The following is a 121,896-nucleotide window of genomic DNA, read 5'->3' as shown; positions in this document are numbered from 1 at the left end:
TTTATTTTGCCCATTTAAAAAAAATGGTATTATGGCACGATAATAGTATACAAAACAGTTTTTCATGCAATAACATGTAAACAATCATTCAAACTTCATACCTAGCTGTTTACCAATATAAATCACCATATAAAAATGTGTCGATAAATAACTTTTTATCAAAAAAGCGGGCAATGTTACCAGTTTTCACGGTACCCACGTCGAATTAAACAAGGCAAAATTATTATTGGAATTCGCAAATCTAATCGCTTCGCATTATGGGGGGCTATTTTAAAAAGTACGTTTGCTTGCCGTCTATTTCCTAAATTACCTACCATTTTTTATTCTAGTCCATAAAACATGACTTTATAATAATTAATTTCGGATTATTTAACTGTCAAATAAGTCTAATAATAAAACGAAAAACTGTTTTTTTTTTAATTATACTGAGATTAATTTTGCAATATTATTGTAAAAAGCAAAAAGATGACTATTAATAATTATTTTGTAATATTGAACCTCTTTCGTAAAAACGTAATAATAAAATAACTCGCTTAAAAAAAGTTCACTAAACAGCCAAAAACAAAATAAATCATTTGACGTTTAAATGGCGAGCTTTTAGGAACATTGCAGATGCAGCCCTTGGGACTTGAATTTTTTACTTGGAATTGGAAAGGGTTTCTGGTCGGCAGTCGGCTATAAATAATAAATAATCATGTAAGTTTAAGTTATCAATATTATTTAAACAAACTTTCCTTGTACTAAGATGCCCTGAGTATTGTTATATTTTATTGAGAATTGGCAAAGAATCGGTCTAAAATATTTTTAATATCCAGCAATAACGTCAACCTATTTATAGCTCCATGTCCCTTAGATTTAATCAGAGTAGTCAGTTAGCATGTAGGTGTATGTCCAAATCGAATTTGTGTGCTAGTGGTGTTGTATAAGTTGACTTTCAATTATCTTATATTCTTTCAGGACAGAAAGAATATCTGAAGGCCTAATTGAAAACTAAATAAGTGATGTCGAAGAAGTCGGCTGTCTCCTGAAAATGTGATTATACCTAGATACTTTTAGATTGCAAGGTTCGCTTGGCTTTCACAGCTTTATCACAAATAATTATTAATATACCTCTTCTTTAAATACTTGTCAGAAATATCTCTCACTAGACCGTATCGATAATATATGAATAAATAATTGCCAGAGCTATCAATTTATTATTCAAGAGAATGAGCAAGTACATTTGCATTTATTGAGCTATTGACTTCATGCCTAGAAAAAAGCTAAAATGTTCCACATTTCCAAATACAAATCTATCTCTTAACAACAACAATAATGCCGAGGAAGTGATACAGAAATCTGACAATGATGATTCAAAAATTGCCGCTCGAAAGAGATGGAAGATTCTGGCAAAAGCCCTCTTCAAGAGTGGCCAAAATGAAGTGGCAGACGTGTCCGTTCGGAGATTCACATCTTTCCACATTTTAGTCCCATTCTGTATTTCGGCCAACTGGTTTGAATACTCCACTATAGATAGAAAGTTTTCAATACAGATTCGACATTTGCAAGGCACTTTTACTGCCAAGGACCTTATGGGCTTTAACAACACTGGAAACATCTGCATATGGCCTTCCGAAGAGACTCTCGCTATTTACATCATGGTAAACTTACACTTGTTTCATGGTAAAACCATTTTAGAATTAGGAGGAGGGATGTCTTGCATGGCAGGACTTATCGTGGCGAAATATAGCCAGGCGACTAACGTACACGTAACTGATGGAAACTGCAAGTCTATCGAAAACGTGGAAGCCATCATTAAAAAGAATTCCCTCGATGATAAAGTTTCATGCTCCGTCCTCCAATGGGAGACGGCCAAAGAAAATTATCAAAAGCCTAACGAACGTCAAGAGTATGACATCATATTGGTTGCGGACTGTCTGTTTTTCGATGAAGTTCGGGAAGATCTTATACAGACGATACTATACAAGTTATCCGATGACGGCATTGCGTATATAATGGCTCCGCAGCGCGGCAACACCCTGGACCAATTCATAGCGACATCGCAAAGTTTCGGATTCAAATGTGTCAAAGACGAAAAATACAATATTTCCATTTGGGAAAGACATCTCGAATTGCTCAAAACAAATTTAAACTATGATCCGAGCCTGCATTATCCTATCCTATTGAAAATGACTAAAGTAATGTAAAGTGAAATTCACCTTTGATGCCTTTATTAATAGAAGATATGGTTTCGGATGAAAAATTTTCTAATATCAAGATTAATTAATTCGTAATAGATTTTTTGATTCACAAAATTATAAAGTTTAACATCTCAATTTTACTAGTAATTATTCTTAGAGGATATCGGAATGGTTGAATAGAAATTGAATGTCGTCAAACCATTAGTCGTCTAATTGAGTAATTACATATAGATATATTTTATCCATAGTTTTGTAATTAATGAATCAGTATTATTATTATGAAATCAATTAGCTACCGGCTGTGAATTTATGAAACAAACCAAAGAAAGAGATATTATCAGCAATTGGTAAAAATGTTGAATAGTGTTATTAGTAAATATTTTGTCATATCATCCAAGACAATGGCAACACCACTAAGATCTACTTATTTAGATTATATCGATTTTATGAATATTACTCGTAAAGATAAATATTATTAACTTATTTAACATTTTGTATACAAGAGTGAATTACAATAATCATGTAATTTGGACCAGTTATAGTATTAAACACACAAACATATTAACTATGATCCTAGACGACGAATGATCTCCCTGTGTTATATAGTGCCATATAAAGACTGAAATAGGATAGACAATTCTACAATTGTTATTAAAAATAAATTGTAAGTTTTTTTGTTGAAATAGTTGCCATTATATCAAAATTTGTTTTTATTGTTCTTATTATTATAATTATTATATTATTGTTAAGTCATACTAGTGCCAACTTTATTTCGTTGCTTCAATTATAATGTTATGTAAAAACTACCATTAACGTTTCTTATAAATGATAAATAGATTCCATTATTTACGTAGACGTACATAAATACCAAGTTTGCATGACTTCAAAATGTATCACATTCCTACCCACTAAGTATATTCTTAATACGTACTGAAATGATACCATTTTTGGGACTGCAATTGCAATTACTGTGGAATGTAATACAGTGATTCCTAATTAATTATTCACAGATTTTGATTATTTGCATCACATTTTCAAAACCTCATCAGTTTCAGCCATTCATTTACCAAATCGATATCCAAGCTCCACACGGAAACAACTCAGAATTTCAACGATTTAACTAATTAATTATACATTCGGTGTGGAAAGATCTTTTCTTTTATGTTATATTCAGTAAAAAAACATGTAATTTTTTTTTTGATTATGTACTGAATTTGAATAAACCTATCTGCGCATCTATTCTATACACAAGGCTGCTATTGGCGGCTATCTAGGGTAGTTTATCATATTTATGTATTGAAGTATTATTATTGTTACAATAAGTTAGCCGTCTAAACAGTCAAAACTATCTATCTCTCTCTAAAAGCTAATACAGTCGAGAGAGGTGCTGTTAAAACATAGCACTTTTTTACAGTTCAGACGGTTAACTTATTGAAACAATTATAATACCTCAATACATAAATATGACAAATTTCCCTCGATAGCTGCTGATGGCAGACTTGTATATAGAATAGATGCGATGGAATTATCAATGTATCTGAGATAATTTTTTTTGAATTTAGAACATTGTTTCTGTATTGAACTAGGATAGGCTTTTAGCTAAATTTGCATTCGTCGGCCTATTGGTATTAGGCAGTATGTGGTCAATGGGGTGTCAGCCCATTGAAAGTGGGCTCTGTATGGTTTGTGTGTGCAATGGTGCAAATTCAAACTTCGGTTTTAGCGCTCTAAGATGAACAAGAAACTAATTACTCCAACTGATTTGAAGTGACAATTTAAAAATTTATTTTATTACTGGATGGATGATAATAAAACAAATAATCAGTCAAATTCGAGTTGTATGATTAATATCCAGAGACGTACTTTAAACTAATAGTATGGTTAATCGATTCTAAATAATTTGTATTAAATGTATTGTTTGAGAAATCAAATATACTATATACTTAGGTATATGATTTGAATATACCTAACCCAAGCTTAGATATTGCCGCTGTTCATATTATTGTGAAATTTCTTTGATAGAAACTCCCAAGGAATTACTGTATTACAATGCACATTGAATAATCAATATATCATATTTTGCTCCGTATAATTTTCAATATGTTCCTGCCCACTCTACATAATATGAAAAGAAATATATTATTATATATACATACCTATATTGTTTGTTAAAAGGTGTTCTAATTGTTATTAAATATATCAAAAAATATAGTATGTTGATGTTGATATGTTATATGTTTATTTTAATGCGAGAATTGTGTCAAGATGTTATTGAATTAGACCAATTTTAACCCTATTATCTTAGAATAGTTTTAACCAAATTTTTAACCTTAACTTCGTCCATTAGCGTTAAGAATTTGAAGTTTTAACAAGGAGTTTAACCATTATCCATCTATTCACAGATTCATATCCATATAATGTAGTAAAATAGAAATGAGCCTATCGCATTAATGGCTAAATTCTGTTTAAAATTATACTACGTGTTCTACTAAACTGTATTATCACTCGATGTGCCATATAGCCACCAGTATTAAGCCATTTAGGGCACTCTATGGATATTATTACTTTCATTGAATATTGTCGCATTGTTTAGTAGTCTGTTGCATTTCATGAGATTGAATTCTCAATTAATTGGCATAAAGACATTATCAATTTCATAGTGCTTCTGTTGATCAAACTCTATCAATGAGTTATATCCTAAGGGCCAGATGCAAAGATGTTTACGTTAAACTAACTAATTATGAAGTCGTTGCATAGTTGACAGTGATGTTGTTATTAACTATACGACACATAAAACGGTAATGTCGCTTTTTGCAATTGAAAATGCTGCCATTTTTTCAAAATATTTTTTAATTAAAGTACATAATATAATGGTAAAAGTATGAAAACTGCATAATGTAAATTGAATAATTATACATTTATAGTTGATAAATACTTAAAATAATTTAATGGTTGTTTCGTCAGTGGTTTAATTGAATAAATGTACACACCACAGATACTGTGGCCGTTGCATTTGGACCTTACTATTTAAAATGCAACACTATGTCAAACGCAATTTATTTGACTAATAAATTTGTATAGTTTTAATAATATAGTAAGCTACATTATTAATACTGAGAGTTGTTCACGGTTTGCATAGATGATCGGTACTCGATACAATTTTTCTTTGTCGAAAATGACATTCAATACTATATTTACTTGATTTCTGTGCATACGAAACGACAGTTCTAAATTCCGCCACTATGTTGAGTGGAGCCACTCGTTATGCAACGAGTAAGGTCACTCATTCACATCAGTATGACTAAGCATCTGGCTCTAAGAATATACTTACTGCACTTTTTATATAGTTCTGAAGAAATAGCCCACTTTCGTCTCAATCTCCAAAATAATGCATAAATAATAACATATTAGATGAAACAACATCTAATAAAAGTAGCTATGTATTATCGATGTTTTATTGATAAATACCTACTAAAAATAAACTATTTTGCTGTCGGGTAATTTTTACTAGATAATCCTTAAAATATGTAAGTACTATAATACATAGCTTTAAAATGTATCTGAATATTGTAGATTTTTTTGCATTAATGGCTAAAATTCGTTTTCTCTTTGGTATATACTATCTACACTGTTGTCATTTATTATGACTCCATTCAAAAGCCCCGCATACTTGGTATATCTTCAGTGATCTCTGCATTCCGCCCTTTTAATTAATATGAAGATTGACTTTTTGCCACTGGTCTATATCATTCGTAGTCAGTACATTGCTTGTAGGTACTATGTAAACTTTGATAATGTAAATACTCTTATTAATTTTATTAAAGTATCAATGTGTCAATTGTCAACGGTGTTTCTATATTTATTAGCGTTAATTCATTGCTCATTAAAGGATCTGTATTATTTTTTTATGCTATTTACATTTATTTAGAGTTTACCTATAAAAATATAAATTACCTAACATATTCGTTCTTAACCAGTAGAGCATGTGGGTTGTTAGTTTTTGCTCTGGATTAAACACGGCTCCTACTCTCAGAATCAAAGGTAACAAACCGTTGCACTAATTATATATTCACAGCATAGAAAACTCTGATATACTAACTATAGCTTCATAAACACTTCAATGTGGGTTATTATGTGACTGAATTTGGTTATTCCTTTTTGTTAGTAATACATACATGTAGTATAATAAATCCATAATGACGATTGAATTTACTTTGATTGGCTTTAAATTTATTATTTCTTTTCTTCTTTTGACCATGTCCAATCCTAATAAGATCATATGGACCTCCACATAGTGGATGTTTGTTTTAACAGATTTTTGTTTTACGAAAAATTAATGTTAGCCACTTGCTCAACCTATTAGGTTCTTACTCTGACTTCAAACACAAATTGAAAAATAATATGTGTATTTGTCAGACCCACGATTCGAACCTGGGACCCACGACATTATAAATCGACGTATTAGTCACTCGATCATACATATTCATACCGGAGATGATTAAAGCATGCACTTTGGTGCTCTTGCCGCAGGATAATCAAAAGTTTTGAAAAACCTGGTAATCTTAATTCAAAATGATACTGCAACGATTGATTGGTATGATTCGGTGGCCATTTTCTTCTTTCCGTTAATAAAATTTCAATGCAGCATACTGCTTTTACCTTGTCAGAAATGTTACAAAGGTAGTTGAAATTGAATGAAACTTCACTTTCCTACTTCCGTATGCCAAGCAATGGTCGACGCCAACAGCAATCTTCTTCATAACCACTACCATTTAACGTTATGGTGACTCGCTACATATGCAGTCTCCATTTCAGCTTATTATGGCAACCTTTGTACATATATTTTGTTTGTGGTTAATGCCGTTAAATAATATTTATACGCTAAAGCCGCCATGAAACAAGAAAGTTTGATTTCTACAGGTATATGCATTCACTTGAACATTCTGTTGTTTCTATGAAAGTAAGGCTCATGCCAAGCACTGGATGTTGCGTCAAGTGACAGAAAGTCAAAAGTGTTATAGGGACGTATTTGATGTGCGGATACTGCACGTATATCGGTGGTCGCTGGCACAACTGCAGTAGGAGCTTGTACCGCTCGGTCTCTGCTGATATGCATGCAGGAACCCCAGTTGTCTGCATCGTATCTCAATGTTTAAAGCGTCCCTGTAATAATGACCTAGTCTGACACTTCCTACAACGACATAACGCCCAGAGGTTAGCGTGTGCAGCAACACTTATTTGATGATAGTGATATTTATTTTAGAATCTTTTCTTGAATTGTTTTGAAATGCTGTGTGGACGAAATTTTTATCTAATGAAATGTGTTTTACTTTGTATAATTTTGTTTTCATAGAGTGAATAGTGTTTACTTATGCTTTAAATAACAATGTATTAACCAAATTATAACTACTTATGTATTATTTATTAGATATAACAAAATGGATTTTATTTTTTATTATAATCTGTCTATAAAAGATACTGAAATAAATGCTCTTGTGTATATTTTATTATGAAATAACTGCAGATGAATGCTCAAGTATTATGTATGTAGAAATTAATAGTTTTGCCAATTCTCAATAATGTAATCTCGCTCATATATCATGATTGATAGTTTCTCTGGCAATCTCATGTAATACTCTTTACATGCAATTATAAAATGTCTATTCTATGTAGATACACAATCTTCTATTCCTATAGTTATCTACAGATATGTCTAGTCAAAAATAATATTTCTATAATTATTGGTGTGTTTTAAAATAGTTAGATAGTTTGAAATCTTTAAAATCTTGCTGTTTTATGTATTGGTAATATATTGAGTCAATTAAGATGACCGTCTGAATCCTTCTTGTTCTATGATAGATTAAAATTATCTTCACACTTATATTGCCTTAACAATTATAATTTATATTATAAACTATAATCATTTGATTGTTTTTGAAATTTGAAATAAATATGTGTTTAGAAAATGTGTTATGTCTTTTTTTACATTTAGTCACAAACTTTAAAACCATTTCACTAATGTCAAAAAAGTAATATAATTATACATATTACACCTAACAATCATTTAATTTCTCAGTGAAATTTTAATTCCTAATAATTTACCATAGATTTTTAAAACGTCGTAACAGCCATTTTTTTCTGATTCCCACCAAAATTGACATTTGTGTTCAGTATTGTTTGCCGAATCATTATGGAAATATACACAGTTGTACTGCATACCTACACAAATTGTTAAAATTTATTACAACCATAATGAATCTATTTGAGCTACGTTTTGGACATTACGTGAAATTTATGGTCAAATAATCAACCTACATAGCTTATTATTCGTAATTCAATTGGATAATTCTAGTTAAATACAGGCGGACCTCGACTTACGAACGTTCGACTTTCGCACAATTCGCTATTTCGCACATTTCAAAAAAAATCGTCTTTTTAAAATGTCGCGCTGGCCGTGGGGTTAAGATATCCCCTTCTCGCTCGCTCACAGGCAAGTGCATTTCTTGCGTCACTTGCATCCTGCTCGCACCCGTCACATTGCTTGTGAGCTAGCTAGGATAGGTTTAGTCTTGCGCAGGAGCGCGTGCGGGCGTGTGATGTTGTGTGTTTTGCTAATTTTCTTCATTTGAAATATTTCACCCTAAAAATTTATAAACATGAGTGAGAAACGGAAAAACTGCAGTGTTGATACGAACAAAAAGAAATCAAGGACTTATAAAATTCACATGACGTTCTGATTGCGGTGAATCTTTTGCTTCAATCGGACGTTCGTATGATACAAACAGGTCTACTACGATATGTTCAATTTTGAAAAATAAAAATTAAATTAAGGAATACGTTCAAAATTGTGGTATTATCTTTAAAGGTTGTTTCCAAAGGACACGGCATAGTTATGGATGAAATGGAAAAATATTTGTCATCATGGATTGACGACCAACATCAAAAAGATGTCCCTCTGAATAATTCAATTATTCAAGCGAAGGCTCTTAGTTTCTACAAAAATTGGAAAGCTAGAAAAAGAAGTTTCTAACACGATTTTTCAAGCAAGTAACAGTTGGTTTATATTAAATTCACTGGAAAATCGGCTGATGCGGATAAAGATGCTGCAAAAGAATTTATTTCCTCATTATCCAAAATTATTGAAGATGGAGAATATTCCTCTAGCCAAATATTTAATGTAGATGACACAGGTTTATTTTGGAAAAAAATGCCTAGTCGTACATTCTTATCTAAGGAAGAATCAGTTGCCCCTGGGCATAAACCTTCTAAAAACCGATTGACATTGCTTCTTGGTGGAAACTTGGCTGGTGATTTAAAATTGATGCCAATGTTAATTTATCAACCAGAAAATCCCCGAGCATTGAAAGGGAAGGATAAAGAATTGCTTCCAGTAATCAAATAAAAAAGTCTGGGTTTACTGCGTTAATATTAAAAGATTGGTTCACTTTACATTTCGTGCCAGCAGTTAAGCAATATTGTAAAGTTAATGATTTACCATTTAAAATATTTTATTTAAAATAAGAAAAAGAAGAGTGGCAAAGAGTTCACTCTTGATAACTTTTTAAGGGAAACACCCGCAAACCACACTTAAACATGTCTCTTAAACATCTTATATTTACTTGATAAATAAATATTTCAAAATACCCACAATTTAATTTTTTTTTACTTCCCTCTACTTTCGAACATTCAACATTCGCACACCTTTTCAGGAACCAATTATGTGCGAAAGTCGAGGTCCTCCTGTAGCAGTTTGTGATGTTAAGAATCTAACCTGTCAAAAATGTAAACGTACTGCTGAAAATATTGGTGTTGTGAATCAAAGTGTGGATGAAAATCCAGAACAATCGACTACACATTGTTCTCGAGAACTTTGACTTACTTATCGCACTACATAGAAAATTCTTCATAAAGATATGCATTTGAAAGCGTATAAAATACAGTTAACACAAGAACTTGAACCGAATAATGCTAATGCAGTACACTGTTTGCAGTAATTGTAGATTTTCAATTCCATATTTCGTTTATATTAATTAACGTATTCCCATTTTTTGAATATTAAATATTTATCATTATTGCATTCAAAGTACATATAAGCAATCACTGCGATTAAAATTTTTATTTTTGTATCGCAACCTGAACATATATTGCTTTGGAGTAGAAGGGTGTGCGCCTAGATCTAATCATTGTCCAAATCCAAAACATATGCATGTTTATTGATTTTACTTCTCCGTGTCAGATTTCTCAGTCCAACCACATTTCTTCAGGTTAGTTACAATATTTTGTGTGGTTTGATTTTAATATACACTCACCTACTCTCAAACAGTTACTTAGACCTGTGTGGGCGGCATGTGTAAATCTTGTTAATAAATCTTAATACAGTTCCTCATTCTTTTTCCAGGGCTGACTATTGGAAATCAAATGAAAGAAAATATTGCGACTTTTGCAAATGCTGGATAGCTGATAATAAAATTGTAAGACATCAAAACGGTTTTTTAAATAACATAGTGTTGACATTATTTTTAGTGCGGGTTCCTAGCCATATTATAGAAAGACATTTTAAGAGACGATAAAAAGATATTAAAAATAATTATAAAAAATAAATTTTCCATATTGATTATTAATCATCACATTTTTATTCACTTCATTAGTTTCTGTTTGCTTACTGTCAAACATTCTTCTTCTTCCACGGCGCTACATCCCGGGGTGGGATTTGGCCTCCTCCACAACCGCTCTCCACTCACTCCGGTCTCTCGCCACACTTCTCCAGTTACCGGGTCTTCCTATCTGATGCCAGTCCACTTCTACGGCGTCAGCCCATCTCCTTCTTGGACGGCCTCTGGGTCTCTTCCGTTGGGGTAGCCACTTCGTCATGATCCTTGGCGCTCTAACTTCAGCCATTCTCTCCACATGTCCCGCCCGTCGTAGTCTTTGGGACTTACAGTATCTTATGATTGTTTGCTGTTCAATCAGCTCTTCCAACTCGTGGTACATTTTTATTCTGTAGTTCCCATTTTCCAACGTGGGTCCAAAGATTTTTCGGAGTATTTTGCGCTCGAAGACAGCTAATTTGTTTTCCTCGTTTTGAGTTAAGCACCAAGTCTCACAGCCATAAGTGACCACTGGCCTTATAATTGTTTTATAAATTAGAAGTTTACTTCTCCGGCCTAGAATTTTCGACCCCACCAGTCGCTTGCAGGCATGCCAGCATTTATTCCCGGAGATAAGGCGGATTTTTATCTCCTCTGCTGTCTTATTTTGGTAATTTAGGCTGGATCCGAGATACGTGAACTTGTCCACCCCTTCATATGCATGCTGTCCTATGTCTATATTCTGCAGCGGTACCTGATCGCGTGTGCTGACCATATACTTAGTTTTTGACTGGTTTATTTGCAGCCTAGCGTTTTCTGCTTTTATTTTCATAGTGCCACCATGGTCGATCATCCTCTGTTTGGATCTGCTTGTAATTACTATGTCGTCAGCATAAGCGCACATCTGCGTTGTACTGTTATCTACCCATCCTCTTCAAACATTACACTTTTTTTACTGGGTTTGCTTCTTTCCGCTGAATTCTCTAATTTTCGGTTGACAGGGTAATCAGTCTTGGTTTCCAAGACAAAGTTTTGAAGAACTTGGCTGTCCGCACATTACAATGGCTATATTTTAGCAGAAATAGCGGGAAGTTGCAGGTTTGTTATTCAATGCAGGAATTATTTGGACACGAAGTTATCAGACGAGATGGATTGCATGGGGTATGAAGGGTCTATACTCCACATGTCGCATCAATTCACAAGTGCTACAATGTACGGTTGGTTATACCCCATGCGTCGCTCCGTCATCAGGTGTATCTTGCTTTACTAGTTAACCTTGTCTACAAACCTGCGTTTAGCTGTTGTAATGTATAGCGAGCCATAATATACCAGTAGCGAAGGGTGGAGGTAGGCTGTTAAGATCCGACATAAAGAGTGCACATTAAACTTTGTTAGTCATACGTATTTGTGGTTATTGAACTAAGACTACAATTTACAGATGGTTTTTGTTAGTTTTTAAAAATCAATTAAACCCTGCCTACACCAAACCATAATAGTTTCGGTATACTTTGGGCGATACGACAAAATTGTGCATACTTTTTCATTCATACTTATTTGTTTTCGTTGGACTAAGAATATATTATATTATATTGTTGGTTCATTTTTTTAAATTCATTAAACCCTGCCTAAACCACCAAACTATAATAGATAAAAAATTTGATTCTATCTATAAAATATCCAAAGTTATGTATGATTTAATTGCATAATTTTAGATATTTTATAGATAGACGAGTATTTTTTGACTATTATTTATTATGGCTTGGTTTCGTAGGGTTTAATTGAATTTTAAAAACTAACCAATACCGTCTGTAAATTGTAGTCTTATTTCAATGAAAACAAATACGTATTACTGACAAAGTTCAATGAGCACTATTTATGGCGGATCTTAACAACCTACCTCCACCCTTCGCCACTATAATATAGTGTTATATGAAAAAAAAAATACACGAATTTTTTAACATAATATAAATGTAAATTAATGATTAAAATTTTGCATCTTAGCTTGTATCTATTTAATATTTGGCGACCGCCTAGAAAAGAACTTGCGACTCTGGAGGTCAAAACTAGTGCGTTGGGAACCTGCGTTCTATTATAAAACTGTTACATACTAAATTAATTAATACATGCAAAATTTTTCATATTCAGTCAGTTTCTTTGCACGAAAATGGAAAACGCCATAAAGAATGTGTGGCCAAACGGATATCGGAAATCAACAAAAAGAGTACCAAAGATCACAAAGAGAAGCTTAAAGTGGATGAAGAAATGAGTAAAATGGAGAAGAACGCCATGGCCGCCTATTTAAAAGACATAGAAAACAACGCAGATATAACATCACAGGTTTATGAATTTATTTTTATAATCATATATTAGTTTAATTTATTTTTTATTTTTTGATATAATTTGCATAATAAATTATACGTCAAGGATGCTAAACTCACTCTGTGGCCAAGAAATTTTTAAAAATAATCGTTTGTATGCCCATTACGTTGGCAGAGTGTGACCGATTTAATTTTAAACATAGTTCGCCACTGTTGATTTTTACTAACGACTAAAAATTCTTGGAAAAATTATATGTATTTTTTCATCCATTTCCACAAGTGTTTATGGCAATTTAATGTGTGTATTAGATTTCATTGAACTTATTCAGTGATAAATCTAATGACGGATATGATTTATGAATTACTGTTTGCCAGTAAAACTTCCTACCTATTTAAAAAAATAATAAATTTTATCTAGAGAGTTTTGAGTTAGTTTGATTACTCTGATTGAGAATGTGTTTAATAAAGCACAAACCAGTTCAGTGAGGCTACTCTAACATATCCAAATATATCACATTTATCACTTTATGTGTTCAGACACTTAATTATCACAATAAGTTAACTGTCTGAACTGTCAAAAGGAGCTATCTTTTAACAGCTCCTCTCTTGGCTATTTTTTTGCAGCTTGGCTGCGTCAGTCAACATGATCTTCGTATTTGTATTAAAATGTATTCAAGTGAACGTACTAGACAGCCAAATATCGTTGGCTTATTGTGGCTGCTGCAGTCAGGCTTAGAGCGAGATAGAGTATGACAATTAAATTGAGATGTGAGATTTTGAAAAATATCTAATCCGCCTCAATTTATTGTTACCCGCGTAGACGTAGTAACATAATATTTGTTTTACTACATGCTGCAATCACATGACTTATAAAACTGTAGGTTATGTTATGTTTGACGTTTCAATACAAAATTTCGAGGTTCAGGTTGAAAAAACATAAATACGCCGGCATGGACATATCCGAATTTGACCGAATAGAAACGTATTTCACATACATGTCTACCAACTTAAATTTTTGCTGTATTCCGAATTTACCAACTATTATAGATAACCGCCTATAGCCACTGATAACCACCGTGTGTATGGAATGGGTTCTATGTTAATTTGGACCAATGAAAATAACGGAAACATGCTAAAGTATTAGCTGTTAAGAATAGCTGCATAGCTGATACATTACTTAATCAGTAAATTTAAAATACCATCTATGTTCTTCTTCTTCCTGGTGCTACAACCCTATGTGGGTCTCTGCCTCTATCCAGGTGTGTTCAACACCGCTTCCCTCCAGTTCAGATCTTTATATCCGATTTGACACTATCCATTCATCTTGTACACGGTCAGTCAGGTTTTTGTTTGCCCTCTGGCTTTTTCTTTGTCATGCGTGACTCACCCATCCTATGTACATGGCCCAACCATCTAAGGCGGTCCAGTTTAATGGATCGTACAACGTGTGGGTTCTCGTATAAAGCGTACAGATCGTTATTGTTTCCCCGTCTCCACCCCGACCGTGTGTCTTTGGTTAGTCCGATGACACCACGCAGCATGCTCCTCTGAAATGTGTCCAACACACTTTGATCAAATTCATATTACTAGTTTGCTCAATACATTACAAATACTAATGATAGGGGAAGAAGGGCACTGATGAATGAAAAACAGTTTATTAATTTTTATTCAATTTTAAAATGCTGTACTTAGTCTTTTAAATGCCGGGAGGTATTAGAATGGTGGTACCCGGCAGGCCATGAATTTCCATGAAAAAATAAAAGCTTTAGAAATCTCATTATTTAGAAATATATTAGAAGTATATCATATAGACTTGTATATCGGTTAAAAATGTCACCATGATTACAAGAGATGGCAGTATATTGTGTACAATCTATTAATTTATTTAAAACAACCGACCGGGTCTAGTGTAGTGAGTGTAAATTACAATATAAAGTGTTTTCTATGGCCGGCCTTGCATGTACGGATTTGTAGAGCACGTAAACGCGCTTGTGGCATACATCCGGTTAACATATTTATATTGCTGATATTTTACATGTTTAATAATATGTATTGTTCATTACGAAAATCTGATACCAGTATGAAACCTTGCTCGTTTCTTGCATGGATAATCCCCAGATAGTTATGAATTCACGTTAGTTATAAATAATAATACACGTGTAATCTAAATAAAAATAAATCGTGTAACCCAATTATTAAATTAAATTCATTTTATTTATCAATATGAAATACCGACATACGTACTGATATAGTATTATTTTTGTGAACAGATAATAAATGAAAAGTTAATAGAAGCCAATAGTAAATTAAAGGAAGAATCTACAGCAGATGTAAGCATCCCTCAGGCGAGCAGTAGTACACCAACGACAACAGCAAAACAAAATAAAAAGAAATCAAAATGGCAGGAAGCAAAATCAGAAGATGGAAATATTTATTACTGGAACATTGAAACAAATGGTATGTCCACTAACACTGCCTATTTTCTGTTACTACATACTCAATATTTTCTGTTTTCATTTGACCAATAGCCATTGTCAAACAAACTTGTCCTTAAGAGGTGACTAAGATCTACACTGCGTTGTAAACCAAATGATATTAAGTTGTGATTATATTATGCTGCACGTCGCGTACTATCACGTGACGTCACAGTAAGCTACCGCTACGGGAATAAAGTGTATAATATCGTTCTTCTTGGTGCTTAAAATGTTATCAGACTGATGCTCCTATCCCGAAATCACCAGAACAATAATGAGGTCACCTGACGTTGTACCGCACTGCATCGACACATGCATGACTCATGTCAAAATAGTTTTGTTTTTAGCGGTTGGCGCTATGACGTCTTTTCTATAAGAATATTGTCTATTATCTATGGTCTGCAGGTTGGGTTTTGTTCAAAATATTATTTACACACGTAGAAACTGTTAAAATTAATTGAAATTAGCATGAATAATGAATAGTACCTAATTCAAAATACTAATACATTAGAGTTGGCACTCTCCATCATAGAATTTACAGAGATGTTGGTTGTTCAAAATATTCTGCAAAACTACAAAACCATAGACCAAATTTGTCGCCGTGACAGCGTGATAGTGCCTGACGTGCATCTCAATATAATCCCATCCTTAGAATCATTAAAATTCTTTTTAGTTGTGAAGTTGGCGACTTATAATTCCTGATAAGAAAGATTTGGTCAAGAGACCAAAATATAAATGTCTATTGTAGAGAGGCCAAAACTACATTCTTTTTTAATAAATGATTGAATGCAGAAAAGTCAATTTCCTCTTATGACAAAATTGAAATCAATTGACAATAATAAATGAACTTTGGTAACAGTTATCATATTTTTAACCAAACACTTGTGAAGTAAATTTTTATAATGCATAACAATATTAAATAAGCACTAAGGAGGTAATGTGAAGTCTCCATCATAAGGAAAATATTTATATCGATAAATAAGTAATGATTTTAGAGTGATGGCAAGTGGTCCAAGTTCGCTACGCCAGATATGAGATATCTCGGTAGCAATGTTCCCTGTAAGGTGTGCGCCCGCATACCTACCAAAATGTGTCCGCACACATGTCTTCATCCCCTGCACAGTCCTCACACAAACATTTTGTGAAAGAAAGTTTCCTTTGCCAGATTTTGGTAATAACTACAGGTGTGTTCAGTGTACATAACAAACAATTCAAGTGAACAATACGATTGCTTGCACAGTTACATATAATATAGTACAATAATTATGCTTATTAATTATAGAAAACTTATCCCCTAAAAATGTCAAAAAGGAGTGGATGTGTACAAGTCAAAACAAATAATTTCAAAATAGGACACATCCTGACATCTATTGGAAAGTTCGTAAAACATTTTACCATTAGTTCATGATTTTACCATCGATTTACCTTGAATTTTGTCATTACAACTGAGATTTTAGAGATGTTGAAGTTTTTTGATTTTTTTTACGCAAATTATATTTGGCCTGTTAAGTACTGCCAAGGTCTTTTTTACGGCAGCGAAAAGTTAATTAAAAGAGTGACGAATAATCATTCCACTTCACTGTTACACTGCATATTAGAAAAGTCATTCAGTTAATTAATTTCTGTAGATGCAGTATGGGAACCACCACCGGAAGGATTTGTTTCCTTGGCAGATCTCGAAGTAAAGAAAAAGAGCTTCAATCATAAACCCAAGCCGGAAGCCATTAAAAGGTAAATTATTATTATTTACTTAGTTTACCCTGAAATACTTCACCCTTAGACTATTATAGGTTGTGCAACCTGCCTCAGTCCCAAGCATCTTACCGCATCAGCCCTTCAGTGCGCATCTAACTTTAGTAGCATTGTAGCAAGGTGAGGGAAAGACTGTACCAGAAAGACAAGGTATCACACTCTCGGTTGGCATCCTAAGTTAATGTCTCAGCCACTTGAAGCAGGAATGGACGGTCAAATGCAAAAATGTTGATATTATGTAAATTCACTTATTGTCAACCCTATGCACAGTTGATAGTTTAGCAAAACAATAAACACCAAGACAACATCATTTTTGGCGATCGAAAGTGCTGAATTTTTAAACACATTCGCGGACATAATGTTGGCTAATAAATGTTACTGATATGACACATAGGTTTAAAGTGGAATAAGTACTATATAAAAAATTGCGTTTTATTAAATAAAAACAACAACACATAGGTATTCAAATTATTGTATGTACATATTAGGAATATTTTACTTACTTTTTTTAACATTTTGATTTAGAATGAGTTATATCTTAAGATATGACACTATCTAGTGGAAATATGTTAGTATTTTGACACAAGTAGACAGGGAACATATTGTTTTATTCCAAAATACGACTTCTATAAACGTCGTGTCATATGCAGTTCAGTACAAGGCGTCAATGGACGTTCTATCAGATCACATTTCGCAGAACACAAAATTTATAGACGTCATGTCCGCGAACGTGTTAATTGTTATACAACGGTAAAAATATAACTGCACAACATAACTTCAATAATTATAAATCAATACTTAATGTAAGCTGTAAATATTTTTATAGTTGCTTTATCAATGGTTTATTTGAATAATGTGTCGCTAGCATTTATTATAGAAGTGGCAACACACTCTTCGTGTTCATTATTCACAAATATCCTGAGTAACAAAATTACAAAAATATGACTGAAAGTCGATGCTTTCACTCTAAAAAGAAAGCATTCCAATGAATATTTTTTCCAGCATGAAAATAATAAATTATATATTATAATATACAGATCATTTTGAATTTATTACACAATAATTAAGATTTAAGAACACATATTATATTGTGCATTTGACGATTGATTTGGTTTTCGAATCAAATATTCTTCAATTCGAAAATTCTTGAATTTTGACAATTGAAAAAAAAGACATCACAAGCTATATGTAATTGCACGTTTATATTATGAAAGCTTCTTTTTATTGACTTTCAATGTTTATGTTTTTTTTCTTTTCCAGACCAAGTAAACCGCCCAATGTGAATATAAAGAAACCAAAACTAGATACCTTCAAATCAAATGTGAAGACCACACCAGTCATAGACGACCAGCAAATGGTTGGTCCATTACCGAGAGGAGACGACCCTTACGGATCTTGGACTGTTGTTGATAATACGTGAGTTTTTTTTTATTCTCCATTTCAACATATTAATAGTTTTACCATAACAATTACAAGTAGAATAAAGAGAGTTGTATTGTATTGGCTAGGTACAGTAGAGCCTTGATTATTTGGAATATCGATTATACAGATTACACTACATATGATCATAAGAAAGAGATGAATTGTTTTACTGTACTTTTCGAAAAATTTATGTTTAACCCTTTTACTCCCATTCGGCCGATATTTCGGCCCACCATACCTATGCGAAAACTCCATCTGGGCCGATCCATCGGCCGAAAGTTTGGATCCAAATTTACGATTTATTCCAATTTTTTTCCCGTCATATTTCGTCTCATGTAGACATAGCATTATATTCGGTCTGTGTTAGGTGTGACTAATATTTATTTTAGTATGGCACTTGTTTATAATTATGTCATACCCTAATAACTCACAAGTCATAATTGCTCTTGCTGTCGAACTCGAAACCAAAGAGGGTCATAAAAATAATAAAACAATATTTTTATGACACATTTTAAGTTCTGAGATTTCTTTTAGTTGTTTTATGATTCATATATCATATAATTATGAATTTTGTAATTTTTATGAACTCTGACTGAGTGAACAATGAATGCCCACTGTCTTTTTAGTAGGATGGTGAAAAAATACATGAATAAATATTATTATAATAGATTTAGTGCTTTGAAACTTATTTTTTGAAATTACTTCATTCCCATAACAGTTAGTCCTCGATACTGTATCGAATTCTCGTGCGATTTCGTGAATTGAATAATATTCTTGAATACCTTGACACTATACGATTTTTTTTGATTACTTTATAAAAATTCTATTTCATAGAGAAATAATAATAAGTTTAATTTTTTTTCTGTTACTAGATAAGAATAGATTATACTATAAAATTTGATATATCAATTCTAAATAAAAAAATGTTTTCACACTTGTTTTGCAGTTCAAACATAGTTTTATCCGTTCATTTCTAAATAAATATTGATACATTATTTTTTTCTTTTGTTTTATTGATGTTAACTATCAATATTATTACTTATTATTGCTTTATACACCATTGAGAATACACAAAAAAAGTTTCAAATTTTTAAAACAAGTGTAGAATTATTTATTTAAAAAAAACTAAATCGACGATTTTTTGGCAAAAAACGCTTGGGAGTTTTCGCATATGCTAGGCTAAATCAGCTGGGAGTAAAAGAGTTAAGGTAGGTAGATAGTTTATTGGTATATTTTTTTTTAACCATGTTTGATTCTAAGAAGATCAAAATAACATAACCAGTGGAGTGGAAGTTGTATTAACAGATTTTTGTTTTTTTTTATGAAAAATATGATATGTTAGTCACCAACTCAATCTATTGGGTCCAAATATACATTGAAAAACAACACGTCGACCTTAGAAGGGAAAAAGGACCTAATCCACACTAATCAAATTTTACAGGAGGCACAAAAACGTTTTTGTTATGGTTTTTGGTCAAAGTTAAAATAGTCATAACTGTGAACTGCATGATGATTAATAATTAGGTTTTTATATTCCTAATCTGATATTAATTATTGAGTTAATTAACACAATCACTGCGTACCTTTAATTAATTTTTAATTACCACATTTAAATAACATGCTAATTGCATCTAATGGCCAGGCAGCCGTATCGTCCGCGTCCAACGTGTTAAAGAAAAACTATTGTTTTTCCCACTTCACTTCCTTCTTTTTTTTTTTTTAAATTGTCTGCTAAATTTAGATAATAGATCGGTATTTGCAGCTTACATCCTTTGGACGTAATGTGTATTTAGTGTGTACAACGTTATTATCCAATAAAATCCATTTTGAAAAAAGTGATGGTTACCTACGTCCTTTTTCTTTTCTACAGTCAATGTGAATTTGCCAGACCCGGGATTTGAACACGGCACACACGGCATTATAGGCCATCTTGGGCGTAGTTAATAAATGGGTTATTAATTTTGTCGATTACCATCAAATGGCAGTATAAAATTAATCAAAATAATAATATGTATATATTATTTCATAAATTTAATGATTTATTGACAATACAAGTGAAATTATATTTATTAATTAGACTTATATTTATCATAAAAATATTTTTGATTATAAGAGTTTTTATCGATAATAATCTCATTGTTTATTTTAGTCTATGGCAATGGCTGACAAATTCTATATAATAATTTAATCCAATTTCATTGATAACGTATTAAAAATGCCCAAATTAGTATCAGCTCATATACGTAAAATACTTATATCCTGACTTGGTTCTGTTTTGGTTTTATTGAAAATAATCATCCATTTTTTTTAAATTTTCAAATTGGCAAATATAACCAAATTTTATTTCAACGTCTTTTAATATTTATTTTAGTCTATTGTCTATTTATACTATATTATGGTAATGAGTGCTTACATTTTATTATAATATGACAGTTGACAGATAAAAAAGATGTTTCTTAAATTAGAAAAAAATATAACAATACATATAACTAATTCCAATTTCGGCTTCTGTAGACTGTAGTAAACAGAATTACTTAACTTTTTATCTTAAGCAAAGCGAGGGTTGACACTTTTTTATCCCAGGTCCTTCACATGATGTGTCCTTTTCGATTCAAAATAATGTATCATCATTGGCTTTGTTGCTGAAGATCGCTGTACAACGATTATCTTAGGGTCACTATGCATAGTCACTGCACACACACAGCGTTAGTTGGAAAATTAATTATAATGGAAGGTTACTTAGAAGTCAACCATTCCATGTAACGTTAGTGTACATCCTGAGTGGCAGTGTTCGGCGCAGCGTTGAGCGTTGTGCGCAACTCAAACGTATAACCGTGTGTGAAAATGTTCATAGACAATGTCTTTTTTTTGGTAATACATTTATACGGTTGCACGTTTGAGTTGCGCTCGCCGCTCAACGCTGCCACTCAGGACGTACACTGAGTCTACTTGTTTACATACATTTGACTATGCATAGGGGCCATTGGATATGAGTTAATTATTCGCAGCATTTTAAACATTTATTTGTAATGAAATTATCCAGCGATACTCATTCTGAAATTCATGTTGACCACATCTTATTTGTCTTCAGGACAAAAAAAAAAACAACCGCATAATACAATGTAAACATAGAAATGATTCTTTTGCAGTTTTAGCAAAAAATATTCGAATGTCAGTTCACACAGTTGACGAATTGAATCAATTATCAATACAATACTTGATCAAATGATTTATATATTTCTAGACCTGCTGAAGTAATTGATCTACAATTACCCGAGCAGAGATATCCAGCGCCGGTATGTGTTCCTGTTATCGAAGCGCCGCCAGAAATCAAGTTCAAGGAAAAACAAATGATATTTACGGAAGAAGATTCAGACAATGTAGGATTCAAGAAAAGAAAAATTAACAATTTCAAAAGAAACACTCGACAACGTCTCGATGACGATTGAAGCGTCAAAAGAATATATTTTATTCATTCTCATTCCACCTCATTGTAGATATTTATAATTTTTTTCTAATAAAATGATTTTTCATTCTACTTCAGACTTTATATATACCTATAGTTTTTTTCCTATTTCACTACTAGTGAATGAAGTTTTGGGTGAAAATTTTGATATTTTGTCTAGGACAATTCGGCCCCTTAGGATCAAAGAAATGTATCTCATTTTTATCTGGTTTATAAGAGACTAGAAACACAGATAAATTTACATTCCACTGACTTTAACAAGAAAGTGATTTCAAGAGATACGTATTCAACTATCCGTTAGCTGTTGAATTTCTCTCTCTTTATCACTCAACGTAATACATTATTGTATGTCCAGTAACACATAACTCAAGATTGCAAAAAAGTAAGATGTGTTTCTTTTGTTCAAATCTTACCTTTTTCGTGTTTCGTCTTTTTATGTGAATACAGTTGACAGTAGCAACCGTATAGCACTTAAAAACAAAAAGATGTGCTTATCGGGGTGAGAAATATTCCTATATCAAACATAAAATTCAATGTCAATAATATGGATTTAATTAGGTGTTATTGAATTGTATTGTACTGATAAAATCATTGTTTGGAATGGTATTTATAACTGGGTAATCCAATTATAGTGCCTGTACATGTGCATGGATTTACACCTACTGGCAACAATCTAATATATAAAAATCAATATTTTTTGTTTGTTTGTTTGTTCGTATTTTATGCGCTGCCATACCGTTCATCCGATTGTGATAAAACTTTGTCAACTTATTACTTGCACTTGCGCGAAGAGTATAGGCTATTCTTATATATAAAAATGAATGTCTGTCTGTCTGTCCCGTATGCGTTCCTATACCATTCATCCGATTGCAATGAAATTTTGGTAAGTGGTTGTATGCACACCCGCGAAGGTTTCTGAATTAGAAAAATTATCATCTTCTTCTTCTTCATTCTATTTTCTTTTATTCGTATGGTTCCTATACCATTCATCCAATTGCGACGAAACTTTCGTCAGTTATTGTACGCACATCCGCAAAGGTTTCTAAATTAGAAAAACCATCTTCTTTTTTTCTTCTTCATTATATCTTCTTTTATTCGTATGGTTTCTAAACCATTCATCCGATTGCGATGATACCTTCGTCAGTTGTTGTGGTAACACCCGCAAAGGTTTCTGAATTAGTACAACCATCTTCTTATTCTTCATTTTCATTCTATCTTCTTTTATTCGTATGGTTCCTATACCATTCATCCGATTGCAATGAAACTTTTGTCAGTAGTTGTGCCAATACCCGCGAAGGTTTCTGAATTAGTACAACCATTTTCTTCTTCTTCTTCATTATATCTTCTTTTATTCGTATGGTTCCTATACCATACATCTGATTACAATGAAACTTTCGTCAGTTGTTATGCCCACACCCGCGAAGGTTTTTGAATTAGTACAACCATTTTCTTCATATTTTTCTTCTATTCGTATGCGTTCTTATACCATTCATCCGATTGCGATGAAATTTTGACCAGTTATGCGCATGCTCGCAAAGGTTTCTGAATTAGTACAACCATCTTCTTCTTCATTATATCTTCTTTTATTCGTATGGTTCCTATACCATTCATCCGATTGCGATAAAACCTTCCGTCAGTTGTTGTGGTAACACCCGCAAAGGTTTCCGAATTATTACAACTATCTTCTTCTTCATTATATCTTCATATAGTTCCTATAGCATTCATCCGATTGCAATGAAACTTTCGTCAGTTGTTGTGCCAACACCCGCGAAGGTTTCTGAATTAGTATGACCATCTTCTTCTTCATTCTATATTCTTTTATTCGTATGGTTCCTATACCATTCATCCGATTACAATGAAACTTTCGTCAGTTGTTATGCCCACTCCCGCGAAGGTTTCTGAATTAGTACAACCATATTCTTCTTCTTCTTCTATTCGTATGCGTTCCTATTCCATTCATTCGATTGCAATAAAACTTTCGTCAGTAATTGTGTCAACACTCAAGGTTTCTGAATTGATACAACCATTTTCGAGCAGTGTATTTTATATTTTTTTCTGTCAGGTTTGCCACTATTGCTCTACTGCGTCGCGAAAGTCGCAACTATTGCGTGAAAATTCAGAAGCTGCTAAACTTTTTTGGTCTATGCATGCAGTCTTGTAACTCACGATAATACGTGTTTATATTTGCATTTTATTGCTATGGTCGCGACAATACGTACTGCCAGTAGTAAATCCATGTGTGTGTAAACGGGCTATAATAATAGTATAATTATGACGTAATTATGTTGTAATTTACTCCCAATTAATTTTGTATTGTGCTTTTGATGCAGGGTTTTAAAACAGAATAAAACGACAGTTTAACAGAGATATTTTATATATTTTCACATAAAATATACAGATCAGCAGAACTGTCAATAAATAAGAAAAGAAAACATATTATAATATCACTCTAAATATATCATACAAAAAATATTACACATTTGTTTTATCACATATTTTTTTAGAAAGACCAAAAGTATTGAACATGGAAAATAAGCTTCAGCAATATTATAAAAAATTATATATTTTCTTTTGGAATGTATGCAATGGCAACAAGAAGTGATAAGTATATAATTAATATTCGAATATACTTTTTTCATCAGTTTAAAGGCAATAAACTTGCTATATTATTGCTTGTGTAAATAAAACGAAATATAACAGAACACTATAATAGGTAGAAAGAAAAACGATGTTGGGGGGGGAAAAGAGAATAACTAAACACACTATTTTTTAGGAGAAATGTTTGGCAGCAAAAAATATTGAATAAAACTAATTATGTACACAAGGAATACAGAAATCTGCGGCATAAGACAATAACATTTATTAAACAATATTTTTTGTTGGCAAACATTTGAAATGGTTCTACAAAAAAGTAGTTCATTTTGAGTTGTATTCGTTTCTCCCAACACTGATAAATTAAAAACACATTTGCCACTACTGCACATCCATTTAAATAGGAATATCCACCAATATACTTTATAAAAGGTCTTTCATTATTTTTTTTATATCATAATTCATAATATAAAATGAAAAAAATAATTAAAACATTGTAATGAAATTTCCATGGGAGTAAATGAATGATAATTAATTTTCACAATTTACTACAAAATGGAGGTAGGTGGCGAAACATGACAAATAAATCTGAATGATAATTTTTGTTACTTAAATAAAAAAAAAATATAGTGACTCAATACCGTTTTATATTGACGGTCATTTCCGAATGACATTGAAACTAGTTAAGATCAGTTAATAGCAATTCTTCATCGTTAAAAAATTCTGGTAACTTTTGAAAATATAATTATTGTGGATGTAATATTGAAAACATTGTGTTGTGATAATCCTACGATGGAATCGTATAAATGATGGAACGTAAACATCATTAAATGCTCATTCGATTTTGAGATGGATAAATTTATTAAGTACTTATAAAATTTTGAGTTCAGTCAAAATAAATTTGGTATGTACGAAAAGTAAAAATACATATTATATTATAAGAAGTTTTCTTCAGTCCCAGAAAAGATTTAGTATCTTAAAGTCAGATATAGGTATGCTAAGATGATTCGATTGATGATCGCTATGATATCGATTATTTTAAGAATACTGCAATGAGACGTTTACGAAATTTACGGTTGTGGCAATGTGTACAGATACGTCGGGAATATTTGCAGGCCAGATGCCAGAAATTAATATTAGATGTAATGGATAATAAATAAATGCCCAGAATAAATCATGATACACCAGGAAACACTTACATATTGCCTGACTGTGAATGTAGTAATTTTAGTAGGCAAAGTAAAATCATTTCAAGAATAGATTTATAAATGTTGTATGTAAAGAATATGCAGTTTCTCTAAATGAATTACCTATATTTAAAACAATATACATATTATGTGTATAGGAGCGATTATCCAGTAATACTTCTGTTGAAAATTATTAGCTTTAAAAAAAACTATACCTGTTGAGTAGTACATTACTTTAAATTTTACAGTCGTCGGTTTTAGTAGAACCTTAATTAACCCAATTTTATAATGAAAATAACCCTGATAATAATAAATCCTAACAAAAAAAATTTACCTTCCACCTAAGCCTTTATATCTGATAATCGTAAGAAACTGATGATTATAATTAAATACGGATAATCGAGGTTCTACTGTATTAAAATAATAATTGAACTAATAAAATCTACTAATTACATATTTATTACACATTTTTTAACATGAATTGCGATAAAGGTACCCCAAGCCGAACTAACTAAAGGTAGCCTCAAAAATTTGACATTTACAGATTACCAAACATAAAACCTATAATTGAAATCATAACACGTAATGTGGTGTATTAAATTGCAATAATAATATTTATTTTACAGTAAAAATAATACCTATATCAAAATATTTCAATAAAAACATCAATTTATTACAAATTTAACATACTTTTCAAAATACGAGATTTTCTAAAAAAATACACATTTCCGGAATCATTTTGTAAAGGACTGTTTTAAAAATATACAAACATTTTATGAACGAAGGAAGAGAAATATAACCCAGCTGAATAATGGAAATGTGAAAGAGTGATGGAAATATGAAAATGTTAAGAAAAGGATTTTTCAATCCACGATAATTATAGAGAATTAGATATAATTACGAATGTAACTACTTTTCAACCATAAAATGTTTACTTATCACAAGACTTGTTTAATTCTGATAGGTCTCAAGTGACGTTGGTTGGACAAGGAATCATTTTTTAACCTTACATATTATTAAGGATTTCCCAAATTTAAGAAAGAAAGCATCCTAGAGATCTCACATTTAGTAGCACTCTCTTCATCGATGAGCTATATTATAATTATACATAATATTAAAGAGCTTTCAACAGTATTTTTATGAGATTTTAATCATTTCAATGAAACATACCACTTTTATTAAATAACACTTCTTTAGTTAAAAATCATATAAAATGTAACCATGAAACCCTGGGATTCCAACATTTTCAATACCGGGATTTCAAGATAAAGACATTGAGCAGGGTAGGTATCAGGATTCCTAACCCCAGTAGTAAGGTATATTAGAAATTAATACTCAAATAAATTAATGCTAATAGTCATTATCGACTTTATACCCCCTTTGGTGCATGGATTCACTGCTAACAGTGAGTAATTCGAAAGCTTCCAAACTTTTTCGATTCATGCATGCAATCTTGCCAACTGCAGGATAATACAATATGTTTACACGTACATTTTCTTGTTATGGCCGCGATACATGCACTATTGCTGGCAGTAAATCCATGCACATGTACGGGCGCTATTATAAAGAAATGGACTGCTATAATATCAATCCTAAAAATTAATAACGTTAAGAAAATACATATGGGCCTAAAAACAAAATACAGTAGAACCTCAATTATCTCTCAAATATTCAGGGATGAAGATAGTTCAGATGATGATAAATCCAGATTATTGAAAACGGTATAAACATTTCTTATACCTGCCATTATTTAAAAAGAAGTTCATGCAACCATGCTGTTTTCTGATTTACATAGAAAACTAACTAAGTCAGGATAATTAAGGTTCTATCGTAATATTTTAGATATTCTCTATGGATGGCAACGATGGTAAGAACTAAGAAAGTGAACAAAATCAGGATATGAATATAACTACAAATCCTAATTTGGCAATAAACCTACATCAATATTCACAAAAATAAGGTGGCAATCGAGTTGAATCAAAATATTCTAAAAATTAAATAACATTTTGAAAAGATATTGCCTACAAATACAGAATACAAATAAACAACAAATTGACATAATGGAAAACTATCGAATTAATTATGCAAAAAATTATTTTGAGACACGAAAGAAGATACTATTCTGACTACATACGTTATCGAGACGGTACATCTGCACAGTTCACAGTAAGTACTGTAAGAGTTGTCAAAAAAGTTATTGTCAGTAAATAATAGTATAACACAAATATCAATACGAGCTTAAAATAGAAAGAAAAACAAAATTAGAATAGGTATCGATTAAATAAAAACACCGCTGTCCATTCTAGGAAAAAACTGACCATTCACTGTTAAAACATCTTATCCGTTAATTATTCAGTCAAAAGAATATTCCTTGTATTTATTTTCTAATAGAAGCACGCAGATGACCTTAATTTTCTATTCAGGTCACATTTCAACGAAAGAGACACGTAATTCAATTACATAACAAAGGTTGTCATATACGACTTTTACTACCCAACCGATACATACACATTAACCTATTGAGATTCAAGTTCAAGTGTACTTAAAATTCAGAAAATATTCTTCAATTATTTATATAACCGTTGGAGTAGGTAGGTATTTACCTGAACACTTGAGTAATTGCTTTGCAGAGTTTCATGACATAATAATATTATCATACACGTATGGATGGCTTTGTCTGACAAGGTTAAGACAGTAGTGTTTTTATTCAACAACGCTTATACCCATAATGAAATGTTTACATAGATACTTTTCTGTACAGAGGTACAATTTAAAAGTAGAACAAGCATTTTCAACATATGGCAATTCGATAAAAGCATTTTTTATCGTATATTAATACATAGTAAAGGTACATGATTTTTCCTAATTCTTACTAAGATGTCATAAGAACATCAAACAAAATTATTATGCGTAACATCAAAATGCAACAATCGTGAAAATAAAATAGAGGTAATACAATTTTGGGTGCATAAAGATGTAATAGTTATAAAGTGCCAGGTATAGAGTTAGATGGCACTGTTTGGTGAGTCTATGCTTCATATACATTTTAAGTACTAAGATTATAAATAAATGGCAATAGATACATATCTATATAGATGGAATGAGTCAAAGAAAATGTGCAATAACATTATTCAACATACATACATATTATTACAATAGATTCTATGAAAAATGTAACTGAATAAAATTCATACTGGGTAACAGTGGCGAAGGGTGGAGGTAGGCTGTTAAGATCCACCATAAACAGTGCACATTAAACTTTTTCAAACATACATATTTGTTTTCATTGAAATAATACTACAATTTACAGATAGTGTTGGTTAGTTTTTTAAATTCAATTAAGCCCTGAGAAAGCAAGCCATAATAGATAATAGTCAAAAAATACATGTCTATCTATAAAATATCCAAAATTATGCAATTAAATCACACATAACTTTGAATATTTTATAAATAGAATAATATTTTTTATTTATTATAGTTTGGTTTAGTCAGGGCTTAATGAATTAAAAAAATTAACCAACAATATGTGTAATATGTATTTTTAATCCAACGAAAACAAATAACTATGAATAAAAAAGTATCCACAATTTTGTCGTATTGCCCAAATTAGACCAAAACTATTATGGTTTCGTTTAGGCATGGTTTGATTGATTTTTAAAAAAACTAACTAACACCATCTGTTAATTGTAGTCTTAGTTCAATAAAAACAAATACATATGACTAAAAAAGTTTAGTGTGCACTATCTATAGCGAATCTTAACAGCCTACCTCCACCCTTCGCCACTGCTGGGTAATGTATACATATTAAACTCAACACAGCAATCGTCATTATATTCTTACAAAATAAAGAGTTTTATAAAAATAAAAGTGGTTATACGAACATATCCTATAATATTTGTAAATACATAATAAAAATTCTTCACAGGGTAAATAAATGTAATACGTACTGATATACGAAACGGTGACAACATTTATTATTAAATTTATCAAAGTCGATTTATAAGATAATAGTGACTGACAGAAGAGAAATAACAAATAATATAAATATAAAATAATACCTTTTTAAATGTGTGATAAAATTACATAACATTATACAGAGTTTACGTATATTGACTATACAAGATGAAAATAAACTGACACTGTTTTTAAAATTTATAACCCATCCAAAATAAATCATTGTGTACCTATGTAATAATTTTTGAAAACAACAATGATTATGTACGTACGATTGAAGTCGGATGATTAACGTCTCCCATTCACGGTGATGATAACAACTTTAAATACTAAAGTTTCATTTGAAATGTTGGCAGTGCTGTCACTATTATCTGTGACCCGTGACGACGGACGACGGTTCAGACACGAATCACGGCATGAAGTATTTTGTAACAGGTCAAAGTTATATTTAATATAATTCATAAGTTTATATACAATTAGAATATAAGCGTAATATCATTTTCTGACATCTCGTTCGAGTCGTGTCATCAGTTTATTCACCTGCGACGTCGAATCGACGCTTTCTGTCCGGGTAAGCCGAAGAATCGTCGAGGGATGACCATACGGGCGTTGCCCTGAGCTGGGCGACAGCCTCCGGGATGCTGCAGAGCAGCCAGATGCACAGCGTAGCCCTCATTCAGAACGATGGCGGAGCTCAGTTGTTTCTTTCCAACTTTGCCGACGATATAGATCTGCCTCGGCTGCAATCCAATACTGGTATAGACGCCGATGTCCTTGCTGGAGCCGTAAGCCGTGTGAACGATCACACTGTGATTCTGAATCAGGTTGTTCAGATAGGCGGCCTTGTGACCCAGAGGATCAGTGGACAGACCGTCAGCGAATGATACCAGGCCGTGAGGGAAGTTATGCTGGCCCAGCCAGGACACCACCTTTTGCTGCTGCATGTCAGGTCGACCCGTGGTATATATGATAAGATAGCCTAGTTCTTGCCAATGACGGACAACGTCTACGGCGCCCGCTCTGACTTTAGGGTCCCGGCCGGTGACAGACATGCTAGCGGTGAATGATCCATCGATGCTGAAGACTACGCATTCGGTGAGAGGAGGGATGATGGCGAGATGTAAATCGCAACACGTGTGATCGCCTCGTACAACTAATTTTATAGGATAAATACCACAACCGATTGAACTGTCTTCGGGCAGAGAGTAGCTCACCCGGCCAGTTTTGTCAGTCACTTCCGTGGCGAGCATCAGCCATTCACCTGCGGGGGGCTCTTTCATTATGTGAATATCAACTTTTTCTCCAGCCAAAGTGATCATGTCCAGGGGACCGTACATGAATCTCGCTGAAAGAGATATGGCAGCACCCTCTCTGCAAATTACGTCGTTGGCACGATGATTCGCGGCAACGTTTTTTAATTTCACCGAAGTTCGCTTTTTTATCCATTTCTCACGTGGCTGACCCGGTTTGAAAGAGGACATGTCCTTTTCGTCCAGGCCACCAAATGATGCCTGGTCAAAGTGTCCAACCTGCCGGAGAATGAATGCAATAACATCGGAGCTCTCCCAGTAGCTAGCGTGAAACAGGTGAGGCAATGCATGCGTGGGAAAGTTGTTGAGCCCCTCAGGACAGTAGAGGGCATGGTCGAGGCGCTTGGAGCCCCACCACTTCTGCTGCAGCGCGTTGACAGTGACAAGCGGAATGTTGTCGACCAGGCCACTGATGGTGCTTTGCATCGAGACTTCAGATAGGCGACGTAAATTATTAGGAGTGGGCGGAGTCTGCAAAGTGTCGCCGAATATCTGAGGATGACTCTGAATCAACTCCAGCAGATGGCAGGGTTGCCCATTGCCCAGAGGAAACTTGGCATACCGTGCGACATTCAAAGGCGGCAGAATGGAAAACCTGGCGGAGAGCAAAGGCTCCAGCCGGGCAGCCACCGGATCTGTGGCATGGAACAGATTGTAGACCTGCTGAACTGGCGGCTTGGCGATAGTTTGACTTTTGTCTTCGGACACTTTCCTTGCGGCCAAAATTAACGCCAGCGGACTTCCGAACATGAAGAAATCAGATATTTCGAAGTCCAGTTTTAATTGATGCTCGCTGGTGGAAGATGACCGGCGGCGAGGAGATGGAGCTGACAGATGCTGCTTTGATGCTTGCTCTATACCGATTTCATTGTAAACATTTATGTCGGTATCCAAAATGCTGTTTTCGCTGGCGTGTCTCGACTGATATTGCTGAGATCGGCACAGAGAGTCGTAGCCGACCACGGATCCCATGCAATCACCAATGAAGCACACCTGGCCGGTGAACCCTTTCCCTTCATCAGATTTCAAAAATTCTTGATATACTGTGTTCGCTCCGTTTATGGTTCGGGTCACGGCCTCATAATAGTCGGGAGAGGTGGTGGCGAGTATCGGGATGGCGCCGATGGGAATGAGGTCATGAGTGACATATGGGGCATCAGTGCTTGATGGTGAGACATCGAAACTATAAGGACTCAGAGTGGAGAGAATGCCCAGAGCTTCAGTGCAAACGGCTGGACAGGATACAAGTTTGATCGCAATATGTCCGACCATGGTCGGATAGTGTTGCCTCATTACGGATTCGAAAGCTCCTCTGAAAGTTGTTATGTCTGATTTTTTAGCCATCATATCGCTGGTGGCGTCCAACACGCTACCGGCGTGCAGGACCAATAGTAACACGGTCGTGGAACAGGATTGTGGAGTCAAAGTTTCAGATCCCGTCGCGTCTATGCTGTTTCCGCTGGTGAGTGGATAAAGTCTCTTCGGGCCCCGCTCAGATGCGACCCTTTGGAGAAAGGAATGACTGAAAATACTATCTTCGTTGGACTGATGAGCCTGAGTGGGGGAGACGTCTTCGACGCCGTCCAGAGAGCTCATAGAAGACCATTTGGCCATAGGATTTTCGTTGGCCTCCTGGCAATCGAAAAATTCATCTTCAGATTCAGTCTCGGCCTCTGACTCTCTCACGATGCTTTCCATTCGCCAATTCACCATTTGAACTTCAAGACTCTTTATGGATCCACACGAAGAAGAACGCAGCGTCGGCTTGGAAGACTGCCAGAGGCGGTGTTCGGCCGTGGGAGAATCTTCTGGTCTCTGACTCCGCCCGCCTAATTCTTGAGAACGTTTCGCGTCTGCAGATTTTTTCATCATCACCGGACTGGATATCTCTTCGTGCTTTTCGATACCGCTCATGGTGGCCGCGAGATTCTTTGTGTTTTCATCCTGAGGGGCGACAGAAGAATCAACATCGGACGAGTCCACGTTAGTCATCTTTTTTTGTAGAGCGAGTTGGGTTTGCTTTTCGATTTCCCTAATATCATCCATGGTGAGACCGTGCCACTCATCCTGCCACGCCCAGGCCTGCCGGTGAGCCCTCAGCATGGTTTTTCTCAGAGCGACGTCGTGAATGAACTTTTCCAATTTAGATTGCATTCCCCAATAGCGAAATTCCACTCTGCACAATTTATATGCGCACATCAGAGATTTCCCATTGGACAACGGTTGACTCTTTCCTTGTACCTCGCGCCAATAATCATCCAGCCATGTATCCGTGAGCGGGCCCCTTTTGCACGTTTCCGAAACGTACAATTTGGGATCTTCCTCTTTCACATAGTCGGCGCCGTAGACCGGATCTCTCACAACATCGATCACGTCCACCAGACGATTCCGCAGGTCACTTCCGGATAGTTTAAAAACATTATCTTGATGCCCGTTGTCACCGTAATAATACGTTTCAATTTCGAGTGAAAATTTCTCGACAAACGGACACGTGTATCTAGTTTTCGTATACGGATATGCATTCCAAGCCTCTTCTTCCACGGTCAGGGCGGATTTCGGCAAAAGCCCCTTGAACCATCCCGGCAAATGGCTGCCGACATGATAGATCTTCCGAGTATATTGACCGTTTCCTCCCGGTCCATTCTCATACGGTTCGTTAATCATAATTTCGACTCCGCTACCTTCGCCTGAACTCTCATCTCTGCTTTTCTTTGCGATCATGAACAGCTGCGCGATCCTGTACTCTTCTACGGTCAGGGGGAGAGGTATCCTGTACTCTTTAATCAACATGGTGGCGACAGTTTTATTTATTCACATGACAGAAAATTACATCGGATTACTCGGACCCATTTCTTGCCCCACTCGACATTGAGCACTTTCACTAGGGTCTTCGATTTTCGTTGTGAAAGAATCTATAAAACGAAAAAAATACATATATTACTTATTATGCACATATTACAATATTATTATATCTCACAAGAAACAAAGGTCACGATTTGAGTCCTTATTTAAAAATATGACGTATTTTTTCTTAGAACACTTAATTTGAGAACTGAAATCTATTTTATTCAAATTTAAAATATCACAAATGAACATTATTTAATTATATTACTTTGCCACCACCTATCAGCATTTTACTCGAAAGATGAAAGATAAAAGTTATGTAAATATTATTTCCAGGATTCATTTTCCAGGTGAAAGCGTACAATAATAATTAAACTTGTTTGAAAAACTGACTCACGTATGATTAAAATAAATCCAAATGTAAACAATCAATATTATTTGTCGGTTGAACATTCCAACATCGATGATCGAGTCTACGGCTCAATTTATATTGTTTCAAAATCTACGTCCAAGGATATTTTGGCCACACAGCACAGAGCTACTAGTTGAACTTTGACATTAAGGTTTCGTAGAAATCATCCATAGTATGATTTTCATCAATAACATAATATTATTTAAGTAAAGGTCACCACAATTATTTTAGAAACAAGCAATATCCTGTAATACAACAAAAACAGTTTATTTCATTCAGTTTTAGTATTTTATTTGATGAATAACATTTATTATTTTTAAATGATGTTATTATCTACGCTACGATGATGTTAGACTAATAAATTATTATGTGCTTTGCCACGCATGAGCTACTGCGACATTGCATAATTGATAGATAAGGATAATGCTCTACGTTACCTTGGTTATTTCAAAAAAGTGTTTATTCTTTTCATGAATTTAAACAAAAAGATTTTATAAATTTCAGGATCTACTTTTATACTATAAATACTTTGCTCAGAAATTAGGGAGAAAATCAATACAACTAAAATGTTGCTACTGTTGCATTTAGATTAGAGAGGCAATAGTTTAAATATTATTGTATGTAATGATACCGAAGGTAGAATAAGAACAGTCGAAATATTCATGATGTTTGTGAAGGTAGTTGGAATAAAATCAATAACAGAAATATTATCATTAATACTAGGTACTTTGCATGGTAGCATGTACATAAAATATAGATAAACCGGTGCAATAGACTACCTACCTAGCTACCTAATAGTTATAAGATTGACTGAGAAGACTGAAAAAGTTTATTATTAATGTGTTTATATTTTTAATTAGCTCAATATTTTTTAAATTTATTTAATGGTTACCATAGACATGAAAACCGAAATAACATATATATTATTAGGAGTTCTAGCCATAGACTAAGTGATAGCAATCTAGAATACTTGATTGCTTATGTCACAAATGACAGATATCAAAATTGACCGACACAGAGAGGTTAATAAAGATAAAAAGTTTTAATATGTTGTTTTTACGTTCTATAAAACTATGTAAAAAAAATATTTTTTTTACAAACTTAAGGGTTGAAAACTTTCGATATTGCACAAATACAAGGTTATTAATTTATTACTTTTCTGTGAGCTATTTTAATAAAAAATATATTTGTTTTGATATTCTTAATCCGGCGGCAAGGAAGTAACCGATGAGGTGGAGTGATCAAGTGAAAGAATTTACAAAAAAAATACCACAAGGCTTGGATAGCATAAGGAATACAGGAGAAGGCTCAGAATGTCACCGTACCTACCACAATCATCGGTCATGAGGGTCACGACGAGGAAGAAAAGTGACCTAATAAATAATTACAATTCCACTCCTCCGTAAAAATAATCCGCGAATCATCCAAAAGAAATATTTTATTAACTAATTTACATCATTTATATATCCAAAAATATTCATTTAAGAAAATATTGGTACTGTTCGGTTATACGGAATATAGCGGAAAACGCATTTTGAAAATAGCCGGTAAACTGGATTATTTGTTAGTTTGGGTTAGTTGAGGTTAGGTTAACCTAACAAATAATCCAGTTTATCAGCTATTTTCAAAATGCGTTTTCCGCTGTATTCCGTATAACCGAACAGTAAGTACCAAAATATTTGCTTTACTGCTACTTCTTCCCATTTCACTATAGGAGTAAGTATGTGGGTCTGTAACTATGCCACTGCTCTTAAACTCCGTGTTATTTTAATGGCAACATGTATTTCATTCGAATGTTTTAGTCTAACCTGTTTTCCTTGTCTGCTAAAAAATCGTAAAAAAAGGAATTAAATTATTTTAATTCTTAAAATGTTAATAAACAAAAATAAATGTATTTTCTCTTGAAAAAATAATAATGTATCAAGTACGAGCATGACCGTATTTAGCCAACTCTCACATCAAAACTCGTCTCGCCTGCAACGTGCCGAATACGTCGATTTTATGTCATTGTTATTCACAAAACATACGTTGCCAAATGGAGCCCCGCAGATTGGTCCAATGCGACTTTTTAGTTTGAAAAAAACATCAACTGTTGCATGCTTCTCGGGCTGCGAGTCGAAGATGCCAGGACGCATACAAACACCTACGAATTGGTCATTCCTATACTGGCTAGCCGCATCTAAATATCTATACTTACGTTTCGAAGGTTACGTGCGACTGTCGCTAGGTAAATGTGCGCGCTCTTCATAAGCAACACCGGATCAACGTTCTTGGAAGTGTTGATTTATGGCTGTGCGGTAGACGAGGTGAGTTTAAATGTAAGAGCCGGATTAGAAAGTATTACGGAGAATTTATAATAATTTATTTATCTTTGATGTCAGTTTATTTATTAGTCATTCGTGTACTTGGATCCTTTCTGTCCTCAGTCCTTCGATTACTTATCGCAATATGTTTCCTTCTCTTTTGCATTATTATCAGGTGGAGATTTTTTAATTTTTCCTTGATTTATCTATGAATCTAATGTTATAAATGCATAATATATATTACAGTTCCAGCAACTATGATGTAGCAGTTATCGGAGGAGGGATCGTTGGTGTGGCATCAGCCAGAGAGATGATTATGAGACACCCAACTATAAAAATAGCCATTCTTGAAAAAGAAAAAAAACTAGCTTTTCATCAAAGTGGTCATAACAGTGGCGTAATCCATGCCGGTATATACTACAAGCCTGGCTCTCTCAAAGCTAAACTGTGCGTGGAAGGGCTTCGATTATCATATGAATATCTTGCCGCAAAGAAAATCCCTTATAAAAAATGTGGCAAGCTCATTGTAGCCACTAAGCCTTCCGAGGTGAAGGCTTTGAATGATTTGTATAAACGTGGGCAAGAAAATGGCGTTCCTGATTTAAAAATGATTCCTGGTGATCAAATACACACCATAGAGCCTCATTGCGAAGGAGTTCAAGCTCTGTGGTCCCCGCAAACCGGCATTGTCGACTGGGGAAAAGTTACTGAACAATATGGCAATGATTTCATGAAAGCGGGCGGAAATATTTTGTTAAGATTCGAAGTCAAATCTTTTCGAGAAGCACATGAAGATGTGGAATATCCTATTGTTATTAGTAACGGAGACGGAGATGAAATAAGAGCTAAATATGTTTTAGCATGTTGCGGATTACAGTCGGACTTAGTAGCTGTGATGACAGGTTGTTCTCCAAACCCCAAAGTTATTCCATTTAGAGGAGAGTATCTTCTTTTGCATTCATCTAAAAACTCTCTCGTCCAAGGAAATATCTATCCAGTTCCGGACTCTCGCTTTCCATTCTTAGGTGTTCACTTCACTCCCCGAATGGATGGATCTGTTTTACTAGGACCTAATGCAGTGCTGGCTTTTAAACGTGAGGGATATAGGTTAGGTTAGATCATAATATATTATTTATCTAATAAGATCACCAAAATTGACCTTTATTTGTGGCTGTCTTAGTAATCCCGTAAATGAATGCTTGTAAGTATGTGATAAACATTTAATGAGTAGAGCAGTCATTTCTAACCAGTCTTGTATGACGGAACCCATGAGACATTTTTTTAAATCTCGCGGAACCCCTACATGGATGACACAAGTTAAGTTCCAGGATGATAAATTCGCGCCAATTTTGTAATCTGCACATAATCTATCATTTAACTGTTAAAAAAATTCTCTTCCCAAGTAGAATTCATTCTAAGAGCACAGCCACCGAACGCGGCCACAGCTCGGCCTCTAGTGGACGAGTTCGGCAGAGGTATAATTTTTCTATGGATTTCAATGAACGCTCCGCACACTAGGCGCTTGAGTGGACGCGATCGGACCCATAGAAAAATTGAACGCGTCCACTAGTGGCCGCGTTCGGTGGCTGTGTGTGCGGAGGCTCTAAATTAATAATAACTATGATGTGATATCCGAACCTAAATAAGCTCAACTAGGCTTAAATACAGGTGATGTTATTTTTAGCGTATTACCAAAAAGGTTTCAAGATACCTTTTAAGTGAGCTTTTTAGAATTCTCACGAAGAACCTCGGTTGGTAATCATTCTAATCATTACAGTGCGAAATCTTTACGGTGATAGGCGGCGGCTTGAAGAACTACATCCCCTCCTCTCATTTTTCAGTACTTACAATACTTCGAAATCGAAAACCATAGACAAGATACAACACGAGCGCCGCCGCCAGGTCTCACGTTAAAGATTTCGCAGTCTAGAATAATTTTATATCATTAAAATAATTTTTATTTTGTATCATTGGATTGGATTTAGTAAAAATATAAATGAAAGATGCTAAAGTAAATAAGAAACTTACGTACTAATAAGCTAAACAATACACACTAATGTCATGAAGTTTTTACACCTTTTTTATTATTGTAATATTGTATGTATTAATTTCTATTTCAGTTGGGGTGATTTCAATATGCGAGAGCTGGCCCAAGTGATTATGTATCCTGGATTCCGTAAAATGGCAATGAAATATGCTCGTTTTGGATTAATGGAAATGATACGATCCGGCATACGACCGTTGCAAGTTTATCAATTGCAAAAATATATTCCAATATTGTCACAGGGAGATATATTGCCAGGACCGAGCGGAGTACGAGCGCAGGCAATGGACACCGATGGTATATCAACAATTCTGTTACTTTTCAAAAACTACTTGAACATTCCTTTATTTCAAACTTATATTTTCGTTTAGTCAATTCGATACTTGACTAGTAAAAGAATCAATATTGTATACAGTCAAACTTGGTTATTACGAGGAAGATGGGACCGACTGAATTTGCTTGTTATAAGCAGATCGTTATATCGTTTATAACATTTTTCGCGCCATGTTTATTTAAGCATAGAATATGAAAAATCTGAAAACCATGGTAAAAATCCCCGAAACAAGCATGGCATTCATAAACTACAAAATAAATTGTTTATTGTAACGAACGTTGGTAGGTACCTACTGACTTCACAAAGCTTGGATTTTTTACATGCAATTTAAACCATATGCGTGGATACTTTTTCAATGTTGTCGGCGAAAACACCAATTAGGTACTTAGACACTTAACTAGTGTCATAAACATAATCCGATCCCGGCGGCATCCTGCCCGGTCGGATTTTATTGCTTAGGGTCGAAAATGTTTTTAAACGATCAACACATTAACAGTTTTAAGAAAATTTTTGACGATATTTTTGCTTGGTATATCAGATAAGTAGCTCGTTATAAAAGTGAATAAATGTATGGAAAAAATCATAAACTAAAATGTCAACGAATGTTTCCTCATTACATCCGAGATCTCACTATTTACGTGATCGTAATAACCGAGTTCGACTGTAACACAATTTCATTGTTTGTTTAATCATGATAGTCTTCCATCAAGGATACATAGTAATGAATAGTGTCATTACCTAACATAAGTACATAATAGTGTCATTTGTGTATTTTTTAAGGATGATATATTTGTAAAATCCCTCTCTTAAGATAGGAATATTTCAGCATCTTCTTTATCTTGTTGAATGTGTTTTTAATCATTTTACTTGATTCTTTTGCTTGATACATATACTGTAATAAATATTGTGGATATCTAATCAATGATTCACATGACAGTGTGATAAAATTCCACTATCTTTCACTTTTATGACGTGTTATTTTTATTTATTTATGTTATTTGAGACGTTAATAACAAAAATCGATATGTTCCACCCCACCTATGGTCAAAATCTAACAAAAAATACATTCATATTTTATATGCAATTTCACACATTAAGTATGTAATTGGTTTATTACTTCTTGAATTCCCCAAGATCCCTTGAATTAAATGTTTAAAAACATAATGATTTACAGAAATCGATTATTTAAAGTGATAAAAATAAATATTGACACGTGCGAGTAGTAGAGTAATAATATAAAGAAAGTGGCTATTGCTCGACAAAATCAAGCCATGTTTCTCGCGTATAACGCACAGTAGAACCTCATTTTTATTATTATTAACTTAACTTACTATGAAACGTTATACCATCATCTTGCTTCTCAGTATGGCTACCAAATTTAAACACAACAATGTTTAACATATTTTCTACCAAATTAACTAAAAATAATTACCACAAACTTTATATTTAACACAAAATCAATACATTTCAGCAACACATGCTCGCAGTTCTTAAATTAATGTAATCATTCAAATCAATATTTACCGGTGACGTTTCCAAAAAATATTTAATTCAGCCGTAGAAATTCTATCTTACTCTAACACATCTTGCGGAGATATAAGCGTGCCGAATGCTTTCTCATTCGCACGTATGGTTCGTTTTTGTTCAGGCCTTGCATGCAATTTTATTTTTCATGTGTTTATGTAATCAGCTAATAGAAATACGCATATTGTTCTATTTTGAAAATAAAATATAACAAAAAAGAAACTCAAGTTAAACCAACCAATTATGCTTGACACACAAAAACGTAATTACCCACTAATATTGAAATGTGAACGCTTCATTTAATGACGTTTTATTATTTATTCTGTATTATTTTATTATATACGAGTAATTTGTGACAAAGCTTATTAGAATTTCCCACGTTTCCAGGTTCTCTAATTGAAGACTTCATATTTGACTGCAGACATGACATGGGAGCTGTCGGCAGTAGAGTACTTCATTGTCGCAATGCTCCATCGCCTGCTGCCACATCGTCTCTTGCTATTGCAAAAATGATTGCTGATAAAATGGAACAAGAATTTAGGCTGTAAGATGGTATGTTATGTCCTAAATCAGTATATGCCTGGTTATGATTACTTTGACAATATTTAGCATGTGCGAGTGATATGTCGTAAGCAAAGAATGCAGATTTTTCAGTTGCAGCAATAAATGAAATCCTGTCACTGTTTTCATTCACTATATATTATAATATATTGGTTTATAAGTTGTTAATGTATATGTATCAAGGTATGAAGATTGGGTCTAGCACGAAGTATTCGATTTATTTGACATGCTTGTGGAATACGTGGATTTTATCAAAAGATCTTCAAAAATAATTTTCAGATAAAGATAAGCAGACATCATATTTTTTTGTGATAATAGTATATCTCTATGAAAGATTGATAAGAAAATATTTTATATCGTAGTCAATCGAAGATATTGAAGAAAACCTTCTATAGAGAGCTTAAAGATAGATGGGACCATTAATTTTCATACAAACTCTGAAATGAGAGATTACTCCTATTTGCACACAAAATTGTCACTTATCACTGTCACAAAACTGGAACTTGATTCAGTGGTTTCTATAAGAAATCCATAGAAAGCTCCATTTGGAATATGATTCAATAAAGATTCTGTAAAGATTTAGTTACTAAGTTTAGTGCTAGAGTTAAAATAATTAGGTGTCAAAAAAAAAAAAATGTATTTAGTGGAATTTATGATATAATTTCCTTTTTAAATTGAAGATCTTTAATTCTTATACAGTGGAGTCTCTATCCATCAGTTTCCTGCACTGATGGTTTAAAATTTTATCTAATTTCGTCGCCGTAGATGTCAAGGGAGCCAAGCCACAAATTTGGCGAAAATGAGTTAACTACACAAAAGCATTTTAAAATCATCAAAGATGCAGTGGTCAATGGATTTAAGCCACAAAACTCTTTTGACTACCATACGTGTGCCAACTGTACATTTCAATATTCAGTAGTCAAGAGATATAACACACATAACTTCTAAGATACTAATATTTTTAGTTATTTGTACAAAATAATAAAAAGATAATACCACAAAGTATATTCTATGTTGAAAGTTTCACCGTTATATCTTTAAAAACAAAAAACTTCTACAAAAAAATGTTACTTTTCTTTGTCACACAAAATCTTTGAGTGCCTGTTTCTCAACAATATGATTTTGTGGACTGGCTCCCTTGACATCTACGACGACGATTTGCCGTATTTTCCTGGATTGATCGTATTTGTGTGGAATTAATATGTACACAATTGAGATACAAAAACAATGAACAATTTGTTCGCTATAAATAAAAATAAACAGGTTCTCCCCAGGATAATTTGGGTGTCATTAATTCCTCACAACGTCAACTGCAGTTATGCCCAGACGTCCGTATTGTAGATAACATATTAATTCATATCAGTTTGACGGCATCCTTTCTATACTTCTGAAATTTTAATTTTAATAACTGTTAATTATTAGGAATTCAAATTTTTTCCCTTATACCACCGCATTAATCATTTAGTTCAAAACGCCCTTCAATAACGATCGAGAATCCACTGTATTTTAACTCAAATGGAATCAATGAATCCTCAGAATGTGGAGAAATCTTAAGAATAATACGTAATGTAGGTAGGAGTAAGGAAATAGAAGAATAGGCAGTTTGTGATATATATAATATTAGACGCATAGGGATTTCTTTAAAATCATTATTATTACATTTCTATTAAACTTGAACAGAGATTAACTAAAATTGGACACATTGTAATATTCTATCGTAACACTAAAGTAGTTTATTAAAAATTGTAGAAAAAGTTACGGTCAGTGCAGTATTTTAAAAATAATCAATGATTTACATGATGCATATTCATTTAGGCGAAATGACATGTTTTTAGAATTGTAGATTGTCAAAATCAGCTATGCGTCATTTTACAATTTTGGCACGTTTGTGGTAAAGCAAGAAATTAGCACTGTGGAATGGCAATAATTTAGTTGATATTTTAAAAACCTGCTTGAAAAAAAAATTGCGCGTGTATAAATTTATGTGAAATATTGATTTCATAAAAAAAAATGATTTAGGTAATTTGCTGTCTTGAAGAAAACGTGTATCAGTTTGTTTTAATCATAGTTGGAAGGCACAAGTTTTCGTCAAGACAGTAAATAAACAAGAGTAATTTTCCTAATAGTAACTGGAATTAATATTTTTTATGATGGTTTTGGCACAGCAATATTATGAATTTGCGTATTATTTTGTTTTATAATTTAAATAATATACTTACTCTAACATTTTATGTCAAATAGAAAACATTCATTATGCATTGCATTTTTTGAGTCACAGTGATATTATGAATTCCGGTTTTCGTCGTTAAAACTAGAAAATTTTGTAACTCCGTTTTAATCGAAAATTAACTGTTAAATCATGGATGATTTAACTCCAAAACCATATATTTGTATAGGAAACCATGTTTTTTGTTTCTCCTGTAAAGTAGTGTTATTGGAGTTACACAATTTTCTAGTTTCATTGACGATTTTACTATGTATTCACACCTGAAATATAATATAATTATATACATTTTATGTCATCAATAATGTGACGCATGACGAATTAATAAGAAACGGGCAAGTGCAACTTGCTATTATAATTTTTGTATTTTTGTAAGAGATTGTATTGGAGAATTCAGGTATTGAATTCTTATTGTAAGGGGTCCTCCATAAATGACGTCACATGATTTTTGGTATTTTTTGACCAACTCACCCCCTCACTCTCCATTGTCATAAAATCTTTCACCCCCCCTGTATAAGTTATGACATATTTTTAACTCCATTTCTTTAAAAACAGGAAGTATAATGTTCTCACAGAATATTTTATTTTCAGAAAAATGTTTATGGTTTGTTGGTTTTGTGATGTCATATTTTTACAATCGCCGTTCATGACAAAATCGTGACTTTAAAAACAGTATTATGTTCTCACAGAATATTTTATTTTCAGAAAAATATTTATAGTTTGTTGGTTTTGTGATGTCGTATTTTTAACAACGTTAATCGCGACAAAATCATCACATTATATCGGACTTCTACCCCCTCAGAGCGTGATGTCATATTTTATATGGATGATCCCTAATCCGTTAGTCAACTTATATTAAATAAATCAAAATACCATATATTTTACTTATTGTCAAATAATGAAACTGCTAATACATTATGACAATTTCATATTCACCGTGTATTTGATGTGAAATATATTATTTTTCAAGAGCTTTGGCATTTACTCGATGGTTGAATCAACAATCCATGATAATTTTATAAAATTAAAAATATTGTTTTTTTTTTTTTTAGGTTATCGGACAAGATTTAAGTGCGTGGCCAAACATTTACCCATCAATAAATGAGTTATATTATTCTTATATGAAGCAATAAATAATAATAATTATATTTATATATTATTATATGTCATTTTTACAGAATAGATTTTTTAATAAATTATTTTGTTATTGTTAATGCATTATTATTTTAGTATAAGTTGAAAAAGAAGTTTGAATGTTGTTATGATTTCATTAACATACCTGTAACAGGAAATGGATATGTTGTGGATATAGGATATAAAAAAACAATTAGGTACATTAAAGATTATAAATATTCAGTCATTGGTATAGCTATATCAAAAATTCTTGGCTCGCTCAAAAGATATGATGAGTCGTTAAATAAATTGATGTCTCTTATCACAACAGAACACTGTTTGGTAATACAATTAGTACTAAAAGGTTGGTCTGGCTAGGGCTCACGCTACGATCCACACAATTTTTCTAAACATAGCACTCTCCAGTTTAAATATACACCAATCTATAGATATTTGTTTTATTTATTCGTGGAGTATAAGCGTTGCTAGTGAGACCGAGCCTTGAACAATGCTACTTTTCTTTACAATCAATCAATTGTAACGTCCATGTTTTTGACCATGATGTCTTTCTCTGCAAAATCATAGCAAGCCGTCATGTGAAATCCCATGTTCGTTAATATAACCATGTACTCCGAGGCAGCAAAAACCGAATACACTATAACAAAATACAATAAAACATTAGCGATTACAAGACATCGAGTATCTATTAATGAATAATAGCCATTTTATTTTTACTGTGAAACATTACTACAGTAGAACCTCGATATAACAGACTAATGCAGGTGAATATGTGTCCGTTAAGCCGAAAGCCTGTTATATAAAAACACAAACAAAATCCCATTTATTTGTCTTCGGCTGATATATCAAGACACCCGTTGTGGAGTGATGTTAATGTTCAATGTCGACGCGCACTTTCGGTAATCCTGATTTAAAAAAAGAATAAAGTTTTGTTTGCACCCACTACTGTGGTTCAAGTCATTTTATACATAATGTTTATTGGGTTTTTCACCCATACATATTTTTACCAACCAAACTCTGAAGGCGTGTGGAGCACCATTAGCACATTGCTTATATTAAGTATGCTAGATGTAATATTTTTTAGTATTGTCATAAATGACATGCCAAAGTGACAGCGAGTGAAATGTGTCTTAAATTGTACTAAGACTGTCATCCGTTGGCTTGTATTATGAAATTTTTGTTTTATTATATTGTAGTAATACTTGATGTTGGTAGATTAGTGTCAATTCAAAATTTAATTTAAATATATTGGGTGGTTCAAAAGTTATATAATTTTTTATTTTGCGATCCAAATTTGATGATTTTTATCGTTGGTATTTGGCGTAAATACTGAGCTAAAGTGTTAAGATTTAGTTTCATTAAAATACTTACTCATAGGTTCACAATAATTATTGTGTCGTACAAAGAAGTATCCAGCTGATACAACACTGCCGATGTTTATAAATAATAGACACCACTTGGTCTTCAGAGATTTCCTTTCTTCATCAGTTGGCGTTAGCTTCATGTGTCGATTTCGAAGAATACATGAGAACATCATATATAACTCTGACGTAACAACAAATGTTACAAAGCATGTTTTATGAACAGCTGAAACAGATGGACAAACAATACAATGTAATAATTATTTTCATTAAAAAAGTGTGTGCCTAAGCCCTAAACATGTGAAAGTGAAGCTCTGGGAATACTGTACTAATTTTCGTACAAATTCTCAGAAATACCATGCTTATTGTTTGGTTCTTCCATAGATGGCGCCATCTGCAGCAGGGCAATTTCTGAATGAAGCACTACGAAGCCGGTCACCAAACAACCGTTTTGACTGAAGCAGGTAAAATTTTTAGTTTTAAAGTAAATATTGTGTGTTCATAGCTTCGAACGGCATCGAGCCATAAATAAAAATGAACCATAATTGCGAGTGAGCAAGCATTCGGTAGGCTTATACCTCCGGTCCATGCGTTAAGAGTAAGATCGAATTTTGACAGTGTCAACAAATGTCAAGACGGAACTCGTCGATTTCATAGAAATTAAATAACATTTTATCCATTTGGGTAATGCCTTCATATTTAATCAGTACTTACCCGTTAACTTTTGCATTATTAAACCATTCATTTTTGAAGTACGTAGCTAATTAATCTTTAAATAAGCTAGATACGTATCCAATATTACAATACGGCATTTCCGTTGTATTTTGCAAACAAACATGTTGTTTTACTGTATTACAAAATCACAATAAATACTTAAATGAGGATTTAAACACAAAATAACACTTTCAACGGTAATAGTTATGTAAAAGACAAAACACAATAGATGTACATACAGCTTTCTACAATATTACGTTGACATTAGATGTCTCTAGCGGCAAAGCATATGTAGTTCAATGCCATCTGTAGTCGGCAGTGGCGATTGACTTTTAGTATACTTCGGTAGAAGTAGGCTTGCGCAACTGATGCGCAGCCGGTCATAGTGCTTCATATAGAAATTGGGCTCCTGGAAGAGGATCTAACATTCTATTTGAGCCTAACCTAACCTAACCTAATCCAGGCCACTATGCGATAACTAGTTGCACACTGGCGTATTGTATTCAAAATTTAAGTATCAAGCAAAACATTCACAAAGCAACACCCGCTAATATGTTAAAACGAACTCTAGTGGGTATGACTTTTGATGTTTAACCAGACCGAGGACTCTGTATGTGAACAATGTTTTCAAGCTACGGCAGAGTACATTTGATATTTTTTTTACGAATATTTGTTCATGCACGTAATGTATCTCATATCCGGAAATTTGTACGTATGCTGTCCGCCGTACCACACTTCACCGTGAAATGTTATACCGGAAATATATGGTTGTATATTAACCCTTTTACTCCCACGGGGCCGATATTTCGGCCGACCATACCTATGCGAAAACTTCATCTGGGCCGATCCATCGGCCGAAAGTTTGGAACCAAATTTACGATTTATTCCAAATTTTTTCCCGTCATATTTCGTTCATGTAGACGAAGCATTATATTCACTGTGTGTTGGGTGGTAGTAACATTTATTTTAGTGTCGGCATTGTTTATAATTATGCCATACCCTAATAACTCACAAGTCATAATTGCTCTGCTGTCGAACTTGAGACCAAAGAGGGTCATAAAAATAATAAAACATTATTTTTATGACACATTTTAAATTCTGATATTTCTTTTAGTTGTTTTATGATTCATATATCACATTACAAAATGAAATTTGTAATTTTTGAACTAACAATGGATGCCACTGTATTTTTGGTAAGATGGTGAAAAAATACATGAATATAAATATTATTATAAATGATTTAGTGCTTTGAGACTTATTTTTTGAAATTACTTCATTCCATATCAGTTAGTCGTCGATACTGTATCGAATTCTCTTGCGATTTCGTGAATTGAATAATATTCTTGAATACCTTGACACTATATGATTTTTTTTGATTACTTTATAAAAATTCTATTTCATAGAGAAATAATAATATGTTTATTTTTTTTTCTGTTACTACATAAGGATAGATTATATTATAAAATTTGATATATCAATTATAAATAAAAAAATGTTGTCACACTTGTTTTGTTGTTCAAACATAGTTTTTTCCGTTCATTTCTGAATAAATATTGATATATTATTTTTTTCTTTTGTTTTATTGATGTAAACTATCAATATTATTACTTATTATTGCTTTATACACCATTGAGAACACACAAAAAAAGTTTCAAATTTTTAAAACATGTGTAGAATTAGTTATTTAAAAAAAACTAAATCGACGATTTGTTGTCAAAAAACGCTTGGGAGTTTTCGCATATGCTAGGCTAAATCAGCTGGGAGTAAAAGAGTTAAAGACCGTCCAACCTCTTTGCGTCGTATAGTAGCTACTGAGATAAAATTCATGTCTAAATAAAACGCGGTTCTTGTCGGTTTACAGGAAGCCAGCGGCAATTTTTTTTGAAAAAAGCCAATATACTGGATTATTTTTAGGTTAGGTTAGGTTAGGTTTTCATTCTTGAATTCATGAATTTTACCAAAATCGGCTATGAAAATTGAATTAATGTTCATATGAAATCTAATAAAATTGGAGACCGTATAGTATATCTCTTTCCGATAGAAAGCTCACGGCAAAATGTGCTGCGGTGAAATGTTTTACGTACAATTTACATGTAACCAATGTATCATGGTCTGGATGAGACATAGTACCTGCTAATCATTTAATATGCATGCCGGAAAAATATATTTCATTACAACAATCAGTACAGTTTTAGGTGCTTTTTACTGGTTCTCCGTCGTCTTTATCTGTCAGTCGTCATTTTGGAAATCAGCTATCTTTTTGTCATCGAATTATAGTACGCGGTCCAAGACATTATATTATTTCGGCAAAAATTATAGGACGTGTTGAAAATGTAAGTTTTTTGTTATCACATAAACATAACGGAGAATTCGAGAAATTCCGATGCCCTGCTTTATTAAAACACTTTTTACGACCGAAAAATGCCAACACCGGCCGCTGTCATTAACTATCACGTTAGTTTTTTAGAGTATACAACGCAAGACTACGTCCATAGACTAATATCGCACACTGAGATTTTATAGATTATACTTACTACGTCCCTCGCTTTACGTTATTACGATTTGCTGTGATTGAAGTACGAACATTTCACAGAAATAAACATCGACAATATAGACAACTTTTAAACACAATGGGGAATATTCGCACAACCGGCGAATTCAATTAATTCCATTTTTCAAAATTATGGTATTTTTGACGTACTATACTTTTTTAATAGTACGCGAACCAAAATGTACTATAATTATAATTCGGTTGGCAACACTGCGCTCACTGACAGATGACAGCGAGCGGTGGCGGAGAACCAGTAAAAAGACCCCAGTTTTAGAATAGGTATGTTTTTGATGCTGTTCCAAATTATGTACCTAGCCATTATCATTATAGGAAAATAATTTTAGCATTCAGTTTAAAAACAGGTGTAGGCTATTAAAGCGATTGTTTAACTTACGATAGTTTTCAGTGGAGTTCCAAAATGAGAGTCCGATCAACGATGTTATTTCGACGATATTAAAAAGAAATGTTAATAAAACCAAGTGGTAAACTTTTCGTTTAATTATTGAAGAATTATATCTATAATACATGAAGGCGATAAGATATCTTGGACATGAGTGAGCCGCAATGGCTATTTTCCAAATCACATTTTGGGGATAATAACTGCCGATAGCTGCTGAAACTGACGGTAAAATATTCGTAACATGGCAGTGGGTAAAATTTACACTTTCAAAGTCTTTAACTATTGATAAAATTACACATAATGTAAATGCTACCAATGGTAATCCTACAGTTATCGAAGCAAACTTTTGGAAAGATATTCTGAATGGGAATTTTTTTTCATTGTCGTTGTACAAAGGGAGATAATGGTTATTTCTAAATAATTCCATATTTTCAACATTCGCAGTCAGCTCACAGCTGTCATATTTGACAATCCAATCATAGATAATAAAATAAAATAAAAAATCCCAATGGCATAGACTAATATATTTTGTACATATAGACAAATATGCCATAGAGATTGTACGACAAACCCAAAGAGATTAGACTGTGGAGAGTGAACATATTGTCATTTTCGTACGAACACGTACGTAGCAATACGAAACAGAAAAAAAGTCTGTTGGCATTACTGTAAGCTGCTACTTCACTATTGTTTGCTTTTTTGTTGTAAAAATACATGGCGGATATTGTTATTGTATTTTACAAAGATTTCAGATGTTATTCGGCTAAAAAAGTGTTTTTAACGGAAGAATACAAAGTAGTAACAGCATTTCAGAACAATATATCCATGTTATTAATTATACATTGATAGTTTTTCCTAAAACATCTGTTACAATAACAATTATGTCAAACGTCAAAATGTTTACTTTCCAATGTCATGTGCCAGGACCGCACTCGTAATATTATTGTGAACCCAAAATATAAGATTTGTTTTTCAAAGTAAAAAATATTAGTACTTACTAGTTAATGACATTCATTATTTAGATAAATTTATAATAGTTTTCAGAGTTAAATATATTTTGCCCTGCACCAAAGCGGAGGCATTCGTATGCATCCAAAATTTAATTTAGAATATTTAAATAATAAAACTTTTAAACTATTTTGTTAATAGCAACTGTATTTTTAGAGAATTAGATAATCACATGTATGATACTTCGCCATTAACAAACCACGTCACAAATTTAATGAAACTAGACAGTTTCAAAAAAATATTTAGAAATAAGATATCATCATTTAGCAAAAAATGCAGAGAACCAATCAACCATATTACACATTATTTTAATAGATTAATTATACTTAGGAATCAATAGCTTTTCAAAATATTATTTTCTCAACGCTGACTTTCATACATTATATTTCAAATAAAAACATTTTCGTTTTAAATAATCGATTTTTTTGTATGAATACATAGTATATATGCAGGGCTTCTCTGATAATATTATGTTAAATAGATAAAATATTGTAATTAACTATAAATAACAAATTTTCAACATACCTACCTATATTTTGTGTCTAGTTTATATAAACAAGTAATTTTATACACAATATGTCAAAAACGAACCCTAAACGAAGCTATTAACGTGTTTTTTGTGTTATTAAAATAAAATACTTACTTCCATTTGCAATATTCTTTCTTACCCTGAATCCTAATGAAGTTTTTATTGCGGGAACTTTTTTATAATGAAAATACGTTTATCTAAAATTGGTTGTAAGCTTGTGTTGATAAAAAAAAATACTCAGCCGGGCGTTTTTATGTCCGAGTATGGCCCATTTGCAGCAAAGTGTTCCTAATTTCAGAGAAATAGAACTTTCTCTCACAAAACGACTACACACTGACATTTGTGTGCTACCTCTGTGGGAGGAGTCCAATCTCTTTGGACAAACCTCTTTTTTAAAGCCTCCCCAAACCAAAGCGAATATTCGCAGCGAATTATTCGCCAATCAAGCTCGTATTGGCTTACGGGACAGAGCACGCTTGCGCGACCGCCTTGCGTCTTGAGTGCGAATTTGCAGCGAATATTCGCTGCGATTTTCGGGAACTCTGTCGACAGCGAATTTATTCGCGGCGGACAATTTCGCCAAGGGAATTAGTAAAATCAAAATGGCGAAGACATTGAGCAGCTGATCGAGTTGGTCCGGAAATATCCAGTCCTTTATGATTTCTCTGACAGTGACTACAAAACATAAGAAAGAAAGATAAGATATGGGATGAAATTGGCAGGGAAATTGTTGAAAATGGTATGAAGGTCGTCATAATAATATTATGTAGATATCTTTGTCTAACCAAAGTATGTAAAGTTTTTTGACCGGATGAATACGCTATTATAAATAAATAACTTTAATCTAAGGTCCCGATATTTAAAAAATACATATTATTAATTTGCGTCATGCACAGCCTTTAATAACACTAATAACAGAAACTTTATAACTTTGATTGTTAGTGCACTGACAGTTCTAACTTATTGCGATCGTTTGACGTTTTGGTTTCGACTTTCGAGCAGTCATATCAATAATGTTATAATTAGGTATCAGTTACAATACTTCAATCATATTCGGTATCGGTCACGTAAATACCCATTTTATATTCGTCGATAATATCTTGATAATATTTTTTTAGGTTAGATAGGTAGTCTTTAAGATTATTTTTTTGCTTCTAACATTATGCAGCATAGCATTTCTATTGTAGCTAAAGATATAATATACATATAGGTAGATAAGTAGGTACTCCATGTCGTCATTGTGGTATTTTGTAAGGTTTTAGACCAAAAACCTTACATACTACTTACTATCGGGTTATTTACAGTAGGACATACCTAGGTAGAGACCTCAATCACAAAAACGATATTATGTACCTATATACCTACTAGGTATATATTTCCTTCATTATGTATAGGTATATTGAGCTAATAAACTTGTTTTGCCCAGTGCCGACCGCGAACCAAGATAATATCTAGATGTTCCATGTACCTACCTAACCAATGTTTTCTGTTTCACATTAATTTGTATACCTACAAACATTTTAAACTTAATTGAGATGTTCTTAAACTTCTGTTCATGTAATATTATGTAGGTAGGTATATCTTGGTCTGCATTAGGCAATAAGATTAATAATTTTATGTGCATGTAAATATAAAGGTCAGGTACCTCCTCTAAGTACATAGTATTATATTATCATCATGGATACCTACCTGAATGATGTTGGAGATATACTAATGCTTTGTGATGAATTTAATTTTAGCAAAGATCTTCAACCTTTCAACGTAGGTACAAAGCACCAGAAGAAATTAAAAATGAAACCCCCGGCATTAACAGGAATAAAATAATATTTCATCATAAACATCAGTCGGGGTCATTCCACTGCTAGATGAAAGCCTCTTCTAGCTCCTTCCACTATTTTCGGTCTCTAGTTCTTCGCTGCTACATACTTTTATTGTACTTCACGTGAACAAAGAGATCAACTAAGTGAAGTGTCAGTCAACAAAAGTGGCATTTGTGCACAATGTTAATGAATTTTCTAAAACATTAAGTGTGATAATATAATATACAAGGATGAATAAGGCGTGGGCGAGGGCCAAGGTCCATTTTATGATTCCTCTATTGATGTACCTATTTTTATTAAGAAAAATGTTTGCCGTAGAATGGGGTGAATACTGAATAGACCCTTTTTAAAATTTCTATTTTTCTGCTACACATTATTCGGACAAACATGAATGACTTAAAACCTGTTTCTATGGACATAATCATACTCTAAAATATTTTTCAACTACCATTTATTATCAAACAGCCAATTTTGTGTGATGTCTCTTTCTATCCAGCGTTGGGGTGATTATAGACATGGCGGGTGGATAGAATCGAATAATGGTAATTTTCTAATGTTAAAAATGTAATTAAGTACCTACTGTACATTACAAATTTATGTAGGTACATTTAAGTATGTAAATCAAAATCAAAAATATAAATTTAAATGTTATACAACACAGTATCATGTAAGTATTTAAAAAAACATATACTTACATAAACATCTATTTATCCAAGAATTATTTGATACTTGAATCTGTATTTTATATACCATATTCGATGGATGTATGTGGTGTATTTTGTAAAATATTTGGTACGTATTTATTATTTAACTAAGCGTATTTAATTTGCTACGTGACCTGTAGCTCTTTTATAATCACAAATTATTGTTGAATGTTCCGAAAATGAGTTTATGTGCCGAAACAGCTGTCAAGGTAAATGACTCAGTTAAAGTAGAATTAACAAAAATAACTATATTTCAACACCATTATAATCCATCTACCATATAAACACCATTTCAAGTAATAAAGAAATAAAAAGTCACCTAATTAAGGGGGAAGGTGTTCCATGTCAGCTATTTTATGGTATTTTCGGAGGTTAAGCCTGAATCTTACGAAAGATTTATAGAAAAACTATTTATATAATTATGAAGCTTATTCATCGGCAAATATTTATGTTAAACATTTGATAACTGCATAAAGTATTTTTATGACGTAAAATAATATTCTTTGGAACCTTGAAATGTAATAATGGAGAACGAAGCCATATTTTTGTGACATTAATGGACTGTGTTGATAACCGTTTTTTCCACTAAATATTATGTCAAACCATGTATTATAGATAGTTTTAATGTTATCAAACATAATGCAGTAAAATATATTCAGTGTAATTATAATATTTGCAGTTTCTGTTGGCTCTAAATCTAACGGAATCGACTGGATATTTTGTTATTAAAATATGCGATAATTATATACATTCCAAATAATCTAAAGCTACGTATCAGAAGGGTTATCATTAATCATTGAAGAAATGATGAAATATCTTGTAAATTATAAATTTATAATACTAAATAAATACCTTTTAAAAACAACCATTTCACGAAATATTTGACCAACTTGAAGGTATGTTAGATCCGCCAGCAATTTGGCGAAAGATGTATGGAATTTGTAGCTGGTATTATTTTCAGTTTATATGACCAAAAAAATACGCCAACCTACGAGTATTGTACAAAAATATGTTTATAAAAGTGAATGCTACAAATTGAGCACAAAAATAGGTAAAACAAACATAAATTCGAACAAATTAATCAAAAGGAAAACATATTTTGACATTTGAGGACAAAACAAAAAAACATCTGAAGAAATTTGTACTTTCGTAAATTCTACGTAATGTCATACTAAATCATACATCGTAATTTTTAACACTGTTGCAACCATTTGTGCCTAATATTGCAACATAGCAATTAGTTTTCTGTCCCTTTCTATAACTATCTCCCTCTATATTCAAAATAATTATTATGATGAAGTATGTATTTTTTAAAATGTGATAGATTTTATTTCAGTGAAATATAGCGGATCGTCCAGTATTGCCATATCTACTAAAATATTATTGGATTGATATTTTAGTAAATAAGAGAATGAAGTTTTTCACCAGTACTATTAGTTTTACTATTTTTTATTTAATAAATAATACACATGAGGTTTTACGAATTTCACATTTGTTATTAAACATACTTACATAATTTAGAACACCCCAAACACATCGCGAAGTAAAAATATCTATATTTTTTACTTAGCCAAAATTATGAATCAACCTGGGTTAGGTACCTACTGATATTTATATTACAGAAAATTTAACTTTTACTAAATTATGAATTTGCGAGATTATAATAATACAGATGATTTTAAAGAATACTTTCATCAAATAACATAATAATGGATGCCTGTACTTACATAATATTTTCCAATGTAATTTTTTTTTTTAAAAATAACTTTAATTTCGAAACTTTAGCCTGGCAATACTATGAACGTCATTTATTTCAGCGGGAATGCGAAATTTTCATCCTCGGTTTTTGACATAGGTACCTAACAGTATTATCACAATTATTATTTTATATCGATTGTACTTACAAAAAATGCCACGAACTCACTATCCGATGGCTGGAAGTTCCAAAAAAAGACGTAGGAGAAAAGATGGAAATACTAATACATTAAAAACACAAAGGTTTGAAATTATTATTTTATAATTTGACATAATCATACATAGTTGAAAAAACCACATTTCACAGAAAATTTTGGTTCACAATATTTTTTTATCTTGCAAAAAGAAGTTTTGCGTATTACTTATTAATACACACAATTAAGTATAATGATCATTTGTACTTATATTTTTTTTATATTATGTTTGTGCCATGTCTTATTCGACATTAGTGTGTCTGTGACAAAAATAATTATAATCTGGTACAATAATTAATACCAGCTATACATTTTGTTTTCTGTTAACTATCTAACCATCTACTAAACTAATATTTTTGAATGTATTATAGTATTGATATATTGCCGAAGACTATGCCTGAGCATGGAAATCCTCAAAGCATACTACCTGAACCAGAATTTCATCCCACATTTGAACACGAACACGAAGAATTTATTATAGAAAATAAAATTGAAGATTCAAGCCCTAAATTCCGTGTAGAAGGCCGTAGAATTATAGACTTTTCATATTTTTTCCAACAACTTCAATTAATTAGCCACCATGATTCTCCATTTAATTGTAATTTATCACATTTAGAAATTTTTGGGGAAAATCGGGAAAACTTTAGTAGTACATTTTTTATCCAATGTAAACTTTGTGGTAAAAAATTAAAATTATATACCACTGAAATGAACGAAAACAAAATGAATCTCTGTGACGCATTTGTATCCAGTATAATCAGTATCGGCAGTGGATTTTCAAATCTGGAAGAAATGTGTTCTGCAATTGATGTACCATCGATTACAGCAAGAACATACAGAAAGAGTCAACAGAAGGTGTACGAGTGGTTTGAAGAAACCAAAAATAAGAGTATGGAAAACGCTGCGAAAGAAGAGCGACAACTTGCAATCGAAAATGGTGACGTCGATTCTTCTGGTATTCCCATGATATCAGTTGTTGCAGACGGCTGTTGGTCAAAACGTTCATACAGATGCAATTATTCCGCAGCATCTGGTGCTGCCACGATCATTGGTCAAAGAACCGGGAAGATTTTGTACATGTCAGTGAAAAATAAATATTGCGATTTGTGCGCTAAAGCTAAAAATATCCCTGCTCAACAACATAAATGCTTCTTAAATTACACCGGTCCGTCAGCTGGAATGGAATCTACAGCAATATTAGAAGGCTTTAAAGAATCTATTAATACACATGGATTGATTTATTCAAAATTGATTGCTGATGGAGATTCCAGCACATACAAAAAAATTCTTGATTGTCACCCTTATCCGAATGTAACTGTCGAGAAAGTTGAATGTAAAAACCATTTAATTAGAAATTATTGTGGCAAAATAGATTTTGGATTGAAAAGATTGAAAAAAAGATATATCACTTTTATATGAATTGTCTACTGCCAGAAATAGTAGATCCCAGAACCAGTAGATCTATGAATATTAGAGAACCAGAAAGGCTAAATTTCTAAATTTTATTATACTTAATATATTTTCAACAAGTCTTTATTACATCACTATTTTATAGTTCATCAAGATATATCTAATTTACTAATATAGTTTACTGTTGCGAGACACCCAGAACAAGTGTAATTTTATGAAATTCAAAATAATATGTATACTTACATCTAAATAATGATACCTACAGATCTTGCTGGCGATTCCACTGTGCCATATTTTGTATAAGCATTCGTCTCTGCAGCCGTGGAGTTTGGTCCCGTGTAAAAAGTACATTTTGTTCTCAAGGTCAAAAACCAAATTGGTTGTGCCAATGGCTTATAACCATTCCTCATAAATGATTATAACTGATATCACCTCATAACTGATCAGTGCCACGCACGAGTTAACTCGCGGGATCTTTTAAACGTCATAACTTCTGAATGAACTGTTTGTGTATATTTTCTTAACAATATTTATCATTTTAGTGTGAAAATATTCACGTTAAACATGTTGATTTGGTAAATTTTCACAAATATATATCATTCTATTCTTATTTCATGTTTTTTAAGGGATTCATTTTATTCCAAAAATAGCTGACCTACAAGTACCCACCTAGTAAAAATTGGATTTGGATTGGATAGAATTTCCTAGTAGAAATTCCAACTGAACAACATGACGCTTTCTATATTATTTACTGTTAGTTTTTAAATTGTATTGTATTGTATTTGAAATAAATAATGTATCAATTATACACATAGAAATCAATAGATATATAAAATAGATATCACAGTTTAAAAATCAGAAAGATCAATGCATATTACCATTGTTTATGTTACAATATAAAACAACATTTATCATTGAACGTAGGTACCAAGAAAAATAGACTTCATTAAAATGTGTCAATATAGTATATACCCGATATAATTATATAAATTATTATATTGTTAATTACTCTGTGGGGTCCATATATACTTCTTCAATTGTAATTTAATTTTACAGTATAATTATTTATGTTAAGTACTTGATTTACTTATTATATGTACAAATGTAATATACTTACCTACTTATTAGGATATATCTTGGTGAATTTTAAAATAAGAGGAAATTAAATGGAGCTTATCGTGTCTAAGTAGATGTCAGCCGTTGTTAAGTCTTATATAAATATTTATACATTATTAAATTGTTTTTCTGTTTTTTATTGATGTAAAGACATGGCATGTATTCAAAGTAATAACAAATTAGCTGTGTACTATTTATTTAAGGCCATGCATTAGTTGAGGCACGGTCTAAAAAGATCGTCGCTAGGCGATGCGCGGATTGCGGGTGGCGGGTGAAAATGACGCCTGTCAAACGAAATATTAATTGTCATATAAATCCAACATACGTCCATTTTATGTTCTGTTTATTGTTCTATTAGTAACAATAATAATATATTCATTGACATGTTTTCTTTTTAAAGTAAATGTGTAACGTTTTTAGTCATCTTTACACGATTTTAGAATTAATTGACCCGTCGCCATCACGCAGCAAAGTGACGTGTTCCTGGATCAATATTCTCTCAGTGAATGGCAGCGAGTCCAAAATTTCGTCGCCCGTACAGTTGAAAATTATTTGGCGTTTCACTGATGCGTCACCTTAACTTATATTAAAACCCCAAGATTGATTTCGTCTTGCGACATATTTTATTCTTCTAAGTTTTACTATGACATTGTAATATGAACCATGGATATAGTATAGTACTTAAAAAAATCAAAACTGGTAATATATTATTTCAATATTTAATTGTCAATTTTCATTTGAAGTCAGCATTTAATTACTGGTATAACACATAATTATTAACTGTTATCTACAACTTCAGATGGACAAATTAATTGATATATCATATTATCAGTTTTCATTTCCTTTCAACAATGTATTCATTCTAGCAGTTATTTTGAATATCTTACTAGTTTTTATGTCATGGCACCTTACAAAGGCTCCGAGCAACCGTATACTGAGCTTCGAGAACAGATGTTTACGACGGATACTGGGTGTGCGGTAATTTTAGAAGTAACGGGAGATAAAAGAACGCACCAAATAGCCTCCCATCACGCTGAGAGTGAATACGCAACTTTGTACCTGGCCCGGCCACGTGCTGCGGGTGCCTGAAGAGAATCCCAATCTGGTTTGCCTGTTCTTCAAGCCAACCGGATTCCGGCGTTCTGGATGGCCGCTAAACACTATCTATATAGCATATCTGGCAGAGTTACGGGCTGCTAGTATGACCTGGAACGATGCAAAAAAACTAAAGTGACAGAGATTCTTGGAGGCGCCGCATTGTATCCATATGCTGCAACTAAGATGCGGATATAGCCGAAGAGAAGAAGTAATATACAGCATCTAGAAAACTTAAAGCCTTTGAAATGTGTGTGTATAGATACATGCACCTTTCATTGGTGTTGGAAAGACAATTTTTCTAATATCAAAGTGATATTGAGGCTGAAAAAGACAAGACTTGGAGAGTAAGCTCTACCAAATGACATACCTAATATGATACAAGTAACTGATATGCATAATTGAGGCGCCGAGTGCCAAAGGAGCTTAAGCGCCAACTTTACGATTTTTGACATTTGAATGTAGGTTTTTTCTATAAATCGATATGTATCATGCCACAAAGTCTTATCGCTCAAATAATTATAGATATTTTACAATAGAGATTTATTTTATGTGGCATAATTGTTTTGGTCGTTATGTCGACACGCCACAGAAGCTTATCCGCCAATATTCTATGGAGAGCGCGAGACCAAAACAGCTGTCAGATTTGTTTTATTGAATATAGTTCTCAACAGTGAAAAAAACTAAAAATGAGCTCAAGAAGGATTAGAAAAATAGTTTCGATGTGTGTTAAACCTGTAAACGAGGAAAATCATGGTAAGTTTAACATGTTTTATCTGTTTTTCTTTCACATACGCTGTTGTTTAAAATATTTTAGATTACTTTTGAAATATGGTTATTAACTTCATTTTAGTAATTATGTCCACTAAACCTTAACTTCCATAAAGGAAAATAACTCTTATTTCTAATTTCTTCTTATTTTATATCTAATTACGAAAGATATACACTAAAAAAAGTATTTAAAAAATCACCCGAATCCTCGAGAAAAAATGATGGTGTTAAATTTGAATAATGATTTTGTTATTTTGGCCAGTTTGGAGTAACGATTTGATTTAGTATTATTAATAATATTGGGTATATAGACGGTTATTACAAAAAAACCATCCAAAAGCTTTGAAATCATTGCTGTAATGGCAAAAATGTATTTAATATTATAAGGCAAATTTTATGCCAAACAAACTCATGTAACAATCATAACAAATTTGACCATTTTTTCAGTGTTTATTTGGCATAATAAAATTTGTTTATATCAAAATGTTTCTTTATTGCTATTCAAACCCTTACATTAAAACATTTTTTTTAAATGATTTATTTTTTTAAATTAATGCCATTATTTGAGTTTGAAAATGTTAATGCCACAGAAACTTATGCAACAAAAAAAAGTATCAAGTGCCACCTTTTTTCATTTTTCTATATGCCAAAGGGGCTCAAACACCATTTTTTTTGGAATCCAATAGATATTTTTCATTAAATGTTATTGCAAATAATACTTTGATTTTTTTAAATTTGCTTTGCTTAGAAAATAATTGTCCATTTCAACATTCGAGTTTAAAATTAAAAAAATAAATTCACTGAAAACTTGTCGGCCATTTTGTAGCACTTTTGTTAAATGGCGCTTGAGCTCCTTTGGCGCTCGGCGCCTCAATTATATTATATTTTATATTACGAATCAAAATAGCAACTTTTATATCATTATCGATAATAAATTTAGTGCAAAAATGTTTTATTTTTTAAACATTAGTCACTTTATATTTACCTTGTGTAATTGTACTATTAAATCTATAAAATGGGTGTATATGCTTGATGGTCGACGTCATAAATCACGCCATGTTCGAATCGTACGCCGAAAGTTGGATTTATTTCATTATTAATTAAAAGATTTATTTCATTCCATCTTATTCATATGAAACCGTCGACAAGCAAAGATCTCGGTAGACATTTTCTCCATCTGCAAAAAACATAACATAGGAACTGTTAATAGTGTGATTTTTAATCTTTTATAGTTGGCGACTGTTTGAAGAGTGGTAATTAAAACGCATTAGTGATAATACAAAGCATCAAAAAAGATTGATTAACTAAAATAAAGTAATCAGGTAGGTAACATGTTTAATAACAACTAGAACGCCTTAGATTATATCAAACAAATATATATGAAATCACAGGTTTTATATAATTCTGGAATGAATGTAACTAACCTCAAAAAAAGGATTGTATTACGTCGGAATTATGAAACATTGAAAGTATGTATAGACTAAGAAAACAATAAATAAACACTTGAATAATATATGCAAAACACACAGAATACTACGATAGTAATAAATAACATAATATTGTACTTACAGATAGTGTTTCTTATTCCTGATATAAAACACAATTGTTTTAGGTACCTTGCAATTTGCAAACATAATATTTGGCAGCAGAGATTTTTATATTAGTCTATGGCCAAAAATACGGATTTATTTGGCCGGCTAAAAAAAAGATTTTAATATAGCAAGAACATTTTAAATATGCGACAAATAAATAAAAGTATATATAATATAGTTGTTAAAAAAATCTGTGTACATTATAAAATATATTTAATATTATAAATACATATATTTTTTAAATTTATGTTATAATTTGTAAACGACGAAGCACGTCAGCTAATACGCATAGTAAATGTTTAAACTTCGGTAATCAAATTCGAATGTGACAGAAAGAGAAAGAATAACTTTTTAATCATATTAGCATGCGTAAAAGAGATGTAACATAATATCACTTTCACTTTAAAAATCATACCTAGTATTCAATGTCATAGTTCAACTTTAAATGAAAAAACAGAAACTCTAGGTAAGCATGTGTGCCCAGAAAAAATATACTATCTATATACCCACTTAATTTTCATTTAAAGTTGTAAAACGCCCGGTTACTAAATAGAGGAAGGACAGAGTCTTCTGGCACGACCGAATCACATTGGAACGGTGTTATTGTCATTTGACAGTAACAATACTGACACCTAAATGAGTCGCCTGCACTGCCAGAATCATCTGAACCCTGTCTACCTATCTATATACAATTTATTGTTATTTTTTTTCATATTTGTCCATTTTATTACAATATCGTGTTACTTTTAAAGCTCATTGTAATTCTAATAATTTTATAAATATTTTTCTTGTATTCTGTGCAAAAATGATTATTAAAACTTTCTTAACCTAAACCAAGTATTTTTTATTGAATGATCCTGCAAAAATATTCAAGTACAGTTAAGTGACATATTTTGTTTCGGTGTATAAGCCATAAATAAATATACATAAATTATATTTAATATATACATGTATACTGTATGTATAGCCACGGTTGGTCTTGCACTTGTTGCTGTAGCTATGCGATCTGGTGTGGTCCATTATCCAAAAACACTCAATCACATCCCTGGTCAAACAGCGGGCAGCCGTGTAGTGAGTCTGGCTGGCCTATGGTGGCACTAGAATGATTTCAATATACACAGTCTGTTAATTTGAATATGTTTTCGACTGAAAGTTGTAAAAATATTAGAAATCAGGATTTAAATAATTAAAAAACTGTTTCATTAAATATCATATTCATACCTATGCAAAATTTTGATTCTTTTGAAGTACCTATACAAAATACGGATGAATATAAACCAAACAAAAATATTTGTTACTGGTACTGCCATAGTAAAGTAAAGTTTAACATACTTCCCTAATAAAACAAAATTCCCAATTCTTGTCGTTCTGTAGATGTTTCATTTCAGTTTTTACCAACGATCCACTAAATATGAATTGGTCATAAACACTCAATGGAAATCTGGCACTCACTGCCAGAATGTCCATGTCAGATACCTGCATAAAAATAAATGTCATGTTATGATATTATACGTAATGAATATGAATGTATCAGAAACAACATAGATTTTATTACGAATTTCACATTTACAGAAAATTTTCTGCGCTCATTTTTGAAAGTCTCCAAGTATGACGGGTATATTCGTACATGGGTGCAGTTAATGCACCCAATGATTTTCGGGAAACCTGCCCTTTCTTGAAGTCTGAAATTGAAAAATATTTTTACCGACACAAAATAATATTCCCGTTAAATTCTTATTGAGTAGGTAATTTACTTGTTGTGTCTATGCGCAGTTACATGACATGTACATTGTAATATTGTATAAATTGATCAGAGGGTATCAACACAACACTAAAGACTGTCAGCGCTGTATGGCGACTGTATGTAAGTATTACTAAGCACTGCTATTATAGCATCGGACACGTTTCCTATGCATCTGCTTACTGATGCCTGGCTCATTGCGCAGAAGACTTGGCCTACCCGTTTTTGGTACGCTCCCTCTGCGTAGAAACGCAAAATAGTCAAAACCTACAATTCAAATAACGGAGACATGTTATTTCAATAGCATATTACCTTCAAATCCTGTTAACCCTTCATGGTAAATGCTTATTTATAATATGTGCAGTTATGAAACTGAGTAAATCTATCTTACCTATGAGCCATGGCAATCTTGCCCTGTCATAAAGTAAGGTTATATTAAATGTCGATGTAATTTGTCGCACGCCATCTCATTATATCTTCAGCGTGTAATAAGTATTCAGAAGACGTGTACATTTTGTCAACACACAACTGTCACTTTGACATTCGTATATGTATTTAGTCTATGGCTGCATCCAATGCTGCCACCTTGTTTCAGATAATTAAAATACACTTTACGCAAAGTGGGTAAAAGTTGTAGCAATTCTGAAAGCGCTATAGTGTACGTGTATTTTTTATATTTAATTCATAAAAATTATAGAATAATTGGCGTAAAATATTAATAATATTTACAATTTTAAATCTGGCGCGTAAATAAAATTATTTAGTCTATGGCTGCGTCGCTGAAGCCCATATTCCATTGGCAGATTGCGTCTGGCCCGATCGTCTGCCACAACTGTCAAACTCTATTCTCTATGGTTTTCAAGGATCGTGAGCGATCGGGTCGAAAGTGGAAAATTTTCTATTAAGGCCATATTCCATTGGCAGACGCACAGACCCAACCCGATCCAACGATCGACGCCAATCGTCGTCGCTAGCTATTTGCAATTACACGCAACGATTCAATCTCGTTGGTCCTTGATTTGATTGGTTAAAATAATACTAGTGTTGCTATTATTAAAAATATAGGTTGAGTGAAAACTAGATATTTCTTAGATTGGTGGCTACACTGAACGCATTCCCGCGCAATTTTACGTCAACAAAACTGAGCTGTCAGCTGTCAAACCTAGCGAGCATCAATCTGTTAAAATTTATGCGGCCGTTTGACATTTATAGAAAGTTTGTATACTTATTGTTAATTTACATCATGAATAACTGGGCGAGCTTGAATCTCCAAAACCAATTGAGTAATTCGAATATCGAAATCGAATAATCCAAAGACTAATTTATTGTAGCAAGTATGGCTATATTTCAACTCGCCGTAAACGAAAACACTGGGTCAAAAGTTGGCTAACTGAAGAACAGCGTGATCGCCATTGAATATGGAGGATTTTTTTACGTTCCACACTATATCTTTGGCGTGTATTTATTCGACGAGGACTGTGTCCTCGGTGATACTCCATATATATTTTTTAAGTTTTCGTCATCTTGTAGTTGTTCAGTTGAAATTGACCAGTAGAATGAAATGAACGACCGTTTGCATGACTCAGGCGCATATTCGGCTATTTTCGTACGCTTTCGGCAATCTTCGCTTGATAATGAAAGGATCGCACGACGGATAAAGCCCATATTCCATTGGCAGATTGCGTCTGGCCCGATCGTCTGCCACAACTGTCAAACTCTATTCTCTATGGTTTTCAAGGATCGTGAGCGATCGGGTCGAAAGTGGAAAATTTTCTATTATCCGTCGTGCGATCCTTTCATTATCAAGCGAAGATTGCCGAAAGCGTACGAAAATAGCCGAATATGCGCCTGAGTCATGCAAACGGTCGTTCATTTCATTCTACTGGTCAATTTCAACTGAACAACTACAAGATGACGAAAACTTAAAAAATATATATGGAGTATCACCGAGGACACAGTCCTCGTCGAATAAATACACGCCAAAGATATAGTGTGGAACGTAAAAAAATCCTCCATATTCAATGGCGATCACGCTGTTCTTCAGTTAGCCAACTTTTGACCCAGTGTTTTCGTTTACGGCGAGTTGAAATATAGCCATACTTGCTACAATAAATTAGTCTTTGGATTATTCGATTTCGATATTCGAATTACTCAATTGGTTTTGGAGATTCAAGCTCGCCCAGTTATTCATGATGTAAATTAACAATAAGTATACAAACTTTCTATAAATGTCAAACGGCCGCATAAATTTTAACAGATTGATGCTCGCTAGGTTTGACAGCTGACAGCTCAGTTTTGTTGACGTAAAATTGCGCGGGAATGCGTTCAGTGTAGCCACCAATCTAAGAAATATCTAGTTTTCACTCAACCTATATTTTTAATAATAGCAACACTAGTATTATTTTAACCAATCAAATCAAGGACCAACGAGATTGAATCGTTGCGTGTAATTGCAAATAGCTAGCGACGACGATTGGCGTCGATCGTTGGATCGGGTTGGGTCTGTGCGTCTGCCAATGGAATATGGCCTTGACGCTTTGGTGTGGGGCCAAACGCGAAATTCGCATCAAATCCAAGCGGTAGCGACAGCGATAGCGAGGGCGTTGCGAATTCGCTGCGAATATTCGCTTTGGTTTGGGGCGCTTTAAGGTAGGCTAAAAAATACGCTGCCATCCGTTTACCATACCTATACCTAGTACATTTTAATAATTTCGTAAATTCGCTTGTAAAAAAATGAGAATAAAAGTCTCGACCGTCAATCTTATTTTTGGGAATTTTTTACTAAACAAAAAAAGTTAGGTAGGTATCCCAGTTAATATGACTCGTCGTAATTTTATTTTGTTCATATTTTACTGGTAACATTTTCTACAAATTAAAACATGGTGGTCTGACATCATAATGTCGCGAGTGATTTTTGTAAATACATATTATTATGTTATATAAAACCCCAAAGCCGGCTCGATTCTGGAAGTTTACTCCTACAGCGCTTAGAGTATTCTTATTTATCGAAGGAGCAGTATTGATAGCTTCTTACGGAGTTTATCGCAGTCTCAATCACAATAGGGGTTAGTCTGCAATTTAAATAGACAAGTTCCTAAAAAATGATAATATTGCACCACTTTCTGACGCAGTTATTTTTTCTTACAGATAACAGGTTTTATGCCTACAAAAATTGCTCGACCGTTCTGAATTCGTTTTATGCCTTCGGAGAGTTTATGAGCGAAGATTATAAAGCCAGGGAAGCTGATTTAGCGCAGTGGAAAATTGAAGGAAAATTGTAAGAAAAGACATCTGACCTAATGTCACGAGCACTATTACTTACAGCTTCCTTGGTATTCGGTACAGGAGTCTCTTACATTCTTGTCAAGGTGGTAGCTCCAAATGAAGAGGAATATTTAAAGGTATTAACTGAATTTTAAGATCTGCCCTACGCTATGACATTTTTAATTTTGAAGTATAGTTTCTGATAATACTCACTATCAATACGCTATTGTCTATAATAATAAGATTCCCATCATAATCTTGACAATATGATGGATTAATTATTTATTAAATCACTAAGTACATACAACCTCTTGTCAATTAAGACATTTTTGTTTCAAAATGTGATATATCTACTATGATTACTTGTAATCTGCAATTGTATTCACTAACATGTTATTTAACTATATTTTAATAGTATTGAATTGTATTTCACCCATAATATTTTTATGATTACAATTAATTTGTGATTTTGTACACAGGTGTGTTGTGTATGACTAATTATTTTCAATGTCATTTACACACAAGTCATAAGTAGCCTATTACTGCTATCTCTGAACATTGTACACTGTGGGTCAACTTTTTGTAAGAACCAACAAGAACTTTGACAGGATTATAATATTCAACTGAACTTTAGGCAGGGTTTAATTGAATTTAAAAAATTAACCAACACCATCTGTAATTTGTATTCATAGTTTAATGAAAACAAATAAGTATATCTGACAAAATTTAGTTTCCACTATTTATCTCAGATCTCCACAGCCTACATTCACCCTTCGCCACTGAGACATCGTCCCTGTATATTCAATACCTCCTATGTGGTGATTTTGACAAAAATGAAGTATTGATACCACATGATGCACATTTTTTCTCTATCATCTGTATTATATTTACATGTAAATTGTACGTATAACATTTCACCGTAGCACAGTAGTTCACCGTGAGCTTTGTTATTGGAAAGAGATGACTGTATACTATACGGTATAATAGCACCGAGATGAAAAATTATGCGTTGTTCTGTATTTCTAATTTAATTACATAAGTATGTACCTATTTTCTACCGTCTTTCCCTTGTATTTAGGTAGTTTTTATTACATATTTTATTAGTGTTTTAGGTACTAGTGGGTTTACAGTAGGCCAGGCGGGAACCGAACCAATTTTCATAGTTGATTTTGGCAAAATTCATCAATTCAAGAATGAAAACCTAACTTAACCTAACAAATAATCCAGTATATCAGCTATTTTCAAAATTTTTTTGTCAGCTGTAAACCGACATAACCGTGTTTTATTTAGACATGAATTTTATCTCAGTACTATACGACCCAAAGAGGTTGGACGGTCTATAATATACGACCATATTATATTTCTGATGCAACATTTCACGGTGAAGTGTGATACGGCGAACTCCATACGTACAGACGTACAGAAAAACCGAATAAAAAATTCAATTCAATCCAATTAAAATCTATTTTAAATCAATATTATTTGAGAGCATCCAAAATCATGCACCGTAATTAATCCTATATGAGAGTCCGCTGCAATAGGTCAGTATTAAAAAAATCTTATGTGAACACGGCATGTTCACATGATTCAACGTATTCAACATTCTACATATAGAATTAATCCTATGTGATAAAAACATGGAAAAATTTACTCTTTCGCTATTAAATAATACAAATATTAAATAATACATATTATAAAAAAAAATATGATTATCCAATTTTAATTTATGATTAGAATCTACAAAAAATATTAAAATATATACAGTCGAACTTGGTTATTACGGTCATGGAAATAGCGAGATCTCGGATGAAATGAGGAAATACTAAGTAGTTAAGTGTCTAAGTACCAAATTGGTGTTTTCGCCGACAACATTAAAAATGTATCCACTCATAATATGGTTGAAATTGTATGTAAAAAATCCAAGTTTTGTCAAGTCAGTAGGTACCTACCAGCGTTCATTACAATAAACAACTTTTTTTATAGTTTATGAATGCCGTGTTTATTTCGGGGATTTTTACCATGGTTTTCAGATTTTTTATGTTCTATGCTTAAATAGAACTTTCCGCGAAAAATGTTATATAACGATATAACGAGTAATGCATATAACGAGCAAATTCATTCGGTCCCATCTTCCTCGTAGTAACCAAGTTCGACTGTATATCATTTACGACTATTTTTTAAAACAGTTTCTTTTGATTATCTCAGAATATGACTCAAACCACATAGGAGGTAATTAATATGCAGGGACGACATATTACCTAAACTCTCTTATAATGTTCGCTTGTCTATGCTCGCTTGTCTATGCTCTTGTCAATGATTAGGTTGGTTCTCATGACACAAGGACTCGTGTGTAGGTGTGCCCATTAATGTTAATTGTTAATGTGAGTAATCTCCACTTCTCCTTTTGCATGTAGACGTCCCCGGGTGTACACACAGGCCTCTCCCATTTTCCTCCACCCTGTCTGGTCCTGGGCTTTCCGCATCCAGCTCAGTCCGGCGGCTCTTCCGATTACCATCCATCCACTTTACTATAATTTTTGGGTAAAACTGTCAATCTACGAGGGTGGGTCAATAATTCCTTAGAAAAAAGCATTAAAACAGTTTTTATTTTTGTATTTTTTTTTTATTTCTCAACATAATCTCCTTGGAGCTCAATACACTTGGTTAGACGTTTCTCAACTTTTTTTAAACCGTCAGAAAAATAAGTTTTCGGAAGGTCCTCAAAATAAGCATTTGTCCGATCGATGACTTCTTCATTTGAAAAAAAAACGTTGTCCACTTAGCCATTTTTTTAAGTTTGGGAAAAGGAAAAAGTCACTGGGGGCTAAATCTGGCGAATACGGTGGGTGGTCGACCAATTCGAACTTCAATTCTTCAATTTTAGCCATTGATCGTAAACATGTGTGAACACGGGCATTGTCCTGATGAAAGAGGATTTTTTTCCTGTTTAAATGAGGCCGTTTTTCTTCAATTTCGTTTTTTAGCTGGTCCAATAAAAATGCATAATAATCCCCTGTTATTGTTTTTCCTTTTTCCAAATAGTCAACGAAAATAATTCCACGTGCATCCCAAAATACAGTAGCCATAACCTTACCAGCTGATTTTACGGTTTTCGCCTTCTTTGGACATGGTTCGCCTTTCGCAATCCACTGCTTTGACTGTTCTTTCGTCTCGGGAGTATAGTGGTGTATCCATGTTTCATCTACAGTCACAAAGCGACGAAAAAATTCATCCGGATTGCGTTGCATGAGCGACAACAGGGCTTTAGAGGCCACCACCCTATTGCGTTTATTGTCGACTGTGAGCAAACGCGGCACCCATCTTGCAGAAACTTTTTTCATGCCCAATTTGTCATGTAAAATAGAAATGACACTACCTTTTGAGATCCCTGTAACCTCAATTATCTCACTCAACTTTAATTTTCGGTCACTTAACACCATATCGTGGATTTTATTGATCATTTCTGGTGTAGTCACCTCTACAGGACGTCCTGAGCGTGGTTCATCCTTTGTTGATGTACGACCACGTTTAAATTCATTTAACCAGTTATAAATAGTTGCAAGTGAAGGAGCAGATATGCCGTGAACTAAATCCAACTCATTTTTTATTTCCTTTGCTGTTAACCCTTTTATATTGAAATGTTTAATAACAGCTCTAAACTCAATTTTCTCCATTTTTGTAAACAAGCAAATTTTTTTTTAAATGTACGAAAATAAAAAACAACAACCCAACCAATCTGATTGAAACTTCGCAGCGTACTGAATCGGTAGTGCCGCTGCATGAAAACAAACCGCTTACAGTACTAGTCGCGCCACCTGTCGACTTTTCTAAGGACTTATTGACCCACCCTCGTACAAACCTGGGACCAGAGTCTATGACTTGGGTTTTAATCACAGGTTACTTAGCATCCTATTATTGACGAAAACCAAAGATGTGGAAAGAAACCTTTATAGATGGAGCCTAAACATATGAAATTGAAGCAATAAAAGAACTCCTGGTGTGCTAATTTGGTTAGTTAGATGTCACTGCATTGCAGGTTTACTGTGAGATTTATATACTGATTTGCTGGATGTATGAAATAACAATCCGTAATGTCTTGATTACACATAACGTGTACAGTGGCGAGACAGCAAAATGTCTCTAGGCCGAGAGAGTGTTTATACGTATTTTTCTCTTTTCGACTTTTGTGGCAAGTCAGTTCACTTTCGATCAAAGCAAGCTAGTTTTGTGTACCGAAACATGGATCGTAAAACGTACATTAAAAATATACTAAGCTCCTCGTACCACTCCTGATAGAAGAATTGAATGAATTATTGCGCGAAGAAGATAAACGTCTTTGGGCAAGAGAATGGATTTTAAGGTGACAAGATTGTGGTGCAACATACTCTTTTTAGTGAATTGGAGTTAGAAGACCCTGATGAATTTAGAGTGCTCCTGAGAATGGATGTAGAACGTTAAATTGTTAAAAAAATATTACTCCAATGATACAAAGAGAAGATACTGTCATAAGGGAAGCTATGCCTGGAAAGATTAAACTACAAGCAGCTTTAAGCTATTTGGCATGTTGAAACGAGTGGCGAGTACGCACCGAGTGTGTGTTTAAACATGCCGAGCGGGCTAGCGAGTCAGTGCCGGTAGGGTGAGGGGTTGGGCACTCGATCTAGTAAATAGAAAACGTCTGAGTGACTGTCTTGCCATCCTACTAGGCCTAACGCTCGGTAATATGTTTATACCAACCGAGCATTCGGCCGAGAACACTGTCTTGCCACTGTTCTCGTTACGTGTAATCAAAGCATTATAATGAGTGGATAGGCACCTAACAAGACAATACTTCGGTATTGTTTTTTAGATGAACAACGTTGTAAAATTGTTTATGACTACGCGGATAAGTAAACAGCGTAAACACACCGAACATCAAACAGTGGCAGCCATTGCTCAAATTAGGAAATTGGAAATGCCAACTGAATTATGTTAATTTGCTGTGTAGTTTACACAACTTATCCATGCTTCATTCGTTCAGTATAATATGCTTTCAAATGTCTTAATGGAAAGAGTGTATAATATTCCTATATAGTCAAAATTCTTTGACGAATTTATTTTTAGTGTAGCGTCATGTACATGTACTTTGATGCTGTGTGGTGCGTGACGGTTCTGAATCAAGCTTTTACAAGCATAAACTCTGCACAAACAGTCACGCTTATCTTATAGGCAGAAGTTTATTATTTATTTTGTGGTCTATTGTTGTTATTAATATTGGTATATTACTTAACATTGTTCTGATAATTTATATGTTAGCGTAATATATTCAATTTTACATGTTTATTTATTTTTTATGTAATTATGTAATATCCAACAATGATTAATTAAACAGCTGATCAATATTTGGGTAGTTACTACAGCAGCATTGTATGGAAAAGCACGCATGAACAATTGAAAAACCAGCTGATTTTTAAATTTGTGTTCTGTCATAGATTTCTGATCGATCGTGTTTGGCCAAGAGCGCTATGTCATCATAATGTTGCGTTTCCGATAATTAAATCAACTGACTGACCTTATGTGGGTCATTGCCCGAATACATTACGATCACATCACGTTCTGTAACGTGCGGTAACGGTAAACTCGCGCTACGGGAAAAAAGTATGCCATGTAATTTTTTCTTGGTATTTAAAATGTTATCAAAGTAATGCTCCCATCCCGTAGCACATTTTGAACCAAATACGAATATTGTCAGCAAAACCTGCCGAAATGGCCAGAACATTAATGTCACCTCACGTGTATCACGCTACATCACTAACCACACGAACATGAATGTTTTTTTATTTTCTACAAGTTGACACATTTTAGATTCATGTCAAAACCATGTACTGTTCGGATTTAATATATTGACATATACGTCATGACGCTGTTTGTGATTTAAGTATTATGGCACGCGCTTTTTGCATGCTGGCGATATTGCAACAGTTTTAGTTTTAGACTTGATACTACTTGATAGACTTTTATGTCTTGATATAGAAGTCGAAATCTAGTTCTTTGTTTTTAGTGGTTTGCTCTATGGATTTTTTATTACATTATTATTTATGACTGTATTAGTTTGTTGTTTACGTATATTATTTATGGTCTGGTGGTTGGATTCTGTTCAAAATATTATCTATGAATGCAACATTGCAAGTATTGCAAGTAATAATTTGACGTACGGACATTAAAACTGTTAAAATTAATTGAATTTACTATGAATTATGAATAATAATTCAAAGTATCAAATGTAAGCATTGTTCTTACCTTACGTATCGAATTAATTTTTTCGTTATGTTCAAAGTTTCATCTCCAGATAAAACAGATAAAATTAAAGATTGAAAATGTCGTCTTTGGTTTGCGTAAATTGACTGCGTTTATCTACCCAGCAAGAATTGATGGATATTTTATTTTTTACTTTTATTTTACTTACAAAAAAAAAATCGGCCACCGTGGGTGGGGTTGAAAATATACTGCGGAATTACCAAATCATAGATTAATTTTGTCAGCGTGACAGCATATGAGCGCACGTGATGTGATGGTAATGTGTTCACCCCATAATGTGTGTATCACGATATGACCAAAATCATACTGTGCGCTGAACTTATTTCTCCTATAGAAAAACGGTTCATACTGCTATCGGCTGTATACAATCGTCCAATTAATTAATTAATTATTTGTGAGCGCTTAAGCTAATTGACATTTTTGTGTTTTTAGGTATTTACAATTGTCTTGTACAGTGACACCACAATGAGTGCATATTGTTTCCTGGGCATTACTAATTTGTATAATATATTGTCTATGGTCACTATTGCCAAAAGTTTTTATATCACTCCTGTCATATCGGTTTGTCTCATTTGACCCCAGTACCGCTATTTTTTGTTACCCCATACAAACTATCAAAGTTTATTCTTGATGTGATATAGTTATACTATATTTTTATGTCCAGTATGTTTGTTATGCCACATTGATTTAATATTGTCTATTAAAAATTTAGTATTTAATGAATAATTTTTAATATTTCAGAAATATCCTGAGCTGAAATTACGGATTGATGAGAGTAATAAAAGACAACTAGCAATACTAAAACATCTGGAAGCTTCCGTTGAGAAAGACCTTTTAGTCGAGACTGCAAATAAATAAAACAAAAATAAAACCCGAAATGGAGGAAAAATCGTATGTTGTAGACAAATTGTACAAACGGGACGCAAAAAGAGTAGAGTTGCTCCAACAACAACATAAATTAAAGGATGAAATTAATGCTTCAAATGAACAACTAGACTATTTTCATTCAGTATTCAAGGAAAAGTTTGATAACATCGATTATGCTCTGTCTAAAGCAGGATCATTGCAAAAGTGTGAACTGTCGTCTCATTTTGATAACATCAAAACAGATCTCAGAGATTTACAAAAGTATGTTGCGGCCTCTAGTCTTTTTCTGAAAGATTTCAACATGAGAAAGTCTCAAGCCAGCATTCAAAACTTGCAGTTTAGAAGCACGGAATTAGAGAGTGTGTATTTTCCAAAGAAGAAATTCGGATTCAATAAAAAGACATTTAAAAAACAAAACAACGGATTGGATGACATTTCGAAAGATTCCATCGATAGTAATATGCAACTGGCCAATAAAAACAATTGGGGTATGGTAACATGTGGGTTTACAAATAGGAAAAACGAAAGGCTCTCTCTTGACCAAGAAAATGTTTCCAAGAAAGACGTCTCATTAAGTTTCCTCACAGGCTGCGTCGTGATTATTAAGGGAAACCCTGCTACGTTGCATTTGGATAATCTCTCTAACTGCATCATACTCGGTGGACCTGTTTCAACTTCGGTATTTGTAGACAAATGCACCGATTGTAAAATGGTTCTAGCGTGTCAACAGTTACGTTTCCATACGTCTACGCATTGCGATGTTTATTTGCATGTCACCAGCAAAGCCATTATAGAAGATTGCAATGAAATTAATGTAGCACCTTACAACTTGAAATATGACGGATTGGATAAAGATTTTGCTATGTCTTCTTTAGATTTGAACGTTAACAACTGGAATAAATTAGACGACTTCAATTGGCTGGCGAGTGATATGTCGTCACCTAACTGGCAAATATTGGATGAGGCTCGGAGAACTTCTTCGTGGGATATTTACATGAATTAAATATTTTTCAGCTTTGTATTATAATATCAGCATTTAAGCTTTAAGCTATGCTATAACATTCAAACGACTAAACATCTGCACAATTGCTTTTAAACCACTTAATATGATAATACAAAACGTTATTTATATAATGTTCCTAATGTTTATTATTACGGAAGTATTAAAACATCTATAACAATTTATTGTACTAATTCGCAAAATTTTTAGTAATAAAAAGAATAATTTTGTGAAGTGTGATTTTCATTTTCCTAGCCCTGTTTATTTAAAATTGAAGGTTTGAAAGTCTGTAGGGTGTAAGTGCCAAAAATGTGAAACAGATATAACAAAAAAAAGAATAAAACCATAAATAATATGAATACGTGTATTAATTAAGGCTCTAAGTACCAAAAAGTAGTATTGCCTGTAGATACAAAATACCGAGTCATTGCAGTAAAATTTCATGAAGCAGACCTTTTGAAAAATGTGGTTTTACAGTGTGAAGCAATCACGGCAGCTTCTATAATTTTAGGTATTAGGAAGTCGCAAGTGTCAACACACCATCGTCAGCCATTTTATATTGAATGAAGTTGACCACTGTAGTGCTATTTACACCATTATAAATAAAACAGGCCAATGGACTTACAACGTCAACAGGTTTAAATATTTTGCTGTATTTTTTTGACTTGCTTGAGGCACTTAGACCATAGCTGAAGTTATTGGCGTTAGTATGTAGAACACTTTTCTATAAAAATGTCAGTTTTTTTGTTTTTGGTACTTAGAGCCTTAATTAATACACGTATTCATATATGAAAACTTACATTTTTGTTTTTACGTTACAGAAGTACATAATTCTAAAGATAAAATGAACAAAGAAAGATTAAAATATTTAAACATGGACACTATTGCAACGTTTTATGTAGAGAGGTATGTAGGGGCACCCCTCCCATATTTCAATGTATTTGTGTGACAAAAATGATAAAGTTGGGAACATAGACCCTTCAGAATATCTAGCTTGGCATATAGATTGTATTGAAGTAAAAAACTGGTTATAGATTATTTTGGCACTTAAACCCTATAGATTTTCAGCTCTCAATTGATAACCTACAGTGAAACCATGATTTCTTCTGATTCTTGAAGTTTTTGAAGGGAGGTAGGAAAAATTATGTTAATAAGAATGAAAAATTTCAGCAACAAACACAATTACACCGAACTGAAAAAAAAAGTTTTTTCGGTTAGGTGCATGTTCAAACACATGATCTTACTCCTTACTTCAGTTATCGTTTGTCAACTTATGGTTACGGCCGTATGTTGTAGCTTAACCTCTGGGAGATGCCAATAGAAATGGCGTATTTCAAAAAAAACTACCTTATTCTTAGGTCAATAATTATTAAAACAATCATTATTCGTAGGATGTTTATCACATTTGAAAGGTCAAAGACATACTTATAATCAGTATCTTTAAATGTGGTAATCTTGCCCATTTTTTGAATAATAAAATGCCTAATTCTTGTCAAATTTGGGATCACAGAGATTATAAATATAATTTTTTATCGTAAATATTTCACTATAATAATGACAACATAAATTTTACTAATGGTTTTATAATTGCGTTTAAAAATTAATAAATCGATAAAATCTTAACACCACTGCACATGGACGTACTGAAATATGACTATATTCTAAAATCTAAAACAGACCGAGAGGTTTAAAAGAATACTATTTTATGTAATAAAAATACTTCATGCAGTTATCAAATGTTTAAAATAAAAATATAAAGGATAATAAAGCTTCAAAATTATAAAATAGATTATCTACAACATTTAAGGAATGTTCAGATTAATGCTTTGAAAATATCAAAAAAATCTCCATTTTGACCTAAATTGAAAATTAATTATTCGTGGTTATGGAAAATTGAGCATGACTAAAAGAGATATAGCTCACGGCAGTGAAAACCCGTGGCGGTAGGGAGACCATATGTTGCTTAGGGGCAGCATCACAGAACAGATTAATAAATAGAAATGTAAAAGCCATTGCCATGAATCAAAGTTCTGAAGCAGGGTAGTTTATGGCCTGACCGCCATAAAACATCAGTAAAAGATACTGTCGACTGTTCCCAAAGATTGAAAGCGCATTACATTAACGTGACAAACTAAAATACATATTATTAACTGTTGAAAATAGCATATTCTTTAACACGTGTTGAAGTTTATCCCATATTTTTCCACACTCACGATATGTAGTCTGTTATACCACAGCCAGTAGGGTAAGCCAGTTCCCATTCATTTTGTGTTCTCTTGGCAGCATAGTCTAAGAGGCGGCAATTTAAGGAAGACATGAAAATATAATATTAGTAATATAAATTTATTGTTTAAGGCGATGTCTTTACCTACCAGAGAGGCACATAGCGGAAAAATACGAAGCTTGGATTTTGACACATTACTTTGATAATTTACAATTTCAACTGTATTATAAATATGTATCTGAATATTGTATTAAAAAAAAAATATTTTTTATTAATTTAGTCAACGATAAACTTACAATTACTTATTGTTAAACATGTTATATAATGTTAATTTGTCAAAGGACCCCATCTTATTATTACATATATTTTATGGTCATAAGTATTTATTATTAAAATTTAGTTTATTAGTAAGTTTTCTTTTTATTTATATCAAATTGATACACCCCTGTTACAGGCGGGCTTCTCCCGGTGTAAAATAATCATTTAGTAGCTCAAGTCGAAACGTAACCCTGACCTCTAGAAACGGCTTCATAAAACATCTAATCTGATTCCTTGCTCAACCACGTAAGTATTTTTTAATCATAAGTAAAGGCCTTCGTCCGGTGTGTGAAAATCGCATATTGGGCGGAGGTGTAATTAAGATATATTTAATTTAAAAAGTATAAATGATGATGGATGAAAGCGATAATTTTAAGACTAAATATAAGTATTCAAATATAATAAATTTTGCCGGCAACGTTGAAGTCTTCGCGCGCCTGCGCCGAGGTGGTCCTCGTGATTCGTCAAATCGTAAGGATCACGCGATAAAATTTGGCCAATCACGAGAGTCCTTTTTGCTGAATGGCGTGGGTACGCGAAGTTTAAAAAAAGAAATAAATTAGTAAGCGTCCCCTTTCCGACATATACGGACCTGCGTAACTAATTGTAAAAACCTAAACATGTAAAGAAAGTGTAAAATATAAGGAATACCAAGTTACACGAGACAGACGTGGTTTTATTTAATTCCACCCTCAAATATATCGTACTTTTTTTGTGAATCCGGGGTTCGATGGACACCTGAGCTAGCCGCTGGAACCCCGGGGATCTCAAAATCTTATTACGTTTATCTTTGACTTAAAATAAAAAATATTTTTATTTTTAAATTTTTCAGATACATTCGAGAAAAAATGTTTTAAATCGCAAGCTTCGTATTTTTCCGCTAGGTGCCTCTGGTAGGTAGAGGATTCGCCTGAATTGATCTTAATGTCTGCGGATGTGTGTGAGATCTTTTAAGATTTCTACTACATTACTAAGATAAAATAATATAATGGAAATACAATTCGAGATTAAACTATAGTACGGGTGGCATTTTCAGTTTGAATAAGGGCGGCATTTAGCCTAGGGATGTCAACGGCTCATGGGTCCCTGAATCTGAAAAAAAACTCATTAAAAACCATATGAATCCGTAAAATACGTGTGAGGTTCTAGCCTAGCTAGATAGAAAATGAGAGTTCAGTTATTAGTCTAAGTACCTACCTAAGTATATTTCAATACGGTCAAATCGTTTTAAGAAATGTTCTCAGTAGAGCATGGCTGACACGGCTCTAGCTTGAGGGCCCTGGCTTAAAGGGGGCCCGGCCTGGCAAATTGACCAGCCAAGTGAGATAAAACACACATCACAAAATTGCACTAATAATAAAAAATGCCGACTGCGGGGCTATTTCACTTAAAACAAAATCAAAACATGTGGTTGTGTGATGCAATTTACGATGATTGTTTGTCAATATTCGATAACTCCATAATTCATGTGGACATTGTATTAGAAATATAAAAAAATTACCTAATTTTTACCTTGAACACTATTTGGAATACACAACTGTAGATAGTCACACTGCCTTCAACTTGAGTGATAGGTGGGGAGCCTCGCCAAAGATTCTAGCCTGGGGGCACGCTTCAGGATGTGGGGGCCATGCAGTAGAGATCTCTCTTCATGGCCTTTACCTCATTACTAAGGACTGAAATTACAGACGTTGCCAACAATCTCCTTCCATCAGTCATTATAATGTAATTCAGTCGCTTTCTTGATGATGCCGATCCATTTGAAAGGTGCATGCCATCGCGACCTTCTCTCTTAGACGCCACCTCACCCTTCTCCAGGCTCTCTGATTTTTCGCTGAGGATTTTCCTTGGTCAGGAAGAGGTAAAAACTTGATTTAGATTCTTGATGGGACGTAGGGACGTATGGAAAAAAATGGAAATGGTGTTGGACGGGTTTTTTAGCTTATGTAGTGAAACGTAAACTATTACCCTAATCTGGGTCACGGCTCAAAAAAATAAGAAACTGGTTTAGGGGAGATGATATTTTGAAATGGTTCGTTTGTCTCTAGTCTGGTACCTACAGGTCTGGTCATAAATAAGTACCCACTTACATGGCCCCCAAAAGGGGGGGGGGGGGCTGGCAGGGCCCTAGCCTGGGGGTCTGGGCTCAGGAAGGCCCGGCGAGGCGAGTCGATCAGATAAGTGAGATAAACACACATCGCAAATTTGCTTCACTAGTAAAAAAAGTCGCTATTTTCCTTCAATAATATTATTATTTAAAATTATGTGCTTGTATGATACAATTATTAATTGTGTATCAATAGTCGACAACAGTTCCATAATCAAAATGTTTTAAAATATACAAAAAAACACTAAATATAGGTACACATTAATTTTATCGCGTACACCATTTGGAAAACGCTACTATAGAGCGTCACACTGCCTTTATTCTTAGCGATAGGTAGGGGGGAGGGCGCCAAAGATCCTAGCCTGGGGCTCGCTTCAGAATGTGGGGCCATGCCCACTTCCCACCAACTTGCATTCTCTATAAATTTAATACTATTTTTTAATTTGGCTCACAACTCATAAGTGTTTGTCAAGAAGGTACCCATTACAGAATAATCACTATCGTAGAAAATTACGAACATTGGATAATACATTAATCATTCTGTCACTACAATACACAAATACATAACTGACTGGAACCGTATATTTACGACACATACAAATGATTTTCAAAGCACAATGAAAGACGTGTATCTGGTAGATCTATTTTCGGATACTTATTCAATAAACGACTGCATATTATAAGGATCTTGGCATTATGTTTGGGAGTAAACTGACGCTTAGTATCCATTTATAGTTACAATTAAATTTGTAACAAGGTGCTTCAGATTTGTCTTGCGTAGTTCCAGAATATTTCAGATGTTACAGTATTAAAATGTCTTTAATGCAAATAATTAGGCTTGAAAGTGATTCGGTTCCATACTTGTTTAATGTAGAGCCCGTACTACTCGAATCAGTAAAAAATATTTTCATTGGCGTAGCAAGGGGTTGGCGAGCGAGGCAGCCGCCCCGGGCGCAGAAATCAAGTTTCGTTGAACACGAAAAAATAAAAACTGGCAGATGTCGAGATTTTACTGACACATTACTGACCAACAAAACGTTGTTCAGAAGAATATTAGTAAACTATTGCGTGTACATTTTACTTTAGAAAATGTTAAAGAATAGGCGACGGTAATAGCATCGCCACCAAATATCAGTGCAGTGTTTCCAGATCCTGGGAAATTTTAAAACTAGAAATCGAAAATAGTGAAAGGAAAATATAATCACCAAATAATGACCTAAACATGAAGAGGACGATTCTACTTATGAATACGATAAGAATAATTGTTTAAAAAAAATAGCACAGTCATGAGAGGTGCTGTTAAAACATAGCATTCATTCTAACAATTACAACTAACTTACTGTAAAAATTATAATACTTCTATACAAAAATATGAAAAACTACCCTTGATTTATCTTGTGTATGTGTGTGTGATGTAATAGATGCGCTGGGCGCAAAAAACGCCTTGCTATGCCCCTGACTATTATGGTAGGAGGATAAGGGGTTCATCCTGAACACATTTCAGCTCCCTACTTCGGACGATAACCACGAGTCCAATCTCAACTAGTATAAGTAAAATTAATATCTTAAAAATGCGAACTGTTTGTTAGAAATAAGACACCGCCTTACTTAATAGTTAATACAGCTAGTGACGTCCCAAGACAAAATGCCGCCCCATTTTTTATACCGTATTTATTATCATCCTTTCATGGCACCAATATCTAAGAAATGTGTTATATGGATACCTTACTAACAAGACTTATACCGCTAAATCTAATGCCATGAACATTTAAAAATATATGTAACAACTACCAAAATTCGCGAGTGACTGGCAACAATATTTGGATACATTTTAAATTAGGTAAGTATGTCTTCTTCTTCTTCTTCCACCCTGTCACGTCCCAACATTGGGGCATAGGGCAAGCACACGTTGGCGCCACTTTCCTCGGTCCATCGCCAACTCTTGCGCCTCCCGCCATGTCAGACCTGCAGCACGTAGGTCGCTCTTGTAGCACCGCTGCAGGGTGAGGGAGGGCCGGCCTCAGCGACGGAAGCCTTGAGGCTGTGCTACAAGGGTACGAAGTGCCGCAATCTTTGGAGACATCCGGAATACGTGTCCCAGCCACCGAATGCTGTTGTGTGTGCTCACAAACTCAGGTGTTTGTAACGCGGTTGTATCAATGTACCCCTAAGATTCGGCGGAGACATCGATTCTTAAAGCTCAAAAGCCGAGACTCTTGAAGCTTAGTAAGATGCCATGTCTCACAGCCATACAGGAGCACAGGTAGCACGCACGCGTTAAACAAACGACATTTGGTCCTCACAGAATACAGCCTTGACCTCCATGCGACTCCAAGTTGGTTGAACGCAGAGCCCGCCACACCCATGCGGATTCCAAGCTCACTAAAAATACCACCATCATCGGCAACCGAGGCACCCAAGTATTTGAACCTGGACACCAGCTCGACGGGCAGACCGGAAACCCGCAGAGGAGTGTCGGCGTCGCTGCATGCAGCACTGCACATGGATTTGGTCTTAGCCGCATTCAGATGAAGACCCCCACACGTTTCGAGTTCGCGGCGAGCCTGTTCACGGTTACCTCCAACCGTTCGATCGTCGAGTCAAACACGACTGCGTCATCTGCATACTCCAAGTCGCACAATCTTTCTTCGCAGAGATCGGTTGTGTCACGATAAATGCTCTCTACACCAATACACAGTGTCGCGTGAGAGCAACCGAACATCCTCTGACCTCTTTGAAATCACGTTAGGAGTGTACTTGCGCCCTTTCTTTTTATCATCATGATGGATTTCATAATGCGTAAGACGGTTTGCCCCGACATTGGGATACGCCTACATCATGATGACACAACCGAGGTAAGTATGTACCTACCTATAATTCAAATGTAGTTCGCAAATCTGCGCATGTCATTGCTGATCACCAAGGACGCGACGTCCAAGGATAACGGAATTAAACTAAACATCGCGAACCCGACAAAAAATTAGAGTCCTGTTAAATCTTTTATAGTAATTAATACACTTTGTTTCCAACCAGTGAGCTGATTTTTTTTATTGAATAAATATTTCCGTTATTACTAAGTTTAGGTAGCTATTTATATATTATAATTACCTAATGATTCTCCTTGATTTGTCGCCCTTCAGGTAACTGCCGGCCCCAAGCGACGCTCAATCTGCCTACCCCCATGAGACGTCACTGATACAGTGATGTATTTATACCTACCGAAAAGTATGCGCCGATCAATATAGATTTTCACATTTCGAAATAAATACAATCGGGTATTTAGTATCAAATAATGCTTGTTAGCAGTTTTTCGATAGGTCAACGTAAGCGATTATCTGACGGAACTCTTTTAGCGTTGAATAATGGAAGCTCAATCAATCTGAATAAGAAATTGGTGAAGCGTGTAATTGCTTTTTTAATTAGCTTCATCCATTGCACAGTAACAGTATAGAAATAAACTATTTTTGCAATGTTTCCATTGAATGTAGAACTACCATTATAGGTATTTTGTATTCAATATTCGGATAGGCACATACGAGTGGCTAAACTAGCTATGTCTATGTAGCAGTGGCGAAGGATGACTTTTGGAAAGAGGTAGGCTGTGGAGATCTGATAAAAAGAGCACTCATGTCGGGTATACTTACGAGAAATAAGAAGATAATACAATATTAGGTAGGTACACACTAATGATAACGACACACTAATTTAATGATTCTTCAAAAACTCACTGATGACATTAAATTGAACAATGTGTTTAAATTACGTATTTTTGAAAACATTTATAATTTTATACCCATCAAAAATCATTAGATAAAATCTCTTTTTATTAGAAATATTTTTCTTAAAATTATTAATTCTTATCTAATTATTAATTATTTTTGACAAAGTGCAGTCATAACAACAATAATTATGCGCGAATGTTTTAGGCGCTGCGATAGGAGCTTTTCTTATTTCGTACAATTCGACAGACGGGCGAAAGTTGCGTGGCGTCCATATGAAAAAAATTCAGAATTATTTGACACATAATCCGACCTTTATTTACGCCAATACAGATGGCGTGCTGTGGTATGTTTATTAAAACCTTTGCAGATTGTTTTGTAATCTGTGTAATACATTCCTACATTACGACATCTCTCGTTGGCAAAATAAATTAATTTTATAGAATATAAAATAATGAAGTGATTATATAAATACAATGTCAATATGCAATTAAAAAATAAAATATTTTTCTTAAGAAGGTAGGCTTTAAATAATCGCCAAGTATGGAGTCTTCGCCACTGCTATGCAGTGACGCACCCAGGGGGGGGGGGTGGCTCAAGGGGCCCTGGCACCTCCCAAACATGAAAATTATCGAAATGATTTTACACATTGAAATTGAAAGCCAATAAACTATACCTTGGTTTTAGACAAATAACACGGCAAAAAAACGATTTGTAATTCTCCAGCACCCTTTTTAGAAAAATTCCTTAGATTTAAATTTTTAACACAAAAATTTCGAAACACTAATGTCGGTTTTTTAGAAACCCGTTCCCTAATGAACTGTCAAAAAATTCTTGGTCTCCACCCGAATTCCGGAGTGGTGTAGGTCATGGCTGGGGAGGGCTGACAGGGCTCTAGCCTGGGGCCCGGGCTGTGGGGGGCCGGTGTGTCGTGTTGACCAGATAAGTGAGATTAACACACATCATAAATTAGCTTTAACAGTAAAAAAAGTTGCCTCCGGCGCTATTATACTTCATGACCATGAACATTTTAAATTAAGTATATAATTGTGTAATATATTTTATGATTATTATGTGTCGATACCCGACAGCTCCATTATTAAAGTAGATATATTGAAAATCGCCAATAATAATTCACTGTACCTATAAGTACCCTCAATTTCAACTAAAACACAATTTGAAAAACGTTAATGTAGTGTTTCACACTGCCTTTAATCTAAGCGGTAGGTAGGGGGCCGCCAAATATCAGTTCGGCCCGTTTCAGGATGTAGGGGCCATGGTGTAGGTATACCGAGTGCAATAGACAAAAGACCGATAAACGAGAAATTAGGCTGTGTTGTGTTGAGTAGGTTTGTGTATAATGCAATAATACCTTTTTTGTCCATTTTCAATTAATATTTTGGAACCTCAATATTAAAAAACCAAAAATCGACGATAAACATTCGGCGAAAAGAATGACTACACCCATTAGTCGATGGTAGTGTAAGTCAAAAGAACATATTTTTTTTTCAGTGGAATTCGGCATAAATATTGTAGCACTCTAGACCAGTATTTCCCAAAACTTTCGACATCTGTGTACCCCTTCTATAAGTTTCGTAACACTGATTACCCCTCGTCAAAAAAATGCATATAAGTACTTATTAACAAACGAAAAATAAAATTCATTCATAATAAAATATAAATAAAGGTTATATTATAAAAAATAACATTCATTATAATCAATGAGAAGGATGAAATTGTTTATGTTGAAACGACATATCATCGTAATTTGGTTCCCTGGTTATTAATTTCAATCTGAGATGCGGTTCCACACCCAAAAGGCTGTCCTTTTTTTTGACTTAATGTCTACAAATGCTGAAAAAGCAACTTCACATAGATATGAAGTTCGAAAAGGAAGAAGTATTACAGGAATTTCTCTGTTAAAACTGGATACACATGTTGCATTTTTGCAACCTGAATGATGTTAAAGTACACTCCTTATATTTTTTTTGCAAGAATCCGTCTGAAGCTAATTCCAGCAATTGCTCTTCTTCCGCATGCGATAAACCTTCTAGCATGGATGTTGTATTAATACTTGTTGCACCAGCCGCAGCCATAGCCCGGTGCAGCGCGTACCCCCACCAAACTCTTCCCGTACCCCATGAGGTACGCGTACCACACTTTGGGAAACACTGCTCTTGACCAAGCGGGTAGCACAGCCGATATTATTTGAGTAATGTTTTAGCATACTAGATGCACATGTCCGGCATGGTCGCTGTTAGTCACTTCCAATCCGCTAGTCGCTGATGACACGCTCAACGGTTACCGCCATTATGCCTCAAATTTAATAAAAACTAGAAGAAACTGTACACATATACCGCCGTGTATTGTGTAATTGGTAAAAATAATTATATGAAGAAGAAAAAGAGCCTATGGGACTAATTTACATTCTCCTCCTTGGCCCCCTCCCAATATTAAATCCTGAGTGCGCCACTGGACAGGTGAACACCCTTAGCTATACCTGCAGGCCAGATGTTTATTTCTATACTTACTCAAAGTGAGGAGTGTCTGTGTATAAGGAATGTATCGAGAAATGTGCCGTATTTCGCAGTTGAAGCTACGTGAAGCTATACTTAGTAGTCGAAGTAAATGTGGTGTAAAAAGTCCGTGGCACCTGGTAACATTCTCCCTTCCCATCGCCTATATAAATAATATTATGGATATTTTTTAAAAATAAGTCCCCCAAACTATTTGTCTGTGTGCGCACCTCGTTGAGAAAGAGTTTTCTTATTCTGCGATGGCCTCACTTACGGAAAACCTTACCATAATAGTAATAATATGCATTCGTTAAAACCCATTCGCTGCGGACCTTTTAATTAATATTTAATTGCCACAATTAAATAACATGCTAATTATATCTAATGGCTGTAAATAGTGTTTGAACATATGAACCGAAAAAAACCATTATTTTTCCGGTTCGGTTCCGGTTTTCGTTCCGACAAAAATAACGGTTTTCCCGGTTTTAGGTTCACTTCCGGTTCGAAGCCCTGGTTAATAGGTATACATCGGGTTGATGTGGCTAAAGTATAATATCAACTTCCTAAGTTTTACTTGGATAATTATTCTCTACTCATCTCGTAATGGGCCAATAATTATGCACTTATCATAAATATTAGTGAAAGACCATAGAAATACAAACCAAATTTATAAAACGTGTAACATTTGTGTAACCCTAAATATTATGTGTAATTTTTAGATATCGCCACATTATTATGGCGGGAAATACGCCAGTACGTCAAATAATAGGCAACAATATTTCAGCGGAAGTGAGATAATATTTGCAATCGCGCCGCACAGCGCGGGAATACTTATGAGTTTCAAAACTCGACTCGGGGTGGAATTATACCGGCTCATAATATATTAGCTATCACGGTTATCAGGAAATTTTCCATAAGTATAAAAGAATCGATGCCACGCACCGCTGAGCGGGAAGTAGGTCGATACGTGAGGGAGGAAAACGAATACCGGGTACCTAGGGTAGCGTGGCTTATTCACAGGGTCATGCCTATTTAACCTACAGCATTTCTGCTGCGCTACCTAATTTTGACGCCCAATTTTACGAATTTAATGAAAGATATAATCATTTTTAATATTATGTAAAATTAAGATTATTAACAAAATGTATGAACACCTCAACTGTAAAGACTCCTTACCTACTTACGAACTTGGTTATTACGATCACGGAAATAGCGAGATCTTGGATGTAATGAGGAAACATTCGTTGACATTTTGGTTTATGATTTCCTCCATACATTTAATCACTTTTATAACGAGCTACTTCTCGGGTATACCGAGCAAAACTGTTAATGTGTCGATCGTTTAAAAACAACATTTTCTACAATTATCAATAAAATCCGACCGGGCAGTTAACTAGACAGATGCCGCTAGGATCGGATTACGTTTATGACACTAGTTAAGTGTCTAAGTAGCTAATTGGTGCTTTCACCGAGAACATTGAAAAAGTATCCAAGCATATGGTTGAAATTACATGTAAAAATCCAATATTTGTAAAGTCTGTAGGTACATAAACAACTTCTTTTGTAGTATATGAATGCCATGCTTGTTTCGGGGATTTTTACGATGGCTTTCAATTTTTTTTATGTTCGATGGTTAAATAGAACGTGACGCGAAAAATGTTATTGTATAACTAAATAACGATTAAAGCTTATATCGAGAAAATTCAGTCGGTCCAATCTTACTCGTAATCATCAAGTTCGACTGTATTTAGTAATTATCTTGAAAATATACAAGTGGCAAAGGGTCGATAGCAATCGATTGGCTCAGAAATCCTGGGTAGATTTCCTCACACTCCAGGATATCACTCCACTCTTGTATGAGACCATCGGTTTGGTTTAGGAAGGGTTTAATTGAATTTAAAAACTGACCAACAAGATCTGCAATAAATTATTCGTATCTATTATTAGTTAAATAAAAACAAATAAGTCTGTCTGACAAAGTTTAGTGTGTACTATTTTTGTCAGATGTCCATAATCTACCTCCACACTTGGCCACTGCAATGTATTCTGAATTATAATAAGTATAGTACAATTTTATTATTGAAGAGTTATAAATGTACGGATAACGGAATTCGCAAAAGCTTACGGTAAAAGTATAACTACATGTAGGTTCTCCCCTAAAATTTACATTTATTGTTCTAAGAGTCAGCCAACTAAAAAAAAGTTGGGGATCGCTGATTATATGGAAGCGAGGTAAGATATGGCAAACCGGTTATAGAAAATTAAAAAACCCAGCTTTGATGATATGGCATTTTTCTCGTTTCTCGACATGGAAGTCAAATAACTCTTAGAAATATTTTTTAACAGTAAAAGGTTCATACGATTACTTATTTCGTTGGTACATTAGGGGTGGTGGTTAAACCAGATATAAGAGACACTACGGCTTACTTAAAAACATCTCAAGGGTTAAGCTTGGCTTAAAATCAAGGGTGATGTTGGCTTAAAGGCACATCCCTGCCTTAGCCGACCTTAATACACAAGCGAGTAAGTAGTAAGTAAGGAAGTCCATACTTACGGATATCCAGCAGTATGTGTATAGGATGTCATTATTTTCTTAACTTACTGCCGCTATTTATACTGAAAGATTTATTTGAACAAGTTCACCCAAAAAGTTATCATTGCTCAGTGGCTCGGCTATTTTAACCGTTCATACGAATATACATAATGCGGTTGTAAGTAGGAATTCTATAAATCTTTTCAGTGTATTCATTGAGTTTTTTTTATATAGATTTTCCGGATGTAAGAAAAAAGGTTGTAATATCTAGTTTGTATACACCCAACTTGCATATTATTGTAATATTCTATGCGAGATTCTAACCTGTTCGATCCAGCCGAATGTCGACTATTTACCGGTGCTTGTCAATTTGTCAATGCATAAAATAATATTCAAAAATATATTCAATGAATAAGTACCTATGCAAAGCTCACTGCATTAAAACATGCCTAGCAGTTCGTTGTTTCAACGCATGGTAGCCGCGCACTGACTGAGCGAGCAGCCTCGCCATAGATAATATACGTAAAAGCCTCGCGAGGCAAATACTAGGTCAGTCAGTACTACGTATATTATTTATGGTCAGTACTCGACTCGCCCGAGGCAAACGCGTGAGCTGCCTCGCGCGAGCGTGGCCGCGGCCGATCCAAGCGTTGTCGGTTTGTCGGTGCTCAAAGGTGCTGCGCGCGGCAGCCTCGCTCAACGTTAATATTTTGTCGCAAGCTGCCTTGCGCAGCGATTTTCGCAAAGATAATGCCCGAGGCAGCCTCGCGAGACTGCTCGATCAGTTAGTACGTGGCAATTTGTTATGTATTTCAAGGCCATCACAAAGGGGGTCTGACAGGGCTTTAGCCTAGAGACCCGGGATCAGGGGGAGGCCCGGCGAGGCGGTCACATATGTGAGAAAAACACACATCACAAATTTTCTCTAATAGTAAAAAATTTGATTGTAAGATCCAATTTTTTGTTTGTGTTATGTTGATACTCGACAACTCCATAATTCAAGTAGATGTGTTAAAACTACAAAAAATCGCTAAAAATAAATTGAAGGTCCTTAATTTTACCTCCAACACAATTTTGATAATGCTTATGTTGTGCATCACACATGGTATTAAACTTAGCGATAGGTAGGGGAGCCCGCCAACGATCCTGGCCGGGAGGCCCGCTTTAAGATGAGGGGGCCAAGATGTATTTGTATCGGTGAAGTTTGTGAAGCCAAGCTTATTTTTATAAATTTAAAATTTCGCGCCATTTGCGCACATTATGCAAAGATACTGACTGAATGTGTTGAACACAAGCGTCCATAATCCCACGGCCGGATACCTGATTCAGTATGGGGGTGGCCGTTTCGAATGGGAGTAGAAAAACGCAATTATTTTAACGTAAATCCACGCTATCTGATTTTGTTATCTGAAGGCTAGGGGAGATATTTATCCATACGCCTAGCTTCCAGCTGTAATTAGGTTCATATTACAGTAAGATATCTTGTGTATTCGTTATGTTTTGTTGTAATTTCATAGTCGTTGTATACACAGAGTTGATTGGCGAGATACTGCCCACGTGTACAAAATTACGTGTTATAATAATTTACCTTTCATCTCTCTTGTAATGAGATCCCAACTCCAAAGCTTTCTACCGTCCATTGAAAGTACCTAATCATAAGTCATGAGACAATACTACATATATTATGATAGAACAAATGGTATAATAAACAATAATTTCACGAAATATGAAAAGCTTATGATTTTGTTTTCATGCGCAATACGCTTGTTAAAAATATAACAATTGTTTATGGTATTTTAGAAGCCTAAAAGAGTCATTTATAAAAATGCTTACGAGTAAAATACCATAAAACATAGTTACAGAGCAATAGCATCGTCCTTATGAAAAAATATCGACAGTTGCAATCTAGTTCAACTCGAGACAGAATTGCCATTTGGGTAAGTGCCAAAAAAACAATAAGAATTTTCAAATATCTACTCGTACTTTTTCTTCACTGTTCAATAATAAAGAAAACTGAATGAAAGGATATAATATAAATTTTAATATTCATATATACATAATGATGTGTGAAGAATGAATCCACGATGGCCGAGCGGTTACGCGTCAGGCCTATATTATCGTGGGTCCCGGATCTAGAAAATTCACATGTTGCTTTTCAATGTGTGTGTGTGTTTCAAAGTATGGGTAATCCAATAGGATGAGCAAAAATGGCTAATTTCCATTTCTCATAAAAAACAAAAATCTGATAATAAACCTCCACTGGAAATTTCGCTAAATGTCATTAGTATTTATGGTCAATACAAGGCCTGAACAAAAACTATGCATAAGTGCGAGTGAGAAAGTATTCGGCACCCTTATAATCTCTGTGACACGCGCTAGAGTAAGATCAAAGGTTTACAGATGTGTAGAAGATTTTGTTGTCGGCGTAGCCGCCAAATCTTAGTTTTTTGCTTAACTAAGCGTCGATAACCTGCGAGCGCGGTTGATAAAATTGATATTTTTTGTGTTAAACATAAAGTCAGTGGTAAATATTTTTAGTTAATGAAGTAGAAAAGATGGTTCTGTGCGTTATATTAAAATGTGGTATCCGTACTGATAAGCAAGATGGTATTACGTTTCATAAGTAAGTTGATACATGTTCGTGATAATTTATTTGTATATTATTATATATTTTAATATCAAGTGACCATGTTTCTTTAAAATAACTTAAATTATGGGTATTTTTACCTAATAGTTGCATTTTGACCGCTTAAAAATACTATATAACGTAAAAAAATAGAAAAATATATTTTCATTCTGAGCGTCTAGTGCGAGTACTTTGGGCGATCATTAGCGAAATGGTCTATGGTCTCGAACATTTGTATACGAATGCGTTCGCTCGCCCAAAAACCAAACGCACGGCACGCAGCTTCATTTAGTAATGCAATGGGTGGCGTCTAGATATATCTATAGTCTAAGGGTCAATATCTATTTTCCATCGAATTATATAGCAACAATGCATAAGTACCCCAAAGAATAAGAACTCCCACCCACACAGTGAAAAATGTGTACCAAAATATTTTTATAGATTTTTCTAATAAATGTATGTTTCTGAGGTTATTTCTTTATGGTCGTGATCTTACAGCGAGAGAAGAAAGATGATCTCTCTGACATGAAGTCGTTTGAACTATTGTAGCTTTATTTGAAGAATAAAAAGTGATTCATAATAAAAAAGATTCATACACCCTTAAAGTTTAAGTATATGTATGATTAAACAAGAATATCCTTTCAACAAATCGAAAGCTAAAAGCTAAGCACGGAAATAAAGCTCGATTTTTTACGATTTTCTAGATTGATAAAGTAAATTGGTCACTAAAGGAATAGGTATATTGAAATGCTACGCTTTTATGTTATATAAAAGTCTAATAAATATACATGAGGCTTGAAATATTTATCTTAACGGTGGATCACTTAAGCTGTCGCGTGCTATTTTCAAAGGATGACAGTTAAAGAGATTTTTGTATTTTGGGTGAATTATGAGGAAATATGAATGGGAACTTTGTTTCGAAATTTATTCACATCGATTTTGTCAGTATGCCATTGAATATCTATCCACATACAGTATAATGCATATACTAGGTATGGTGGGTAACATCGTAATTAAAACGTATTAGGTTTCTGTTTAGGGATCTGTCTCAGAATTAAGATAATCGAAAATTGTATTTTTTTAAAATCTATTATTGTTATAACTAAATTCAATTTCCAGCGCATCTATTCTATACACCAGGGTTTCCCAAACTATGTTCCGCGGAACATCAGTGATCCGCCGAACCTGAATAGGTGTTCCGCGACAATTTGGAAAGGTTTTATACGCTTTTGCAATATTTTCTGAAAACTAGTAAGGACGATTCCTGGGTTCGGAATCCATTTTCCGTGACAGCTAAACCAGTAGGCTTAAGCGCAAGTGACTATGAAAATCTTATTGATTTAATTAGTGACTCTGATTTGAAGATCAGCCTTTAAATGATTTCTGGGCGAGTTTTTCAGAAGAGTACCCCAATTTTTAAAAACAAGCTATTATTGTTTTTATGGCCCCCATAAGGAAAGGGCTTACAGAGCTTTAGCCTGAGGGCACGGGATCTGGGTGGGCCCGGCGTGGCGGGTTGATCAGATAAGATAAACACACTTACAAATTATATAATTGAACGATGTAATTTTTGATTATTGCGTATTGATACTCGACAACTCCATGATAAAAGTAGATGTATTAAAAATAGAAAAAAAGGTAATAATACACTGTATAAGGGCCCTTAATTTGAGCTGTAACAAAATTTGAAAAATGTTAATGTGATGTGTCACACTGCCTTTAACATTAGAGATAGGTAGGGGGCCCGCCAAAGATCCTAGACTGATGGCCCGCTTCAGGACGTGGGGGCCATGATTGTTTTACTTCCGTTTTCTATTACCTATTTATCCGAAGCGGGATTTTCTATTTACGCTGCAACGAAGTCAAAGTGCAGGAACAGGCTCGACGCCACACCAGATATTAGAATGCAACTTACCAATATTTTGCCTGCCATCAAGAAGATATGCAATTAAAGGACTCAAAATTATCAAAGACATTACTTAAGTGCTTTATTTATTCATATTTCTATGTTTATATTATACTATAGCTGTATATTTAAAAATATGTAATTACTAAACAAATAATGTGTTTTAATAACATTTTTTTTTAAATTTTAACTAGTAGGAATCAATCTAAAAAATAAGCTGTGTTCCGTTAAAATTTCCGGGTTTGCGAAGTGTTCCATTGCAGAAAAAGTTTGGGAAACCCTGCTATACACAATGCCGCTATCAGGGACTATCGGCGGCTATCGAGGGTAGTTTATCATATTTATGTATTGAGGTATTATAATTGATACAATAAGTTACCCCACTGCACTGTCAAAAAATGCTACGTTTTAACAGCACCTCTCTTGGTTGTGTTAACTTTTAGAGTTAGTTTCGTCTATTATACCTACTGGTTGAGCCAACTATGGCGGCCCTAATCTAACATAAATGTATTACCCACATGACACCATTATCTTTGCCAGGCCTACTATTACCACGCAGTCATTCTTCAACCGTGTTAGTGTAAACACTTGTAACATTTAAACTGATTGTAAGCGTCAACCGCCGTGCACAGGGTGACTCAACAAACAGTTATCGCGCGAGAGTGGTATAGATCTACCATCGTAAATTGGCAGCCGGTCGAATTTGAAACTAAAATTGTCTATCGAGGATAAATTTGTCACAAATGCCATTTAATTTTACAACATGTTTCTCGAATTATGGATTGCGCTTGCGTTTATTTAGCTCTCATGGCGTCAAAATATCAAAATCACATTATATTTAGTGTTGATAAATAAAATATACCTACCTATTAAAAAAAGAGATCAACAAGTGAAAAAACCTTTTTCCTTAAATAAGGAATGTACCTAATACATAATTTTATATTTGATATAGTATTTTATAATCGAATGAGTGTTTGTTGCTAATTTAGGTAGGTACGCTATTTTTATTGCTCGCAAGATTTTTATTGTTTGTACATTTGAAAACATAAAGAGCATTTTAGATTATTAATAAACGAATGTGACCTTTTAATATTTGACATTATTCGATACCTACTTAGCACCAATTATTTGGTAAGTATTTAAAGTAAGCTATATTTTAATATAATCAACAACGAATTATGTCTCCACGAAGAAATTAATGTAGACATCCGAAAATAACTCCGGGCGATTGGGCGTTATGACAAATTTATTCCAGACTGAGTCAAATGTTTACATTTTGAAACGTCAGTGTGCAGGATTCGGGGTATATATTTTGTTTTTGAAAATACAGAAGAAATAAGTATAGTGCATAATGGCAAGTAGTTCTAAAACAGTTCGTGGAAATGTCAGAGACATCATTCTAAAAGTATGGCAATTCTGCGATGACGAAAAAGGACAAAACGAAATGATTATTTATATCGATAATGGAATACAACGGCAAGTCGCCATGACAGTTGTTCAGTGTTACCAAGTTGCATTTATATTACAACGCAAGTAATTTCTTATTTTTTTTAGTTTTGTTCAAAGTTATGATATAAATAAAAATTAATGTCGGATACGAATATAAATGAATACTTACTTATTATTTGTGTATGTAAACGGATTTATAAAGAAATTTAGTGTATTAATTAAACTGACATTTACAAGTTTTAATTCCATAATATGACCTCGACTGGTTTTATTTTTACTGTAAATGGTCCTAAGAGTGACACAGAATCGGATAATAGTCTATCTGGAATTGAACCATTATAGTAGTTATATAATTTCTACATTGTTTGTGTAATTTATAGTTATCGGGTTTCATTTAAAATTCCATTCATGTTGATACTATTTTACTGTCTTTAGAGTGAATTTAATTTATTTTCGCCTTTTTTATTATATTTTTTCCATGACTAAAATATACACAATACTACTTTATATTTTACAATTTATGATTTTTCCAACTATGCATTTCTTCCTCATGCTTATAAAGAAAGTAACGCGTTTTTATTTTGATTGCGTTTATTTTTTATTTTAATATTTTTGTACATAAATCTACTACCAATAAAAATGTATAAATAACCATTTTTTTGTTAGTTATGGCAACATTCTCAATGTCATACTAGCGCCCTCGCTGAAACGCCAATTTATGATGGTAGATCTATAGTGCTAGTTAGTGAGAACCAGACCATGGAGCCAGCCTAGCGCGCCCGCCTCATCGATGAAAGGTCAGTGCCTAGAATCCTTGCTATAACCCAACCCACCATACGAATCATCCACATTCTATAACAGTCTACCGAAAAGCTCAACCATCTACATACTATAAAGAACATGATCCGTAAAGTATGAACACACAATACACTAGTTTTTGGCTGCAAAAGAAAGTTTTTATTGTTAATTTAACGATAAATAATATTTTAGTGAAAATTACAGCAAACAAGTCTCACAAACTTGTTTATTTAGTGTAAACCAGTATACTTAATAATTATTTTTTCAATGCATCGTTGGCTTAGGATTGCGACCCGAATAAGATCCACCCCTGTGTGTAGGTACCCAACTTCAAGTTTGAATTTACTATGAATTCAATATGGGCCTCTAATGACAAAGCGACGCTTCTAATAAGAAAGACCCAATTTCATTTGTAATTAAAATTTATCTACTTGAGTCAACAGGTATTTGGAAAAATCATGTTTCCACTCGTAAAAATAGTCATACTTCAGAGCAATACTACTATATACAGAAGGCATTGTCAGGCTATATGAAGCCACATGCTTCAGTTGCTTTGATAAGCTACTAAGATCTGGTGCTGAGACAATTTTTCGTACACCTAGATCAGGGGTAGTCAATCTGGTCCCTACCGCCCACTAGTAGGCGTTCCAGCTTTCATGGTAGACGGTAAGGGTTTTAAAAATATTTTCATCGTGTTTTCATAAAATTCCCCGTAAATTTAAATTATTAATTTAATTAATTAAATATAATTTCATCAGACTTCATTCTTCTATGTATGAAAAGTATAAATAAAAAGATAGATTTAACTACAGTAAGCTGTTTTTATAAAGATTTATTCTACCAAACTTAGCGAAAGTCTGACATAAAGTGTTTGGTAAGTAATTATTATTATATGCTTAACTTGCTGTAACTCTTCTTTATAAATTTTATAAAGTAAAGTAACTTCGCTACTTTATAAATCACTGTGGAACCGGTGGGCGGTTAGAAAATTTTACTACTAACAGACATATCAAAGTGGGCGGTAGGTATAAAAAGGTTGACTATCCCTGACTAAGATAATATGAGAGAAGCAATTTCTTTTATGTCTTGTCTACCTGAGACGATAGTATACACAGCAACTTATAGTGTTATACCCCGTTTACGCGTGCATGGATTTACTGCTGACAGTACGTATTATTGCAGCCATAACAAGAAAACGCACGCATATTGTATTATCATGCAAGTTACAAGATTGCATGCATCAATCAAAAAAGTTCGGAAGCTTCTGAATTTATGCCCGATACTTGGGATTTCTTCTATATCTGCGACTGTACAGTAGAACGATAGTGGTGAACATGCCGGTAAAAAAACGAACTACACCGCGCAGACTTATTTTGAGGTTAACCGATTGTCAAATAGTACTATAAAATGACAACATCACGTCTCGCTTACTTTTGAAGAATGAGATTGTCGAGACAGTCAGCACATTAACATGTAAACAATTATTATCGCGATAGTTAAAAATACATACTATTGCTGCAAGTAAATCCATCCACGTGTACAGGCGCTATTAGGCACAGTAGCAGTTGTGGAAAGTAGATACCTGCATATTATTATCTCACCAATGTCACTCGCCAATTGCATTACGTTATCTCATCTTTTCTGAGCCTGAGCGCAGGTGCGCCCTCAATTTTGTGTATTATTAATTATTTTCAACACGAGCATTATAAAAGTGAAGTACAGATCGCGAATTATTGATGAGAATCTAAATGACTGTTTGAGAATGGGAATAATATCTACATACATTCCTCACTACTCAAAATTGATTGAAGAAATCCATTGGATTTCTTCAATCAATTTATTACTTAATTAATTTTTCTCGTAACAAAAGATCCCACTAATTAAATAATTTCATGCTGTTTCTTATACATTTTTTGCATACGACATTCATATATATTTTTATTAAAGAAAAACATAATTACATTACATATTTATAATTATCTATTTCTATTATATTCAACAATGTTTTAATTAATAATTATTTCTCACATATATTATTTATAATATTTAAGTAGTCCTGTCTAAGTTATGTACCAAAGTTTTATTGAGAAAAAAATGTGCTCACCATTCCATTTTTACTATAAATGTGCTCCTGATAAAAATAAGATGAGGAACCCCTGGTCTAGAATCTAGACTTTAGGAAGACTCAAGACTGTTGAAACCACTGATGGATGAGCGTGACGCTATCAGCCGTTATGATGTGTTGCACCGGCTAGCCGTCTTACTCGGCGGGGAGCCTAAATATGTCTATATTTATAATATTATCGTTTTAAATCTATAACCAATTGTATAGCACATTATCGTATGCCTTACTAAAATTATTATTAGGTACATGTTTGAAAAGTGTTAAATAGAAAACTTTTATGTTCAAAAATAATAATAATTGCATTTCATTATAACGAGATTGAATTCACTGAAAACTTTTCTTATATGTAGATACTCGTACAATGACCTTTTAAGTTTGGAAAACACAGCGAGGCAAGAAGTTTCGGAATATATTAAAATATAACTTCACTTTTCGTTGTAAAGTTTGATTTTTTATTAATACAGTCTGCTATATAGACAAGGGTATTGAAAACTGTGTTGGAAATGCAGTGACGTGCTATGAAGCGTACATGAGTTAAGGGTGGCGTTATTAGGGGTGAAAAATTGGGGAAGGAAATCCCAAACTATAACTTTTCGGAGTGACTTTTGTCGTGGCGTATTGATTTTGTGAAATATATTTTTCAAGAGAAGTCGCATTACCATGAAAATATTTCGACTACGGGTCTCCGACTGTGGCGATGTTGGATGAGTTCCCGTCATACGGGTTTGATACCCGTCTGACCAAAGTTATATATTACATTTTCAATGTGTGTAAATGTTACTCTGGCATTAAAAAGCTCCAGTATCAATATTGTTTTATTAAAAAAATATAGGTAACAACACTGTTTTTCGACACTCTAGGTTTTAAGTATTTTTGTTTAATAATTCTTGACCACGAGACAAGTTTACTTTAAAATTTTAGAGACAAGAAAAGGATGGTGGGCAACATAATTATTTAACTAAAATAGATTTAGCATAATAATCATAAAAGCTTTCCGATCTTTGCTCTAGATTCAAAAGGACAATTTGGATATGTAGCAATCATACCACTCAGCATTAAATTAAATGAGTGACACACTTAAATATGTATGTTTTGTTGTCAAAACAAAACAATAGAGCAATAATGATCGTCAGCATTTCCTCAATCATAACCAGAACAGTAGGATCTGTTATGATTTGTTAATTGCGACAATATCTATTATAATAATTATATGTACTGAATTTGTATAAATTGGAAGGACAATGCATAAATCCTCACTCACTAATCGAGTCCATCACGCGCCGCACTATTATTGTAATGAGTCCTTCACTCGACATAGTCAACCATAATTCCATTTGAATCAAGTCTTTCAGTTCATTAATATAATCAACCTCTTGATCACATCGATCTCACCAGTACATCATTACCCGCGATTATAATCTCACGCTGTTATCTTTATTAGTGTATTCATTTATTCTGGTATCAACAATAAACTCTCTTAGAAACCTACAAGCAACCGCAACCTTTTATCTCCCCCACATCATCACTGCCAAAGATAAATCAAAATATATTTTTACTGGACTTGAAAAATGAGGATAGTAATAATATGACAATTAACCTATATTATACTGTGTTCAAACACCGAAATCGGTACAAATTTCAATGCTTCATTAAAATTACGTGCTGAAGAAATTTGTTAAAATGGAAGGCTTTGGTATTTTGAATCTGCCCTAGGACGGACCTTTGCTTTAGGGCGGCACTGTGGAAATGAGATCTCCAAAAAGAAACCTCGAAAGCGAGCCGATGGGTACGTGGAACGGATCCAGAATACTGATTTAATGATTGGGCGACGGAAGAAGATGTGGCTTATGGGCCGATTACACGAGACAATTTATAGCTACAAGCCACACTGGGTTACAGAATGATATATTATTATGATTTTATGAATATTTTATTTTTATCTACAGATGGAATTCCGGCTGTTAATACTTTATATGAACTGAAAAAGAAACTGAATATAAATGATTACTATTTAGGTACGATTTTGTTCTTGTAAGTATGATGGCCGCGCGGCTTAAGCGTCGTTATATAACATCGTGGGTCCCAGGTTCAAATCATGGGTTAGACAAATACATAAATTGTTTTTCAATTTGTGTTTGAGTCAGAGTATGGATCTAATAGGTTGGGCAAATGGCTGACATCCATTTTTCATAAAAACAATTCTGTTAATACAAACTTCCACTCTGTGGAGGCCCATATTATGATCTTATTAGGATCGGATTTGGTAAAAAAAAGTATCAATTAGCACAAAGTATCAATTAACCCACGATGGCCGCGCGGCTTTAGCGTCGGCCTATCGCGTCGTGGGTCCCAGGTTCGAATCCTGAGTCTGGCAAGTAGGTACACATATTGTTTTTCGATTTGTGTATGAGTCAGAGTATGGACCTAATATTTTGAGAAAGTGGCTGACATCAATTTTTCGTAAAAACAAAATCTGTTAATACAAACCTCCTCTCTGTAGATGCCCACATAAGGATCGGACATGGTCGGAATATACTTGGGAGCTGTTGTACCAAAATAATACTGAAGTGAAAATACAATTTAAGTTTCTAATAAGATAGATAATTTATAATTGTGATAACAACTGGAATCCAAGCAAGTTGTTCACAAAGGTGCGGATTATTGCGTTTTGGATGAAATCTGAAACACATGTTCCCGTCACGTAAAGTATCCTTTCGTAATTATTGCATCCGTCAGTTCACGAACTTGGACCATATTATGATCTTATTAGGATCGGACATGGTCGGAAAATAGTACTCTGGAAGTCCCGGGTTCAATAATTATTAGATAGGTAAAAAACAGCCGAGTCTTTTCAATCTCATGTCAATAAAATATTATATCATAACAAATACATATATCTATGATAGAGGAAAGAAAATGTGCAAAAATTGAATCAGTAAAACGTATTTATATACTAAATTTTAATCAGTAAATGGATATTGTATGTATGTGTATTGTATTGAGAATGTTTAGAGGTTAAAGACCTGAGCGTTTCCTGTTTAACGAAGTTTATTTTTATGAGTAAGATGTATCCTTATTGTAATATCTAAGAAAGGAAAATATACGCCGCCTACTTATTTAATACTAAGAAAGAAAATATAATGAAATATGTTTTGTCGTTTTTAGACGTCTTTAGATTTTCAAGATCGTTTAAAGTATTATAAATCCGATTGTGAGTTTTCGCAATTTTGTTTGCCGGGGAAAATAATATTTACTATTATCGCTTATTCGCGTGTACATAAAAAGTCTTAATAATTTATTGAATCGACTAATTTTCAAGGGTGACGCGTGAAAATATATTATGGAGTGAAATATATTTGTTACTTACTAGGTAAGAGCTAGCTACGATCACAATCGGGGGTGGCCCGTCAATTCAATGATTTGTGACGAAACAACACGCATTCTAATGGAATTAGAACAACGGCTGTGTTACCATCGTTGAATATAGTGTTTACTATATTTTACTTTGTTATATTCACAACAAATTTGGGCTTTGTCAAACATTACGTCATAATAATCTAATACCGTAATTTACAGCGTATTTATAGCTTATACTGAAAAATATGTCAGGCAATGGCTTGCCGAGAACATCTTGAAGCGGTCCCCAGGCCAGGATCTGTGGCGGGCTCTCCTTCCCATCACTAGACTTAAAGGCAGTGTGATGCTTTACAGAATCGTTTTTTAAATGCTGTTTCAGGTAAAATTAAGATGTATTTTTAACGTTTTTTTTGTTTTGTCGAATAAATACACTTGTTTTCGAATATCGACAAACAGTAATCAAAAATTACATCACAAAATTTACTGAACATTACAATGTTAACAAAATAGCGCCGCAGGCGACTTTTTTCCCATTAAGGCAATTTTGTGATGTGTGTTTATCTCACTTATCAGGTTGACCCATCATGCCGGGCCCCCAGGCAAGAGCCCTGTCAGCCCCCCCCTTGTGGGGGCCATGCAAGTATAAGAAGGTCCGATATCATAATATTATGGTCATGGCCTGATAAATAATTATTTTTTATGTATTCAATCCAAACAAATCATGATTTTTGATTATTTTGATACCCAGATAAATTTAATATCGATTTATAATGTACATTTTTCTAGTGCATGCGTGAACATGGGAATGTTTCATAAAGTTATATGTTATATATAACTGTATAGAAAATACATTACATTAACTATTTTGCATTATGCATTTTAATGATAAACATAATATGCATAAAATACGACGTAGTAATAAAAACCGAACTTCAACGAACGCAAATTTTATATATATTTTTTTATAATTAGAAGTTTATTTTTTAATTTAAAAAAATCCTTTTAAGGTTTTTATAGAATGAATTGATTATTTAAAATGAAAATTATCAGCAACATGTATTCAATTGCTATTTTCCAAAACACTCGTTAAGGTATTACGGATACCTACCCTTAAAATAAGCTATCAGTAATTAGTGTTAACGGGTAGGTCCTACATTAAACTATGACCACAGTAAAAATATATTTAATTGCCCCCGGAAAATTTTGCGACTACAATTTTCATTCTTCCCGCCCACAATATTTTGATCCCATAAATCTTACCATACATTTCTTCGCTACATATATTTAAAAAAAAACATATGTGATACAAATGCGATAGTTTTCATTTGTAATGATATTTTATGGATTGTTTTAACGGCCCACGTGCGCCGCGTAGGTCAAATGGAGGTTTTATGGTATTTTCATAGCATAGTATTAGAATATAGTCATATTTCAGTACATCCATGTGCAGTGATGTTAAGATTTTTTAGATTTATTAATTTTTAAACGCATTTATAATATATAATATAATATTAGTAAAATTAATGTTACCATTATAAAGTGAAATATTTACAATAAAAATTTATATTGTATAATCTCTGTGATCCCAAATTTAACAAGAATTAGGCATTATATTATTCAAAAAATGGGCACGATTAACAGATTTAAAGATAATTCTAAAGATACTGATTATAAGCTATGTCTTTGACCATTCAAATGTGATAAACATTCTACGAATAATGATTATTTTATAATAATTATTGACCTAAGAATAAGGTAGTATTTTTTTGAAACACGCCATTTCTATTGGCATTTCCCAGTAGCCATAAGTTTTCAAACGATAAATGAAGTAGGGAGTAAGATTTAAACATGTACATAACAGAAAAAAAATCTTTTTTTAAACGGTAGGTAAAATGTAGTAATAAATAAATAAAAATAGATAATAAAATATAAAAAATATATTTAAAAAATATATTACATCATTTTCATCCTAGATCCGGAGTACAAAGTTATGAAGTATATTATACTCTACCATACGCAGTCTCAGACTAAGGTTAAGGTCTCAATTGCTAAGGAGGCGTCTCATTTTGGGAAAGGTACTCCTTGCGATCTCAATTCTGGTTTTTACTTCCTGAGACTGGTCGCATTTCTCATTGACCCATGTACCTAAATATTTATAATGGGTCACACTTTCAATTGGTTCGCTGTTAATGACAAAACTTGTGTTGGTGTTTGGTGTCGATATTTTTGATACTAGTAATAGTTTTGCTTTCTTGAGGTTCATTTATAAGAATTGCTTACTTCATTAATCCTCTCTACCAGTTGACGCAAACTCTTTAAACAATCAGCACAGTGTCATCGACATACCGTTTATTGTTTATAGATTTCCCATTAACCAAAATACCCACCGATTCAATACCATTGTTTTAATATATATATATTTAAAGTTTTAAAAACTTTTTGATATCAGGGGGATCGAAAAGAAAAGTAAAGCTTATTAAAAACGAAACGACGCGAAAATATGAAAACGCAAAAATATATAAAAATACGCGGAAAATGCAAAAAACAATCACAACTACAACAAACTTTATGTATTTTTCACTTAGTATTTTTTCCTCACACATGTTAATATATTTTTTCCGCAAATACAGCGTATGTGGAAGAAGTGTGAAAAGTTAAATAAAAAATGCAAATTCAACCATCGTTGGTCCTTAGGGGATGCCTTGGTCCGACGATTGGTGTCCTTTCAGTTGAGTTACCAGCGGCTTTGCTTGCCAACGTAACAGGCTACTTTTTTCGAGTTCGCCGCCCATCATCCCTTAGGATTTGTAATCATTTTCAATACATTCCTAATAGAGCGAGAGCTACGTATACGAACGATCGCAGTACAAAGAAATCCATATTAGCGAAACTTTCCGACAAAATATCATCCCTATAATGGGTGTGTATTGTTCCCCATATTATTTCGAATGAGGTTTTCTAAGTAAAATACTAACCACCTCCATTTAGTGGTACGATTACTATTTGTACTATGCATTCAGTGCTTTTTAAACAAAGGGTAAGTTATCATTTTCACTCATATGCGGATTATGGCTCCAAAGAGTGGAAATTATCTCAAAAGTTTAATTACATTGTTAATTATTCATATAATAATAGATATTAGGTCATTGCTTTGGATACAATATGTAATTAAAAAATACGATACCCAATAGGATTTGGTGGTCAGTGCACATGAGCGCAGGTTCGAATCCTGCTGGGTGTCTTTTTTTTTCAAAAATTTTTCTTTTCAAATTATGTGTGTTGAATAAAATAATATTACATTCTTAAAATCTTGTGAATTATTTTTTGAATAAAAAAAATAGTTTATTAAATTATTAACAAGTGCAAGTACGTTATAACAAAAATGTGGAGTGATCCTGACACCGGTTAGTAATTAAGGTTGGTTGTGCTTTTTATAGTGGGCTGTAATTGATTTTGATGGAATGATTGTGATGGTGGATGTGGATGCTGGGGGGGAGGGGGTAGTTATGTTAGAATACCAGGCACTGACCTTTTATGCTGTCTAGTTTGTTGGGTCACCCGGTACGCGACACTTGATGTTTAAAGGTGGTTTAGGTGGTAAGTGTTTGTAAGCGCGCGGTTGGTGAATGACTGAAGTATAATAGGTATTATTAATAATCAGTTGACTGACTCGTAATTGCGTTGCGCTTGGTGTTGCAACAATGCCGAGCATTCGAGGTAGGAGATAAATATAGGGATAAGGGCGAAATTGGCCCAATCAAAAGCCGATCGCCAATAAGTAACGCAATTTTAAAGTGCTTCAAACAATATTGTAAAAACCATTGTCGCAATTACGTAGAGAACATTGGCGCCAATCCCGAGGGGCGTAGGTTCGATCCTGCTGGGTGTCGTATTTTTTTTAAAAAGATTATTTCTTTTTGTTTTCCTCGACTATGTCCCATGTCCGATCCTAATATGATCAATGGGCCTCCACAGGGTAAAAGTTTGTATTAACAGATTTTGTTTGTACGTGAAATGGATGTCAGCCACTTGCTCAATCTATTAGGTCCATACTCTGACTCATACACAAATAAAAAAAAAATGTGTACTTGCCAGACTCAGGACTCGAACCAGGGACCCATGACGCTATAAGCCGATGCTTAAGCCGCGCGGCCATCGTGGTTATAGTGAGCATATATTTTCAGAAGTGTTTTCAAATTATGTGTATACAAAGATGATGAATCTTCTTCCAGTGATTTTCCTATAAAGATCGCTCTGTTTTTGTATGAAAAAAAGGGTTTGTGTATAAGTTTGTGGTATCCGTGGCCGTTTACGCTTAGGATTCATCTCTGTACGAAGAGGGTATCTTCAACATTTTCTGACGTATTATGTTAGTACCTACATTATATTGTATTACACAGATTTGACGTGGAAAACATTGCACATAACAGTGTGTTAATTTTATTTACAGTTATTTCTGATGGAAACATTTGATAATTAAAATAAATAACGCACAATAATTATGTTAGTAAAATTATGTAGAACGTAATTAAAATTTAGCTGTTTTTAGTACATAAAGTATGAATATTCTATTTTAAAATATTGAATAATGAAGTTAACATTAAAGTGTAGGCGTGTAAATAATATAAGTAAGAAGATTAAGTTGAATTAGTACGTTAAGTCATCAATTAGTATAGAAACACATTATAACTAAGTACTTATTAGTATTATCAGGATTCAATAGTAAGTCACGAACAAGCAAGAGCTGTTTATTCATTGATTTATTATTGTATTAATCTCTATAATAACGATATCGATTTGAACCAATAAGAATCTTCTATATATTTATACGCACGTCTAGTTTATCGGTATTTCTTTATATTGTTGTCGACATTTTGAGCACGCAAACTAGATACTTACTGTGGAACTGTTTAAAATATTTAGATTTATATATTACTAGCTGAAGTACCCGGCTTCGTACAGGGTCGCTTCGTGGTTATATTTATCTTAGATATTTAAAAAAGAATAAGAGGTTTTTATTTTTTTAATATTAAAATATCTGTGTAATACAATATGGCAATATGAAAATAATTAAAATAGGAGTAAAGGTCAAACAAAAGAACACTAAATTAAAATCGAATCCAAAATATGAAAACGTTATTAATGTTATTAATATGTAGTAAAAAAAATCAAAATTGGATGGAACAAATAAACAACAAACTTTGTATTTTATCTAATACTAATTCAGAAACCTTCGCAGGTGTGCGCACAACAACTGACAAAAGTTTCATCGTATTCGGATGAATGGTATAGGAACGCATACGAATAGAAGAAGAAGAAGATGGTTGTACTAATTCAGAAACCTTTGCGGGCGTGCGCACAATAACTGGTCAAAATTTCATTGCAATCGGTTGAATGGTATAAGAACGCATACGAATAGAAGAAGATATAAAAGAAGAAAAAGAGAAAAAAATAGTTGTATCAATTCAGAAACCTTTGCGGGTGTGCGTACAACCACTTACCAAAATTTCATCGCAATCGGATGAATGGTATAGGAACGCATACGGGACAGACAGACAGACAGACAGACAGACGGACAAATAAATGGACAGACAGACATTCATTTTTATATATAAGATATAATCTATACTCTTTGCGCAAGTGCAAACAATAAGTTGACAAAGTTTTATCGCAATCGGATGAACGGTATGGCAGCGCATAAAATACGAACAAACAAACAAACAAATATTGATTTTTATATTTTAGATAGCTATTAATGCTTTTGTTTTAAGGATATTTTAGGTAGAAGAACATCGAATTAAGTAAGTAACATCTAAAAACATATACGAAAGACAGTAAAAACATATACATATATATAGCAAATTATCTATGATTACTGATTATTAGGGATTGCAATACCGGTATTTCAAATCCGGTATCTCAGTATTTTTCGATACCGAAATACTGGTTTTAAAAATCAGACAATACCAATATATTTGGCATTAAAAGTGGAAAAAAGATGTATTAATTAACATAAAAAGAACATGACTGTATTTTTGTCGGATTACGCGATGTCTGTTGTACTTCCGTTGCCCTCCAACGCCCTTGAATACCAGCAATGTTGCGTGCTATACAATATTAATATTTTTAAGAAATTTGTATTTATATAAATTCTTCAGTTTTTATATAAATAATAAGAAATACCGAAATACCGTTATTAGTATTTTCATTAGGTATTGCAATCCCTACTGATTATATCTGTGGACAGATACAAAAATAAAACAATTATATGAATATAAATTGTTATTGATTTTTTAATGAGCATTATGAATAGTTTAGGTCTGTCGTTCGGACACAGCGTTTCTGCGTCAAAGACCTGCCACCGATTAAGTTAATTACAGCTATAAAAATATCACCTTGTAAAGTTTGATAGTTTTAACATAAAATATGGTGTGAGAGATAAGATAGAGATATATAGAGATATAGATTTAAGATAAAATATAAAGAGAAGGCGATTGTTAATGTCAACGATACTAATCGAAAGAATAATTACATTGACAAGCATTGACCCCATGTAATTACTACGTACTATAAGAAATCGCATCTGCGCACGTTCAAAGTTAAATTAATTGATCCACCACTAGTCGGTGCAATTTCTCAACGCACACATACCCACACCATCGATAAGTAAGTATATGCGACTAGAGCTTGTGATTTTTTAACTTTTTTTTTATTTATCGAGATTCGAGAATTCTCTAAATCAAGAATGTTTGATTTCTCGAGAATTCGAGATACTCAAAAAATGGATGTTCCAAAGTTACCTTTTCTTGCCGATTATTAAAGAAGGCTAGGTATCCCAGCTGAAAAAATAACCGGGAAATTTAAAGAATTCCGTTTAGATTGAAAGTCCGCGGATTTGTTTTTTTTTTTTTTATCAAGAAATCAATTTTTCTTAGAAAAATCCATTCGGATTCTTTCAAATTACAGTTGTGGTCGATGAAAAATTCTCGATTTCTCGAAAATCTCATTGATGATTTCGTAAGAAAAGAAAATTTGCGATATTTCGAAAAATTAATTTCTCGAGATTCTAAATTGGCATTTTGAGATTATTTCTCGAGAATTCTTGACACGAGATTCCTCGATCATAACCTCTAACTGCGACGCGGATAATAAACACGTGAGTAGCAGCTAAAAGTAGCTACATGTCTATCTAATAATATATGGCAGCCACTGGTAGGTACGTTCAGCCTCGGGTACTGTCCAACAAGATGTTCTTGGCAACGTGTTAAAACTGTGAACTAACAAGCTCCTCCCGTTTTTAATCGCATTTCAATTGAAGCGCCTTCCGATTAGCGACGAGTTGTCCACGTGTTAAAACGATGAACTAAGATGCTCCTCCTACTTTGCCTCCCTCTACCGCATTAGCACCTTCCGGTTTTTGCCTAGATCTTGTTGTCGGATAGTAGTAACTGCTCTGGGCTTAAATCTAGTGCTGCTATATTTCCAATCTACGAGAGTCATGATCAGTGGTGTAGTTTTATTTAAATATTTCGACGTGATGATAATGGATTATCGATAGACAAAATAATCGACGTGAAAATCAATAATTTTTCCCATACTCACTTAAGAATTGAACTGACTGATCATTTTTTTCGCATTTTTACGCCAAGTTTACTGGTTCTCGATTGTTTCCAAGTTAACACGTTGATCGCCATGGGGGTCACCGGTGACCGGCATTGGATTACGTTCAGGGGGCCATGGGGGTCACCGGTGACCGGCAAAGAAGACCTGCGTAGAGTTGTTCTACAGCGCCGGCGGGCACGCGCGCTGTGCATTTTTCGATACGCGGTGACCGGCATGGCCCTTCTGTATATTACTGCCACTTGGCCTGAAAATATGTCTTCCCAGTCACAAAATATAGGCTCACTAATGTAAAGAATGTACATAATGAAAAAAAAAGTTTTCCTTTTAAATTTTAAATGTGTTTTTGTTGATATAAAAATTAAAATTAAATAGATTATAAAAATGTAAGTTATAAAAAATATGTAAATAATAAAAAAATAGAATAAAAAAAATGATTATAAGGTATGTATACGTATATTTCCAGTTTATGTGTATCCAGGTATTATACTACCCAATTTGAAAACTTTTATTCCGTATTTGTGCCTTTTCTGTTTATTATACTATCTAAATCTAAATATAATTCGACCGCGAAATGGCACCATGCTCTCGTCAACACATATGGACAGGTGACCGGCGAAGTGGCCGGCCCGGCGCAATAGAATAAATTAACTTGTTGGCGCCGCGACGGACACATGTGGCCGGCACATCATAAAAACCAATATTTACGTAAAAAAATCATCAAAATGAAAAAAAACATTATATTCTTTCATTACCTATCAAATAATACCTTAGAGACAAATAATCATTTTTTAACTATTTTATGTAAAACTAGTTGGCGATCAATGTGTTAATAGTAACAGCGACATGATTTTCTTTATTCGCGTGAATCAAAAATATTGCGTGTTACATAATATAGATGGAACATAACTAGTTATGATATAAAAATAACAAAACAATGCAATTAAATAAAGGTGATCGCATTTTACTAAGTATATTACCTACGACATATTTACATCATAGAAAATAGTGTGACGAAACGACAAAAAAGGAACGTACATAATAATATTATGATACAATACACACTATCTTGTTGTCCCAGATAGATGTAGTTTTTCACCTGTTCGAGCTGAGTGCCATTGACGAAGATCTCTTTTTGGCCCGCAAAGCAGTTGAACATGACTTTCACCTTTGTTGCATTTATTTTCAACCTATTCTACTTTGTTGCTTACTTCAGCGAGTTCCTGCGTTCTGCTTTGGAGGTATTGCGAGAAAATTGCTATGTCATCGGAATGAGTGGATAAGGGTTTGCGATGTAATAGAATTCGCAAAAAACCTCAAAATGGAAATGGGCTGGACACATAGCTCGAAGAAGGGACAATCGTTGGACAAATTTAGTCACCGAGTGGTACCCAAGAGTTACAAAACGTCCGCAAGGTAGACCTAGATGCCGCTGAATCGATGAAATGATAAAGATCTGCGGAAGTACGTGGCAACGCAACGCACAGCACCGAGAGAAGTGGAATTAGCTTGGAGAGGCCTTCATCCAGCAGTGGATAGATTCAGGCTGATGATGATGATGACATACTATCACGTTTCGTAATTTAGTACAGGTTTATAATGTAAACATGTAATTGCCCACACTGTCCCATGTTTGTTAGAATTTTACATTGGTGGATACATATTTCAGTACAAGCGTTTTATGATAGTGTGGCCATGTATGTGAAGAAATATATTAAATGTAATGGTACGTGGAACATTGCGCATAGTAGACCAATTAAGAAAATGTGCAATTATCTACTCTCCCGATGTGTTCAGGCTACGTCCGTTCACAAGGCATATTATTTCAATACGTGTTAACTGCTTTACATGTCGGTTTAACATACCAATTTGGTTCAGTTTGAGTTACTATGTCACATTTACATGTTCGCTAATTAATGATTAAATATAGGTTAAGATAAGAACATGTACAGTTTACCTTGAAATATAGTATAATTAAAAATAATTAAACAAAAGTTGGTTAAATTTTTTTATCACTTCAGTGGGGTTAACTCTCATTTCATGGTGGAATGATATTATATTATTCAGTAAAATACAACGATCTTTCTGTCTAATCTTAATGGTACACTGGTACTACCGCGTTCCAATACTCGGGTTCGTAAGTTGATTCCTGGTAATTATTGATATAATAATCATATAAAAAATTAGGTTTTTCATAAACTCTAAACATAGAATTCTTATTCTACAATAATATAATTCATATAAATGTCATGTCATAAAGACAGATAGTATAATTAAAAAGAATTACACAAAAGTTGGTTAATTTTTTTATCACTTCAGAGGAGTTAACTCTCATTTCATGGTGGAAAGATATTATATTCAGTTAAATATAACGATTTCTCCGCTTAATCTTAATGGTACACTGGTACGACCGCGTTTCAACACTATGGTTCGTAAGTTGATCCTTGGTAATTATTATTGGTATAATAATCATATAAAAAAGTAGGCTTTTCATAGACTCTAAAAATAGAATTCTTATTCTACAATAATTTAATTCATATACTTATATTTCATTTCATTTTCGTTTTTATAATATTATTATCCTATTCTGTGTAAAGCTAATTGCCAAATGTTTTTATAAAATAAATTATGTATGTAGGTAAAAATTAACTCTACCTTTATTGCAATAAGTGTGATTCTGCAAAACATTTTCCTATTTTATCAATGTTGGAAACGGATGGGAGCACGAAATGGTGCTTCACATGGTTGAGACATATTGTGTACAGCAGAACCACAATTGTGGCTCATTTTACTCATCTTGAAGCGATGCTATAACAACGATTTACATGCTTCAGGTCTCATATGGTAGGACGCAGGGGGCGTGGTGATGGATCAAAGGAAATGGCGTGAAAAGTAATTGATAAAATCGTCACTGTTCTGGCAGAAGACACTAATTCGAAAAAAATACATATTGAGTTAGTTATACCAAAATATTCCTTATCTCTAACTTTACCGTCTGGAAACCTTCTTAATAAATTATTTTAAAGTCACCCTTTTTACGATTACTTAATAAACTCACATGATAGACCATTTCAAACATTTTAACAACTTCAAAATCAAATTACTCAAAACTAGTGTTCTCCAGTTAGTGTTTTCTCTCAGAACAGAGACGAAATATTTTACATTTTTTATGTATGTACATAAAGTTGTGATAATATTGAGATGCATGTCGCGTACGGTCACGCTGTCACGGCGACAAATTTTGTCTATACTTTCGTCATTTTACAGAATATTTTGAACGAACACGATCTCTGTAAATTCAATGATGGAGTGATCTAGTAATGAGTCTCTGTAAATTCAATAATATTTTAAACGGAACCCAAGACGTAGACCATAGATAATATACAACATTCTTATAGAAAATACATAGTTACATCCGCTAAATACAAAAAATACGCGATTTTGACATGTTACGAAAATGTGTTGATATGTAGAAAATGATAAAAAACGTTCATTGAGTCACGCAGGTGTCGATTCAGTGCAGTACAACGTGAGGTGACCTCATTGTTGTTCTGGAGATTTCGGCAGATTTTCCTAACTGACAATGTTCGTTTAAAGGTTCAAAATGTGCTACGGGATGGGAGCATCATCCTGATAACATTTTAAACAACAAGAAAAATGACATTACACACCTTTTTCTCATAGCGGCAGCTTACTGTGATGTCACGTGATAGTACGCGACATGCACCATAATATATTTTGCGCTTAACAGTTATTCATTTCAATTAACTTCCAAATCAATAAAAAATATAGATTATTCGTGCTACAATTTCGATATAAAAATGCTAATATAATGTATTTTTATTACCACGTTTTTCTTAGCTCGTATTCTTGTTTGTCCGGTGGTTGTTTATCCAGTACAAATCTTGCAATCGATTTTAACTAACTTCCCGACTAGCTAGACATTTGAAACTTTTAGAATATATCAGAACACTATGCCAATGCATTCTTTTAATACGTTTAGCCATATTTATGTAGAATTGAATTAATTTTCAGTTAATTCTGTTTTGTATGAAAAGTTCTTTCGGAAGAAATCCGTAATCCAATCCACTTCTATTGGTTGCTAAGGGGGTGGTCCTAGCAACTAAATTATTAATATATACGTGCGTTACTATGGAAATCAAAATGATATTTTAGTATTCTATATTTTGTTTGATTGTTTGTTTGTTTGTCTGTTTGTCTGTTTGTTGCAAAATAGCAAAAAAATGATTTGTTGACAATTGCCTTATTTGTCCTAAATTATAATACATAGAATTGTCAAGTTTATATGATTCAACAGAAAATTTAAAAACGTTATTTTCAGTATCAATTGAAAATATCTTAATAAGCGGACATCTTAATCAATTCATTATACATAAATACCTACTAGGTATTGTTGTTCATTTTAATTAAAACAATATCTTATTATCAAGAATTGACAGTTATCACCATTCAAGTAATACACGTATTTATTATACATTACCTCCTGTTACCTAGAATTGTGCAGATTGATTTATTAATGATAAGTTATAATCAACGTGTCTATTTGAAATCACTTCGATTAACTAGCGACATATAATATTATGGATATCGCTATTCAAACAAGTCATTTCCGAAGTTTCTATCAAATTATCTGTGATAATAATACTAACAATCCATGCAATAATCTATGAAAATCAATGATACCACCTATCGGACAATAAACAAGTTTATTTACACTTAAAAATTTAAAAGTAGCGTAACGCAGCATGAAATTTTTCATGATGGGCATAACGTAGAAGGACTACAAATAAATTATGAACAATCGGAGAAATTTAATGTAGTGTTACAATTATAGCCAAGGGGCACTAAACAACACTTTGAATCGACTAACTCACCAAGATTAACGGAAGTGTGTGATAAACTCGAGATCGATAATAGTTAAGGGAAGCGTTCGTTCATCTGAGACATACGTTGTTCATGTATAAACTGACTTGAAACATGTGAGACAGATGCTGCCAGTGAAATAGTTGTACACCAAGTTTTATGCCTTATTAAGATGTTATGGCTAAAAACTACATTGCGATTACTATATGAAGTCTTCTACGTCACTACGGTCATTTCTGTAACTAAAATCCTCTACATTCCCCGCGCCTATTATTCAGTGTGTGTTCGATAAAGCGCGGAGTTTTATTAACACTAAAATTCATAAACAATTTCCGAAGCAGACGAAGGACATTTTTTAGAATGTAGAAGTATTGTGAAAAGAAGAAACAGAAAAGATTTTAATTCCTTTCAATAGTACCAGATAGAGTCTACACGAGTAGAATATGTGATGTAAAAGTAGCAGCGCGAAAAAAATCATGTGATGTAACAGTGTAAACACATGCATTACGCTGTGACATAGACAACCCGATATAGAAGTTAGTCTATATATTTTAATTAAGGGGGGACATGCTCAGCGTAGGTCAAAATGGAGCTTTTGTTCTAGTTTCAAAGCATGATCCTGGACATTCCTTAAACGTTGTAGATAATCTCTTTATATAATTTTGAAGCCTTATTATCCTTTATATTTATTTTAAACATTTAATGACTGCATAAAGTATTTTTATTACATAAAATAGTATTCTTTTAAACCTCTCGCTCTATTGTTTTAGAATATAGTCATATGTCAGTACATAAATGTGCAGTGGTGTTAAGATTTTTTACATTTAATAATTTTTAAACGCATTTATAAAACCATCAGTATAATTTATGTCGACATTATTATAGTGAAATATTTACGATTAAAAATTATATTGATAATCTCTAAAAAATAATTGATGATGACATGTACCTAACCGTTTTTTTTAAACGGTTTTTATGTCCAAACACGCGCGTTAACATCATTTCACTCCCTACTTTAATTATAGTATGTCAATTTATGGCTACGGCCGTATGTTGTAGCTTAACCACTGGGGAATGCCAAAAGAAATGGCGTATTTCAAAAAAACACTACCTTATTCTTAGGTCAATAATTATTATAAAGCAATCATTATTCATAAGATGTTTATCACACTTGAATGGTCAAAGACATAGCTTATAATAAGTATCTTTAGAATCATCTTCAAATGTGTTAATCCTGCCGATTTTTTGAATAATAAAATGCCTAATTCTTGTCAAATTTGGGATCACAGAGATTATCAATATAAATTTTTATCGAAAATATTTCACTATAATAATGTCGATATAAATTATACAGATGGTTTTATAAACGCGTTTAAAAATTAATAAATGTAAAAAATGGTAACACCACTGCACATTTATGTACTGAAATATGACTATATTCTAAAACATTAGAGCGAGAGGTTTAAAAGAATACTATTTTATGTAATAAAAATACTTTATGCAGTTATCAAATGTTTAAAATAAATATAACGGATAATAAGGCTTCAAAATTATATAAATAGATTATCTACAACGTTTAAGGTATGTCCAGGATCATGCTTTGAAAATAGAACAAAAGCTCAATTTTGACCCACGCTGAGCACGTCCGCCCTTGCCAACGTCTTTCCTGAATGCTCTGAAGATAAGAGCGAGTTGTAGGATACTTTGTGAACGCTATGAAGGCAGGAAAGATTCAGATGGTACATTTTGAACACCGTGAAAGCACAAGCGAGTAAAACGGTACAAACTGAACAATGAAGATAGAAGCAAGTCCAAGCGCTTTCTGTGAATGCGTTCGATGAGAATTTTTGTTATTCATGACTCGAATGACCTAATCAGTAAGAACGGAACAAGACTTACAGACCTACAAACTTATCTATAGAATGGGATGGGGGAGCCACTATCGAAAACTACCCGATCACGACTCGTAACTGGCAAAATCTGACATTCGAATGACGTTTTTCAATATGCCGTGCCATTTTTGGACATTCTCCAGATAAGTTCGTAGGTCTGTATGTATACATTTAAGTGACTCGTTTCCAATGACTAGTTTATCTAGCAAAGGATCAACCCTCGGCGGCTCTCGTGGCGCAGTCCGTAAGGCGCTGACCTTCTACCCGAGAGTTCTGGGTTCGATCCCGGTGAGGACACAATATTTATGTGTTTTTCTCAAAGCCTGGGTGTTTTGTTCAAAATTACAACCAACCACCGTGTACGAAAAAGCAAGGGCATGGTTATTAATAATTCTAAAAAAAATGGATCAACCCTTGGTACTGATGATGATCCATATTGAAAGGAATACAGAAACAGGATGTAAAAAGCATTCGGTTTGCATTGACGTAGCGAATTTGTTTGTCATACAAAAGGGTTCAAGGTAACATTTTTAGTTCTTATATATATTTTTTGATAAGTCTGTTTAATTGTTATTCTGTCTCATTAGTATAACTGCCAAATTGTACAATGTTGTTTACGGTTACCAATCGTTTTATTTCCTACGATAAGCAGTCTTAGCAAATGTGATACATTAAGTTATTATGTACGCATTGAATGCATGTGTGGCAAGGCTACTAAGAGGGTACGCTGCGAATAATTCATGGGCGTAATAATATAATATATATTATACAAAGGGAGTTATGATATACTCGATATTAATGATTAATAAATATGTGCACACAATGGTATATTATGTAAAATACATACATGCATATTGTTATTGTGGCTAATGTAATATAAATCATTAGTTAAATACAATATAAGTAGTCGATAATATTATTTTTATACAATTTAGAGTTTTAGAGGAAAGATGACGCTAATAGCAAAAAGATAGTATAAAAAACGCTATGTTGAAGCTGCAAACAATATCATCGCCAACAGATGATTTGTCATGATGAATTAATTAGGACCTCCCCTAGCCCTTTCTAGTCTTTTGAGTACTAGTTCTTCGCTGACATGCCCATTTACTAAACTTTATGAGTTCGTCAATCCAGTTAATTTCAGTACTTAGTTTATTGTCCCTTGGGTACCACTGTAGGACTCCATAGCCGGTATGAAAATATACTGTGGAATAATTATTTACAAAAATATTTTTTTTTCCGACCCTGTCGATACTAATAGGATCATATGGGCCTCCGTAGAGTAGAGGTTTGTATTAACAGATTTTGTTTTTTTTTTTACGAGAAATAGATGTCAGCCACTTGCTCAACCTATTAGGTCCATACCCTGACTCACACACAAATTGAAAAACAATGTGTACTTGCCAGACCCAGGATTCGAACCTGGGACCCACGGCGTGATAGTCCAACGGCTAAGCCACGCGGCCATCGTGGGTGTTCATTTATAGTCTAGCCGTTAACAAAAGACATTTACAATTTGAATTCCATGGTATTTGTTTAAAATAAAAATTTTGAAAAGTTTCTTAATACTTCCAAATATTTCCTAATAAATGTTTCACTGCGTCACTTTAGGGGTGCACACCACAATTAGGTGGTATGCGGACAATTTATTTTTTCCTTTGTTTTATTTATGTAAGAAATATGAAAATATTTCAAGTGAACACGGAGAAAAGTTAAAAAGTTTTTTTTTATATAAAAAGGTGCTTGTTCTTGAGATGTTAAAAACTCATAAAAAACTTTGACTAGGTAACAAAAAAATATTGTAAGTCACCTGTATATATTTTACATACTTCACTTTTTTGAAAAAAAAAACTTATATTAAGTATTTAATTTGAATGACATTTACTTTGTAGAATTCAATTTCTATCAACATCAGCCTGAATCGATCTTCTGCTTGTCGGAATTTGAAACACCTCCATAGTGCAATAATTCGCATGACTTCTAGACGGATAGATAACTGAATTAATAAAAGCACTCAGATGGACAATCAAATGTGAGAATTAATATCCCAAGTACAGACTCGAATATTTTTTCAATTCCACGTGGCATTCATATTATATTTCACATAAAAATATGGAAAATTAAGAATACGAATGGGAAATTGAGTATCGTAAATTCTTGGGTTTCCACCGCGTGTACTTTTTCAACTTCCATACAGTTTTTACCTAATATGTATGAATTAATGATTGTATTCATTGTCAGTGTGTATCAGTGGCGAAGGGTGACTTTTGGAAAGATGTATGTTGTAGAGTAACCACGCTTGTCAGATATATTTACGGGAAATAAGAAGATAACCCAATATTACTACTGATGAATAGGTACACTAAATCGATGAAATTTCAAAAGTTCAACTAGTTTGATATAATTAGTTTATAAATATGCAATTAGTTTGAATTATGTATTTTACTAAACATTTATAAACGTAACATACGCTCAAAAAATATTGCCTATCATCTTTGAAAATATCCGTTGTTGTGTATATTATGTCCCACAACGATTTATAGTTTAACCCGTAAAACTAGACATTTTAAAATACTTCTATATTTAAAACACAGACTTAGGTATACAAATAACTGATAAATAAAAATCGCGAGATAAATTATTATATATTTTCAACAACAATCAATATTTATATGTGATTGAATCCCAAAGAAATTATTTTTTAAATTATCTTCTTATTAATAATTATTTTGAATAAATGTGCTCTTGCGGATGAAGGCGCTAACTAAACAACCTTTGATTTCGGAATAAAAAGCCAGCGACTGGTGTCACGTGACTGAAACGCATACAAAAAACATCTTAAATTCCCATCGAATATTTCATAATATAGTTGAATCCAGACGGCGCTACTCGCGATAGTTATGGTTATAAACCCGGGTAATAAAAACGATTCAAATGGAATAGTACAAAACTTAAATCCATTAGAATTTATATCTTTTCATACAACGCTGTTACACGTTTGAATTCTGTCTTATGCATAAATAGGTATTTGATACTGTGAAAACTGATCCTGTCACATTTTTTGAATCATAGAGTATCACGTATACCTACTCATTACTCGTCACAATATCCTAATTATTAAAATTCATTTTAATAAAAATAAAGAAAACGAAACTACTATTACAACTAAAAAAAAATCAAACGAGTAAAACAATACGTCATAATAATCATATTTATGTCTGAGTAATATTTCGTGGATCGATTCAAATACGTACATACTTAAATGCATGTAGAAAATGAAACAAGTAAACGTTATTATATTATGTGCATGACGTATACAGGTTGAAGCACGTTTTCGTTAAAATTTCGGTAAACTGCGCCTGACAGCTTTATCAAAAAGCTTTGAAGGAGCTTTGCACTATGCAGTGTGCAGGTAAGCAATAAGTTTGACATTTCCTCCCGGCCCGCCTCTTATCTTTGGCATGAAGTTTGATGCATACCAAAGTTATCCGTTGGCGAGGTGTATGCAGAAGCGATGCGACGATAAGTTTTTAATTGCAAATGAAAGCAGAAATATATGGCAGAGAATTGCAACTAGAAGTATTTCATTTTGTTAATTAATCTCACTATACATTTGCTAGTAGATATGATAGAAAAATTATTTAAGAAAAAATGTAACGATAATTTGATACATATATTGTTTATTTTTTTATCGTTATCATCTCCATTATAGTCATCCTCTCAGTCACTTAATATCAGTGGCAAAGGGTGGAGGTAGGCGGTTAAGATCAGCCATAAACAGTGCACACTAAACTTTGTCAGTCATACGTATTTGTTTTCATTGAAATAAGACTACAATTATTTACAAACGGTGTAGATTAGTTTCTAAAATTCAATTAAACCCTGCGAAACCAAGCCATAATAAATAATAATCAAAAATACTCCTCTATCTATAAAATATCCAAAATTATGCAATTAAACATAACTTTGGATATTTTATAGATAGAATAATATTATAAATCTATTATGGTTTGGTTTTGGTTTTGGTTTGGCAGGGCTTAATAAACCAACAATATGTGTAATATGTATTCTTAATTCAACGAAAAAAAATATGTATGAATAAAAAGTATGCATAATTTTGTCGTATCGCCCAAAGTATGCAAAAACTGTTATGGTTTGGTTTTGGCAGGGTTTATTTGATTAAAAAAAACTTACCAACAATCATCCGTAAATTATAGTCGTTGTTCAATAAAAACAAATATGTATGACTAACAAAGTATAATGTGCACTATTTATGACGGGTCTTAATAGCTTACCTCCACCCTTCGCCACTGCTTTATATCCACTCCTGGGTGAAGACTTCTTCTTGCTGTCTTTACACTTATCAGTCCGTAGTCTGTCGTTGTCGTGTTCTTGATTATCTCATCAAATCACCGGATTCGCCCTTTATGAGATTAAATTTAATATCTATTGGGTGTGATAGAGGTATCCAAGCAGATGACATGGTAATGGGTTGGAATTGCTGTTTGTCAGTGGTCAACCACTGGACAAATGCAGTTATACAGTGTGGTAGTCAGATGGCATAAGGGACCATTAGCAAATTTTTCTGTTTTTAAGTTTTGTTCTACAAAAGCTTTGAAATGCATTAATCTTCAATATGGCAAAAGGACACATCTGCAAGTGCACTACAAACACTAAAATGCCAAAAGAGCCATCTGAAAATGTAAAAAAATAACGTACTATATGCCAGTTGGCACTTTTGCCATAGAAACTTCTGAGGATTTTTACAGATGGCACGTTATACATAACATGCGGACCATCATATATGCACCTTATGAACAATAAGTATTTAGTATAGCGTGGAATTGAAAATAGCGTGTCCTCTAGTGAGTTTGTACAGCTACTGTGGCCGCATATGGGAACCACTGGCATATATATATTCTACAACCTAAAAAATATCGATTTAAATACATAATCTCACAATAATCGAGAATTTTTTTTTTACTACCAATGAACAAGACAAAATCAGACATCTGACAAAATTGCAATAACATTTTGATGGCAAAAGGGGCCATTTGCATTATATTGTCAAATATCTCGGTTAAACCGAATATGATTATTTTTTTCATTAAACTAAATAAATAAAAATCCACCAGGTTAAACAATACTAAAATTTGATGTATATCGCTAAATTATTTTGTTTAGTAGAGTAAATTGAAATCTTATTTTTGCTCTCCTGAACATTCTCGAAAATGACAGATGGTCCCTTCTGCCATATGACTACCGAGAGGTACTGGTATAAAATCTGCTAGATCGTTCAACTCATAAGGTTTTGCAGATGAAATAGCAGTGAGCCGGATATGTTGTTCGACATGTAGAATGTAGACAATTGCTAAACAAATGCCGTCATACAGCGGTATCCATGGCTTAAAATCCGCTATATAGACGAACTCATAAAGTTTGGTGAATTATGTGGCAGTACATAACTATGAAATTAGAAGAGTGGAAAGAGCTAGGGGAGACTTGGGCTAATGTTGATGATTATGATTATTTGATAAGTAATTAATAATTAGCCCTCTTGGAAATTAGGTCGTGATATCCGTTTGGCGCAACTGAAAGTTGTGTAGATTTTAGTAATATAGTAATTTTGCTACTATGAAAAATAACAGTAAATGAAAAGTTCATCTAACATTTCATACAATTTTCGCAATCATAATTTTAACATAAATAAAAACATGGCGAAGTAAGGAAAAAAAAGAAGAAAATTCTCCGCAATTTTCTCGCGATGCATAAAGTTCGCTTCATTCCAGTTATGAACTAAATGATGAATATGTTTATACCCCTAAAAGAAAAACTACGGCGATAAAATTTACATTCTTTATTGCCACTGGCCATGTTTACGTCGCTGTATTGACCTAAATATTATGAAATCACAATGTCTGCAAAAACGAAATGATAGAATTATCCCGGCAAGCCGTCACACGTATACAATATTTTCTAGTGTTTCTTTTATAAAATAAAATAAAATATAAGAAAAAAGGTAACGGGTGAAATTTCCATGACGCCGTTTTTCATTTACAGTAAAGGTTTTGGGATAGTGTCCGTACCTTTTAGTTCTCAACGATGTATCGGTATTGCTATTTCGAGATTTTTTTAGTCATTCACAAATAATACATTAATTTATAAACATAGGTACTGTAATAAAATTATCATTGTATGTGTACTAAAATATTTTATATCATCATCAGCCTGAATCTATCCACTGCCGGATGAAAGCCTCTCCAATCTGATTTCGGTCCTGTGCGTTACGTTGCCACGTACTTCCGCAGAATTTCAACATCGATCCAGTGGCCTCTAGGTCGATATCACTCCCCTCCATTTTGGTATGTGAAAATTTTCTCAACTGTCACTTTTATTTTTAGTTTCTGGTTTATCGTCTGCGTTTTAGGATTTGGAGGTAGATAATTGACACACCGGAATTGTGATGGAAGCGGCGAGTTTATTTACGTTTATTATACTATATGGTTACATTTTTTTATAATTTTATTCTACGGAGGGCGAAATGTACGCGTTCGCGATTTTGCTGCTTGTCGCGATCTGAGCGCCATCTTGTGACAACGAAAGCCGTCGTCGAAAAAGAAAGCGACGTTGCAAATCTCCAACGGTTTACAAAATTTACGGCATTGCCGGCTGGGCTCTTTTATTATTATTTATTTTCGTAATCAGCGCTTTATTATTTGCTGGCTTTGATACCGATTCGGGCGTCTCCAGATACACAAAGACATCCCCAAATGGGGACCATACGGGGGTGTCACAAGCGCTCCTCTCCGGAAAGGCCCGAATGGGGGCCAGGCCAACTAAAGGCTGATTACGATAGCGCGTGTAACTGGACAGTGCGGCGGCTTGATAAGGAGTGGTTGCGTCTCTAGACGTTGAAGGATCGAAGCCCTTCCGGTACGTCGGCGGCTGGAGAGACTCGGATGCAGCACTGTAGCATAGTGGTTCGCGGTTCCCGGGCCCACCGTAAAGCTGCT

At 33.6% G+C, this 121,896-nt stretch overlaps 6 protein-coding genes and 1 long non-coding RNA gene across 13 annotated transcripts; 4 read left to right on the top strand and 3 right to left on the bottom strand.

Annotated features, from left to right (window-relative positions):
* Positions 1-577: 577 nt before the first annotated feature.
* Positions 578-22,272, top strand: LOC147078715 (WW domain-binding protein 4). Of its 2 annotated transcripts, XM_085960401.1 has the most exons (8): positions 578-696; positions 958-1,032; positions 10,579-10,651; positions 12,914-13,105; positions 15,357-15,543; positions 17,189-17,291; positions 18,573-18,728; positions 21,979-22,272. In XM_085960401.1, coding segments are annotated over exons 2-8 (918 nt in total). In that variant the 5' UTR covers positions 578-696; positions 958-1,030; the 3' UTR covers positions 22,184-22,272. The 2 variants fall into 2 exon arrangements, with proteins under 2 accessions (XP_085816527.1, XP_085816526.1); XM_085960400.1 differs by lacking the exon at positions 958-1,032.
* On the top strand, positions 1,107-2,284 carry LOC147078716 (calmodulin-lysine N-methyltransferase). Its single transcript, XM_085960399.1, has one exon. It carries the CDS (start codon positions 1,248-1,250, stop codon positions 2,184-2,186), a length of 939 nt encoding a protein of 312 aa, XP_085816525.1. The 5' UTR covers positions 1,107-1,247; the 3' UTR covers positions 2,187-2,284.
* An 8,071-nt stretch (positions 22,273-30,343) lies between the features above and the next one.
* rdgB (retinal degeneration B) lies at positions 30,344-35,079 on the bottom strand. 2 transcript variants are annotated; one of them, XM_085960389.1, is made up of 2 exons: positions 34,937-35,079; positions 30,344-34,155 (listed from the first exon to the last, which is right to left on the bottom strand). In XM_085960389.1, the coding sequence occupies exon 2, from the start codon at positions 34,031-34,033 to the stop codon at positions 30,470-30,472; it is 3,564 nt and encodes a 1,187-aa protein (XP_085816515.1). In that variant the 5' UTR covers positions 34,034-34,155; positions 34,937-35,079; the 3' UTR covers positions 30,344-30,469. The 2 variants fall into 2 exon arrangements, with proteins under 2 accessions (XP_085816515.1, XP_085816514.1); XM_085960388.1 differs by lacking the exon at positions 34,937-35,079 and adding an exon at positions 34,485-34,644.
* A 361-nt stretch (positions 35,080-35,440) lies between these two features.
* Positions 35,441-44,620, top strand: L2HGDH (L-2-hydroxyglutarate dehydrogenase). 4 transcript variants are annotated; one of them, XR_015072207.1, is made up of 6 exons: positions 35,476-35,638; positions 37,049-37,909; positions 38,923-39,143; positions 41,092-41,256; positions 44,195-44,329; positions 44,542-44,617. XR_015072207.1 is itself a non-coding variant. In XM_085960385.1 (5 exons), exons 1-4 carry the CDS (start codon positions 35,547-35,549, stop codon positions 41,250-41,252), a joined length of 1,335 nt encoding a protein of 444 aa, XP_085816511.1. In that variant the 5' UTR covers positions 35,476-35,546; the 3' UTR covers positions 41,253-41,256; positions 44,542-44,620. The 4 variants fall into 4 exon arrangements, 3 of the variants coding, with proteins under 3 accessions (XP_085816512.1, XP_085816511.1, XP_085816510.1); XM_085960385.1 differs by lacking the exon at positions 44,195-44,329 and having other exon boundaries at positions 44,542-44,620; XM_085960384.1 differs by lacking the exon at positions 44,542-44,617 and having other exon boundaries at positions 44,195-44,512.
* A 34-nt stretch (positions 44,621-44,654) lies between these two features.
* On the bottom strand, positions 44,655-50,178 carry LOC147078712 (post-GPI attachment to proteins factor 2-like). Its single transcript, XM_085960387.1, has 3 exons — positions 49,641-50,178; positions 45,992-46,207; positions 44,655-45,257 (listed from the first exon to the last, which is right to left on the bottom strand). The coding sequence occupies exons 1-3, from the start codon at positions 50,071-50,073 to the stop codon at positions 45,130-45,132; spliced, it is 777 nt and encodes a 258-aa protein (XP_085816513.1). The 5' UTR covers positions 50,074-50,178; the 3' UTR covers positions 44,655-45,129.
* An 8,604-nt stretch (positions 50,179-58,782) lies between these two features.
* Positions 58,783-61,682, bottom strand: LOC147078711 (uncharacterized). Its single transcript, XR_015072206.1, has 3 exons — positions 61,618-61,682; positions 61,034-61,225; positions 58,783-59,388 (listed from the first exon to the last, which is right to left on the bottom strand). It is a non-coding gene; the product is annotated as an uncharacterized LOC147078711 (long non-coding RNA).
* Positions 61,683-66,246: 4,564 nt separating this feature from the next.
* Positions 66,247-75,127, top strand: Tbcc (Tubulin-binding cofactor C). 2 transcript variants are annotated; one of them, XM_085960382.1, is made up of 3 exons: positions 66,247-66,446; positions 66,529-66,782; positions 73,684-75,127. In XM_085960382.1, the coding sequence occupies exon 3, from the start codon at positions 73,820-73,822 to the stop codon at positions 74,810-74,812; it is 993 nt and encodes a 330-aa protein (XP_085816508.1). In that variant the 5' UTR covers positions 66,247-66,446; positions 66,529-66,782; positions 73,684-73,819; the 3' UTR covers positions 74,813-75,127. The 2 variants fall into 2 exon arrangements, with proteins under 2 accessions (XP_085816508.1, XP_085816509.1); XM_085960383.1 differs by lacking the exons at positions 66,247-66,446; positions 66,529-66,782 and adding an exon at positions 69,060-69,208 and having other exon boundaries at positions 73,655-75,127.
* Positions 75,128-121,896: the final 46,769 nt, after the last annotated feature.

This window comes from Rhyacophila brunnea, unplaced genomic scaffold, assembly GCF_057557595.1.
Source record: "Rhyacophila brunnea isolate RB1 unplaced genomic scaffold, BYU_Rbru_1.0 scaffold_11, whole genome shotgun sequence".
Classification (NCBI taxonomy): domain Eukaryota; kingdom Metazoa; phylum Arthropoda; class Insecta; order Trichoptera; family Rhyacophilidae; genus Rhyacophila; species Rhyacophila brunnea.
This window is presented reverse-complemented; position numbering and strand designations above follow the sequence as displayed.

What these genes read in the sequence shown, in the direction of transcription:
- LOC147078715 (XM_085960400.1), top strand. An exon ending in GGATAGCTGATAATAAAATT is followed by an intron (nt 10,652 to 12,913) that starts GTAAGACATCAA and finishes TTTCATATTCAG; the next exon opens with TCAGTTTCTTTGCACGAAAA. An exon ending in CTGGAACATTGAAACAAATG is followed by an intron (nt 15,544 to 17,188) that starts GTATGTCCACTA and finishes TAATTTCTGTAG; the next exon opens with ATGCAGTATGGGAACCACCA.
- LOC147078716 (XM_085960399.1), top strand. Translation starts at nt 1,248, where the DNA reads ATGCCTAGAAAAAAGCTAAAATGTTCCACATTTCCAAATACAAATCTA.
- rdgB (XM_085960389.1), bottom strand. Translation starts at nt 34,033, where the DNA reads ATGTTGATTAAAGAGTACAGGATACCTCTCCCCCTGACCGTAGAAGAG.
- L2HGDH (XM_085960385.1), top strand. Translation starts at nt 35,547, where the DNA reads ATGTTGTTTTTACGTTCTATAAAACTATGTAAAAAAAATATTTTTTTT. An exon ending in TTTAAACGTGAGGGATATAG is followed by an intron (nt 37,910 to 38,922) that starts GTTAGGTTAGAT and finishes TTTCTATTTCAG; the next exon opens with TTGGGGTGATTTCAATATGC. An exon ending in GCAGGCAATGGACACCGATG is followed by an intron (nt 39,144 to 41,091) that starts GTATATCAACAA and finishes CCACGTTTCCAG; the next exon opens with GTTCTCTAATTGAAGACTTC.
- LOC147078712 (XM_085960387.1), bottom strand. Translation starts at nt 50,073, where the DNA reads ATGGAATTATTTAGAAATAACCATTATCTCCCTTTGTACAACGACAAT. An exon ending in GAACTCCACTGAAAACTATC is followed by an intron (nt 46,208 to 49,640) that starts GTAAGTTAAACA and finishes CATCTGTTTCAG; the next exon opens with CTGTTCATAAAACATGCTTT. An exon ending in TAATTATTGTGAACCTATGA is followed by an intron (nt 45,258 to 45,991) that starts GTAAGTATTTTA and finishes ATTTTGTTATAG; the next exon opens with TGTATTCGGTTTTTGCTGCC.
- Tbcc (XM_085960382.1), top strand. Translation starts at nt 73,820, where the DNA reads ATGGAGGAAAAATCGTATGTTGTAGACAAATTGTACAAACGGGACGCA.